This window comes from Pinus tabuliformis, chromosome 3_2, assembly GCF_031772625.1.
Source record: "Pinus tabuliformis cultivar Carrire ecotype Pingquan chromosome 3_2, CPIR1, whole genome shotgun sequence".
NCBI classification, from domain to species: domain Eukaryota; kingdom Viridiplantae; phylum Streptophyta; class Pinopsida; order Pinales; family Pinaceae; genus Pinus; species Pinus tabuliformis.
In genome coordinates, this window is record NC_142302.1 from 916696649 (window position 1) to 916840827 (window position 144179).

Here is a 144179-nt window from a genome sequence, read left to right on the forward strand (position 1 = left end):
TTATTTTAAGAATATTTTTTAGTACTATAATAAAATAGTATTATAAATAATAAAAGTGATTTCGAAATTATTATTGAAAAGGACCATCTCAACCATTAGGTTTATAATCAATTCACAGTCACAATCATGTAACACTAACAACAAATGCTAACATTGATGGAGGATTCTATGGAACTATTTAATGTTACATGACCTATAAAATTGACATAAGATTACACTAGTTCGAACTCCCATTTCTTAGGCCAGTGTAATAATAATTTTGTATACAATATTGTAAGTACAAATATAATTCTTAAGATGCATTTTCATCAAAAGGAGGGACAAAGATATTGATAGATATGGAGTGAGAAAGCATGTGTGTTTGGGGGGGTGAGAGAGAGAGACCAAGGAGAGATGGAGGGAAATATAGATATAGATGCGAGGGGCGGAGATGGAAGAAGATTTCTTGCACTAGATGCATTTATTTTATTGTAGACGTTTATTTCTAATGATACTTGATTACTTGCACTAAATGCATTGATTTTAATGTATATGGTGATTTCTAATCCTATTTTATTACTTGCACTAGATGCATTGATTTCAATGTAGATGTTGATTTCTAATTATGTTTGATTGCTTGCACTAGATGCATTTTTTTAGTGTAGATGGTGATTTCTAATCTTATTTGAATGCTTGCACTAGATGCATTGGTTTTAGTATCGATGTTGGTTTCTAATCATATTTACTTACTTGCACTAGATGCATTGATTTGAGTGTAGATGTTGATTTCTAATCCTATTTGATTAATTGCATTAGATGCATTGATCTCAGTGTAGATGATGTTTTGTAATCCCATTTGATTGCTTACACTAGATGCATTAATTTCAATGTAGATGTTGATTACTAAATATATTTGATTGCTTACACTTGATGCATTGATTTCAAAGTAGATGATTTCTAGAACTATTTGTTTGCTTGCACTAAATGCATTGATTTTAGTGTAGATGGTGATTTATAATCCTATTTTATTGCTTGTACTAGATGCATTCATTTCAGTGTAGATGTTGGTTTCTAATCCTTTTTTCTTACTTGCATTAGATGCACTAATTTGAGTGTAGATGTTGATTTGTAATCCTATTTTATTACTTGCATTAGATGCATTGAATTAAGTGTAGATGTTGTTTTCTAATTCAATTATTAATATTCGAGTGCAAGAGAGACAATGTATGATGTTTACTATACCAACTCAAACTAAATAGTTAAATGGTCTACAATTTCAATTGTCCTTTTGATATAATCGATATGGAAATATGACCCAACTAACAAGGGAGACAATAAGAATAGTAGAAGAAAACAGTTTTGGATTGACCATGATGAAGACTATATGCAATTGAATTGATTCTTATTATTCACATTTTCCATCATTCAACACTATTACATTGTCACTTTGCATTCAGAATTTTCATTTCATAAATTTTCATCATTAAATTTATTAACAATATTTGTCATCTCAACAAACTGAGGTAACTAAGAAAATTTAAAATTAAAATGACTAGATAAATCTTCGACATATTTATCATACTTAAAATTATTATATTAATATTAGATGTATTTACATATTATTGATAAAATTAATCATATTTTCGATAGATTTTCCTTGGCCACACACAATTGCAACCAGCCTAGATCCATGTTAACTCTGGATCTATCAAGTTCTGAGAGGGATCAAATCTCTCGAGGTGCAAACCCTTCCTCAAGTTTTGCACTCAAAAAATAGTTCTGCACCTCGAGAGATTTGATCCCTCTCAGCGCTTGATAGATCTAGAGTTAATATGGATTTTTTTTGGGGAAATTTAATTCATCATTGTTGTGTTATGAAGTGTCATGTAAATCATGGGTTTCAAGGTTTAAACTCCTAGTGGATCAAACCAACAATAAAATACCAAAAATATATTTCAAACAATTTATATCTTTTCAATTTACATAATATAGATCTTTTAAAAGTATATATTTCTAATGGATAAATCAAAACATTTGAACCACATTATAATAAACAATTTCTCTATAAAATATAAATAATATTTGAAAATACTATTTAATTTAATCTTAATTAATAATAAATATTAAATTATTATCTTCAGCATATTTTTTAGTATTATAATAAAACAATATTATAAATAATAAAAGTGATTTCAAAAATGATTATTTAAAAGGACCATCTCAACCATTATGTTTATAATCAATCAACAATCACCATCATGTACTACAAACAACAAATGCTTACATTGATGAAGGATCCATGCAACTATTTAGTGTTACATGAGCGAGAAAATTGACTTAAGATTACACTAGTTCGAGCTCACATTGCTTAGGCCAGTGTATTAATAATTTTGTATACATTATTGTAAATATAAATATAATTATTAAGACGCATTTTAATTAAAAGGAAGGAAAGGTTAAAACCAAAGTCTTGATTTTTTAAGACATTTTTATAAAAAAACCAGCCTAGATCCATCTTAACTCTGGATCTCTCAAGTAGTGAAAGGGATCAAATATCTCGAGGTGCAAACCTCTTTTTTGAGTGAAAAACTTGAGGAAAGGTTTGCACCTCAAGAGATTTGATCCCTCCCAGTGCTTGATAGATCCGAAGTTAAGATGCATCTACGCTAGTTTCAGTTGTGTGTGGCTAAGGAAAATCTATCGAACATATGATTAATTTTATCAATAATATATAAATACATCTAATATTAATATAATCATTTTAAATATGCTAAATATGTTGAAGATTTATCTTGTCATTTTAATTATAAATTTTCTTAGTTACGTCAGTTACTTGAGATGATAAATATTGTTAATAACTTTAATTATGAAAAATGATGAAATAAAATTTTTGAATGCAAAGTCACAACGTAATAGTGCTGGATGATAGAAAATGTGAATAATAAGAATGTAGTCAATTATAGATAGTATTCATTGTGACCAATCTCAAACTATTTTCTTCTACTATTCTTATTGTCACCCTTGTTAGTTTTGTGATATTTCCATATCGAATATATAAAGAGGGCAGTTGAAATCGTAAACCATTTAAATATTTAGCTCGAGTTGTTCTATTAAACATCATGCCTTGTCTCTCTTGCTCTCCAATATTAATAGGTTGAATTAGAAAAAACATCTACATTGAAATCAATGCATCTAATGTAGTAATCAAATATGATTAAAAATGAACATCTACAATCAAATCAATACATCTAGTGCAAGTAAGGAAATAAGATTAGAAACCAACATTTGCATTGAAATCAATGCATCTAGTGCAAGCAATTAAATAATATTAGAAATCACCATCTACAATAAAATGAATGCATTTAGTGCAAGCAATCAAATAGGACTAGAAATCATATACATTGAAATCAATGCATCTAGTACAGTCAATACAATATAATTAGAAATCAACACCTACATTGAAATTAATGCATCAAGTGAAAGCAATCAAATAGGATTAGATTACAACATCTACACTAAAATCAATGCATCTAATGAAAATAATCAAATACCATTAGAAATAAACATTTTCACTCAAATCAATGCATCTAGTGCAAGTAAGCAAATAGGATTAGAAACCAACACTAAAATCAATTCATCTAGTGCAAGCAATCCAATAGAATTAGAAATTACCATCTACACTAAAATCAATGCATCTAGTGCAAGCAATCAAATATAATTAGAAATCAACGTCTACATTGAGATTAATGCACTTAGTGAAATAAATCAAATAGGATTAGAAATGACCATCTACATTGAAATCAATGAATTTAGTTCAAGCAATCAAATAGGATTAGAAATCATCTACATTGAAATAAATACATCTAGTGTAATTAATCAAATATCATTACAAATCATCATCTACACTAAAATCAATGCATCTAGTGCAAGATATAAAAAAGGATTAGAAATCTCCATCTACACTAAAATCAATGCATATAGTGCAAGAAATGTTCTTCCCTCTCTCTCCCTTCCATATATTTCTATATCTCCCTCCATTTCTCCTTATTTGTCTTTCTATCTCACCCCCCCAAACACACATCCTCTCTCATTCCATATCTATGAATATCTTTGTCCCTCCCACCATGTCTCCATCTCTCCCTTCTTTCTCTTCACCTTCCATCTATATATCTCTATCCCTTTGTTTGTCTATATCACCCCCAAAAAATATGCTCTCCTTCTCCATTATATCTATCTATCACTCCCTCTCTGTCTCTTCCCATTCTCTCCCTCTCCCCCGCTTTTATCTCTCTTCCCTTGTGTTGTCCTCTCTCCCTCAATCTCCACCTTCCTTATCACTCCCTCTCTCTCACTCCACCTTTATCTCTATATGTCTTTCCTCTTACCTCCCTCTAATCTAGGTGGATCTAGACACACTCATAGGTCAAACAGGGCTTATAATAGCTCAAAATTCAAAGTGGTCAGATTGATCTCGAACCAAGACTAGGTCGTAGTGCCTATTGGCTTGATTTCAATGGTGCGAATGACACTCAAATAAGAATTTGTATGAAGAAGATAGATTTCATTAAATTTTTGTTCAAAGTTAGACAGGTGGTAGGTTTAATGATCCTACAAATTTGCAGAGACCCGATGCACGAAATCCGGCCATCCGAATGGTCGAATTTTTCGAACACTTAATTTTTCTAATAACTCCTATTGTCGGCCAAAAACAAACAAAATGATACATTATATATAAAAAAGAAGAATAAAAATTTATCGAGTGGCGGGCCAGCAACACACTGCCCCAATGGTTTGCATACCATATATATGGTGGTGGGTGGTCAAACCCCACCACCATTGGAACTAGATATGGTAAAACCTAACCAATAATGACATATTGTGCTTAACAAACCATTTTCCAAAAAAATAATTAAGCAATCATGTATTAATATGAAACCGTTAAAAAAAAATATCAAACTCGCTATATTATAAGGTTGGAGGTCTGTAGGATTTGAACCCCCGACCTCCCCATCTCAAGCATAATGCCTAACCAATCTGCCAAGGGTGACAAATTTGTAAAGAGTGCCACCCATCCTCCTTATAATCTTCGGTTTTTCCATTCGACGAGGGAGAGAGAGAATAGATGTTGGGCAGCGGATCCCGCGCGTAACGATTTGGGGGCTTAAAGCCCACAATTTTGGTTATTGATATTGTAAAAGTTCCGCGAAGTGCACAGAGCGTGAATTGTAATGAGTCAGGTCAAAGGGTTGTCCGCCTGAAAATAATGTAAAGTTAATATAGAATATGTGAGCCTACCCATGGTCCACGGACCATGGGAATGTATAAATAGAGCAAGGCTCTAAGGGTAGAAGTAGCTGGGATGAAAATCAAAAGTGTATGGGTTTGGAAAGGAAATATTTCTCTAAGTCTATAAGTCCGTGTCGTGGTCGGTAGTAGTTCGTGTAGGCTCTACGGCTATGTGCACGAACCCTTGTAGCTGAGTGCGTAGGGCAGAATTGGATTGTACTGAAACAGAAGATTAATAATGATAAGCATTCCTCAATTATTGTGCATCTGGTAGCAAATCTGTATGTTTATTCTTATGTTATGATTTTATGCATATCTTTAAGATTTATGGTTGTGCGAGCTAGTTATAATTATTGAATGCTTGATTAAGACTCTAAGAATTAGATCAGATCTATAATAACTGCAATAATAATAAGGAATCTAGGAAGTGCCTCGTCGCAGAACTACGCGAGGGCCAGCCAGCTGTGAAGCGTAGCGTGAGTGTGCAGATCGGTTCGTGGCCCCTCCAGACCTCATCAAGACATCCCTAGGGTGCGGAAACCTAGTTCCAGCACCCTCCCATACTACCTCGGGTGAGACTTCAGTCCGCGCTCCACGGATTGTTGCCGAAAGGGCTGGTAGTGCGGGATTTGTTTGGCTAAAACACTTCTGAACCTGGGTCAGGCCCCAATAAGCCAAAAAATTGTTCCATTGCTGGGATTGACATCTGCCTAAGGGATGACTGATGTCGGAACACTGAAACCCTACGAAGAAAGAGATTGAAGATTGGTTGGATCAGAATCTTCACGAGTTCGTGGTACAGGAAAACAAAACCCCACAGATATCTAAGAAGAGGTGGTTGGATTGCTACGTATATATGGAAATTCACGAGATCTTCTATGCGTCTTTCTCTTCAGAGCTGTATGATTGGATCGCAAGGCTAACAGACAGCTAGGGAAGGTGCAAGCTTGAGCAACCCATAGTGTGGACTCCAAAGTTGGTATGCAAGCTAGAGGCATCTGAAGATAAGATTGCACAGGTTGTGGATCATTGGCTGGATCAGATAATAGGAGGGTTTATCACTGAATTTGCGATAGACACGACTGTCAACTACAATAAAGCAGAAAGAAGTTTTCTCAAGGGACCGTGAGGTATGTACATCAAATCGTTGAATACTTGGATTAAGATGCTATTGTGTGAAAAATAGGTGATGCGAATCCATTAATGAGTGGAACGACGTGCAACAGAAGGGCCTACAAAGGTATCAAAGGGTTAGGAAATAGTCCTTTAGTTTCACCTCAGCGAGGTGGGCGAGGAAGAGCGCACTTGGGCATCTGCAAGGAGTGCGGTTAGTTTGATAAGGCAACGCATTCCACAGCTATCATCTCCGCTAACACCACCACTCGCATCACCTCCTTCACCCCCATATTTTCCCACACCACCTCCACCAAACCAGTGGTTTAGTGTGGCGAGCGCAATTAAGTTGCTAGTGAAGATCCCGATCAGTTTTGGTTCGTAGTAAGAGCAGTGTGGGAAGCACACGGAGTTACGGATGATAACATTAAGAAGGCCACATTGGTAAGTGCGCTACAGGATCGCGCACTGACTTGGTATATCAAGCACTCGAATGATCATCCGAATGCTGGAATAGCAGAAATCCAAATTGCATTAAACAAAGAATTTAGCTAGCCGAAATCGGAGACATAGTCAATCATCAGATTCAAGGAGATCGCAATGCTTCCAGGTAAAATCCCCTGGGATCTAGATCAGAGACTGAAGAGTACCATCCGTGAGGCTAATATGACATTAATGGATGCGCAACACCGTGCATGGTTTGTGGCGTCTTTGACACCACATCTGAGGACAGTGCTATCGTAGCAGAAGCTTTCAACCCAGGCAGAAGCATTGGAAATAACGATGAGGTTGCACGAAACTCCGATACAGGATCCTGGGTTGGGAGTTCAATAGATCCATGCGCAACTACAAAACCTATGCTTGAAGATGCGGAGTTTGAAACGGGATAGGGTGCCACGGCTAGAAGCACACGAAGAAGTGTGGTGCATAAAATGTAAAGGCTAGGGCCACGATAAGGATCGTTGCCCGGTATTCGCGAACTATTTGGCAAGGGGGGACCAATGCCATTGAGACGAGAGGCATAGGCAGGGCAAGGTGCAGTGCCCGCATTCTAGTGCATGATCTGTTAGGTGGGAGGAAAGCACACGATGGACAACTGTCATCTATTGTAGAAGTTTACATAGACCCCCCAACAACTATTTTTCAATTGTTGTAGATCAGTAGGCCACACTGAGTAAAAATGTCGAAGTTATGAATTGTTAATGGGCTGAACTCCTGCCTATAGGATGCAGATGAAGATGCAAGGGCTTAATCTGGCCATGGGGATGGTGCGTGCTGGATTTCAAAGATGAGGGGGAATGGGGCCAGGAAGGGGTCGCGGACAGCTAATCTGTTATAACTGCGGAGGACCAGGGCACTATGCTCGTGACTATACCAACCCAACTAGGATATCGTGTTTGTACTATGAGCAGTTCAATCATGAAATGATAGATTGTCCCACGTTGATAGCACAAATACGTGAGAAAAGGGTAGCACAGCCTACGTCGACTCAGAATATCCAAATGATGAGGTTCGAACTGCGCGAGGAAGACCCCAACGTGAACATGATGCTCAGAAGTGGCGCAGCCATAGGGGAAGATAGGGGAAAGCAATCCAAGGATGATACATGGGTTCACAAGGCTCCCACGAAGGAACCTGAGTTTGACTTGGAGTGCGCAAAGGAAATGTTTATGGAAACTAAGAAGAGCTTCACGGAGGCCTCTACTTCAGGTAGTAAGGATCAACCAGAGCAGGGAATGGATCCTTCTATGCTTACTACCTTTTTAGAGACATGCATGAAGCTACTACACGACAATAAGGTAGTTAAAGGACTACAAGAGCTGAACGATAGGTGCGCAGGACCGGGTGAACTGCGCGTAGTTCGAAAGATGGGGAAACATGCTTTGTGCACTAGGAGGGAAATGCGGTTGATAGCACAAATTGGCGAATATGAGATGGACCAGGTAATGCTAGATCTGGGATCGGATGTGAACGTGTTACCAAAGAAGACTTGGGAACACATGGAAAGGCCTGCATTATAATGGTCTCCTATTCAATTACGCTTGGCCAATCAGCAAAAGATTTTGCCCATGGGAAGATTGCAAGGGGTAACAGTGGATATCGAAGGTGCGAGCACGCAAACGGACTTTGAGGTCATAGAGATTGTGGATGATAGTAACCCTTACCCCGCATTGTTAGGGATAGACTAGACCACAGAAATGAATGGATTCATCAACCTAATGAAGTAGGAAATGATTTTCGAGAAAAATTCCCTACGCATAGTAGTTCCTCTCGATCGAGCCGAAGGGGCATGCTACACCAAACCCATGCGCGACAATGGAGGAGATGAGGTGCTGGATTGTATTTACAAAATAATCGTGCAAAACCAGGATTGGCTAAATCTGACTGCAGATGGAAGGGTCTTGTGGGAACACGCAAAATCCTTCCTTTCGGATTCAAACAAAGACAACGAATGATGGCACAATCGGTTGAGTGAAGTGACGACGCTAAATTGCAATATGATGACCAAATCACTGTGTAGCGTAACCGCCCAGGCTCGAGATCTACCAACATATGATGGATTGACAACGATGGATGAATTCTTGAACAAGTTTGAGAGTACAGTACCAGAGCATCAAAGGTTTGATGCATTAAAGTGGGTACTGCGCACAACACCTACGCATTGGTGGGGAACACATGAAGGAAATTTTGAAAACTGGTGCGACTGCAGAAGGATGATGCAGCTAAGGTTTGGGAAGCCGAAACTATGAATAACCGAGAAGTATGATGGATGTGATGACCCACGCATGCACCTCACAAAATGGACCAAAGCCTATGGCGAAGAGCCCTAACCTGAATGGGTACACTTATTTTATCATACCCTGGATGTCATCCCAAGAAACTGGTATACCGAGACAGAATTCCGACATGGTATGGGTGAATGGGATATCTTGCGCGAGGGATTTTTGTTAATGTTCTTATTTGAAGACCAGTGGGCAGATACTGTTGATGATGCGCTGCAAGTTGTGAAAGCCGCCATTTCCAAAATACCGTAGGAACCACGAGAAATAGTTCAACTAGTATGGTCTCATCAGTTAAGCCAGGCCCTAGAATTTTACAACGTGCAAGCGGAGGATGAGGATGATGACCCTCGAAATATTTCTATTCCAGAGACTGAAGGGAGTCGCGAAATTCGAGGACCGCCAATCAAGGACCTCGACATCACTACACGATTGAAAAAGAAGTAGGTAAACATTGGTACATATGAGGAGCCAAAGTAGGCGACGCTTGGGGACTATTGGGATGATGCCACAGTGGATAAGGTCATCGAATTACTTCGCGAATATCAAGATTTATTCCCAACCAAAATCACTGAGTTAAAAGGGATCCTCGGCGACCTAAGAATGATGAAGATAACACTGAAACTGGACGTGAAGCTAGTTAAGCAACGTCCTTACCGTTTGAATCCAAAATATAAGGAAAAGGTCCATGAAGAATTGGACAAAATGATGACAGCAGGGATTACTGAACCAGTGGAAGAGTCTGACTGGGCGAGTCCTATGATAGTGTAGGAGAAAAAACAGAAGGGTGAAACTCGAACCTGCGTGGACCTCCGAAAGCTGAATGATGCATGTGTGCATGATCCATTCCCGACTACATTTACAGATGAAGTCCTGAAGAATGTTGGCGGACAGGAAGCGTACTCATTCACGGATGGGTTCTCAGGGTACCATTAGATCAAGATCACGCCGGAAGATAGAAGCAAGACAACCTTCGCAACCGAATGGAGATGTTTTCAATACACTGTTATACCCTTTGGGTTGAAGAACGCACCAGCGATATTTTCACGCGTAGTGGTGGCCGCATTCAAGGAATTCATCCATAAATTTTTGGAGGTTCATTTTGATGATTGGACTGTATTTGGGCTAGTCAATAAACATATAGCAAGATTACAGTTGATGTTGGATACTTGCCGATGGCACCAAATTTCGCTGAATCTTAAGAAGTGCACCTTCCTCGTCCCCTTTGGAAATTTGCTCGGCCATGTGGTCTGCAGACAAGGCTTGATGGTGGATTCTGCGAAGATTGTTGTCATACTCAATCTAGAAGCGCCGCGAAGTGTCAAACAACTGCGAACCACGTTGGGACACACTGGTTACTATCGAAAGTTCATTAAGAGCTACGCACAAATTATAGCACCAATTGAACAGTTGTTGAAAAAGGACGCTACATATTGTTGGAATGAGGAATGTAAGAAAAGTCTAGAGGTTCTCAAGGAAAAAATGGCATCTTCTCCCATTCTGGTCTTTCCAAAATGGGACATTGTATTTCATGTACATGTTGATGCATCGTGTATCGTGCTGGTCGTTGTACTTACGTAGGAAGGTGCGGAAGGCGTCGATTACCTGATCGAGTTCGCAAGCCGGCAGCTGTCCAAAGCTGAAAATAACTATTCTACTACTGAGCGCGAAGGATTGGTGATGGTATACGCACTTCAGAAATACCGCCACTATCTGCTGGGTGGGCACTTTATGATGTATACTAATCATTCTGTGTTGAAATACTTGGTGAATAAGCCTGTGTTGGGGGGGCACATATGCAAATGGTTGCTCCTGTTTCAAGAGTATGACTTCAAGGTCATCGTAAAACCACGATGCTTAAATTCAGGACCAGATCACCTGTCACAAATTGAGACCGGCAAGGAGCCAAAAAATTTAGAGGAAGGACTACCTGATGCATAGCTCTATGCAGTGCGGGTTGCAGATGACCACTTTGAAGATATCATCCATTTCTTAACCACAGGGACCACGCCATAGGGATATTTAGTCCAGTAGAAGAAAGAATTGGTGATACGAGCAGCAGATTTTTCTATCATCGCAGGGAACCTCTATAAAATGGGAAATGACGAGATATTACGAAGATATGTACCTAAATTTGAATAGAGATAGATCCTTGTAGAAGCACATGGGGGGGTTTTAGGAGGACACTATGCAGGACGGGCAACCGCACAGAAGATTCTTCATGCCGGCCTATGGTGGCCAACCCTACATCAAGACTCGAAAGCATACTGTTGCGCCTGCGATGTATGTCAACGAACTGGGAAACCATCGCGAAGGGATGAGATGCCACTCAATCCACAAATGACGCTGCAACCATTCGAAAAATGGGCAATAGACTTTGTGATGTCGATCAAGCCTCAAGGGAAAATGGGTGCATGCTACATCATCACCGCGACTGAGTACCTGACTCGATGGGTGGAAGCACAACTGGTTAAGGACTGCAAGACTGCCATGACTACGAAATTTTTATTCGACAATGTGCTGACATGGTTTAGATGTCTGAAAATTATCATGAGTACCACGGAATGCATTTCCTAAATGAAACTGTTAGTGCACTCACCGAAGAATTCTAGGTTTATCATCAGTAGAGCACACCATATCATCCGCATGCCAATGGGACAGTAGAAGCCTTTAACAAAATTTTGGAGCATGCGCTGACTAAATTGTGTAACATGTAGTGAAACGACTAGGACTTGCGTATACCTACTGTATTATGGGCCTACCGAACCACGTGCAAGAAATTGACGGGTCAGACACCGTTCCGATTAGTCTATGGCACGGAAGCAGTTATGCCAATGGAATACATTGTACCCAGTCTGTGGATCGTAGCGATGATAGGCATGGCGGATTGCGAAGCTCTGGAAGATAGGCTCGCGCAACTGGAAGAACTTGAAGAAGAATGGTTTCTAGCAGGATTCCATCAACAGGTACAAAAATAGCATGAGAAAGCTTGGCACGATCGCCATATCAAGTTGCGCAAGTTCAAAATAAATGATTTAGTATTGCTATATGATAGTAAGTTCGAAAAATTTCCTAGAAAATTTAGAATGCATTGGTTAGGACCCTATGTGGTAAAAGAGGTCACAGACGGAGGCACAGTCCAACTTGTCAAACTAAATGGGGAGCCCTTTCCAGGTGAAGTAAATGGTAGTTGCCTGAAGCCCTACACGGGGGGGGGGGGGGGGGGGCGGGGGGCCCGGCTACCTGACTAACCGACCGAAGCACAGTCTCACCGCTCTAGACAGTTGGAAGAGAGCGTGGGATGGTAAAACAGCCTGTTAGGGAGCTGCGTGACAACAAGGGTGCGTGCAGGATCGGTCAGTCACAAGGGCCACATTTGCGCAGAAGGGGCTACACTGCTATGTGGATAAACATAGAAGTGACCATTGTTGCCACTATTCATGACAAGATGTTTGAGTTACGGCAAAAAGGAGCAGGCAACAGGCAATTAAGATATGAAGTACGAGCCAGATTCGAAACGATCTACCATAGATCCAGCATTAATGAGCCAGAAAAGGAAGGAACAGTTGAATTTGAATTTCATTAGGCCTATAAATCAGATCGGAGCATCCACTGAGCAAACTGTGGTATCTGGAGAATTAAGCTATTGTGCCTTCCAATAGGTATGGAACCGTTGAACTTTGATGATAGGGGAGTAAGCTCGAGGTTTCCAATATTGCCAGAAGAGATACAAGAACTTCTGGATGGTGTAATGTCAACGATTATAGACGCTGCGCCAAGCTCAACACCGACGGTAGGGGATGTACCGGAAATTCTCAAACAAGTAGTAGGACTCGTCCGGATGCCACTGCTTAAACCACGGCCTGGCAAGCGATCCATGAAAGATAAGTAAAAGATCGTGAATCTTGAGACAAACGACGGAATTCCATTAACAGTTCATCTCTGAAACACCTTGAAGATTGGGACCTCGCGGACAACAATATCTCTCTTGCAAAAATGCAACACAAGCTTCAGCAGACAGTGCATATACTGGACCAGAGATCAGAAACTTGTTGCTCTGGCATAAAGAATTCCCACCTTTGACATCTCTGCTAGAGCAAAAATCCTATGAGGCGTCACTTTGTGTTAACCGAGCAGAGCAGAATGAGCATCATCAGTTGAGCAAATTAGTAGAGGCAATGGAGCACAAGCTTGAAGAAGTTTTGTAGGAGGCAAGGATGGGGCAACACAATGTAGTGTGTCACTCGCAGGGATGGTGAACCACAACACCTTAGCAGCGCATCTCGCCGCACCAACGAGTGACTCAAGACGAATCACGATGATTGTGTTAGGGGCCTGTTGGGTAGTGGATCCCCCGCGTAACAGTTTTGGGGCTTAAATCCCACAATTTTGGGTATTGATATTGTAAAAGTTCTGCGAAGTGCGCAGAGCGCGAATTGTAATGAGTCAGGTCGAAGGGTTGTCCACTCGAAAATAATGTAAAGTTAATATAGAACATGTCGGCCTACCCATGGTCCGCGGACCATGGGAATGTATAAATAGAGCGAGGCTCTAAGGGTAGAAGTAGCCGAGATGAAAATCAAAAGTGTATGGGTTTGGAAAGGCAAGATTGCTCTAAGTCTGTAAGTCTGTGTCATGGTCGGTAGTAGTTAGTGTAGGCTCTGCGGCTGTGTGCGGAGAGCCCTGGTAGAGTCCGTAGCTATGTGCGCAGACCCCTGCAGCTAAGTGCATAGGGTGGAATTAGATTGTACTGAAACAAAAGATTAATAAAGATAAGCATTCCTGAATTATTGTGCATCTGGTCGCAAATCTGTATGTTTATTCTTACGTTATGGTTTTATGCATATCTTTAAGATTTATGGTTGCGCGCGCTCATTATAACTATTGAATGCTTGATTAAGACTCTAAGAATTAGATTAGATCTATAATAACCACAATAATAATAAGGAATCTAGGAAGTGCCTCGTCAGAGAACTACGCGAGGGCCAGCCAGCTGTGAAGCGTAGCGCAAGAGCGCAGATCTGTTCGCGACCCCTCCAGACCTCATCAAGCCATCCCTAGGGTGCAGAAACTTGGTTCCAGAACCCTCCCATACTACCTCAGGTGAGACTTCAGTCCGCGCTCCGCGGATTATTTCCAAAATGGCCAATAGTGCGGGATTTGTTTGGCTAAAACACTTCCGAACCTAGGTCAGGCACCAATAAGCCAACAATAGACAACGGAGGCCAATCCAATAGTGGCATAAATATGATCTAGTTAAACCATGAGTGGGAAAGAGAATTGAACCATGATTTGCAGTGCCAAGGCAGAAATATGCTGGCATGCTTTTCGAGACATAATTTTTGCAGAGAATCTTGAGATGCTGAAAAGATTCCCTTGAAGGTAAAATTTCACATTGTCATAATGTTATCAATTTTAGAGTCATTTTTCTCATATTTTTGCAGGGAGCATGATGGTGAATTCAAATTTTCTATCTAAGAAACAAAATTGCAGGTGCTCCACAACAGAGAATCTCTCAAGAATCTTGAGGAATCTTTAGATTCCCTTGGAGGCTGGAATTCGCCAGAGTCAGAATGCAGCCAAATCTATAATCAAAAATCTTAGAATTCCTCAAGGATCACAATGGTGAGATCAAATTTTCCATTTTAAGAGAATATCTCTAGTTTGCACATGGAGCAAAATCTTTGGAGAATAATGGGGCATCTAAAAGATTCCCAAAGGCCCAGATTTTGACGGTGTCATAATTTCACGAATGGATGGTCAATTTTACATTACGCGATGCCAAAAATTCAATGGTGCGGTTAGTTTTTGTAGTCGAGCCTTTCATTTTTCAGCCAATTTCAAAAGTGAAGGTATATGAAGGAGTCATGTTATGTTTCCTTTCATTATTTCTGAGATGATGTATCAGTTTTGAGATTGCTATTTGATACTATGTGGAGGGATCATTCTTTCCACATTATGTGAGATTTCATTAGCTTGTCATGCTATGTATTGTTGTTGAGATCCCTATGTAACTATGTCGAGGGGATACTCATTGCCACATTATGTGAGACCTTGTTAGCTTTTCTTGTTGAAGGAAGCCCATTTTGAGTGAGGGTTCTCACAGGGAGAGCGTCTCGTGGGGTGACAAGCCACTCTTGTTGAGGGTATATGACGTTGTTATGACAAAGAGTCTTCCATTTACATCATCATATTTTCTGGCATTATATGAAGCGGCCTACACTATCTTGACACCAGCCCTGGAGACGTAGCCCACACTAGGTGAACTCTATTATCAAATGTATCATGTCCTTGATTTGCTAATTGTTTTCATTTTTCCTCCTATTTAAGCATGAACATGTGGTGTTTTTTTGGTCTTTTAAATGCAATTCTAATAACGTCACATAAGTCAAAGATCTTGGATAATTTCGGTAGTTGAAGAAGTCCCTAATGAAGTTTTGTATCAGGGTGGTCTTATCAATAATGTGAATTGCGAGTGTGAACAATTGAACATGCAACAATTGAGGATGACAAAGAAATGTATGAGGCCTTACTCTGGATGTTGAAAATGGTGGACATAATGCATGAAGCTTATAAGGAATGGGAGAAAGAGAGAGTAGAGAATGATGCTCCATCCACACCTTCCAATGAACAATCATCGCCTTCATCATATTCTCATCATTCGAATGAGGAGATCAACAAGAGACTTCAAGCAGATAATGCTAAATTGAAGATGCTTCTATGAGAAGAGAAAGAGGAAAAGAAACGATTGTAGCTTCATTTGCAATCCATTGAAGAGGCCTTGGAAGGATTGAAGTGAAACAACTAGAGTCTTCAAGCATATCATACTGAATTAAGGAGACTTCTACAAGAAGAGAAAGAGGAGAAGCAGAGCCTGCAACTTCAGCTACAAGCTACGATAGAGGCCTTGGAGAAGTTGAAGAGAAACGAAGGCTTAGAGAATCACTCATCACCTATTTCAAAATTGGCAACTGAGGTAAACAATGTTAATTGTTCTTTAGTTTCATCTGCACTTGATTTTATTTTTGTTGGAAATGTGGAGGTGCTGATTATAGGAACTAGCATGAGACTCCTTACCAAGATGATGTAAAAAGGAGGACTTAGTGTTAATGTCCAAGGCATGACTCAACCATTGGAGGTCGAGAAAAGACCTTGATTTTCTAGTTTGGGATACACCAAAGGAGAAAGCTCAAAGGTGTCAGAAGCTTCCAAGACATTGATGAAACCGTCGAGGAAAGAGAATGATGGGAACACATCAACATCATCCCATGGTAGTGCACATTGTAGAGAAAGAGCTGAGGCAAGCTGTCATCACCATAATTACACCAGAGATAGCCAAGAAAGGTATAACAAGTCTTATTATTCTGAAGTTAATTTTCATTACAAGCTTGTTAATGATGAAAATAAATCATGGAATAGAAAAAACTTCAGCTTTTATGGTTTACATGACCATGTGTTTGTTGACTGCTGGAAGAGAATGGTAGCAGGAAAGAGTATGAGGCATGAAAGGCCTTCTCCACAGTAGGGAAGGAAGCAGATATAGAGGAAGAAGACTTTCTGTAGTCATTGCAACATAGGTGGTTACCAAAGAGCCACATGTTGGAGGCTCCATCCAGAGAAACCTCAAAAGGACAAAATGCCCGTGTAGAAACCAAACAATGAAAATGTTCATCAAGAAAATCTACCACATTCATTGTGGTTCACTTTGTTGAGTAAGAAATGGTTTTTCTAGATTGGGTAGCTTATCATGGCCTCACTTTGTAAATCATGTGTTGCATTTTAAACTATAAAAAAGATGATGTGTTTTCAATCACTTGTTGAAGAAACAATGATGTTTTGGCCTTGTATTTATATTTGGGCCATTGTTTCCATTTTGATGTAAACTTGACCACAAAGTATGTGTTATAAACACATGACAAGTATGGGATGCTTGGGTAATAATTGTTCATGTAGTTAAGCATGTAATTTGAAAAATATTGTAATACAAGTTTGCAGAGGATGCATGTGTCGCCTCGTTTCTTATGGATCCGAAAGTCAAAGGTGAAGGAGAAAGAAGGGCGACCTATCACGACACTTGCTGTGTAGAAAATGTACACAAAAGTTGTCGATTATGTTCATGATTTTAGAGGACCAAAAGATCGTCAGTGGGGAGGAATGATATAGGTGTCTCTAGACACACTCAGAGGTCAAAAAGGGCTTATAATAGCTCAAAATTAAAAGTGTCAGATTTCCCTCGAATTAGGATCAGGGTGTAGCACTCATTGCCTTAATTCCAATGGTGTGAATGAAACTAAAATCCGAGTTCGTATGAAGAAGATAAATATGGTCAAAGTTGGACAGGTGGCAAGTTTAATGATCCTACGAATTCGCGGAGAATCTATGCACGAAATCTGGCCATTGTAATGGTAGAATTTTATGAACCCTTAATTTGTCTAATAAACCTTATTGTCACCTGAAAACAAACAAAATGATATATTATATAAAAAAATGAAAAAAAAACAAAAAACATTGTGGGGTGGCGAGCCACAAACATTACCACCCTAATGGTCCTCATACCATATATATGGTGGTGGGTGGTAAAACCCCGCCACCACCAGAACGAGATACAGTAAAACGTAACCAACAACGACATATTGTATTTAACTAACCATTTTCCAAAAAAAAAATTAAATGATCGTGTATTAATATGAAACAAAAAGATATCAAACCCAAACCATATACTAAGGTTGGTGGTAGGCAGGATTTGATCCCCCGACCTCCCTGCATAAAATAAAATGCCTAACCAATCCACCAAGGGTAGGTGCTTTGTAAAGTTTGCCACCCAACCCCTTTATAAGCTTTGGTTTTGCCATTCGAGGGGGGAGAGAGAGAACAGAAGGAGGCCAAGCCAATGGTGGAGGAATTCTGATCTGTCAGAACCATGAGTGGGACAGAGAATGGAAGCATTATTTTTAGGGGTTAGGTGGAACTATGTTGGCATGCTTTTCGAGACGTATTTTTTGTAGAGAACCTTGAGATGCTAAAAATATTCCTTAGGAGGTAAACTTTCACATTTTTAGAATGTTATCAGGTTTATAGTCATTTTTCTCAAATTTTCACAAGGAGCGTGATGGTGAATTCATACTTTCTATCTAAGCAACACAATTGCAGGTTCCCCTTAGCAGGGAATCCTTGAAGAATCTTGAGGAATCTTTAGATTCCCTTGGAGGCTGAAATTCACCAGAGTAATAATGTAGCCAACCTTATACTCAAAAGTCTTAGAATTCCACAAGGATTTCAATGTTGAGATCAGATTTTACATTTCAAGGGAATATCTCCAGTCAGTGCATGGAGAAAAATCTTTAGAGAATCATGGGGAATTTAAAAGATTCTCGAAGGCCCAGATTTTACAGTGTCAAAATTTGATGAATGGATAGTCGATTTTACACTACTCGACGTCAGAAATTTAGTGGTGCGGTCAGTGTTTGTAACTGAGTTTTTCATTTGTTGGCCAACTTCAGAAGTGAAGGTACATGAAGGAGTCATGTTATATTTCCTTTCATTATTGTTGAGATGATGTATTATTCTTGAGATCCTTGTTTGATACTATGTCAAGGGATCATTATTGCCACATTATGTTAGATTTCATTAGCTTGTCATGCTATGTATTGTTGTCGATATCCCTCTGTAACTATGTTAAGGGGAAACTCATTTCCACATTATATGACATCTTTTTAGTTTGTCATGTTGAAGGAAGCCCATTTTCAGTGAGAGTTCCTGTAGGGAGAACATCTCGTGGAGAGACAACCATTATTGTTGAAGGCATATGACATTGTTATGAAAAAGAATCTTCCATGTACATCGTCACCTTTTCCAACATTATATGAAGATGTCTCCACTATCTTGACACCGTGCCTAGAGACGTAGCCCACGCTAGGTGAACTCTGTTATCAAATGTATCGTGCTCTTGATTTGGTTATCATTGTCATGTTTCATCTTGTTTAAGCATGCACATGTAATTATTTTATTCTCTTTTAAATGCAATTCTAACAACATCATAGAAATAAAAGATCTTTGATAATTCCGGTAGATGAAGAAATCTTGGATCACCATCTCTCTCCCCCTCCATCTCCATCTCTCTTTACCTACCTCTCTTCACTCTCTCACATCCTCTCTCTCTTCCTTCCTCTCTCTCCCTTTCTCTCCCTCTCTCTCTCTCTCCCTCCTTCCCTTTCCACCTTCCAACTCCGTTACTATATGCATATCTCTCTCTCTTTGACCCCATTCTCTCCATCTGTCCTTCTTAACCTCTTTATCTCACCCCAAACATGCACATTCTCTCTCCATATCTCCCTTTTCACTCCATCTCTCTTTGCACTTCTCACTCACTATGTATTTGTTCTACCATCCCTATCTCCCCCTCTAACTCCATCTCTCTATCCCTCTCTCTTTCCTCCTCTCTCTCAATTCCTCTCTCTCGTCCTTCCTCTCTCTCTCTTTCTATCCTACCTCCCTCTATCTTCCCCATCTTTCTCTCTCTCTCTCTCTCTCTCTCTCTCTCTCCCTACAATCCTCCCTCTTGCCCCATTACTCTCTCCCTCTCTCTCAAGTCCTCTATCTCATCTTTCCTCTCTCTCCCTTTCTCTCTTGCCTCCAACAATATACCCCTTGCTCTCTCTCTCTCTCTCCAACTTTCTCTCTCCTTCTCTCCCCCCTTGTATCCATCTCTCCTTCTATTTCTCTTTATCTCAACCCTAAACATAAACACTCTCTCTCCATCTCTCCCTTGTCACTCTTTCTCTCTCCACTTATCGCTCTTTATGTATTTCTTCTACCCTCCCTCTCTCCCCCTCCAAATCCATCTCTCTATCCCTCCCTCTCTCCTCCTCTCTCTAAAGTCCTCTCTCTCATCCTTCGTCTCTCTTCCTTTCTCTACTACCTCCCTCTCTCTTCCCCCATATCCCTCTTCCCTCTAATCCTTCTCCCTCCCTCCCTCTCTCCTTCTCCCTCCCTCCTTCTCTCTCTCCCACCTCCATCTTTAAGTCTCCTCCTCCCTCTCTTACCCTTCTCTACCTCTCTCACTCCTCTCCCCCTCTCTTCATTCCTTTTCTCCCCTCTCCTTCAATTTATCTCCATCTCTCCCTTGTGACTCCCCCTATTTCTCCACCTCTATCACAATATGTCTTTGTTCTTATCTCCCATATATATCTAGAGTTTATATATATATATATATATATATATATATATATATATATATATATATATATATATCTAAGTATATATTAATATATATTATAATATAACAAATTTAATATTGTATTAATGCAAAGTTATTAAATTTAATAGTAGTAATATTAGGGTTAATAATGTTCTTTTGCATGGTATTAAGAATAATTTGGTCCATGGTATTTGGCCCATAGGCTTGTTATATAGCAAGCAACGAGAGGAATCAAATCTCTTAAGGTGCAAAACTCTTTTTTAAGTGCAAAACTTGAGAAAGGGTTTTCACCTCGAGAGATTTTATCCCTGTTGGCGCTTGATATATCTGGAGTTAACATGGATCTAGGCTGGATTCAGCTGTGTGAGGCCAAAGAAGATATAACGAACAGATGATTGATTTTATCAATAATATGTAAAATCATCTAATATTAATATAATATTTTAAATATGCTAAATATGTCTCAGATTAATTTGGTCATTTTAATTTTAAATTTTCTTAGTTACTTTAGTTTGTTGAGATGATAAATATTGTGAATAACTTTAATGATGAAATTAAAATTTTGAATGTAAAGTGACAATGTAATAGTGTTGAATAATAGAAAATGTGAATAATAAGAATATAGTAAATTACAAATAGGTGATTAATCTCAAACTATTTTCTTCTACTATTTTTATTGTCACCCTCATTACTTTTGTCATCTTTTCATATCGATTATATGAAAAGGACAGGTTAAATCATAAACCATTTAAATCTTTAGCTCAAGATATTATAGTAAACATCATACCTTGTCTCTCTTTCTCTCGAATATTAATAGGTTCTATTACTATAACACAAAAATTAATGTAGTTTGTCAATAATATTTTATGCTTACACTGAGATCAATGCACAATATTAATCAAATCAGTTTAAAATTAATATACCATCATACATCCAATTACATCAAATCAGAAATCAACATATACACTGAAATCAATGCATCTAATGCAAGAATAAATAAGATTAGAAAACAACATTTACACTGAAGTCAATGCATGTAATACAAGCAATCAAATATGATTAGAAATCAACATTTACACTCAAATCAATGCATCTTGTGCAAGTTAGAAAATAGGTTTATAAACAACATCTTCATTGAAATAAATGCATCTAGTGCAAGTAACGAAATAGGATTATAAATCAACATCTAGATTGAAATAAATGCATATAGTGAAAGCAATGAAATAGGATTAGAAATCACCATATAAACTAAAATCAATGCATGTAGTGCAATAAATATTCTCTCCAATGCTCTATCCCCCCAATGCATATATATATTATCTATATATATATATATATATATATATATATATATATATATATATATATATATATATCTTCCTCCATCTCTCCTTCTTTGTCTCTCTATCTCAACCCCCCTAACACACGTGGTCTCTCACTCGATATCTATCAATCACTTTGTCCCTCCCTCTCTCTCTTCATCTCTCTCCGCTTCCCTCTCTTCACTTTCCATATATATCTCTATATCCCTTTGTCTCTCTATATCACCCCCAAAACAGACTTGCTGTTTCTCCAATCTATCTATCTCTCCCTCCCTCCTCCTCTCCCTCCCTCTCTCTCTCTCTCTTCCCCTTCTCTCCCTCTCCCCCACTTCTACCTCTCTTCCCTCTTGTTGTCCTCTCTCCCTTTCTATGCATTTTTCTTATCACTCCCTCTCCCTCTCTCTCTCCACCTTTCTCTTTGTATTTCTTTATTCTTACCTCCCTCTCTCCCCCTCCAAAGCCATCTCTCTCTCCCTCCCTCTCTCCACTCTCTCATATCCTCTCTCTCTATCTCTTTCTCTCTCTTCACCCTTCAACTCTGTTACTATATCCTTCCCTCTGTCCCCTCTCCTTCTCTCCCCCATTCGCTCCACCTCTTCTTCTTTGTCTCTTTCTCTCACCTCCAAACATACACACTATTTCTCCATCTCTCCCTTGTCACACTCTCTCTCTCTCTCCACTTTTCACTCTCTATGTATTTATTCTTCCCTCCCTCTCTCCTCCTCTCTCTCAAGTCTGCTCTCTCATACATCCTCTCTCTCCATTTCTCTCATACCTCCCTCTCTCTTCCCCCATCACTCTCTCATAATTAGTTTGTCTGGAAAAATATAAGCACAAGTTCCATTTGCAATATATTAGCCCCTGTAAAGAATTATCTATAGACCTTTGTTTAACAGTTTCGATCTCAGAATAGTGGCTTCCTTCTCCTCCAAATCTTGACATAACTCAATTTTGAACCACTTTACCTAATGAATGAAAATCACATGATAAACAACATTGGGATCAGACATGTAATTCTTCCATTATTAATTACTATGTGCCATTTTATTAAAAGAAGATTGAGATTTTATGCATCTTTCCTTTCACACAATACATGTATAGGAAAATAAAATATTCCATAAAAAGGACTACAAATTCCAATAGTTACTTAGACTTATCATTAAAGTTACACAAACCATGGTTGTGACCAAAACGAACAGAAGATTCTGGTGCGGTTGCGGCACTCATCCCAAACTTACGAATCAGCGAATCAGAACCCTCACCCTAACCTTTTTTTTTACAAGTATGTCTTGCAAATATCTTTGAGATATCCCAAGTTTTTCAGGGTGCCAAATTTGTCCAATATTTCCATAACTCTTGAGGTCTAAGTTTATTTTGCTGATATTTTCAATATTTTCGCCAGTATTTCTAATAAGTTTCTTTTCAGAACTTCAACAATATATTCCCTAAAATTATGTTTTAAACAATTATATATATATTGAAGAAAAAAAGACAAAAATAAAATATGAACTAAAGTACATCAATTGTTTAGCTTTCATACACATATTGGTAAATGAGATAAAAAATAAATTAGAAACACTAAACTAGTAAATATCAAATATCATACGTATCATTTTCTGATATGAAATCAAATTGAATTTTCAGATTTCTTACGTAAATCGAATTTAAAATTTTGTAATTTGAAATCAAATTTCAGATTTTCATCTCAAGGTATTCGTAAATTCTATATCTATCAACCAAGGCCCAGATAATAATATCAAATTGAAATGCAAATATCATAATATCTCAACATGTCAATGATAAAGTTGAAAACTTCAAATAACAAAAAAAGAGATTATCTGGAAAGCTCCATGAGTCTAGGAAAAAAGACTTGAGAACATAATCTAGATAGTGAGACTAATTGGACAAAAGTCATTGCCCTCCAGATCCTCCAATGGAACTGTTACCCCTCATTTCAGCAAGGGTACCTATAGCTAATTTTTCCTTTTGGGAAGCATCATTGTAGTCCTAGAAAATCCAAATCGTAGGCTTGTAGGTCATGTGATGCTATATATTGTGGTGTCCTATGCCTATTATTGTTTGCCATACCCAATCGACTTACACTCCACTTTTAGGTTCTTTCATCCTGCATAGGATTGGAGGGATTAGGAAGGGCATACTTGGACACATGCTTTAGAGGAACCTTTGGTCTTGTAGCAATGATCACTATTTGTAGTATAGCCCATGTCTTGAGCGCACCTATGTCCTATCCACATGGTCATGTGTCATAGAGTCTGTATGCAATCTCTGGCTATGATATATCATTCATGTTACAGTTCTCAACATGGCAGACTCACATTTTACAACATTTCACCTTTCCCAAGGCAGTTTACAGATCCCAACACATAGGATCCCAAGGATCAAGAGTCAACAAAGACTCAAATTGTTCAACATAATTTTTACTTACCATGCCACATGGAAATTTTATTAAAATGTCAAGACACCAAGGAGATATGCCCAATCAAAGGTGGTTGTACTCCTTTTGTGACACAGGTGGGCTTGAAGAAGGCATATTAAGGTCATTCCTTGGTCAAATGAGGCAAGTGATATGTTAAAAGTTATCGACCATTTTCTGTCCAAGCAAACCCATGTGGCCAAATTGGCAAAATCAACCTTAAAAGACAAGTCCTGGCACATCTCAAGAGATATGTTAAGCAAGGAAGGCAAGTCGTTGGGCCTCCTAAGGAATCTAAAAATTATTTCAAGTCACTTCAAGCCAATTCCAAATGGAACGTTGCATCTCTAAGGAAAACCATCCTCCTCCTATGTTTGGGTCACTTTATTTACTGGTTGTTTTATGACCCATTTTTTAGCGTGGACTATAAGTAGCAGATCATAGAGACATCGGAGAAAGCCATAGTTTTCTCCTAGTGGACGAGTATGCCATATTTGCTTCAGGTTCCTATAAAAAAATCATGCATACAACATAGAATGTTGGATGGAAGTTGGAACTATGTCTATAATAACACAGGATAAAGCTGTGAATGATTTCATGACAATCCCTAAGGTAACTGTTATGGAAATGTCGTTGAAAGTTGCGAGTCTTGGTCTCAACAAGGTTGCTACATGTTATTTTCTTCTACTTGATCTTTGATGGAATCCAAGAACTAAAAACCAACCTATTGATAGATCACATCAAATTGTACAAATGTGTCCTGTGATGGTTTCCCTATTTACAGTTAAATATATTGTGGAATATCGTATGTTAGCACTCCATTAATGGTAGTGAGAAATGCTCGCATCACCATGTAGGGAGGATGGAGCTAGTGGCCGTCAAATATGCCTTATAGAGGAGGACTTGATACATCTATTTATGGTTTGAGAACATTGGTCTTATTTCATGAAAGGAAAAGTGACTGAGGAATTATAGAAAAAGATGAAAAGATACAAGTTTTGAGATAATTTTGGGATTTCATGGGAGCAAGTTATACATGAAAGTGAATTTCCATTGGGTTGCTAAGACTATACTTTTTGAAGACCACTAGACATGTATGAATTTTTCCCACAATTTGTTTTGAGCCATCAGGAAGGAGCCACCCTTCAAGTAGCTTCCTACATGTTCTAACAGTGTTGGATTCCATTTTCTAGATCCAGTTGTAGATTCTGAGATAATTTTGGCTCTATTTCAGCATTTTGTGAGCCTCAAGTTTTAGCTTCCCTTCTGTTATCACTCAGGTTGTCCCTCAGGTTGGAGTAAAGGGATACGGCCGAGGTAACCACAGACCAACTTTGGACTGTAGGTTCTAGCCCACCTGCAGTCAGAGAGGGCTCTCTCTTTCTGATTTAGCTTTGTTGAAGATGATTTTAGGTTAGGTATTGAGTTCGAGGGGTTTTTGTTTTAATTTTGGTGGGAAGATTGATGCTTTCAAGTAGAGAGGCGAAGCATAGTCTGATAAGTTTCAAACCATTGGGCATGGAGTCGAGGAGGAGGACTGGTGGTGCGTTTTCTTGGTCACAAGAGAGAGATATGGAGCAAGGTAGCTGCACATGAAACAATGTTTCAGGTTTAAAGGATGGAATGAATGCTAAGGAATGAGAGGCAATTAAGAATCTCTCGTTCAGCTTAACAGAGGGAGGTGAAAGAGCTCTACCTAGGGGCAGTAAAGAATCCCTAGATAACTGGCAAACACAGGTGAATTAGGGTAAATATGAGCCAGAAGGAATTCATATTCATTACCAATTCATTCAGATGAAAACATAAATAAACAGCAGAAATTGAGCGTAGAGTGCTGTTAAACAAATTCTAAGCTAATCTTTCTTTCTGCTATTTAGATGGCGATATATGAACAGATAACAATGTAAACAGAGGTAAGAAGCACTTATTGATTCACGTTGCAGCACATGAATTCCACATTTAGTCTCCAGAAACCATTAACAACACATCAGACAATCATTCTCCAAACTTTCAACAGTCTTTGATTATAGAAAATAACTCAGGTATACAGTGCGAGTCTCTAGTGAAAGCTCTCAACCAACCAACCCTTAAAACAATACAGAGGGCGGTATAAATAGGGAAAAACTCTCCTAAAATGTTTATTACAGCTTGACCTAAACAGGTCTAAAAAATGATTACTTTGACCTAATCCTATAAGAAAAAAATGCATGAAAATATCTTTGAGCTGCGCTGAGGGCAGCCGTATCAAAACTGAGTAAATGTGTTGTCCTCGGTGGCTTGGTGCAATGTTTTTGCAATAATTGTGTATGGGTGTCTACTCCATTGTTGTTCGGCCGCATTAGAATGCCTTAACTGTGATTTGAGAGCTTTAAATGGCCGCCACGACTTTCTTTGACTTTGCTGGGGGGCTCATCAATGTTCAGCTGCTTCGAGCCCCTAAAAAAATCTTCACTGATACTCTTTGTCTCTTCTTCTTCCTCTGATACTATTTGACAAATGAATCGGGCCGCTTCTCATTTTGTTGTGGTACTGAAATTGTCGAATCAACATTTAATGGCCGCTGTTCGGCCCTCTGTCTCCTTTAGAACTGTCTTTGCTCCTTTTCTATCCTGTCCAGGCAAAGATGGACTCTGCAAATGCTTTTTATGTTTCATCTGGAATGATAATGATGCTGACCAATTCTGAAAAATAAAACTGAATAAAACTTGCGCGAACTACGAATTTCGGGCCAGAGGGAAGCTGAGGGATGAAAGGGCATTCCATTTTGACCATTTTTACCCAAAAACTGCGCATCAAAAACTGCCTCAGAAACTGATTCCGGGCTTCCTGAATTGCGATTTTGCCCTTCGCGCCAAAAATTGATGATGACGTCAGTGGGTGGGACCCTGTACGACGGATGACGTGGTAGGATGACGTCAGCAGGGTGACGTCAGCATGTACGGAGGTGACGTGGTGGTACAGCAGGTCTGATGATGTGGCAGTACGGTGGCAGCTACGTGGAAAGGACATGGTGGCAGTGACGTGGCAAGGGGCTGACGCAGGCAGATGACGTCACTGGGCAGAGGTAATTTCTGGTTTTTGGGTGCACCGCCTTTGAGCAAAGGTGGTTTTGGAGGGGGGGCTCCACCACGGCCGGGACGGTGACGCGTGGTGGGAGTACAGCAGGAATACCGCCCATCTCCCGGACGCTATCCTTCAACGTGTTGGAGTGGGAAAAGGCCCGCCCACCGTAGATCTCAGGCAGGCCAGATCTGACGGCTGGTGGGATGGACGAGGCGGCGGAGGGTTAAGGGACAGGGCGCGGGAATATTCACATTTTAATATAGCACGACGGGGGGGTTAAAACTTAGGAATTGTGGGTTTTTGGGATTATTAACGAGCGGGGTTAAATGTTTATGAACAAAATCTTCGGATAAGGGCGGAAAAGTGGGTTTTGCAGGTTTAGGGTTAGGGGAAAAGGTTGTTAGCATGACCAGGTGTTAGACTAACTCCTGTTAGGACTAGGATGGGCTGAAAACAGCCCCAGATGGACTGTTTTTTCTCGGACTTAGGAAAATATGGCTATAGTGCCAGGGAGGGGATATTTAATATTTTTGGGAATTTTATACATAGTTTTAGTAGGGGAAGGGGAAACAGATAGGGAGCTAGATAATAGAGTTAGGAGTTAATATGGAGATGACAAGAAAGTGCTAAGGTAAGGGCCCTTAGGCTATTTTGGGGAAAAGTGACTCATAGAGGAGAAATGAACAATCCTTGAGTGAAGCAGATCTTCACCAAGGCAAATGATATGGAGAATGATGAAACTAAGAGGTATCAAGCAGATCTTGACCTCTTTGGGGAAGTTAGTAAGTGTTTTGGGAAATAAGAAGAAGGGGAAGTTAGTAATGTCCAGCTTGAGCTCCTCTAGATGGAAACTACCTGGTAACTATGATCTGAAAATATATAACATTTTGAAACACAAAATTGATTATAAATCATCATTCTGCAACCTCACAGCTACCTACCCAGCCTACTGACCTAACATTTTTTCTTCTTTTTTGGTTTGGGTGCACTTGGACTTGAAGACCCTGATTATTCTTTTTCTTTTTTTGATTTCCTATCTAAATCTGCACTTATTTCTGCCAAGGGCCCAGATTAAGCAGTTGGGCTCCTTTGATTCTCTACCTATCTACAAATTTGCCAAGATTAAACTGTTTGGACAGATATTATTCTCTATATTCTAAAACAGGAAATTGAAACCTAGTGAGACCAAGATTAGACTGTTTGGCCCTCCCTTGACTGAAAACTCTTCAAAAATGGAACAACTCATCAAAATTGGAAAACAGCAGTGGCATTTGGACTAGCACACTTTCATGGCCTCTTCTGGAAATATGGAACACTGCAGCCTACAAAGTATGACATATTTGGCATGAAAAAATGTCAATCATGAAAAATGAACACCTGTTGCAACAGGAGGCTAACAGTGGCTCCACTTGGGGATGGCGTTTCGTTGTGAAAAGCCAAGAACAGCAGGTCAGACTGCCTTGATCTTCTATTGTTGCTGTAGACTGGAAAATTTCTTTGTACTGGCTGCTAAAAATGTGAAGCTTTGAAGTATGAACAACTCTCTCAACAACTGGGCTACTGTGCACTGTATAGCATCGTCTGCTTTCTTCTGTGTGCTTAATGTCATGTACAATGTTGCCTGAGAACGTACCTTTGAAAAACATGGATCAAAACTGATGTACTTCGTCTAGGCTTGGTCTAGAAACAGTTGCTGAAAAATTGCTTCTCTCTTATTAACATTTTCTTGACTGAAGATTGCAAGCTGCAAACAACTTCTTTTTATCATGAATTTCTCGTGATGTGACAGCACTACTCTTTCTATTTTGCTGAAATTGGTGCAGAGACAGAGCTTTAAAAATTGGAATACTTGCTTTGGCTGTGTCTTCACAAAATTTACTGCTGCTCCTCTAACAATCAGACTGTTAAAAAGAAGAAAATAAAGTGCTAATATATACAAATAAGACTGTACAAAGATATATACAGAGCTGTATTGTATCCCTTTAAAAGGGATCATGGTAATGTTTCAGCATACGGCCATTAACAGGGCCTTCTTCAACAGTATTGCCCTCTATAGATTGAGAAAGTATGTGTTATTTCCCTCAATAGTAGAAACAACAAATGGCCCTTTCCATAAAAAATCAAACTTGGCATGTTTGCCCTTGTCTTCTCTTCTTGAGTCCCACCTTAGAACTTTGTCACCAATGTTGAAATCCTCAGCCTTAGCTCTCTTATCAAACATCTTTTTGAGCTTTTCTTGCAGAATTTGAGCTCTGTCATAAACTTGTTCTCTGGTTTGCTGAAGATGAATGGTCTGATTAATTCTTCTTTGAATGTCATTTGGTTCAGCTTGAATCTCCCGTAACAGCTTGATAGTAGGAATGCCCATGGATGAAGGAAATCTGGCCTCCATGCCATATACCAGCTCATAAGGGCTCATTCCAATGGATCTCTTGCTTGAAAGTCTGTCCGCCCATAGGGCATTTATCAGCTTTTTGTGCCAGTTCTTCTTGTTTTCTTCCAGCACTTTCTTTATGATGTTGATGAGGCTTTTGTTAGATGATTCGGCCAGGCCATTACCTTGAGGGTAATAAGCTGTAGAGTGGCCCAAGGTGATATGGAATTTATGGCAGAAATTGATCATCTTTTTGGACTTAAAGGCAGCGGCATTGTCAGTGATGATTTTCTCAGGGCAGCCAAATCTAGAAAGGATATTGCACTCAAGGAATTGGATAATGATGGTATCATTGGCTTGCCTACAGGGAATGGCTTCAACCCACTTGGTGAAATAGTCGATGGCTGTTAGAATCCACTTGTGTTGGCCTGAGGAAGAGGGATGGATTTCTCCAATGAAGTCAAGACCCCATTGTTGAAAAGGTTTTTCCGTTGAGATGGGCTTAAGGGGCAGGGGTAACAACTTTCTCTTGCCCTCAAAGATTTGGCATTTGTGACATGAAATGGAAAATTTCTTTACATATCCAAAAAGAGAGGGCCAATAGAAACCAGCCCTCAAAATTTTATCAGCAGTGGACTTCCAATATAAATGTCCTCCACAGTCACCTGCATGGAATTCTTTCATGACATTGTTAGTTTCATTCATGGTTAAACAGTTCAGCAATATACCTTCATGATTTCTCCAAAATAAAGCACCATCTATAATACAAAACTTTAAAGCCTTCATTTTCAAAAATCTTTTCTTGGTCCTGGACAATCCTGGGGGAGCACACAGGTTTAACAATACAAAGCATATATCAGCGTACCATGGAGATTGCAAAAAGGTTTCACTGATCTGTGGAGTCGCCAGCTCCTTTTCATTGTCCAACTGGTTAATGTCTAAGGCTTGAAAGTTTGTTTCAGACATCAGTTTGGCTAAACCTTGTCCCTTTATCAGCTTGGTTGGTTTCATTTCTATGTCATATTCAAGGATGTTTGCAATCCACTTGCCTCTTTTGCCTTCTAATCCCTCTTGGGTCAATATGTCTCTTACAGTAGCGTGTGGGACATAGGCAATCACATGTGAATATAAAATATAAATTCTTAATTCCTTGATGGCCTTAACAAGTGCGTAGGCCTGTTTTTCCATGATTGGGTACTTCAAAGGGGCGTCTCTTAAAGCTCGGCTGAAAAAAGCGATTGGCTTTTCAGCTCCTTGTTCGTCCTTTTGCAAAAGGACAGCGGCTATTGTGTGATCAGATGCAAATGAAAATATGATAAAATCTTTGTCAAATTGTGGGTTGGTGAGGACAGGGGTCTGGGTTAAGGCCGTTTTAATACTCTCAAATGCTTGCTTGGTTTCAAGAGACCATTTTACCTTGGTGTCCTTTTTTAACATGTTGCTTAAAAGTCGTATTAGTTCAGCCAGATTTGGAATAAATCTTCTTAAGAAGTTGATTTTCCCAAGGAATGCTTGTAGCTCTTTTATGTTTCTTGGATATGGGATTTGGAGGATGGCTTGGATTCTTTCGGGATCAATTCTAATCCCATATTTTGATAGGATGTGACCAAGTAATTTGCCTTCTTCAAGGCCAAAGAGAGACTTCTTGGGATTCAAAGAAATGCCGTATTTCCTACATGTCATGAATATTTGCCTAAGGTGCTTGAGGTGCTCTTCATCAGATTTGGAAAATGGGGTCAAGTCATCAAGGTAGACAACTAGGAAATCATGGATTTCCTTGGCAAATGCGATATCCATTGCTCGTTGAAAGGTTGCACTAGCGTTTTTAAGTCTGAATGGCATATTTACGTACTTAAATGTTCCCCACGGTGTGGTAAAGGCAGTTTTGTCTTGGTCGACTGGGTGAACAAGTATTTGGTTGAAACTTGAAAAGCCATCTAGCAAAGAGATTCTAGATGACCCCACTACCCTTTGTAGGATGTGGTCCATTTTGGGCAAAGGATAGTGGTATTTTAGGGAGACTTGGTTTAAATTTCTCAGATCTACACAAATTCTAATTTCCCCTGTCTTTTTTCTTGTAGGAACCAGATTGGATACCCATTCAGAAAATCTGATGGGTGCTATTATGCTAGCGTCAAACATCCTCTTCACTTCCTTCTCAATCAGGGGAAGAAGCATAGGGTTAATTCTTTTGAGTTTTTGTTTGAAGGGTTTCTGGTTTGGTTTTAAGGGAATTGTGTGTTGGATTACTGAGGTGTCATAGGATTTCAAGTCCTCATAACTCCAAGCAAATACATCTTGGAATTCTTTGAACAGATCAATATATTTGGGATTTTGATCAGGTGGCAGATTTTTGGACAGTTTGATCATTTTTGGATTCTCTGCTATCCCAATGTTGTGCTCTTCTATAGCAGCATTCAATGGTTGTAATTTTGGCTTTCTGGGAACATCATTAGCGTCAAACATGTCTTCGAATGGGGTTAGGCCAGCAGGCAAAAAATTATCCTTTAAGTCAATGATCTCAGCCTCTGTTGTGGCTATTTCTTCCAAGTGCATCTGTTTCAGCTGTTCTATGTTTGTTTTGTCAAAAACAGTTGGGTTCAAGATTTGTTTGGCTGTTGCAGCTGTTACAGCTTGTTGATTTTCCTGCTAATTTTTGGTTGTTTGCTGTTGGGCCTCGTTCATAGCATCCATGTCAATGTTAATATTTGAAAACTCATGCTCAAGAGTAAGGAAATTGTTAATCTGGGCATCATTTTCGAACACTTGCCAATCTTTAACGTTATTTGGGACAGCGGGCCTATGTTTTATTTCAGCTGTGAAGTGATGGTTTGGGTCAAAAGGAAGCTTACATGTACTAGCAAAAGTGGCTAGGCTGTGTGCATGAATGTTATGATTTCTTGAAATCTTGGCAAGCTTGAATTCAGTGAATGCATTGAGTATATTAGTGGCAGCAGTCCTATAGGCCCTCATTCTATTGTCATTGGTAACAAAGTTACCTTTCATCTGTTGTATGATTAAATCAGAATCACCTAAAATAGACACCTTTGCAGCTCCTAGAGCTTTGAGCAGTTTAAGGCCTAAAAGCAGAGCCTCATACTCTGCCATGTTATTTGTGCATTTGAAATTCAGTGTGTAGGCATGACCTTTTGCATGATTGTTATGTGTATTGTGGATCCAGACACCTGCCCCTGCTCCTAACTTGTTAACAGAGCCATCAAACTCTAAATACCATGTGATTTCTTGCTTGTGATTAATACTAAGAGTGTCAGCCAACTTAGGATTGGGCAGATTTGAAATTTCTGTTTGGGGAGGTTCTTCTTGCATGCTGGTTGCATTAGCTGTTTTGACAGTCTCATGGGTATGTGCGACCGATTCTTCATTGATGTGTTCTTGTTGTTCTAGAGCTAAAGTCTCATCATCAGTTGGAGAATATGTATCATCATTAAACAAAATAAAGGAATCCATGTCAGAATGGATTGAGTAAATGGGAAAATTTTCAGGCTTGCTCTCACTACTTACCACATATTTCATGAGTGTTTCTCTGTACAACCTCTTTGGTTGCCCAAAGACTGAAATAGTGGCATAGGAGAGGTCTAGTTGAAGGGATCCTTGGAGCTTTGCTCCTCATGATATTGATAGGAGCATACCGTACTTTGGTGGGATGTCAGCCACCACCACATCCATGAGGATGGTCTTGTTGGGATATTGAACTAAGGAGACACACAAGTCTTTGATGAGGCCTAAGCATTTAACTTGACTTGAGTCAAAGGAAAATAGATCTTTGTAGGGTCTTGTAATGTCGAGGTTCAACTTTTCCATAACTTCTTTGGGCATCAGATTGTGCGATGCTCCTGAGTCAAACATAGCATTGTGCAAAACTTTGTCATGTATATGCAAACTGATATACAATGGTGGAATAGATCCATGTGTTGATTTTCCATTAACTTCTGGGCCAAACAGCAGTTCAGGGGAATCATCCAAAACATTTACATCGTCCTTGTTTTCTGGGAGTTGAAGTGATCTTTGAATTTTTTGACTATACACATCATGTTTGGCAAGTTCTGAGAGAGGGACAGATATCTTCAATTTAGCTATTTTCGCCTCTAAATTAAATTGATTTTCCAATGGAGTCTTGGTGTTGTTAATGGCAGTTTTTTCTTTCTCATTTTAATTGTCAGCGGTTTGCTCTTGTTTGTCAGCGTCATGAGAATTGACTGCTTGCAGTTTTACAGTTTCAGGAAGGCTTTTTGGGACGTTGTTCGAATTTTGTTGAGAGGAAGAAGGTGGCAAATGCTGATCAACAGAAGGCTGTATTTCTGTTATGTCTTCTACAGTCACTTGATGCGGGCTTGGGACAGGTATATCAGCTGGTTCTGTTATGACAGCCTTGCTCTTAACCTTGTTGGGCTGTTTTCCATCCTTTGTTTTGCTAGGTTCAGAAAAGTAAATGGTCCTAGTTCTCAGCTTATATTGTTTGTGGACCTCATACACAGAAGTATCATAACCTTGTTTAAAATCAAAAGACTCAGTAGATTTAGTGTGAAACTGATTACAATCATGCTCATCTTGGTCTTCTTGGGACAGGAAAGTTTGATGCTCACCCTTTAGATCCATCAGATTCATGTGAGTGTCCTCTATGGGTTCACTAGAAGTAGATCCTTCAACATAGTTATCCTGAAAAGGGGGTCTTATGTCATGGTCTTGGCTAGACCTACCAGTATTTGTGTTCTGCGTTTTCCTAAAATTTGGGTTCCTTATGGTATTAGACTGTTGTCCTTCCCATGATGATCTCCTCTCGACGCTTTCTACTCTTTCTCCCAGCCTTTGTAGGCCACTGATAATAGCATCAAGCTTTTGATCAAAGGTTGAGGGTTCTTCCTTAAAGGTGGTTCTTCTTTCCATTCTGGCTCTGTTTCTTTTGGCAATTAAATTTGCCTCTACGCTAACAACAACATTTTGCATATCTGCAAGGATCTGAGGAGCTCTTTCTTTTAACTGGTATGCCATATCCGGGTCGAAACCATCAGGGAATTTATACAAGGCAAGGTCCAGTGGAGGTCTTAAGTTCTGTGGCATTGCATTATAGACATTATTGAATCTTGCACAGTACTCCAAAACAGTCTCTTGAGGACCTCGTTTAATTGTATCATATTCTGCTAGTATGTGCAAGGGGTCTTTCTTTTTCTCCCATCTGTTGGTAAAGGATTGGTAAAGCTCATCCGGAGTAGTTATGGAATTTACAGCAAGTGATCTGAACCAAGTTCTTACATCACCTATTAGACTTTGAACAAAAATTCTCATTCTCATGCTATCATCATCTATCTCGTAGTTTTCAAAATAGTCTTGCATCTTTTTGGTATGTTGAAGGGCTGTGAAAGGACCGGTACTGTCAAAATAGGTGATTTTAGATTGGTAATCCTGAGGTAAAGCCCCAAGATTAGCAGGCAGTTGCAGGGGTGCATATCGATTAGGCATATTGGCAGGGATAATTGGAACACCAGGGATAACTGGTACAACCGTAACAGCTGGGATAACAGGGATAACGGGAGTAACTGGAACAACAGTAGTGGTAGTTGTAGTATGTGCAGTGAATGGGGGTGTGGAAGGAGTGCTTTGAGATGTGGATGATGAACAAGGGGAAGCAGGGGTTGAACGAAATAAAACCTTGACTGGGGTTGGAACACAGCTAGGGTGAACTGTTTCAGGACTCAAATCAACAAAATCTTCTTGTCTTTCTTGCTTCCTAAGGATCTTTGGGATTAGGTTCTGATTTTCAAAAACAGCTGGGGGATTTGGGTCTGGATTTGACCTTGTATGTCATGGATTCTTTTTGGGAGCCAGCTTCCGAATTTGTTTTTTGGTATTTTTCTGGGAATGTTTTTAGAATTAGCAAGGAACCGATCAGATTTTGGAATAGTTGTGTATAGCTTAAAACTAGCATGAAGATTGACTGAAGCAGCTTTTATCTACTCCTGTAAATGTAAAACGAGAACAGTTTCAAAGGCTTCCTGGCTGACATTCAGGCTTCATCTATAGTTTTAAGGAATATACAACAATTAGAAAATCGAGTTTTCCAGTGGATTTTTCCAACCTGTTTTGTGAATTTAACTGAGGATGTTCCCCAGTGGAGTCGCCATTATGTTATCACTCAGGTTGTCCCTCAGGTTGGAGTAAAGGGATACGACCGAGGTAACCACAGACCAACTTTGGACTACAGGTTCTAGCCCACCTGCAGTCAGAGAGGGCTCTCTCTTTCTGATTTAGCTTTGTTGAAGATGATTTTAGGCTAGGTATTGAGTTCGAGGGGTTTTTGTTTTGATTTTGGTGGGAAGATTGATGCTTTCAAGTAGAGAGGCGAAGCATAGCCTAATAAGTTTCAAACCATTGGGCATGGAGTCGAGGAGGAGGACTGGTGGTGCATTTTCTTGGTCACAAGAGAGAGATATGGAGCAAGGCAGCTGCACATGTAACAATGTTTCAGGTTTAAATGATGGAATGAGTGCTAAGGAATGAGAGGCAATTAAGAATCTCTCGTTCAGCTTAACAGAGGGAGGTGAAAGAGCTCTACCTAGGGGCAGTAAAGAATCCCTAGATAACTGGCAAACATAGGTGAATTAGGGTAAATATGAGCCAGAAGGAATTCATATTCATTACTAATTCATTCAGATGAAAACATAAATAAACAGCAGAAATTGAGCGTAGAGTGCAGTTAAACAAATTCTAAGCTAATCTTTCTTTCTGCTATTTAGATGGCGATATATGAACAGATAACAATGTAAACAGAGGTAAGAAGCACTTATTGATTCACGTTGTAGCACATGAATTCCACATTCAGTCTCTAGAAACCATTAACAACACATCAGACAGTCATTCTCCAAACTTTCAGCAGTCTTTGATTATAGAAAATAACTCAGGTATACAGTGCGAGTCTCTAGTGAAAGCTCTCAACCAACCAACCCTTAAAACAATACAGAGGGCAGTATAAATAGGGAAAAACTCTCCTAAAATGTTTATTACAGCTTGACCTAAACAGGTCTAAAAAATGATTACTTTGACCTAATCCTATCAAAAATATATTCATGAAAATATCTTTGAGCTGCGCTGAGGGCAGCCGTATCAAAACTGAGTAAATGTGTTGTCCTTGGTGGCTTGGTGCAATGTTTTTGCAATAATTGTGTATGGGTGTCTGCTCCATTGCTGTTCGGCCACATTAAAATGCCTTAACTGTGATTTGAGAGCTTTAAATGGCCACCACGACTTTCTTTGACTTTGTTGGGGGGCTCATCAATGTTCAGCTACTTCGAGCCCCTAAAAAAATCTTCACTGATACTCTTTGTCTCTTCTTCTTCCTCTGATACTCTTTGACAAATGAATCAGGCCGCTTCTCATTTTGTTGTGGTACTGAAATTGTCGAATCAACATTTAGTGGCCGCTGTTCAGCCCTCTGTCTCCTTTAGAACTGTCTTTGCTCCTTTTCTGTCCTGTCCAGGCAAAGATGGACTCTGCAAATGCATTTTCTGTTTCATCTGGAATGATAATGATGCTGACCACTTCTGAAAAACAAAACTGAAGAAAACTTGCGTGAACTGCGAATTTCGGGCCAGAGGGAAGCTGAGGGATGAAAGGGCATTCCATTTTGACCATTTTTACCCAAACACTGCGCATCAAAAACTGCCTCAGAAACTGATTCCGGGCTTCCTGAATCGCGATTTCGCCCTTCGCACCAAAAATTGATGATGACATCAGCATGACGTCAGTGGGTGGGACCCTGTATGGCAGATGACGTGGCAGGATGATGTTAGTAGGGTGACATCAGCATTTACGGAGGTGACGTGGTGGTACGACAGGTCTGATGATGTTGCAGTAGGTGGCAGCTACGCGGCAAGGACACAGTGGCAGTGACGTGGCAAGGGGCTGACGCAGGTAGATGATGTCACTGGGCGGAGGCGGTTTCTGGTTTTTGGGCGCACCACCTTTGAGCAAAGGTGGTTTTGGAGGGGGGGGGCTCCGCCACGGCCGGGACGGTGACGCATGGCGGGAGTACGGCGGGAATACCGCCCATCTCCCGGACGCTATCCTTCAGCGTGTTGGAGTGGGAAAAGGCTCGCCCACCATAGATCTCGGACAGGCCAGATCTGACAGCTGGCGGGATGGACAAGGCGGCGAAGGGTTAAGGGTTAAGGGTGGGGGGGTTAAAACTTAGGAATTGTGGGTTTTTGGGATTATTAACGAGCGGGGTTAAATGTTTATGAACAAAATCTTCGGATAAGGGCGGAAAAGTGGGTTTTGCAGGTTTAGGGTTAGGGGAAAAGGTTGTTAGCATGACCAAGTGTCAGACTAACTCCTGTTAGGACTCGGATGTGCTGAAAATAGCCCCAGATGGACTATTTTTTCCCGGACTTAGGAAAATATTGCTATAGTGCCAGGGAGGGGATATTTAATATTTTTGCGAATTTTATACATAGTTTTAGTAGGGGAAGGGGAAACAGATAGGGAGCTAGATAATAGAGTTAGGAGTTAATATGGAGATTACAAGAAAGCACTAAGGTAAGGGCCCTTAGGCTATTTTGGGGAAAAGTGACTCATAGAGGAGAAATGAACAATCCTTGAGTGAAGCAGATCTTCACCAAGGCAAATGATATGGAGAATGATGGAATTAAGAGGTATCAAGCAGATCTTGACCTCTTTGGGGAAGTTAGTAAGTGTTTTGGGAAATAAGAAGAAGGGGAAGTCAGTAATGTCTAGCTTGAGCTCCTCGAGATGGAAAGTTCCTGATAACTGTGATCTGAAAAGATATAACATTTTGAAACACAAAATTGATTATAAATCATCATTTTGCAACCTCACAGCTACCTACCCAGCCTACTGACCTAACATTTTTTCTTCTTTTTTGGTTTGGGTGCACTTGGACTTGCAGACCCTGATTATTCTTTTTCTTTTTTCTGATTTCCTATCTAAATCTACACTTATTTCTGCCAAGGGCCTAGATTAAGCAGTTGGGCTCCTTTGATTCTCTACCTATCTACAAATCTGCCAAGATTAAACTGTTTGGACAGATATTATTCTCTATATTCTAAAACAGGAAATTGAAACCTAGGGAGACCAAGATTAGACTGTTTGGCCCTCCCTTGACTAAAAACTCTTCAAAAATGGAACAACTCATCAAAATTGGAAAACAGCAGTGGCATTTGGACTAGCACACTTTCATGGCCTCTTCTGGAATTATGGAACACTGCAGCCTGCAAAGTATGATATATTTGGCATGTAAAAATGTCAATCATGAAAAATGAACACCTGTTGCAACAGGAGGCTAACACCTTCCCTCCTTTTAGAAACATCTTGTGCTCATTCATGTTCACTCTTCCCTTGACACTTTATATTCCTAACTTCAATTATACCTAAGCGCAGGAGTATCCATCCTACCGAAGCAACCGAAGCATGCATAGTTTATGTCTTCACTTTCCTAGATCCAAGCCCCGCAAGAGAAGTAGTCCCCATCCCCCCTCAGGACATTGGGTTGCTCCTCTGGAAGGTTGCTCGGAGGTGCTTAACACAAGACTTTTAGTAATGATAACAATTTGTTCCTCATCCAGCAGACAACCTCCTACAGAAGAACTTGGAAATAACATCATGGACTGTGACAATATCATATAATGGCCTTTAACTATCAAAATTGATTTTTTTTTTTTTTCTTCTGTAGGAAGTCGGTGGGCCTCACAGTGTGTGAGAAGAGTGAGCACATCAGTATTTGGGTTTTGTGAGTACAGATCCTAACTGTGATGTTCTATATTGAGATGTTTGCTTGTTTCTTTTCAAAATGTGCTCCATTTTTTAATGGTTGTTAATCTCTCTGGGATAGCATTTTAAATATTGAATTGAGAAACAATTTTCTTTCTAGTTTGTAATCACTTTGGATGCTTTAGAACTTTTGGCTGTCTGTTATGTGCTGTTAGCTGAGCTAAGAAGCCTTTGTGAATTCAGCTACTAGATAGGAAATGTTCCAACAAATATAGTTAGTTTTTTTGAAGAGTCAGAGCAACCATGAGTATTGCTAGATTTATTAAGTGTGTGACTGTGGGGGATGGTGTTGTGGGAAAAACTTGCATGCTTATTTCGTACACAAACAACACATTTCGAACGGACTATGTACCAATAATGTTTGATAACTTCAGTGCAAATGTAGTGGTGGATGGAAGTACAACGAATCTTCGCCTATGGGACACGAAGGGACAAGAGGATTACAACAGGATCAGGTCCCTGAGTTATAGAGGTGCATATGTTGTTGGAAATAATACTGGAAGGGGGGGGGGTGAATCAGTATTATCAGATCAATAGAACTTTTTCAATACTCAGAAACATATACGCTACTTTAGTTAAGTGAACCAGCGTGTACACGCCACTGTGTCTAAAGAAACCAGCGTATAACCAGAAATCTTATGATTCAGTTAGTTTATCTTCAGTAAATGCATCAGGACATTATTAACCATATTAACAGTAAATAGGTGCAGTATAACAGAACAGATCATCACACATAAGGCACACACATGAACACCGTGATATAAGGTGGAAACCCAATGTGGGTGAAAACCACCTGCTACAATTTGTTTCTATCTTCCTTTAATAAGAAACTTCTTTTACAATGTACTGGTGCAGTCCTTTACCAGCACGCAGGCTACAACCTGCAGAGGGCTACAATCCTCTTAGCTCTTGTACTAGCCGATCCATTTACTAGTACGTAGGTGCCTACCTACAGAATGCTCCAACCTTTACTCCCCTTGCTCTTGTACTGGCTGATATGTTTACCAGTACGTAGGTGCCGGCCTACGATCTACCCGGGACCACGTTTCATACATTTCCATACTGGATCCTTAAGACAATCACCATTGTAGTACAACCTGCATCATTAATCACTGAAACACTGAAACACTGAAACTTTGTCAACAACACAGTCACCAGAACAGAGAGCATACACAGAACTCTGCAATAACCATCAGACCCATCTGCAACTTCAAATATCAAGCTTTACAATGTACACGCTACTTGGATGAACCCAACCTGCGTGTATACGCTATTTTTCCAAGGTCAACCCGCGTACAGATCTAAAAATATTTCCTTATAACTTTGCAGCCGTACCAGACATCAATCATACTATAACACTTATAGAACATTATTTGCGTCAGTATGCGGATCTAGAATAAGCATAATCAACCATATAAAGATAGTTCATTTCAAACCATTTGATCCCGATCTCTCCTTAGATCTTGTTCTCGATCAACCGGTGAGATCTCTCCTTAGCTCAGATCAAGCAATTGCATCATCAACCCATAACCTGCATACTGGATCTAATACTTCATCAGATATTCAAGACTTTTCAGATACATTTGCCTAATGATCTTCTTCTCCTTATATAGCCTTAGGCCTTGCTCAATACCACGGGCCAAAACCATAGAAATCCAATACCATCAACTTCAAAACTAGGGATCAACACGTCCGTTGAGACATCATGGTCCAAAACCATAGGCACAACTTCCAAGGAATAACCGCCACGGACCAAAGATAAGTTTTCCACATACATGCTCTTTTACTGAAGCCAACCTGCGTGTACACGCGACTTGGTATATAGCGAACCTGCGTATACGCGACTTGGTATATAGTGAACATGCTTGTATACGCGACTTGGTATATAGTGAACCATCGTGCATATATTTTCTCTTCATACTTGTAGTCTGATCATCAATTCCTTGCTGCTATCCTTCTGCACTATGATTTGTCATCAGTGTGATTTGCCATCAAGGACAACACTTGTCTCATAATGCCAACAATCTCCCCCTTTGGACTTGATGGCAAAGCTAACTTGTTACACTTAGAACTATCATCTGATTCCTTTGAGCTGTCCTCCATCAGTCATATCTGACATCTCTTCTGAAGATTCATCCAGTTATACATAAGTGAGATATTCTTCTATGAGAGGGTTGCCATCAAGTACAACACATGCATCATAATGCCAACAATCTCCCCCTTTGGACTTGATGGAAACAACACCAACTCACTCTCCCCCTTTGACATCAAGGGCAAAGGGTGGACCAAGATATTCTCTTCCTTTGCTGAATCATTCCACTGTCCATACTCCCCCTGAGTATCTGTTAAAATCTCTGAATGATCTCCCCCTTTGTATATGCCAAAGTGTACCAATCTGTCAAAGCTCCCCCTGAGTACATGCCGAGTCTCTGTACTGCTGAAGTGTGCTGTTCATGCTCTTCTTGACTGTAGGCAAGATCTGCAAAAGATGTTCTTCAAGAAGAACATGACTCTATACATCATAAAAGACCTTCCTATCACCAAAGGCTCATACATACATCCATCTCTCAACTAAGTGAGGATATACAAAAGTTGACTCATCCACCCAACCAAGTGGGGATATATCAAAAGTTTACATATGACAACTAATCACATTGCATAAATCATCCCAGGCATAGTGGGGAAACCAAAATAGGCCGTTACATGACCTTGACACCATGAAAGAGATACCACAAAAGAGATATATGACATAGAGACGAAATATCTAGAGTAAGACTTATGAATGTCACCAATAACTGATATTGGCAGCATCTGTCAATCACCATTCAGATCAGCAACCAAGAGATCCTTCTGTTCTCCTTTCGCCCTTTGTTCCACCTGAAACCAACAATGAATGTGAACTAGAACCAAAAGCTTCTAAGATAATGCCAACAATGCATCATTGGAAGATTATCTGTTCCCCCTGAACCTGTGCCAGATGGTCTCTGTCAGACCTATATCAGACTCTCTGCAACCAACATCTGTCCCTGCTGATTTCCTTCAAAACTCCATATACGCGTCTGCATCCACATAAACAAGCGTATATACGTGGATAGGCCTTATGAAACTTGCGTACAACTATTTTCATATCAGCAGCCTGTAAATGTCTTGCAGCAAGGTATGTCTGAACATAGATGTCAACTCCTCCTTTTAAACATCATCATGAAATCATTCACATTACATGTGAAACCACCATAGCCATTACCGTCAAGATCTACATGATCCAAGTATCATTACTTGGGAACATCTGCATCAACCAACATATGTAAGTATAAACCTATCATCATATAGATACGAACTCATCATCATGTCTCCAAGAAAGTGACTTTGAGGAGTCATCCATGTATCAGCACTATGTATCTTGAGCTCAAACTCTTTTGACAAAGCTTCTTGATATCATCATCAGCAACAATCCTTATCCACATGAGTGCCTGCATCATAACTGTATGATCTTTATGCATATGACAACAACAGTATATAAGTGACTCATCATCAAGTGAGGAAGATGTGTATTCAAGCTTTGTACTTCTCCTTGTCCTTATGAAGATCACCATGTAAGCACCATATATGCATCATCAAAGAATCAATCATAAATCTGATCTGAACATCTTCTATGTAACTTCAAGAATCATATGAGAGTTTATCATAGACAACTCACAACCACATCATAGCAAGATATATCATTTAGCCATATAAGAATCATCACCCAGGATTATTAACCATAATGCCAACAATGAATTACTAAAGGCATATGCTCCCCCTCAACCAGTGCCATCTGTTAGATCTGATCATGCATATATCAGTAATAAGCATCAAAACATCATCATCCTCAAGTTAGGATCAAAACACTTCTAGACATCATACAAGTAACAAAACATTTCCACACATCCTCAGCAGACTGTAACCAATAGAGCAAATAATAGACTGAATCATATCAGATCCTTTTTCTGATCCTGTCCCCACTGCTTTTCCTCAGACTGACATATATGCGACTTTGCAGTGTCTAACTCGCGTATATATGCGACTTCCCTTTAAGGAACTTGCGTATGAGATTCAGAACACTGAAGTTTTACACTTTCAGCTCCCCCTGAGTCTGATATGTCTGTGCTATGCTGTGTCTCAGAACATTGTGATGACTGTACTTCCTTCTTCCTCCATATCTTCAAGTGTGATGAGGTTTTCTCCTTTTGGTGTGATGTCCATCCTTTGTTCATGCATTCCTTTGCTATATGTCCAAGATTGTTACATGCATAACATCTTACATGTTTCATATTCGTCCTGTAGCAATCAGCAGCTTTGTGACCAAACATATTGCAAGAAAAACAATATCCATTAAAGTACCTTGAATGTGATGATCTTTCTACATGATGGTCTTGAACCCTTCTTCTTCCACATCTAGCTGCAACATGTCCAAGATTATGACACACATAACATTCAACATTATTCATAGGAGGAGTAAAAGATTTTCTTTGAGGAGTCTTTTTCCTTGATTGTTGATGGGGTTGACCTTTCATCTCCTTGTTGATCATTTTAGTTTTCTCTTTAGAGTTCCTTGCCTCACCTTGTGAGCTAGATTCACCATCAACAGATTCATGAAAACCAAGACTAGTCTTGATAGCAGGAGACCTTTGACTACTAAGAATATCATCCAAGGCTTTAGTACTATCTTGAAATCTCAAAAGTTTATCCTTTTCTTCTAATTTACCTTTCAAGATATTTACCTCAACTTGAAGTTGTTCCTCCTTTTCTAGACATTGCTTCTTCATGTCTTCTCCATCTTTCCTTCCTTCTTCCAACTGATGCCTTAGTTTGAGAATCTCCTTTTCTTGTTCTTCATTCAGATCCTGCTGTTTTTCAATAGCTTGGAGTAGATCTTTATTCTGCTTCTTTGATTCTTCAAGATCTTTCTTTAGCGAGCGGATCGTGGCTTCAAGACTTTCATAGTAACTGGATCTATCTCTGAGTTTCTTGATGGTTGTGCTTCTTTCATTGACTTCATCTCTTAATGATGTCACTTCACCCTGCAACTTTTGACATTGATTTTCCTTATCCTTGAGTAACTTTCTTACCTTGTTTCCTTCCTCTGATTGAGATTTTAGTTTGGTAACTTCTTCTTTGAAAGCACATTCCCTTTTGTTCAATAGATCTTGTTGATCTTTAACTTTGTCTGTAAGCCTTCTAAATACTGCCTCTATTTGATACTTTTCTTGCTCACCCATAAAAGCATGTTCAGTAGTTTCACTATCACTTCCATCACTTTCACAAGGAAATATAGCAGGAACATCAGAGGATAACACATTCATACCTGATAATGATTCTGAATCTGATTCTGAATCTGAAGAACTTCTTATACCTAATCCCCAATCGACTCTCCCACTGTCATAGATCTTCTGAGATGTCTTCTTCTTCTTATGAGCTTTCTTCTTAAGCTTCTTTCCCATTGTTCCACGGATCTCCTTCAAGCGATCAAGCTTCTACCAAAGGACCTGCTCTGATACCAATTGTTGGAAATAATACTGAGAGGGGGGGGGTGAATCAGTATTATCAGATCAATAGAACTTTTTCAATACTCAGAAACATATACGCTACTTCAGTTAAGTGAACCAGCGTGTACATGCTACTGTGTCTAAAGAAACCAGCGTATAACCAGAAATCTTATGATTCAGTTAGTTTATCTTCAGTAAATGCATCAGGACATTATTAACCATATTAACAGTAAATAGGTGTAGTGTAACAGAACAGATCATCACACATAAGGCACACACATGAACACCGTGATATAAGGTGGAAACCCAATGTGGGTGAAAACCACCTGCTGCAATTTGTTTCTATCTTCCTTTAATAAGAAACTTCTTTTACAATGTACTGGTGCAGTCCTTTACCAGCACGCAGGCTACAACCTGCAGAGGGCTACAATCCTCTTAGCTCTTGTACTAGCCGATCCATTTACTAGTATGTAGGTGCCTACCTACAGAATGCTCTAACCTTTACTCCCCTTGCTCTTGTACTGGTTGATATGTTTACCAGTACGTAGGTGCCGGCCTACGATCTACTCGGGACCACGTTTCATACATTTTCATACTGGATCCTTAAGACAATCACCAATGTAGTACAACCTGCATCATTAATCACTGAAACACTGAAACACTGAAACTCTTTCAACAACACAGTCACCAGAACACAGAGCATACACAGAACTCTGCAATAACCATCAGACCCATCTGCAACTTCAAATATCAAGCTTTACAATGTACACACTACTTGGATGAACCGAACCTGCGTGTATACGCTCTTTTTCCAAGGTCAACCCGCGTACAGATCTAAAAATATTTCCTTATAACTTTGCAGCCATACCAGACATCAATCATACTATAACACTTATAGAACATTATTTGCGTCAGTATGCGGATCTAGAATAAGCATAATCAACCATATAAAGATAGTTCATTTCAAACCATTTGATCCCGATCTCTCCTTAGATCTTTTTCTCCATCAACCGGTGAGATCTCTCCTTAGCTCAGATCAAGCAATTGCATCATCCACCCATAACCTGCATACTGGATCTAATACTTCATCAGATATTCAAGACTTTTCAGATACATTTTCCTAATGATCTTCTTCTCCTTATATAGCCTTAGGCCTTGCTCAATACCACGGGCCAAAACCATAGAAATCCAATACCATCAACTTCAAAACTAGGGATCAACACGTCCGTCGAGACATCATGGTCCAAAACCATAGGCACAACTTCCAAGGAATAACTGCCATGGACCAAAGATAAGTTTTCCACATACATGCTCTTTTACTGAAGCCAACCTGCGTGTACACGCGACTTGGTATATAGCGAACCTGCGTATACACGACTTGGTATATAGTGAACCTGCTTGTATACGCGACTTGGTATATAGTGAACCAGCGTGTATATATTTTCTCTTCATACTTGTAGTCTGATCATCAATTCCTTGCTGCTATCCTTCTGCACTATGATTTGTCATCAGTGTGATTTGCCATCAAGGACAACACTTGTCTCATAATGCCAACATATGTCTTCCTCCTGGCTTTGTCCTTAATCAACAAGGCCAATTATAAAAACATTTCCAAAAAGTGGATTCCAGAAGTGGATTTCCTATTGTGGTTATGGAGGACTATTTTGAAATGTAAATGAAAGTTGGGTGTACATGCATAGGATACTATGATGAGAGTGGTCAAATATATTTTTTTACCATGTGAGCTCTCAATCGCAGTTGAAGTCATACTGCTAAGAATCATGTTCAAGGCATGGAGGTTCTCTGCGCTTTTCCCTGTGAGAAAGCCATGACATTTTTTATTACTGAGTTTGGCTATACTGTCTCAATGTGCAAGATTTAATTTAGTATATAAAAGATCATAGAGTATTTGGTTATTCGACTCCTTGCAAAATATCTAAAGAATTTTTTTTTATGTAATTTCTACTTATAATTCATAGGTTTTTTAAGTACAGTCTACTTATTTTTATAACTTAATGGGTTTCACCAATCCAAAAATAGACAACGATTAAACGGAACAGGAGCTTACTAAGAGTGACATCACCGTTGGGGCTCTGGAGCATGGGGCCAAGCGAGGTGCAAAGGATTCTCACGATGACCCTAATAGCTGCAATGTTGGCCTTCTGAGCATCTAAGTCTCTCATTCAGATTTTCTGCACTTACTCCTTCAATATGATAAATGGCCTCTCAAACTCATCAAATTCCAACACCATGCCTGCAAATAGTGACAAAATGAAGCACAGAGATTAAAGCCTAAACATACAAGTGATTAAAGCCTAAACATACAAGTGTGGATGCAAAAAAATAGTGGATGTTGAACCTAAGACCTAAGATGTGTGTACTCCTCTCTGTGTCGAAGACTGAAAATGGGGGAAATGAAAATGAGGGAAATGCAGTGAAGTTAAATATGAAACATACCTTGGCACCATCAACGGACTAAAGATCAGATGGGGTTCGATACTGGGTTTGCTACTGGTAAAACCCTCATTTGTAAATCTCTTCATTCTAGTTTTCACTCCCGCCTGTGATCTCTTCAATCTAGTTTTCCCTCCCGCCTATTGAAAAGTGAACAGACACTACTGTTAAGTGTGAAGCCAAACTGACTCACATTGTGCTAATGTCAGCACCGACTCCCCGACACTCTGCCATCCTAGCTGTCACCGCCACACTCGCGCCAAACCTACCACACTGCCATTTGTTTCTAGATCTTCATCTGAATCACATGCATGATTCTAGATCCTCCATCAGCCTCTATAAATTTGTATTTTCTCATCTTGAGCAAGGCAAGCCAAGGCCCAGGCCTATTGTGTAATATGAAGTGATTTCTGTTCTCTAGTTATTTTTTTCTTTTATGCTGTCAATTTATCTCTTCTGTTGTCTGTGATTGAGTACAAAATATGATCGAGTAATGCTGCTATTGCTCCACTTCCTATGATGTTTGTCTGTTGCCAGAAAAGTTTTATTTTTGTTGTGTTTCTCCAAACTAACATCAATTTTATTTTTTGATATGAACATGATAATTGAGTTCCAAATTCTGAATCTAGAGTCTTTCATAGACATGACTATGCACCTTCACAGAAAAACAAGAACCATAAAACATGGCAGGAACTATGGCACCCTTCATTTCGCATTTGATATGGCCATGATAATTGAGTTCCAAATTTTGAAACCACAGAATCTTACAGAGACATGACTGTGCAGGTTCACAGGAAAACAAGAGCATCACACCTATCTGAAGGTCATATACATTATTATTGATAGAGAAAGCTAAATTCAAATTAGACTGACTTGACAAGACCATCAGGAACTGAATATGTTCCCCCACACAATAGAACCATTTGTAGGAACTAACAACCTACAAACATGGTGGATTCTTTAAAGGTGAGACAATGGCTTTAATCTGTAAGTAGTTATTGAGACTGTAGATACCCTTCTCTCTTCCAGTACCACTCATTTTATGCTACCAAAAGGTATACCATCATCAAAAATGTCAAAGCAATTAACCCAAACTATTCCGACACATAATGCTCGAGTAAGAGTGTTCGTGGTCTCTATATTCTTTGTAAACACTCCTGCTGCCAACCCATAACGAGTAGCATTCAACCGCTTTATTACTTCATATATAGTTCTGTTCAAGATAGCAGCAAATAGTATCCACCAAAAATACAGTTCTTAAATCAAAATTCAAATAGACATTGTGAAATCAATATCTTCAGAATCAATTCAGCGATCATCTATACTTAATTGAATTTTATAATTGACTGTACTGGACCAAATATTTCGTCAGTAGCTATGGCCATATCATCCTGTTTTTGTCACATAAATAGAGGTAAGATAAGTACTACAACCCCATTCATGTTCAGCAGTAAAGGAAAATTTGTGCTTGAACTGACAATACCCTCACTCCTATTACTTGTGTCTAGTTCCACCAGTTAAAGGTAGTAGCAAACAAATCCATAATAATGTCATCTCGAATATGTGTGGATTTCAGTCATCTTTGAGAGTTAAAATCCAGTTTAGAGTGGAAAAGAAAAACCAAACCAGTAAGAAGTAAGCATTTTCATAACTAATTGGGGAAAGATTTGCAGAATTGCAATTATCCCCAAAATGTTATTCCCATACCTTAACTTCTAAGAAAATGGTAGGCATAATATAGAAGCCCTTGGTACCAATTTGATCGCCCCCCGTTACAAGTTTTGCACCACTCTCCCTCCCAGCCTTGATATAACTCATAACCTTGTTAAACTGATCCTGGTCAATCAGCGGCATTTCAAAAGAAATTCTCAACAATATCAAAATAAGGCCACCGAGAACATGATGACACTTCAGATTTAAAAAAGAATACTTTCTACAAGAAAAACAACCTTTGGATAGCTCAATACTTCCCAACATGCTAGTAGTAAAGTAGTCATGCTTTTGTCATTTATGGAAGGAGGACTTCACAAATCGAGCTTTGTCAATTACCAACTGAAGAACGTAGTAAAGAATGACAAAATGGTTCTGATGGGCATTAACATGGTGCAAGTGCAATGCAAATTCAAGGACAAAGGACCAGCCAAGGTCTCAATTTAAGAGTTAATCTGCCGGTCCTGCAACAGTCAACTTATAAATAGACCAAGAAACTTGTGTGACAGGGACCACCAGCAATTATACATCAAAGTGCTCAGCATTTTCTTCAGAAGATAGCATTTCCTAGAACATTCTCAGACAACAAGTTCCCTTCTCAATTGTAGTGACCTATATTTCTCTTTTTGCAGTGAACCATGATACCCCTCAAAGCACAAATAAGAAGCTGACTTTCTTATTCAAAAGGACCCATTTATGCATCAGGCTTTTGATTATCACGCTTTCAGTTGCCTATTAGTTACATGCAGACAAGCAACTTTTCTCTGTTTTCTCTACTTTTGCATTAATATAGGTATTCAATGCTTAAGTAATGACCAAAAAACAGCATACCTGAGGACCTTGCTCAACACCTTTTCTAAACGGATCACCGACAACCCGACTTAAACACCGAGCTTTTGCTTTTTCTACAAACTCATCATGGATACTCTCATGTACAAAGGTTGGTGACCTGGAACAACAACATTGACCCTGCAGAAAGAGCAACGGCTTGATTAACATTTTACAATATTGAGTTCCATGCAGATTAAATACTTGAGAGATTCAACTCCTTACCTGATTGAAAAATAATGCAAAGTGAGCGGGCTCTGCGGCTTGATCGACATCAGCATCTTCGCATACAATAAAGGGGGACTTTCCTCCAAGTTCCAATGTCACTGGCTTAAGGTTGCTCTTGGAAGCTAACTCTAGCACTACTTGACCAGTAGTAGTTGAACCTGTAAAATCAACCTTATCAATATCCATGTGCCTTGCAACTGCACCTCCCGCAGTTGGACCATATCCCGAAATGATAGTCAGAACTCCTGGAGGCAGTCCAGCCTCGTGGAAAAGTTTTGCTGCATAAAGAGTTGTTAGTGGAAAATTCCAAGCAAACATAAGTAGTGGAAAATTCCAAGGGATGATTTGACCTACAACTCGAATAGGTTCATGTACTGTTTGACTATAAGGTCCATCAACTGGAACTTTATTTGGCACTTCAACTAAGGCTGCATAGTAAAGAAATAGCTGCACTGTCATTGGCACTTCAACCAAGGCTGCTTGCTCATAAGGCTTCCCATTGTCCCGTGTTTCCAAGGCTGCAATCTCATCATTATGCTTTTCAAGCAAGTCAGCGAACCGGAGCATAATACACGATCTCTCATAAGCAGTCATTTTCGGCCATGAGCCCTCGTCAAAGGCTTTTCGTGCAGCTCTTACAACCCTGTCCACGTATTCTGCATCACCTTCAGCCACATTGACAATCAAATCCCCTGTTCTCGGATCCAATCTTGGAAATGTTTTTCCAGAAGCCGCATTAACAAATTTTCCATCGATAAGGTGTGTATACTTTACTTGGACAGGTGGTGCTATAGGTTCTTCCAAAGCACTTGCGGTTGTTCCTAAACTTGGAATCCGAGTATTATTTATGGATGCCTCTCGTGATGAAGCTGCCAATCCAACTGCGGGTGACCTTGTACCAACCAACAGGAGTACTTGAGCTAGAAGTGAAGATATGAGCTCTAGAGTATGGAGCCGAGTGAGGTGCAGAGGATTCTCGTGATGGCCCTGACCGCTGCGTTGGCCTTCTAAGCATCTAAGTCTCTCATTCGGATTTTCTGCACTTGCTCCTTCAATATGATAAATGGCCTTTCAAACTCATCAAATTCCAATGCCATGCCTGCAAACAGTTAAAAAAATGCAGCACAGAGATTAAAGCCTAAACATACAAGTGTGGATGCCAAAAAATAGTGGATGTCGAACCAGAGACCTAAGATGTGTGTACTCCTCTCTGCGTCAAAGACTGAAAATGGGGGAAATGAAAATGAGGGAAATGCAGTGAAGTTAAATATGAAACATACCTTGGCACTGTCAATGAACTGAAGATCGGATGGGGTTCAATACTGGGTTTGCTACTGGTAAAACCCTCATTCGTAAATCTCTTCAATCTAGTTTTCACTCTAGCGTTTGATCTCTTCAATCTAGTTTTCACTTCTACCTATTGAAAAGTGAAAAGACACTACCTGCTCTAGAACATTAAAAGAAGATTAGGGTTGGGAGGGGTTTCGTAAAGCAAAATTAACGCTTAATTTTTTTTAAATATACCAAAATTTTCCTCCATAACTCAAACTCAGGTAAGAGCATAATGAAGGGGAGCTTTTTAGTTTCATTTGATAAACTAGCGCTAAGTTTTTAGTTTCATTTGATAAAGTAGCGCCCATTTTCACTTATGCCCTAAGTTTTAAGCTTTTAGTTTCATTTGATAAAGTAGCGCCTATTTTCACTTTCGCGCTAAGTTTTTAGTTTCATTTGATATACTAGAGTCCATTTTCACTTGATAAACTAGAGTCCATTTTCACTTTCATACTAAGTATTTTAGTTTCATTTGATAAACTATCGCCGTCATGTGTGTTTTTGGTTGGGTTTGAAAGATCATCCTAACAATAATTTAATTTTAAGTTTATCGTTTTTATGTAACCATTTTGTTGTTAAAGTTTATGGAGACAAATGTATTGTATTTTTGGAAAATTTTAATGTTATTTGTTTATTAAAATTTATGGAGGTACATATGTTATTTTATTGGAATTTGAATGTTATTAGGAGGAAACAAGTTTTTTGTATTGAAAATATTTAAATGTTCTTGCATATTAGGTGGGTGTAAACAAAAGAGAGTGTATAGTAAAGATTTAATAATTAAAAACATGTGTTAGTTTCTTAAAAGTTATATGACAAATTTGAAAGGAGTAGGGTATGTACCCTTCTTTAGGTTAAATATATTCAAATTGTTGTGTGAATGGGTTTGTAAGACCTGATGTTTTTATCTTGAGGAAATGGAGTCCTCTCCATATCACTTGCATAGTTTAGGTTGTCTAAGAAAAATATATTTTTGCCTTAAGATGTAAACATTTCATTTTAAGCAGTGTGATAATGTGGTCTCAACAAGGCAATAAAAGATGGAATGGGCATGCAGGTTTGGGGTGCTAGTGTTATGTTCTACTTGAGGCATGGGTGCACGTCCAAAAAGACTCTAACAAGGGTTGAAGAGGTGGAATAGTTAGAGGGGTTGGGGGTTGTGGTCTCACTTAGAGGTGTAGACAAGCACGTTATGCACCATGAGAAGTTGTGAAGCTAACTTAATACATTTGAAAAGTTGTGGGAAGGCAACTTGGTAGTGGTACTAAGTGAACATTCCTTGATTGAAGTTGATACTCTCTCCTTGCACTATCACTTTACAAGGTGAAGAAGAAATGTGAAATATATGTGCAACCCACTAAAGAAGTTGGTAAGGTTGTTGCAACATATATAGGTGTTTTTTTTGTGTTGCAAAAGGAAGTGTTGGAACTTGGAAGGTGACCATTCAAGTAGATTTATCATGGAGTTTTAAGGAGGTGCAAGGATTTGATAAGGAATGAATTAAACAAATCTAAAAAAATACGCCATATTGGGTTAGGATATTACTATTTTTGGACATCCAAAGTTGAAGGTGCATTTTATGAAGGTGTAGTCTAAGCGCTTGGACTTTTGGTGTGTGTTAGTTGTGTTAGTGCATTATGTTTGATGAGCACTAGCTAGAATGTGTTCCATGTAGGCAAAAAGCCCATAAGTTTGAGATGGCTTGAGCATTTTGCATTGTAAGGTTTCTTATGCCCTAGTCTTGAGGAGACAACTAGAACCATCTTAGAGTGTGATGGGTTGTACCATGGACTTAGGTCCACTTGCATGGGTTGAGGTTTAAAGGTACCCCATGAGTTGAGGAAAAATATTCCAATGCTTATCTATATAGAGTGTTTATGATTTAAGATTAATGATTTTTTTGTTTGGGAATGGAAGAGGAAGATAAGAAAGAAGAGGCATTGAAGTTTGTTGTAAATTAATCAAAAGAAAGGAAAAATGTCTCCTTTTAGTAGGATTATTCAAGTTGCCTCTTCAATAGGACTAAATTCTAGTTGGAGCTTGGGAGTTGGCCTCTCAAAGGCATTGATTGGGTACTCTAGAATTCCAAGACCTAACATATCTAGAATAGTCAATTAGATAAATTTGTCTTGGGCAAAGGTTGCAAAGGCTAAGGTGCAAATCTCCCCTTTTTAATGTGGGTTTTAAACCTTCCTTTTGAGAATGCTAAAAGCAAGGTCATGATCTTGAAAGGAGGTTCTTGGTTTTACCAAAACCAAATGCCAATTCTTAATCCATGGTGTGATTCTTTCTATTTGAGTTTGGCATTGAATGTTGAGAACTATCTTTGGGTCCAGTTATCACTATGTTGTTTCACTTATGCATTGAGAAGGTGTTAAGGGTTATTGAGGATAAGACGGTTATTTTCCAATACCCTTCCCTTGAAACCCTGTAAAGGGATGATGTGCCCCATTTTTTATCATAATATTTCAACCACAAGCTCTTCCTATGAGGATGCCCTTGAAGGGAGGGTTTATAAAGGAACTGGAATCATGTTGAGTCAAGGGAGGGGTATATATTATAGGTGTCTCTAGAGATATTGACAAAGGTGAAGGGGAATGGAGTTTACCTCCTATTCCAATGCCTTTTATTCCACCATTTATGGTGCTAAAGGGCACTGACTTTAAGGTTCATAGGTGAAAGCTCACGAAGATATTAAAAAAGAAAAGGTAGGTGTGATTTAGCATAGGATTGATTCTTCAATGGTTGACTTTTTGGGTGAGATTTCCCAGTAAATGGAAAAAATTGAAGCCCTACCACTTATAGATTAAGTAGATTATGAGAAAATGTTTCCTATGTAATCAAGAGGTAGGTGATCTCCTTAGCGCACCCACATCATTCCCAAGGCCTACCTCTGTTTGTTTGAATGTGTGGAACCAATAGTCACAGAAGAAGGCTAAACAAATGGCATGTGCCCAATAAATTTGTATTTTTTCTCGATTCTTTTAAATGACTAAATTTTAGGGCTTTGTTCCAATAATAATATAGAAAATTCTCACTTCAATCTTAAAAAATATAAAAATATAAAAGTTAGAGAAACTTCTCACATATCAATTTTTTATGTGTTCAATTTGACAAGATTAATGGTGCAAGCTGAAAAGAAATAGTCTCTATCATAGGTAGGGTGTTGGGTTGTGTTATATTCTTTCCACGTAGTTAACACGGGGTTTGAAGGGCACCCGTAACCCCACTTTATGGGGTCCAGGGCAGCGCCCCGGAAAATTTTGGGTTTGGACCCTATGTTAGGTTGGGCGGAACCACCTATGGTTTTGTGCATGATTTTCGCACATGTATTTTGGACTCGATGGTTTTCGGTCCATGGTATTGGACGCGATGGTTTTCGGTCCATGGTATTAGATGCTTCGGCATGTATAAATATGTATTGTAACATTGAAAGGAATATAATGAAAAATCAAGCAGGTAGTCCCGGTTTTGGGATCCAGGGGAAAATCTCTGTGTATATGTGTTTTATGTGTTATGATCTCACATTGTTTATTTTCTATGTTTTAGAATTCATATGCAGGTAATTTCTGTATGGGCTTAAAACCTACGTTTGGTATCATAGCTATTTTGGCTTCAAAGGGACGCCTTTGTTGCTGAGAGGTTTCGCTCGGGCCTATGGTAGACCCTGTTCAGTGGGAGATCTGAGAGATCGATTCTGGTGGTGAAAGAAGATGGCGAGCAGTGGAAAGATAGAGATCGAGAAATTTAATGGTCAGAGTTTTGAGTTGTGGAAACTCAAGATGGAGGATTTGTTGGTGGATAAAGACCAGTGGATCACGATAGATCTGGGTACTAAACCAACGGAAGTGTCTGACGAGGAATGGAAAAAGTTGGATTGGAAGGCAAAGAGCACAATACGATTGTGTGTCTCAGATTCAGTATTGCTGAATGTATCAGGGGAAGCTACGGCGAAGGCTTTGTGGGACAAGTTAGGGACTTTGTACCAATCTAAGTCTCTGGTGGATAAACTATTCCTGCGGAAAAAGCTATATAACCTAAGGATGAAAGATGGAGACTCGGTGACAGAGCATATGAATGCATTTAATACTGTGGTAAGTCAGTTAGCATCTGTTGATACTAAAATTTCAGATGAAGATAAGTGCATCAATTTGTTGTGTTCTCTACTAGATTCATGGGATAGTCTGGTTATTGCACTAGGTAGCAATGCAACTGCCTTGCATTTTGATGAAATAGTCTCATCCTTGTTGACGGAGGATATGAGACGGAAAAATATGGAGAGCCAAAATGGTGATGCCTTGTCTGTATAGGGCAAGACCCAGAACATAAACAAAAATAAGTCATCGAGTGGGAGATCTAAATCTCCAGGAAAACCTGTAAAGATGGTGTGCTGGAAATGTGGAAAGGAAGGGCACTACAAAAGGGACTGTAAATCTAAAGCTCCTGACAAAGGAAAGGGACCTGATGAGGCTCCTTCTGAAGAGGCGAAAACCACCTCAGATGAAGGTGGGGATGTGTACTTAGCTTCTTCAAGTACACATGTAGATCATGAGGCATGGTTGATTGAATTAGGTGCATCCTTTCACTTCACTCCCCATAGAGAGTGGTTTTGCGAGTATGAGAAATATGATGGTGGTGATGTCTTCTTGGGAGATGACAAGAAGGCTAGAATCGTTTGTCGCGGAAAAGTAAAGTTGAAGTTGTAAGGTGGAAGGGTTAGAATGCTTCCAGGGGTTCTACATATTCTTGCATTAGCCAGAAATCTGATTTCTATTAGCAAGCTAGATGATGCAGGTGTAAAAACAGTGTTCGAGAAGGATACCTGCAAGATGGTTCGGGGAGCACTGGTATTGATGTGGGGAGTTCAAATTGGAACTCTGTACAAGCTGCAAGGTAGCACTGTTATTGATGGGTGCAATAGTTCTGTGGTTCTTGAAAGTGGAGCAGAAAATCTAGTGGTCTCTGCAGAGAAGACCATGTTGTGGCATCGAAAGCTTGGACATATTGGAGAAAAGGGTCTTCGGATACTTCATGGTAAGGGTATGGTAGAAGGTATGAGTAATAGCTCTCTGGATTTTGATTTCTATGAAAATTGTGTATATGAGAAGCAGAATCGGGTAAGTTTCCCCACTGGTAGTAAGAGGGCGAAACAGATATTAGAACTTGTGCACAGTGATGTGTTTGGACCTGTGAAGGCTCCATCACTGGGTAAGTTTGTGTACTATGTATCATTTATAGATGAATTCTCAAGGAATACATGGATATATTCCCTTAAGAAGAAATCTAAAGTCTTTGACACGCTTAAAGAATTTAAGGCTCTGGTGGAAAACCAGACAGAGAAGAAGATAAAGGTGCTGAGGACAGACAACGGTGGGGAGTTTTGTAGTAATAAATTTGAAGAATTCTATAAGAAGTGTGGTATAGCATGGTAGAAGACTAATCCATATACACCTCAGAAAAATGGAGTTGCAGAAAGAATGAATAAGACATTGATGTAAAGGGCAAGAAGCATGCTCAGTTGTGCCGGGTTAGGACAGGAATTTTGGGCAGAGGCAGTGGATACTGCATGTTACCTGGTCAACAGATCACCTTCATCAGCAATGGAGGATAAGACTCAACAAGAGGTATGGACTGGTAAGAAACCCTCTCTTTCACATCTGAGGGTATTTGGATGTGATGCATATGTACATGTTCCAAAGGAGAAACAAACCAAGTTGGATAGTAAATATGAAAAGTGCATTTTTATTGGGTATAAGGATGGTTTAAAGGGTTATAAACTTTGGAACCCAGTCACACGGAAGGTTGTATATAGCTGAGATGTGGTGTTCAGAGAGGTGAAAGATGTTATTAAACCTGAAGTCCAACGAAAGGAACTTGAGAAGATAGAGTTTGAGCCAAAGGAGGAAGAATCAGACTCTACAGTAGAGGAGGAATCAGAAGATGAAGAGCCACAAACTCTGGTTGTGAGAAGATCAGTTCGAGAAAGAAGGCAGCCTGAAAGGTATAGTCCACCTGCTTTCTGTTCAAATTTTGCTTTATCTATTACTGACGATGATCCCAGAACTATGAAGGAAGCGGTAGATTTAGATGATGGAAAACTCTAGAAAGAGGCCATGGTTGATGAAATGGCATCTTTGCACAAAAAATGAGGCTTGGAATCTGGTGGAGTTGCCGGCTAGAAGGAAACCCATTGGCAGCAAATGGGTGTTCAAAAAGAAGACAAATGCAGAAGGAAAAGTGGAGAAATACAAAACTTCGTTGGTAGCAAAAGGTTATTCCCAGGTGCCGGGAATTGATTTTGGTGATATTTTTTCTCCTGTTGCCAAGGTAACTTCTATTAGATTACTTTTATCTATTGTTGTTGCTTTTGATTTTGAGGTAGAACAGATGGATGTGAAGACAACATTTCTTCATGGGGATCTGGAAGAGGAAATCTACATGAAGCAACCTGAAGGCTTTGCAGCGAAGGGTAAGAAAGAACTGGTATGCAAGTTAAAGAAGTCTCTGTATGGGTTAAAACAGTCACCAAGGATGTGGTATCAGAAATTTGATACATTTATACAAGGACTTGGCTTCACCACAAGCAAAACAGATGACTGTGTGTATTTTAAATTAATTGGTGAACGCGTTATTTATCTGGTCTTGTATGTGGATGATATGTTGCTGGTTGGAAATGACAAAGAAATTATCCAGGATTTAAAGACCCAATTGTCCTCCAAATTCGACATGAAAGATCTTGGTGCTGCAAACTATATTTTGGGCATGGAAATTAAAAGAAATCGGGCAAAGAGGAAGCTCTGGTTAAACCAGAGGAAGTATGTTGAGACAATACTGCAGAGGTTTAATATGCAGGATAGTAAACCGGTGAAGGTTCCTATTCCTGTAGGTGTGAGGTTATCTGCTGAACAATGTCCCAAGACACAAGAAGAGGAAGATGACATGTTCCAAGTTCCATATGCAAGTGCAGTCGGTAGCCTGATGTATGCAATGGTCTATACTAGACCAGACATTGCACATGCAGTGGGAGTATTGAGCAGGTTTATGTCAAAACCAGGAAAGGAGCATTGGACAGCAGTGAAGAAGGTTTTCAGGTATTTGTGTGGCACTAGTGATTATGGTCTGTGCTACCTAGTAAGACCAGGATTGGACAGAGTGTTGGATATTCATGGCTTTGTTGATGCAAACTGTGCTGGAGATCTGGATTAGAGAAGATCTACAAGTGGGTATGTGTTTAACCTATTTGGAGGTGTAGTCAGTTGGATGAGTAAGAAACAATCTGTAGTGGCACTATCAACTACAGAGGCAGAATACATGGCAGCCATTCATGCAAGCAAGGAAGCAGTTTGGTTGCAAATATTGTGTTCAAGTATGGGGTTAGTACAGGAAGCTATAAGGATAGACTGTGACAGCCAAAGTGCAATTTTCTTGGCAAAGAACCCTGCATATCATTCAAAGACAAAGCACATTGATGTTTATTATAACTTTGTGAGGGATATGATAGAAGACAAAAAGGTGTTGCTGGTAAAGGTGGACACTTTGAAGAATACTGCAGATGCATTGACAAAATCTGTGAGCTTTGAGAAGTTCTCTTGGTTTAGAGAGACAATGGGCATTTCAGGGCTGGCAAAATGACTAAGCTCTCTTGTGGCTCCCTGTGGAAAGAAAACAAGTGGGAGAATGTTGGGTTGTGTTATAGTCTTTCCATGTAGTTAACAAGGGGTTTGAAGGGCACCCGTAACCCCACTTTATGGGGTCCGGGGCAGCACCCCGGAAAATTTTGGGTTTGGACCCTATGTTAGGTTGGGCGAACCCACCTATGGTTTTGTGCATGATTTTCGCACATGTTTTTTGGATGTGATGGTTTTCGGTCCATGGTATTGGACGCGATGGTTTTTGGTCCATGGTATTGGATGCTTCAGCATGTATAAATATGTATTGTAACATTGAAAGGAATATAACAAAAAATCAAGCAGGTAGTCTCGGTTTTGGGATCTAAGGGAAAATCTCTGTGTATATGTGTTTTATGTGTTATGATCTCGCATTGTTTATTTTCTGTGTTTTAGAATTCGTATGCAGGTAATTTCTGTACGAGGTTAAAACCTACATAGGTACTAAAAATAGATCTACTAGATGGGTCTAAAACATTTTATAGATAAGAAACAAAGGAATCTCTCTTCATAATCAAATATCAATTTTGGAGTTCCCAAAACAAAATAACAAAATTGATATATTTTATTTCTTAATATTCAACCATATTCCTTCACAATCTGAATGGACATAATCCACCTTCACGTCAATATTGACATCGACATCATCGATATGTTCTTCACTTACACATTTTGTTTCTTGAAAGTCTACAACCTATGACGAATTTGCATACTCGGGTTCATATGATGTATTATTTCTCAATCCTTTTGGACATGTTAACACTACATACCAGTCAATCTCAACTGGATCTTGTACATAGAATACTTGTTTAGCTTGCGATTCTAGAATGAATGGATCATCTTTCCAATGATTTTGACTTAAGCATTTCTTCATATTCACCATTGTTAAACCCAAATCATTAGTTTTGATACCTCTCTTTTTGTATACATCAATCCAATTACATTTGAACAATATGTACTCCATACAAAAATAGTCCAATGTAATTATTTCTTCTACCACTCCATAAACTATTGTGTTTTGAAGTAAAGGGTTTGCATCTTTGGAACTTGATCTCATCATTGTTTGAGCTTCCATACACACACCACTATTTTTGGTGGTTCTCTCATTCTCTATGCTTTTTGTATGGAAGCTATAACCATTGATTAGGAATCCTTTGTACTTATTCACGAATTTCCTCAGGCCACACGCTAGCCATTTAAGCATATCAGACACCTTTCCATCTCCTTCCACCTATATAGTTTTATATTTTTAAATGTAGTTAGAATCCATACATTTAACCTCTGAAAAAATATTTAATTTCCTACATGACAATATTCTCATACACTGATTTTTAAGTACACTTATAATATAAATAATATCGTTACCTGTTGTTTTAACCAACTAGTAAAATTATGGGCGTGGAGTTTCTGTAATAGAGCTTCATCTTTTTTCGTTTGGGTAATTGAGTTGTCAATCTCAATTCTATGCATCCTGATTCAACAATTATGGACAGTAGATATGGTGGTTAATGTGTTTTGATAAAATATAAATAAAATATTTTTAAAGGTAAAATATGTTAATGTATCCATGGAGATGAATTTTGGAAAACAAAAGGAGGTTTTAGTTAAACATGGAACCAATCAAAATAACCTCCTTTAGTTTTTGCACAAGTGTTATGGTTAAAGAGATATGAGTTTGTCTTCCTTGCTGCTCTTTTCGTTGTGCTTCTAGACGGTCAGTTTTGGAATCAAGTTTGAAGAGGTTAAAATGATGTTTTTGCATGGTTTAAAGGCTCCAGGGTGTAGTGGACATCTCCAAGTTTCTTCACAGGTCTTCAACAACACTCAAAACCTCATTCAAGTCATCAAAATTTCAAGTCAACTATTTGTTGCGCCTCTGCAAAGATTTGTTGCGTTTATGTGTGACCAACTTCAAGCTTGGATTCTGAACAAATGGGAAAGTATTTTTGAAAATGGGAGGAGGTTTTTGTTCATAACATACCCAAAAACAAAAGCCTCTCTCATTGTTTACACAACAGTTACTGTCTTAGAGTTACAGGTGGCACTTTGAGACCTATTTTTCACAATTTCGCCAAGCTAGAATTGTTGACAGGGTTCTAGAACTTTTTGAAATTCGACTTGGTGGACCTCCAACTTGGCATGGTTGACCTCAAGTTGGAGAAAGGGAGACTTTGGGTTGGGCACAATATTGTTTTGCTAATGAATTTTTTGAGTTCCCAAGTCGCAAAAAAAATAAGGTTACCTGTGAGGGTGCTAGTGTCAGTTAGTTCAGCTTGTCACCAGTGATCAAATATGCTCTTACAAGGTGTTGTTAGGGTATATAGTCAATTTTTTGTCATTTCAGTGAGTCTTCAAATAAAAATTTGGTCATTGGTTAGTGTGTTAAGGGCTATTTCCACTCCCTCAAGAATTTCATATGCCGGTCACTTTCATCACTGAGTTGAGTCGACCATCATGAAAAAATCATTAATATCACTTAAGTCACATAATCATGGTCTCCATTCAGTTTAGTGTCACCATTAGGTCATTAGGATTAAGGTCACAAAATCAGTCATTTCATGTATAAATCCAAGAAATGAGGAGTAACAATAGGTAAATTTGTTCAATAACACTTGATTTGAAATGTAATTTTTGTTTTTGGATGTAATAATGTTCCTAAGGTTCTAAAGTTACAAGAAGAGGTCCTAAGGCTACAAAACTAAAAAAGAAAGTGAATTGGTGAGGTGGGCCATCCTACCTCATTAATAACTTAAACAAAAAAATCAAATTATAAAAGCACATGGAGGAGCTCATTCACACTCATTTTCACTCGTATACCATCCTAGCATTGATCTCCCCCCTCCTTTGATAAAAATTGTGATTCCATAGCCCTCACTGGCAAAAATTGGCTCTCGCTGCGCACAGAGAGCCTTCACTGTGCACCTGGACAGCACACTATGCACATGAATCCTTCACTGCGCATGGGGCAGAGTTGTCCAAAATTGTTGTTTGACCACCAAACTTCATTTTTCAAATCTCCTCATCACTCATTTCATCCTCCAGGCTCTATAACAAGTAATTTTAATCATTTTCATGCCCTCCTTTGCCTCATATGTCAAGAAAATGATCAAATACTTCTTCTTCTAGGGTTTACATGATTTTCATGGTTTTGATCCTCAAATGATGAGTTGGTGCCCTAAACCCTAAATTCCTTCTCCCTACACCTCCGTTTGCAACTAATATACCATTTCCATCGATCACAAACCCTTATCCCCTCATTTTCCATCATTTTCCTCTAAACCCTAATCTACCATATCTCTTTCTAGGATAGGCCTGTGTTTTGGCCTTTTCCACCCCCTCCCCTCACTCATTTCCCAAAATTCCTTTTTCCCCTACTCACTGACATCACCCCTACCCTCCTAAATTTCCTTACAAATTTAGGCAACTCCTAAGTCCATCATACCACCTCATTCCCTCATAGCAACAAATTTCATTGTTGTTGCTTGCCTTTCACCTAGGATTTGAAGTATGGAGCCTGACTCATCACCATCAAAGAAGAGGAAGTACAACAAGGGGGGAAAGATACTGAGGTTTGAGCCCTCTAATGGAAATGAAGTCACCTCCTCCCCATTTGTCATGAAATTCTTTAAATATGTCAATTGTTTAGGGTTTTTTCAAAGAGTGCAGGAAGTAGGTTACCATGAGCATCTCATAAGTATATTTACCCTCACCTTGAAGGAAGAAAAGATCACCATTACAAGGAATGCTTTCATGTTTTCAGTGGATTTCATCTCTCAAGCTATAGGCATACCAAACTATGGTGAAAACTGGTTCAAAGGCATGAACCTAGACCTAGAAGAGTACAAACCCTACTTGAAATCACAATACAAAGGAGCTCACTCACATGTTTTCCCATTCAGATACTTGTTGGAGAGATATGACCATTGATGAAGGTTGTCATGAAGTTCTTCACATGTGAGGGCATATTTTCTAGGCTATATCAATACCACATAAGACTGCTCATGCACTTTACAGTTTCCAAGTCTCTAAATTTGTCTAGCTACTTGTATAAGAACCTAACCAAAATGTCTGAAAGGGTGAAATTGAAAGGAAAAGTGCATTATCCCAGCCTATTTCACCATAGCCTCATAAAGGTTATAGTACTCCATCATTTGACAGAGAAGAACGTGACATGGGACACCTTCATTAAGGCAACCTTGAAAATGCATATAACCACTTCACCAAGCCAACACCAAACCATGTCAGTACATCCCATGGAGGTGGGGTCATCAAGGAAACATGATGAGGTTTCCAAGGCACCTATGCCTAAGGTGACCAAGACATATCAGAGATGCAGAAGGCTTGTGTTTTCTCCTCAAATTGAGGAAGGTGCCAAACCTACTACATCAACAGAACAAGGATCACCATCACATCATGAGGCTTCTTTACATGATGAGGAGCCCATTGAGCATGACTTTGACCTAGTTGTTTTGGAGGCACATAATGAGCATAAAACCCTACAAAAAGTGATCAAAGAGAAGCATTCTTAGATCATGGAGCTCAAGGAAAATTTGGAAAGGGCCAAATTCATCATTTCATTCCTTGAGCAAGAAAACAATCAACTTAAGGCAAAACAACTAGTCATGGAGAAAGAGAAATTCAAAGCCAAGAAACAAGAGATGAAAGGCAAAGAAGTGGTGGACCATGACGACACTAAGAAGCATGAAAGACATGTGGCATGGAAGAGACCAAGGACAATGGGTCTTAGGAATTCTCTTCAAAAGGAAAGAGAACAAAAGCCACCAAAGGAAGAATTGACATTTGAAGATAGGATTTCCATGGAAATAAATGAGGACAGGGATTTTGGCTTGAGAAAGTCAATTGCCACCTTGAGAAGCTCCTTGAAAATGCCAACAGGGATAACAAGTTGCGAAAGAAAATTACCATCCATTATTACACAAGGAATTAGGTTGCCAAGGTCAAAATCAAGTAGTTGCAGGAAAAACTCAAGGAAACCCTAATCAACCAAGAGGAGAACGGTAAGTTATATTTTCTTGTTGATGCATCCATGATTGCATAACATGCCTCATTAGGCATATTTGGACAAATTTTTGGAGTGTTTGGAGAAAATTTTGTGTTTTGGTGTAGACTTGCAATTTTTAGCAATTTTCTGTCTAGGAGCATCGCAAGCTCACATTGTGCTTCTTCCTCGAGGCTCCAGATGATGGAAAATCAACATTTTTGGAAATATTATGACCCCCTCTCAAAACCCATTTTCCCACTTTCCTGGTTTGGGGCTCAGGTTTTGAGAAATTTTCAAAAAAGAGGCCAAAAATCACCTTTTTGCCCCTCTTTTTCCATTTCGCTGCGCACCTGGAGACACCTTGGGAGAATGGCCATATATCAGCAAAAAATGGGTCATTTTGAGTGAAAAAATACTCTATATACATCTAAACTCTCCTAGATTTCCAAAACAAGCTTCAGATCTGGATTTGGACTTTAGAAAGGCACTCAAAAATGGCCTCCAATAGCTCGCTGCACACTTGGAAATTTCTGAGGTTTTTTTTAAATTTCCACTGTGTAATTTTTTGTAATTCCTAGTTTGACTTTGGTAAAAGTAAAAAGGGTGAAGTATATGAATGTGAAGGGTAAACGTAAATGTAAATAATGGGTGGTTAGTCTTTGTAATCCGTTTTGATGTAAATTTGACCTCATTTATGAGAGAGGTTGGAGTTAAAGTTAATTGTAGAAGTTGTTTTTAACTTCTCTAGACATTAGGGTTTGGTTAGAACACCTCATGGAACAGTTCCTAGAGTCATGGATTCAACCCCTGAGAGTGGGGATATGTTGTTTTGGTATTTATGTATTAGTTTCTCAGTGATAGAATGGGTTGGATTTCAGATGAGAGAACTATTGTAGCTTGTACTTGGACATTTTCTGGAAATCAAAAGACACAATTTGCAACTATTATCTAGGAATTCATGTGCAGTAAGTTTGTGATGTTTTGTTTTCTCTGTTATAAATTTATATGAAAGATATTCATCTTATCTTTCCATTCATCAATTCTTCAATGGTTTTCCTTACAGTTTATAAGAATAATTCTTCGCATAAAGCTCTGTTTTGATGGAAAAATCATTATGTGTTACTTGCTTTCTTGCTTAATGAATTCATGTTTCATGCTCATTAAGACCTTTTTCTTCTTCTAAACACTACACTAAATCGACAAACCCTAAGATGCATCACAAAAGTAATGCTACATTGTTCCTTTATATATTTGCTGATGTAATCCTTTGATCCTCTGACCTAGCTACCTAGTTTTTCTCCCTTATCCAGCAACAAAACCCTAAATTTTCCAAAACCCACCTGATCCTAGCTATCTAGCCTAAAATCCTTTACATTCCAGTCATCTCTTGGCTATTATTTCATAGAGAGATCCCTCCCTAGTTTGGTAGGGCTAGATACCAAACTAAAATCTTGGTATGTGGTTACCTCCGTCGATCTCCTCATCAACCTAGGACATTGTGGAGGATAACTAAGGGCATGAAAACTAGGGAGTGCCAAGGTGTTCTAGTGAATGTAAGGTTCCCAATTCATGGAAAAATGTAATGCTATTTGTGAGGTCATGACTGCCAAGGTGTGTTAGGGAATGCTAGGGCATGCTAACACATTCCAGATAGTACGAAGACATGTCAAACAAGCTAAGATGTGCGAGGCGCTTAGGCATGCCAAGATGTACAAGGGTGTGACAATGCATGCCAGGGTCTGTCAAGGCAACAAAAGCAAGGAACAAGTTAAACTACAAGGAAATGAGCACATAATAGGGTTATTGAGTCATCAATATACCTTTTCCATGAGGGACATGCTAGGCACACCAACACTAGCTAGGTGCCAATAGGTGCCAAGTGCCAAGTGTCAATGCATTCTAAGTACCAAATCATCCTTTGTTTCTTCTCATTTAGTTTCCAATAATTGATCTAATATAAATTTAATATTAAACCATGCCAAAGCATACCAATCCATCTCAACACATGCCAAACATGCTATAAAGACTTGCCAAGTGCGAACACGTGCCAAGTGCCAATGTGCATCAGGGAGTGTGATGCATGCTATGAAGTGGAAGAGAATATCAAAGAGTGCTAAGGTGTGCTAGAGAGTGTCAATGCATGCTAAGGAGTGTTAGGGAGTACTAGGAAAACACAAGTGAGAACTAGGTCAAAATGCATGGAAGTGAATGAATTTGAGGGTGTGTGGGGAGTGTCAATGAGTGTTAGCTGTCATGCCAAGGAGGGAGTGACAAGGTATGCTAAGCATGGTTAAGGCATGCCAGGGAGTATCAAGACATGTCAAGAAGTGCTAGAGTGTGCTAGGTAGTTCTGAGGTGTGCTAACATGTGCCAAATAATGCCAAGGCATGCCAGGTGCTAAGACATGCTAGGATGTGCAGGGTGCCAGAGTATGCCAATTTAAAAGCAATAAAATGAATAACCAAGCTAAAACGTAAAGAAATGAACACATAAGAGGGTTAATAAGTCATGACTTTATATTTTTCAAAAGGGGCATGCTAGGCACACTAATAATATGTTCCAGTACATGCCAAGTTCGAATGTGTGCCAAGTGCTAATGTTTGTCAATGCAATGTTATGCCAAGGTGTTCCAAGGCATGCTAGTGACTACAAGGCATGCCAAGACATGATAGGGGAGTGCTATGCTATGCTAGGGCATGCCAAGACGTGCTTCAGCATCCTAATCATATCAAGATGTTCTAGGTACAAAGATGTTTGAAGACATGAGAGGTGCTAAGGAATGTTAGTGTACTATTCCAAAGTATGTTAAGCTATGCCATGAGTGTTGAGGAGTGCTAGGTCTCTCTCATTAATAGAATTGAAAGAGCTTGATTATGTGTTAAATAATATAGTTCCTTCACACCTAGTGGAACTTTATTTAAAGGAAATTTGCTAGATAATAAACCTAATAGAGATGAATTGTGTGTTGACTAATACAAAAACTATATTCTTATGACTTGAGGGAAATGATACACACTAATTACTTCTTAACAAATTGACTGATTATAACCACTATGACCTTGCATAGATAATGAAAAAGACTCCACAACAATAGTCTTAAACCATTATCTACTGACAAAAAATATAGTAACAGGTACATAGCGTCACTCATTGGAATGATCAATGATGACGAACATTTTTTATCGTCACCAAAAGTAACCAAAAAGAGCATTGGTGAGGGTCAATTAAATATTGTCACTAGAAGTGTCACCAAAGAGAGAATTAGTGATGGGCCTTTAACGATCCTCACCAAAAGTGTCACCAAAGAGAGAATTAGTGACGGGCCTTTAATGACCCTCACCAAAAGTGTCATTGAAAATAGCTTTGGTGACAAACCTTAAAGGACCATCACTATATACACTTACAACAAAGCTTTTTAAAGACCATCACCATATGTGACATTGGTGATGAACCTTAAAGGTCTATCACAAGCATGACCCTCACCAATTACCTTTTTTCTTGTAGTGTTTATTGCTCATGACATCTTGAGGGGTCCTCAAATTCCTCCACCATTGTCTCAAGAAGTAGGGGGACCTTCTAGTAGTGATCAAGTGAAAATGGATGAGGAAGCCAAAGAGACTAGAGCTACTAAGGTGCCTGGGACCTTCATGACATATCATAGGGGCACAAGGAGATTATTTGTAGCTGATAGGCAAGTGTTTGCTCCACAGGATGTGGAAGGGACCTTGCCTTATTCATCAACCCATAGGCAAATGCTTGCTCCACAGGATGTGGAAGGGGCTTTGCTTTCTTCATCAACACAGTAGGTACAGGTGAAGCAAATGCACAAAGGAAAAGAAAAGATGTCAGAGGAAAGTTTTGATGATGAGGAGGAAGAAAGAGACTTTGATTTGACAGAGCATGATGAGACGGAACAACATTATACAAATCATGGCATGGAAACAATTGACTTAGAGGCTTAGGATGAAGAAACAATAAAGGACATCATCATACGGGAAAAGGAGGCTCAAGTCCAAGAATTGATGGATAATTTCAAGAGAGCCAAGTATGTCATCACACATTTGGAACAAGAAAAAAAAAATTGAGTGACAAACAAGTCCTCATGGAGATAGAACTTCCCAAGGAAAAACGACAAAGTGACAAAGAGGCACAAGTCACTTTGACTCCTATTGAGAAGGAGATTGGAGATGATAGAGAGACTTGGATTGAGAGAGTCAATTTGCACCTTGAAAAGATGTTGTAGAAGGCGAATAGAGACAATCATATGATCAGGTACATGGCCTACCATTACAGGACCTGAAACAAGATTTGCAACATGAGGGTCAAAAAGATGAAAGCTAGGCTAAGGCGGGCTCTGAAAGATAAAAAGGAGGATGATAGGATTAGGTTGCTTGCTGAAGATTCCTTGGCTCATCAAGATGCTTGATGGTGGTGTTGCTCACCAATTTTGGGCAAGTTTGAAGGAATTTTTGTCATTTGCAAATTTTGAAATTCTACACACAGGAAAACTGCCTAAACGCGCAGCGCCATTGGCGCTGCGCTCTTCCTAGGGGCACCCAATGGAGAAATGTTTTGCATTTTTGGATTCAGAGCGATGAGTACATGCACCCTATAGATTTTCTAAGTTTTTGGGGCAGAACTGGTCCACCCAAAGGTCCAAAAACACACTAAAAATGACCTTTCTACCACTTTTTGGACACACAAGAGTAGTCTTGGGAAAATCACGTTTTGAGGGGTCAAATGAGCTTCAAATGTAGAAATGCTAGGTGTTTTGGAAATTAGACTTGAGTATTTCTAATGAGCTATCCCGGGCTCAATTTGGATGTCGGGAAGGCCTCTAAAAGGGACCTGAAAGCGGCATTGCGCGTTGGACCAGTGGCGCTGCGCATAGGGCAAGTTTTGCACAGGATGGATATTTTTCCATTTTTTTGACTGTGTTCATGGGTTTTACCTCATGGAGGATGTTTTACCATTTTAAATTATGACTTTGCATGTAGATATGATAGATAAATAGTAATAGAGGGTAGATTCATTATATTAGAAATCAATTTGAGCTCAAATGAATCCGTTTTTCACTTTTAGAGGCAAGTTGTTGAGATGCCTATATTCTTGTTTCTTGTTCAGTGTTGGTTAGATTAGCTGCTCATCTTAGGGACTCGACCCCTAAGGATGAGAGGAGGCTGAAACAATGCCTATATATTCTTCTTCTTTCTCATTATAGAAGGTTGGACTCAGTTGGATGCTCAGACCTTGATATACACTATTTTGTAGCAGTTTAGCAGGAGATTATTAAGAATTGCAGCTATTTTTATGGGATCCATGTGGTATGGAGTTTTAGTAGAGTTTCTTCTTTTGTGATCATATGTTAATGTGTTTTGTATACTTTCATTAATCATTTCATTGCTTCTAAGTGAATTCTTTCAAGATGATAGGCAAGATTCATTACATCAGTGCTCTGCTTTGGGAAAGCATTCACCATTTCATGTTTTTTGCAGTCTAGGAAGGATCCATGGTTTTCAAATTCTCTTCTTAGCTTCTTACTAGTCTTAAAAATATCATCCCATCAATCCCTAGAATGCTAAACCTTATGACTACCTTACCCCATTGAACACCCTGCAATTTTGACCTAATTCCCTAGACCTAAACTGTCCAACTCCTCCTGATCCGACAAAACCTCTTTCAAAATCCAATCAAAACTTCATGCTAGTATACCTAGCCTAAAATCCTTTTCTTGATCTAGTCATCTTGGCTGAGATCTTTATGGAGATAGCCCTCTCCCGACCTAATAGGGCTAGCTACTTGGCTAAGCATGGTTTGTGGTTACCCTGGCATTGCCTTCCTTTAGCCTGAGGTTCAATCCAAGTGATAACATAGTGGTGACCATACTAGGGAATGAAAGACTAATCACCCAGGTAATGTATTTCACTTAAATTCTTAAGCTTATGGATGATGAGTTTTAGAATTTATTAGGCTGAATTGGAAAGTTGTAAATCAATATGTAAAACTTCAAAATTTAAGCACACTGGCTTCAAGAAAGTACACTAGGGCCAATCCAGATCCAAACCCTGCCCCAGTAGTGGATAATCCTAACCTTATTTTGAGAAGACTCAAAAGACCAGAAAGTCCAATCAGTCCAACACCTTCAATAAAAGTAGATTCTTACCCTTATGAGTGGTTGTTTTTAGAAGACCTCCCATTTGATCTGTCATTTGATCTTTCCCTATTTAGAACCAGGTCTGAAAGTCCACTTGATGACATAGTTCTAGATCCAGATTTTATTGCAGATCTCTAATTCCAAAAGGCGAACCGTTCAATTAATGAGTATATTCTAAATTCCCCTCAATCATCCCTTACCACTGCTAAGATCCCCAAGCTTTCTGAACCGGTGTCCACTACCTTAGTTCATCATTATTACATTCAACCTCCGAAGTTCATTCCCCACCTCCATTTATACCTTGTCAACCTATCATTCCCCATCAATCACCTATTACTCTAGTTCTCCATCAACTACTACATCAACTCCTAGTAGCATGATCCTTGCTTTAAATCCACCTCGAGTTATGGCTGCTCAATATGCACCCCTTGTTTTACCTCAGAATCTTGGTTCCATGCCCGCTGATTATCAAAGAAAAATACCTTTCTTTGATGCCACTCAAACCATTACGGCTCAACAACATGTTGATAAAATGAATGATTTATTTGACCTCCATGAAGTAGAGATTGAAGATGTGACGATGATATTATTTGTACAAATCTTTGGAGGTGAAGTTCGAAAATGGTTCAGAGCTTTACCAACAACTTCTATCACCAGTTTACCAATCCTCCATAGGAAAATCCTAGATCGATGGGAGGTGAAGAAGAATCCACTTCAGAATTTGTCTAAGTATGAGAACATTAAAAGAATGTTGGCAAGATTGTGCAAGACTATTGTGTGAGGTTTAATGCAGTATACAATGCTATTCTTGCAAACATTAAACCGCCGGAGGGATTGGATTTTCTCAAGTTTCCAGACGGTTTCGATGCTGATATGGCATATCAGTTGTGGGAACATGATCCTACCACACTAGAAGACATGCAAAATATTGCTGTGAGTGTAGAAGAAAACTTGCTGGCCAAAAGAGTAAGAATGAGATATGAGAAAATAGTGACCATAAAAGAAGAAGCATCCACTTCAGATGTAAAGATGGATACATTGATTTGAACGATGGAGAGGATGGTTGACTAGTTAAGCATCATAGATAGACCTGAACCACCAATCCAGAATCCAAATTTTAGAGGACAACAGCAGCCCCAATTCTGAATCAAGAAGAGAGAACAAAAAGCACCAGAGAAACCAGAACAACAACAGCAGATCAGAACTCCCTTGCAGCAGAATTATGTTCAGGGAATGGAAGAAGAAGATGAGGACGATGAGGTAATTGAAGCAAATCACTTTTTCATTGCTAATGGTATGCCCATATTTCCAATCGAAGATGAAGAACACGTAGAAGTTACAGACATTCAAAGGGATGAGGATTACATCTTAGCAAATGATGTGGTTTTGGAGGCTGAGTCAGATGATTATAAGCATGGTTATATGAATGCTTTGACTACACAACAGAGCCAATATTCTTTAAGGAGTAGAGATGTACCGGTCAATCCCATTCAGAAAAGAAAAGATGTGCAATCCAGGAATGATTCCTCAAACATTCAGAAGAAAGGGAAATAGCTCTCTGATTCGAATACCAACAAGGTACCATCAACAAGTATCATTGCAAACGAGAAGCACAATCAGAGAAAAGATAGTGCAGCGAAAGAGCAAGCAGATAAGAAGGACATTGGTGTCAAAGAGATAGAAAAGGTTTCATCCTTTAATTTAGAAAGTGAAATTGATAAACTAAAAGTGTCCATTCCTTTGACTGAGCTTGTTAAGAATATTAATTATAAACACCATGTATCTATAATATTGCAAATAGATACTTTATCAGACATGGTGAATGTTGAGGATGATCATCCTGAAGTCATTTTTGGTCCAACCATAGAAAGTCAACATGAAGATAATGAAGTCCCTCCCTTTTATCTAAGTCTTAAACTACATGAGTATATTCTCCATAATGCTATGTTAGATACCGGAGCTTCCCACAATTTGATGCCTAAAGCCATTATGGAAAAGTTAGGCCTGGATATCACCCAGAAATATATGATTTGTACTTCTTTGACTCTGGTAGAGTTCGTTGCATTGGTCTCATCAAAGATTTGGTGGTTTCTTTAGATCAAATCCCAGCCAAAAATGTCTTGATGGATGTGGTAGTTGCTGATATACCGCCTCGATTTGGTATGATATTATCTAGATCATGGGGTGCTAAACTCAAAGGAACTTTACAACTTGACTTCTCTTATGCTACCATTCTTGTTTTGAGTCAATTGAGGAAGTTGTACCGGGAAGAGAAAATGAAATACATGATCACTAGTCAAGAGAAGCCTATGAATCATTCGGTAAATGATGTACATACTAATTTATAGTCCTTTCTTTTGTACTCTGATAGTGGATTGAATGATGTAGATATTTAGCTTGTAGAAGTAGATGATATACCAGAAATTTCTGAGAATTTTAGAGCAGTTCTTAATCAAGAAAAAGAAAAAATAGCAAGTTCTTCTGAGCCACCTACATAGCGGCCTACATAGTAGCAAAGGGTCGGTGAAGAGCAGAAAAATGAAGTAATCAACAAAGGTAAGGTAGAGAAGGAAATAGAATTTAAGCATCTAAAAGATGAAGCCGGCCTTTGGAGCATGGACTTCGATGGCACTGTGGGTAAGGATGGTGCTGGTATTGGAATTTGGATTCGAAGCCCTGCTTTCCAGCCTGCCAAAGTCCCAAGTAATGTTCAAGTATGTTCCTACAAGTTAGCTTTTGATTGCTCTAATAATGAAGAAGAGTATGAGGCTTTGATTACAGGTATTAAAATTTTGAAGAAACTGGATGCAAAAAAGATTTTTGTTTATGGTGATTCAGAGCTGGTGATTAAACAAGTAAAAGGAGAATATGAAGCAAAGAATCTGCCGATGAGAGCCTATAGAAATGCAGTTCTGGATATGTTAAGGATGTTTCCAGAATATACCTTGACAACAGTACCCCAGAAACAAAACATCATTACAGATTCACTCGCCACTGCAGCTAGCAATTTGAAGATTCCAATGAATTCTAGCAACAAATTTGAAATTCATGTCAAACATAGGCCTGTTGTTCCTGATAATTTGAGGTATTGGCATGTTTTTTGGGATGATAATGAGATTAATGTTGTTTTGCAGAATGAAGGAAAGTTTAACAATGCTTCCATTGATGATGTTTGTGATTTCGATGAACAAAAGATTGAGGTAAATCAGATGGAGGTTTTACAACTGAAGGATAATATTATTCCTAGAGGTCTTATACCTTTAGAGGAGATTTTTTATTAGGATGATGTGGCAAGAAAACCGACTTTAGTTCCTATGGACAAAGGAGTCGAAGATGTAAATCTTGGAATAGTTGACAAGACCAAGCTTGTAAAGTTATAAAAAACATTGTCTCCCGAGGTGAAGGCTATAAAGTTTGAATGATTAGTGTCAAGTTTGGCTGATTTGGTTTATAGTCAAGTTTAGAGTCGGTGGTGAGCCAGTTTTCAGATTGTATTGAGTCATTTTTCAATTTTTTTTTGTTTGACCATATTGCCAAATGGATGAGGCACTTAGTCTACAATGTTCTTAACACCTCCAAGGAGCTTCCATCCCCAATAAGGCCAACGTTAGTGTCAATATCTGCATACTTCCATCAGGGAACAAACTCGCTCTTTGCATTTTCATTTTAGGGGTCCCATACTAAAATTTTTACATCATTTCATTAGGTCATGTCAAACTGATCCACTGATGGTTGTCTTCTCTTCGGAAAATCTAATTTTTTCCTCATAGAGTTTACTTGCTGACCCTTCTTCAAGTTGTCTTCAGTTATGGTTTCATGGTCAATTTACAATCATGCTTTCATTAGGTCATAGGGCATGTTTTCATTAGGGTTTTCATTAGGTCTTAGGGTTTCATTTCCAAGGTCAAAAGCATGATTTAAAAGTGTAAATAAAGGTCAGAAAGGGTACGAGGATGATAAATAAGTCAAGCATGATGGCTTGTGGGTCATAGTCACTATATCATTATCTTTTAACCTAATGTAATTTTCACCTCAAAAACATGTTTTTGTGGTGAAAATAGAGTATTTTGTGTTAATTTGTATTTCTTATGTAATTTTAAGTCACTTTATGTAATAAATGATCCCAACTGCACCAAAGAATCTCTCCTTGCTACAAGACAAAGAAACACTACAAAAATCAGTTCAAATTGAGCATTATCGACCTGAAAGAAACCAAGAAGAAAAGGCATTAGAAACAAAGTTTTGAAGAAGGTCAACAAAAATTAGAAAGTGGGTTTTTCAAGTGAAAAAACAAAATTTACTCCTATATAAGGCCTCACATTTCATTTTCAAGTTCATCATTCTCATTTGGCAAGCAAAAAGTCAAAAAGTGAGGTGAAGAGGAAAGGTTGATTGAGTTTTTGGTGAAGGAGAGTTGGCGCTGCGCTTCTGGAGGGTGGCGTTGTGCGTATGAAGCAATGGTGGACTGGCGTTGCCCATAGGTAGACTGGTGCTGTGTGTTTAAGGTAGGCAAGTTTGGCACTGGACGTTGAGAACTTGGCTCTGCGTGTTCAGGCCCGGCGCTGTGCATATGGAGTTTTCCGCAGTGTAAAAATACACTGCGTTGTGCATTGAGGGGTGGTGCTGCATGTCTGGGCACTGGCACTGCACGTTGAGCATAAGGGTCATAAAGCCCTCAAAACTTCAAGAAAATTCAAAATTGATCTCTCTTACCTTCCTTGCAAGTACATTGACCTCCCTCACTATAATTTTGGTTTGCATTTCAAACTTTTAAAGATCATTCCCCATGGTGAATATGAAACCCTAAATTTTCCCCTAATTATGCCGAAAACCCTAAACCCCCATTGTTCCTCCTATCACCTATCACTACAACTCTAAACTATTTCCTTATCCCTTTATCCCTTTATCCCTCTTCCCCAAGGACATTATCACAAACAAACAAAGCCCTCCCTCTCATTTTTATCATTCCTACTCCCTCATTCATTTTCTACCCCATAAGCTCATCTCCCATCCCCTCACTCCTAAAACCCTTTCACTCATTCCCTTCATACAACCTTAAGCCTTACAAACATGGGTAAAGAGGACCGAGATTATGAGGAGGAGGAAAACACAGGTAGTGACACTTCAGAAGATAGAGCTAGGCATCAGAGAAAACCACACAAGGGAGGCAGAATTATCATAGAGGAGCCATCAAACCTTAGAGAATTGTAGGCTCTCAATTGGTTTTCAATTGTTTAAGATATCTTGGCTGCTATGAGTCCTGTGAGCATGTAGAGAGAGTTCAACACCACCTTGAGCTCACCAGATGTTTTGTAGCTCATCTTTAGGATAACAAGTTGACGCTTGCTGTGGTAACATTCACCGTCTCACCCTCCATTATTGCAGATGCCACCAGGTTTCTGAATGTAGGGGAGAAGTGGTACAGGGCACAAGACCTGGATGAACACTACTATGAGCCTTATATCAAACCTCAATACAGAAAAGAGGTGAAAAGACTTTTTCCTTTTAGATTTCTTGAAACAAGTATGTCCCCATGATGAAAATCATCATGAAATATTTCACTTGTGAGGGCAAATTTTCCAAGTTGTACACCTATCACATCAGGCTCCTCATGCATTTTACCAGGGTGAAGATGTTAAACCTCCCTTATTTCTTCTTCAGGAATATTGAAAAGATGGCTCATTTTGTGCAGAAGAAGCCATACCCTCTGCAGATGAGCAGTCTCTATATTACTCCCTAATCAAGATGATTGTGCTTCATCACCTTAGTCTCCTCAACATCTCTTGGGAGACATTTATTTCTCATGACATGTTCAGGGGTCCTAAAATTCCTCCACCAATGTCTCAAGACGTAGGGGCACCTTCTAGTAGTGCTCAAGTGAAAACGGATGAGGAAGCCAAAGAGACAAGAGCTACTAAGGTGCCTGAGACCTTCATGACATATCATAGGGGCACAAGGAGATTATTTGCAGCCGATAGGAAAGTGTTTTCTCTATGGGATGTGGAAGGGACCTTACCTTCTTCATGAACCCATAGGCAAATTCTTGCTCCACAAGATGTGGAAGGGGCTTTCCTTTATTCATCAACACAACACGTACAGGTGTAGAAGCTGCACAAAGGAAAATAAAAGATTCTGGAGGAAATTTTTTATGATGAGGAGGAAGAAAGAGACTTTGATTTGGTAGAGCATGATGAGATGTAGCAGCATTATACTAATCATGGCATGGAAACAATTGACTTAGAGGCTCAGGATGAAGAAACAATAAAGGACATCATCATACAAGAAAAGGAGGCTCAAGTCTAAGCATTGATGGACAATTTGGAGAGAGCCAAGTATGTCATCACATATTTGGAACAAGAAAACCGGCAATTGAGTGACAAGCAAGTCCTCATGGAGCTAGAACTTCTCAAGGAAAAATGACAAAGTGACAAAGAGGCACAAGTCACTTTGACTCCTATTGAGAAGGAGATTGAAGATGATAGAGATACTTGGCTTGAGAGAGTCAATTTGCACCTTGAGAAGTTGTTGCAGAAGGCCAATAGAGACAATCAGATGATCAGGCACATGGCCTACCATTACAGGACCCGAAACAAGATTTGCAACATGAGGGTCAAAAAGATGAAAGCTAGGCTAAGGCAGGCTCTGAAAGGCAAAAAGGAGGATGATAGGCTTAGGTTGCTGGCTGAAGCTTCCTTGGATCATAAAGATTCTTGATGGTGGTACTGCTCACAAATTTTAGGCAAGTTTGGAGGAATTTTTGTCATTTGCAAATTTTGAAATTCTACACACAGGAAAACTGCCTAAACACGCAGCGCCACTGGCGCTGCGCTTTTCCTAGGGGCACCCAATGCAGAAATGGTTCACATTTTTGGATTCATAGCGATTAGGACATGCAACCTATGGATTTTCTAAGTTTTTGGGGTAGAACAGGTCCACCAAAGGGTCAAAAAACACTCTAAAAATGACTTTTCTGCGACTTTTTGGACACAAAGAATTAGTCTTGGGAGAATCACGTTTTTAGGGATCAAATGAGCCTTAAATTAAAAAATTATAGGTTTTTGGGAAAGTAGACTTGAATACCTTTCCAATGAGCTATCATGGGCTCAATTTGGATGCCGGGAAGTCCTCCAAAAGGGACCTGAAATTGGCGCTACACGTTGGGCCAGTGGCGCTACGCGTAGGGCAAGTTTTGCACATGATGGCTAATTTGCCATTTTTTTGAACGTGTTAATGGATTTTACCTCATGGAGGATGTTTTACCATTGTAAATGATGACTTGGCATTTAGATATGATAGATAAATAGTAATAGAGGCTAGATTCATTACATTAGAAGTCAATTTGAGCTCAAATGAATCAGTTTTTCACTTTTAGAGGCAAGTTGTTGAGATGTCTATATTTCTGTTTCTTGTTTAGTGTTGGTTAGATTAGCTCCTCATCTTAGGGATTTGACCCTTGAGGATGGGAGGAGGTTGAAACAATGGCTATATCTTCTTGTTCTTTCTCAGTGTAGAGGGTTGGACTCAATTGGATACTCAGACCTTGATTGTACACCATTTTGTAGCAGTTTAGTAGGAGATTAATAAGAATTGCAGCTATTTTTATGCGATCCATGTGGTATGGAGTTTTTGTATAGTTTCTTTTTTTTGATCATATGTTAATGTGTTTTGTATACTTTCATTAATCATTTCATTGCTTCTAAGTGAATGCTTTCAAGTTGATAGGCAGAATTCATTACATCAGTACTCTGCTTTGGGAAAACATTCACCATTTCATGTTTTCTGTAGTCTAGGTAGGATCCATGGTTTTCACATGCTCTTCTTAGCTTCTCACCAGTCTTAAACATCTCACCCCATGAAGCCCTAGAGTGCTAAACCTTATTCCTACCTTGCCCCATTGAACACCTTGCAATTTTGACCTAATTCCCTAGACCTAAACTGTCCAGCTCCTCCTGATCCAGCAAAACCTCTTTCAAAATCCAATCAAAACTTTGTGCTACTATACCTAGCCTAAAATCCTTTTCCTGGTCCTATCATCTTTGCTGAGATCTTTACGGAGATAGCCCTCTCCCGGCCTAGTAGGGCTAGCTACTTAGCTAAGCGTGGTTTTTGGTCACCCTGGCGTTGCCTTCCTTCAACCTGAGGTTCAATCCAGGTGATAACAATAGTTTCCCTCAGCTCATGTTTACCTGTGCAAACTAGTTAGAGTGGGTAAATGTGGGAGGACACGAGTTACAATCAAAATGCAACAAATAACATTTTTTTGTGAGTTAACACATATTTCTGCAACATATGATTGAATCTAAATAACCTGAGTATCTAAACTCTTGGAAGTAATTAATTTACACTAGTTACTTGGATTATTCATATTTGTTGACATAATAAAGATATATGGAGATCATCTTTGTAGAATTTAGAGAATTCCGTACTTGAATTAAAATATGTTTCTATGAAAAATGTAGATCTATATGCTAGTAGGGTAGGAAAAATCGTAGAAAGGTTGAAATAAACCCAAAGTATGACATGGTAGATGATATGAATCATGATGTGGTGGTTCGACGTTAATGATATTAATGTAGTGTTAGCAATCCTATTTGCATAAGTTGAGATACTAATTTATCAACCAGGTTAGTAAGATGGTGAAGTACAATCACCATATGTGAATATTTAGTTTAAATTTTTTCCTAAGGTGTCAATTAAATATTGGTACGAATATTCAAATATGCTAGAGTTGAAAATTAATTTTAAATCAAATACTATAATGAAAATAAATGCAAAATATATTCCTAAAAATCAGACTACTGCAATGTAACTATCAATTTTCTACAAACATAAATTCTAATTTAGAAATGTAAAAATTTAAAGTAAATAAGGCTTAATAATAATAAATGAGTCTATACAACTTCACTGGCAGAGGTTACAATATTTCATTACTTTTATGGGTAAATGGTTGATTCAAAAGTACTGTGTTTAATCTATAGTTAATGACTAAAATGAGATTTAATGAACATTCGTAGACTATTTAACTAAGAAAAATGGAAAATGTGCAATTAAAATTGAATCTTCTAGCTAGCATCCACTATGGTTCTAGAAGTAGAAAGGCATGGCACAACACATTATCACAACACTCTGATTGGATAACATTAGTAATAGTACTCAAGTGGCCTTCAAATTATTAGTAGAAGGAAGATTCAAGCTTGAGATAAAACGAATATATGACTAATTGAAAGATATAAGATTTCAATGAAGACATAAATAACTAACATATAATAAGGAGCTAAAAAGAATTTAAAATATTTATAAAGAAAAAATATATACAATGGAAATAGAGAAATCTATACGTAAGAACTCACATAAAGATAACAATGCATATGTTGAATTCACGGGGTCTCTCCAAACTTGGCATATGCAAACAAAACTACTATAATTTAAAACTTAGATTAAACACAATGATATATTAAGGAAAAGAAAATTGTACGGGGCTTAGTTAAAATTTGCTTGTATACAATGGTCAGTTTCTTCTATTTTGTATTGTTATTTGTATAAACTAAAATATAAAGAAAGGAGTTATGATCCCTCTCCTAGAGAAACAACATAGTGATATAGCTTCTAAAAATAGGAAATTTGATCCTTAAAGTGTGCGATATCGAGTTCCATCCCATGTAATGTATAAAATTTCAAGTCAAATCCCTATTCATGCATTATTTAGTTTGTTGACACCCATGTTAACGGGTGCATTATTTAGTTTGTTGGCACACATGTTAATGGGAGTGTTGATAAAAGGTTTTTCATTTTCCTTTTTTGGTGTTTGAGGGGAACAAAACTATTCCAAGAATATGGGTATTGCAATGCATCTTGGGTTTTTCTTGAAAATGTATATGACTAGTTCTACCAATAAAGAATTATGAAAATGCATTTATTCCTAAAATCTTTGACAAAATCCAGAATTTCAATATTTTAACTTGCTAACTACTAAAAATAAGAAATAAAATAGTGAATTATTGTGTGTTTTAATGTGTCTTTTTTGAAGAAAAAAAATTGTGTAAACATATGCAAATGAGGTAAAAAGAGGAAAAGTGGAACCAAGATACCTAGTATTTAACTTTGCATATTCCTTAATCCGCGCATCCCTTACTTTCACCAAGTTTAGTGTTAGTAAGCTTTTTCAAGAAGTGAGACTTATAACATATTCTTATAGACATTAACAAATGAGGGAGACTCTCATTGTCGAATTTACGCATAGTTTTTATATAAATTCCATTAGAAATATTTATGGGTGAAATATAACAAATTTTAAAAATTCTTCCAATTCAATAATTAATGTGATTTTAATAATTTTGGCTTCATGTTTGTTTTGCAATCATAGAATTCATAATATGTGTTAACATTTTCAAATATATTAGGTGTAAGAGAAAATCAGGTAAAACAAAAAAAATATATTATAACTTCTTCATGCTTCTGCAATATTGTGGGATGAGTCAAATGGTGCTTACCTTTTTACCTTCGCACATAGTTTGCTTCCACATAGTCTTTAGCTCCAAAGATGCCTTGTTTCTACATAGTTTTTAACTCTACACATACTTTTGCCACACAATAGTTCCCCTTTCCCGCATCCATAATTCCATGTGTCTGCATCCATTCTCACCTCCACACCCTTCATGCGTCAACCTTCATTCCACTGAGCACTGTTAAGGGATAAATTCCCCTAGGGTCTTGGGTTGATACTCTAGCAGATCGGAGGTTATCTACATAGAGAAACACACATTCCACATAGCCATGATGCTAATATAAACAAACTCTACGATGAGAAGCGTACCTGGGGGTCCTTCGTTTGGGAAGATCCAGCTAGGGTCCAAACCCTCTTGGAGTTCCTTTTGCTCCTTCAACCTGCAAAACAATCACTTCAAGAAAGTACAGTAGTATATGGACCAAGCATCATAAAGAAATCATCTTCGTAGCATATTGAAAGGTAGTTAGTTACGCAATTAAAACAACCATTCATATGAGAATCATAACATTGATATCATAAACATGAAGAAGATTTATATCAGCAACAAAGACAAGTGTTTCTTTTATTATAGATAACTAAAATACAGAAAGGAACGATTTCACCTGAGTCATCCTTTTGCAGGCTCCAAGCGGAATCATCCTCCGGATTCATCTAGTCTCAAGCCTTCAACAAACTCCTTCCATGACTTACTCCATGATATCTCAAGTAGTAGAAAGACATCATCACACAAGGAAACAAGGGTTTCCTGTAAATGGGGGAAGTGCTGGAAGCACTAGGATCTTTAGACTTGGTCAGGGAAAATCTCAGCAGAGTAATCTTTCTCTCTCTTCTCTCCTCCCTTAGGCCTTCCCATTGAAGCCTTTTTATACTTCTCCCAAAGTAGTTTTTTATTTGGGAATTCGTTGCGAACAGTTGGGCCACGGGCACTAACAGGTAATCAACAGGTGAAACCCGTGATCTCCGCCCGAAATTAAGGAGATTTAATTTTTTTAAGTGTTTTAAGACATATGCGCAGGTTGGGTATACACAGACCCGTGTACACACGTGTTTAGCTCAGGGAAATGTCGCGTATAGGGATTAAAACACTGTTTTTTAAGTTTTGGACCAAGTCTAGAAGGAGGGGTTGCCCTAGGCCATGAGTGCAGCATCACAAACATCAAGAGTGAGGTTGGGAGCTATAACAAGCACTTCTTCTACACATGTACTACTTCACACAATTTATTTCCTACATTTTTCCATTCTTGGATGCTTTCCTATTCGATGCTATTAACTACTTGTATTCCACATGTTGTGATTACAAATATCTCCTAGTATAGTATTTATCATTATTTGATGGATTTTTACACCTTATAAATCATGTTTACTACACCATGCTTTTCATCCATATGTTATGTTTCTTTTTGCATGTATTTAGGTGTGTAAAGTCTCTAAAACATTTTCTAACTAGTTCATTTTGTACACCTCCATTTCCCACAACCCGTGTTCAACCCACGTGTTGCTCCAGGTAATTGCTTTCTTACACGCTTTCCTACTTAGCACTATTAAATTCTTGTATTCCATCTATTATGATTACTAATATTTCGCGGTATAATATTTGTTTGATGGATTTTCACACCTTATCAATTATTTTTAGTCCACAATAATTTTTATACATATGCTATGCTTCTTTTGCAAGGTTTTAGAGGCATACAGTCCATAAAAAAATTTATACCTAGTTCATTTTGTATGTCATATTTGCATATATAATATAATTTTTTGCATCATTTTATTCTTATAAAAAAAATTTAAACCTTATAATTACATTAAAAAAAATGTAATATAGTTTTATTTCATCATATTGAAATAAAAAAAAACCTAGTATAAAAACAATGACTAACTACATTGCAGCTCTTTGCCTTATTATTATTATTAAATATAAAAACATTAAGATATAAGTAAAATATAAATATATAAAGGAATGTTCTCATTTAACACAATTTTCCTTTCACAAATTTATTGCGTACAAAATTCACGTATCCCTTGATTATTATATGTTCGTATGTATTTACCATTGGTTATTGAATTCAATGCATGATTAGGGTGATGATTAAATAATCCATACAAACTAATGAGAGGGATGTGAAACCCAAAGTGAAAAGTAGCGTTGGAAATTGGAAAAAATATTTTCCTTTTCATTTTGAATTTCTTAATATAATGTTTAAATATATTTGATCATTCTAACAATATTTTTTTATAATTTTTTTTTTTTTAAATTTGGTAGTCAACCGATTCAAAACATGCCATTTTTTTTATAAATTTGTAAAGTTTTTAAAGAGCTAATAAAAATACATGGATCAAATATTTAGAATATCATGGGGATAATTACACGTGGCCAAGCATAATTTCTACCATTTAGAAATTTGCCTAATAAGGCTTAATATTGTAAGCATTTTTTTATTTAAAATCGTGACACCAAATGATTTGTATGGTTTGGTTTTGTTCTTTGTTTAAGTATGTTGAGATCATTACGTACTATTATAACTTTAGGAATGAATCCTTCATCTTGGACTTAATTTTTTTTATAAAATAAGATTGGATAGTGCATAAATTAAAAAATCTATTGAGTTGTAAAATATTCAAAGTTGGAAACAAAACTGCATAATTGAGTCTTAGTGGCATACATATTATTTTATTTAAAAATATATTTTGAATGATATGGGTTTATTTCTTTGATGAATCTACCAAAATCACTACATACTATGAGAACATAATGTAGTGAATCCTTTAATATCTTAGATCTGAAAATATTATAAAATATGATGATGAAATAGTGAAGAAAACAAAAGATCCTAAATTGATTTGGTTAAAAAATTGAGTTTTTTTCAATTTCAATGTTTTGTTATTAGGATTGTGAGATGATGTATGTAGCGATGGTATAAGAAAAATCCAATACAATAAACATTTCCACATATATATAATAACCAATATTATTAAATTTAAGGTAATTGTTTTTTTAACTATGAAAAATAGTAACTCATTAAAGGTATTTGAGAAATATTTAGGATTAAATCAATTATGAATTAACTTAAGTTGTTGAAATTAAGTTGTTATTTACAACACAAATATTTAGATGGATGTTACAAGGAACATCAATTCTTGAATCAAATGTCAAGTTACCAAGTCAAGTTCAACAATATCTCTGCATAACTTCTTGGAATTCAATTAGAGTGTCCAAGGATTTGCATTTCCACTTTTTAAAACACCAAAATCAAATTCATACCTTGCACCACTTTGAAGTAGACGTTTGGATCAACACGTCTTCCTAGCTTCACTAGGTAACTGTCAATGTAGACATCCTATGCTCATGAAGGTTGCGTCAAAGCATACAATGTTATCTACAAAAATTATACTGACCAATACAATATACTCAGTCTCACACAAATTAATACCATGTAATCAAATCAACTAAGTCAACTTATCAAGCCTTAGATTCCAAATCTAAACTAATATCGAAGCCATAAAATTTTTTGCCAATATCACAAACCCTTCAGATGAGGTGCCATGAAGACCTCACACCCAAATCCTAGGTTACAAAAATGTTATCTATTTTCCCTGTCAACAATTATGATTTATAATATGAAGCGAGAATTCATCAAGTAATAATATAAATCACTTTTGTGACTATATGAAAATGCATACATTCATTGTGAGTTCATTGTATATTAAATCACAATTGTTTACACTTCAACCAATGTGCCAATACCAATGTTAATCATTAAGAGTCACTATGCCCAAACTATCATGTCACATCGAGGTAAATAACCATTGTCAAGTACCAAATATGATCAAAACTCTAACCTGTTGTCACTATGAATTTAGTCAATCCGTAAGCCAAAATGTATGTATGAACTATCAAGCATCATGTAAAAATTCCAGTTCTTCTCATCTATATTAAATGAACAAGCCAAATATTGTTAAACCTTTGCAACTGTTATCAAATACTTAGATATAATAACTTCAATGATAAAATCAAAATAACATATTGAAATGCAAATTCTAGTCCCATGCAAGCACAAATTTAGTCAGCACATTCAAATTGTCTATAGTAAGTCAAACATTAAAACATCCCTGCTCATAGGATTGTATATTGCCTGCTCCATATAATATATCAACATCAACTACTTAACCATCACATATGAAAATGACATCAAACATTCATCAACGGTTAGTGTCAAATAATTAGAACAAATAATAGGAGTATAGTTCAAGGATCATAATCACAACAACACTTCTTTATTACATTATCCAACCATCAAGACATGGAATCCAGATTTACCACAATGTCAAATTTACAAAGATTATCAAAACCTAATAAGAAGGTCCTCAGTATTAACCTTATTCTGACACTTTTATCATGAAAGTTATCATGCTTATCACAATCATTAAAAATAGTATCAAGTCACCATATATAAAAAATAATGTATCTAGCTTGTTTCATAATTTCAAGAAATCCATCATGTCTAAAATGTAAGATACTTGTCAAATATCAAGTGCTCAATATATCACATGTACCATAAATCAATCTTACTTTCATATGCATAGATGATTCATTTATGAAGGGGATAATCCCATAATACCTTAAGGCTTAGCCTCCCATACAATATTGCAGTTGAAAAAATCTAAAATACATATTTATAACATTCAAATACCTTTGCACTTTCTATCACTTACTTGTCATGGGAAATTATAGTTCTTCTCTTCCCGCACTAGATGTATTTTCCCGCACCTTGGATGATTCTCAAGAAGGATGCATTTATCATATCTCATTAGGAGTTTAGAAGTATCCAAATACAAAAATGCACATGAAGGAAGTATAATCAATCATCAAAGCAATAAATCTAAACAAAAGTAAAGACATAAAAAAGTAAAATAAATCAAAAAATTACTTATCTTCAATGAGACGTTAGCATTTCCCTCTTGAATCAACATTTAAGAATCATGGCTTCCCATTGTACATGTAACATTGTTTCCTTCATTATATTTCAACCAACTTCATCAACAACCAGGCTTAAGCTACCTTGAAAGCCAAGGAGGGCCTTTTCGACTTGTTGGTCATGCCTTTCTGGTTAACGAATGTTGGGTGTGGACCCTGATAATCTTCTGTATTCAAATGTATCGCCGCATTGGACCCTAGTTCGTATTGGGGTGGCAACACCGCCTGTAAAATATTCACTACAGGTGGGGTTTAGGGGGAACGGCTATGACCTTTGGGAGCCCCCCCTGGCAGGGGGATCGGGCGCAACGCCCCTGAAGCTAAAAATAGATGTAAAATTTCCTTGTAAAATGTTGTAATTTCGTAGTCAATCTAGGTCGTTCATTAGGCAGAGATCTGACGGTATAAGTTATTTTTAATTTAGGGTTTTCCCCCTAGAAGGAACCCCTCGCTATATATGAGGGAATTGTACTGCGTCTATGTACATATGTATTCCGAGTGAGGAAGAGAGAGGTGATTGAGAGCGAAGATGGAATTACAACGGATCTATTATAGGTTGTATCTCTTTAGTTCGTTGGATAATATAAAAGGAAGGACTGGTTGTTTCTTCGTGGACGTAGCCCAAACTGGGTGAACCACGTATATCTGTGTCCCTCTTGTTTTATGTGTTTTTGTGTTTATATTTTTGCAATATTTTATGTGTTCCATTTCTCTATAATATATAATTTTCTAGCAACTAGTATCAAAGTCGAAGGTCTATTTGGCTGATAAACTTGTAGGAGAGAAGGGTTCCTGGTTCGAGTGGGAGCAATGGTCAAAGATGGTAGGTTTCGAATTGAAAAAATTAACGACCAAAACTACCATTTGTGGAATATGCAGATGGCACATTATTTGTATTAGAGAGATATGTACCAACCATTGAGCGGAAAGGCAAAGAAGTTGATGAGTATGAAAGACACAAAATGGGATATTCTCGACAGAAAGGCACTTGGAACATTATGACTGTGCCTAGCAGCATTAGTAGTGTTTAATATTTGAAAGGAAACGATGAGAGAGGGTTTAATGTCGACATTGGCCAAACTATATGAAAAACCCTCGTTCTCAAATAAGGTATTTCTTATGAAGTGTTTATTTAAAATGAAAATGTCAGAAGGTGGATCTGTTGCTAATCATTTAAATGAATTTAATATAGTTACAAGTAAGTTAAGTTCTGTAGGGGTAACTTTTGATGATGAAGTTAGGGCTCTGTTATTTTTGAGCTCATTGCAAGAAAGTTGGAATGGTTTAGTTATGGCCATTAGTAACTTTGTCTCTAGTTCTAGTACTTTAAAGTTTGATGATGTTGTCAGTGCAATCCTTAGCAAGGAAATGTGATGGAAAATCTCCGGTGAGACATCAGGTAATGCTTTGACTGCAGAGACTAGGGCAAGAAAAATGGAGATAGGAAAGAACCCAGAATATCACAGTAAGTCAAGGAAAGGTAGATCCAAGTCCATATCTGGGATAGTGTGTTGGAAATGCGGGAAGAAAGGACACCTGAAGAAAGACTGCAAATCTCGGAAGGGAAAATAAGGAGACGCGTTGCAAGAAAACAATCATGCTTTAAAGATGTGTTACAAGATACTTTTATTCTTTCTTTATAAAGTATTATTGATGCCTGGGTGGTAGATTCAGGGGCCCCATTCCATGCCACACTTCATAGGAAACATTTTCATGATTATGTTCAAGGAGATTTTGGACAAGTTCAAGGAATGGATTGTCTTCTAACATCGCCACAGAGATAAGATTCTTCTTCAATCCTGGAACATGTATCACTTCCTTCAATTTGAAGGGTTTACCAGACTCCCTCTCAAAGGAAATGGTACCGATACCGGTCCCACTGTATCTACCATCATCGTTCATCTCGATGTGCACTCCAAGATCTTTCTCATCCAGATCAGAAAACAAATCTCGATCTCCTGTCATGTGAGAAGACGCACCACTGTCCAAGAACCATACCGATCCCATCACACTTGATACCAAGCATGCGATCAATGAAAAATGAAGCTCAAACTGTGAGGCTAAGGCCTCTCCCGCTGCAGATCCAACAACTTGCTTATTTTTCTTCTTCTGCGGACAATCTGTGGCATCTCCATTCTCAGCTTTGATGTTTCTGAGTTTATCCTTGAGCGCTATTCCACGAGCTCAAAACTCAACCGCTTCTGATCTAAAATTCGTGAGAACAAAGTATTTCTTGCACAGAGATCAATTGTATGGGCATTCACTGGATATCTCACCTTCCAAAAGAAGGATGAATCCAAAAGCTACCTGGCCTGATTACAAATTCTGCCTGAAGAAATAAAATGTAAACACTTTTTGAATAATAGATCTGATGATCAATCCCACTTTGATATCCTCTAGAACTTTTTCTACAAATCAACCAGCTCTCATACCATGTAGAAATTTTGAATAATATGACACTTATTCACAGAGATTATCCCAATTACACATTATTGCGGAATACATGCATAATACATAACCTCCTCTACGTTGATCATCAATTTAGCAGCATTAAAAACAATGAAACATCAATCGCATGCGCACATTAACACAGTATGTAACCCGAGGAAAGCATACAGCTGAAAACCCCACACTATTTGTATATTATAATGATTGATAACATGTAACAATACATAGTACAATACTCCTCTCAAGTATCCAACACTATCTCCACCTGTTACACACAAAACTAGCTCAGATCCGAACAAGTCACAGGTTCAAATCTCCTCAGCTGCTTTGCCTGCCTCCACTACACAATCCAAAGTGAAAATCACGTGAGCACAAGCTACAATTGCCTTGATATTGGCCCACACTGTGCAATCCTCATTGGCATTACTCAATCCATGCATGTGCAAATCTCATGCACAACTGATAGTCACAACTCACCCTTTCACTTACCTCTAACACCTGTCTCTGTTGAACTGTCCATGCACTGAGTTAACTGATGTATTCTTTAGTTTCTTTATGAGTTAATAATTAGTGAATTAATTAATATTTAATTCACACAACTCATCACTAGTGTATTCTTTAGTTAGACTGAATACAACTAGTTCAACTAAGTCAAACTGAACACAACTCCATCAACTGCACATCCAACTCCACAGAACTCACATGCATGAGTTCTAACTGAAGTCCTCCATGCAATAGCTCATGAGTTCTAACTGAAGTCCTCCATGCAATAGCTCAACTAGCACATAAGAAACCACGTGATTCCTTTTGTCAGCTGCATGTGCCACATCCGTAGCTCAAACTGAAGTGCTCCAAGAGAATAAGATAATGTTTAGAGTCCAAATATTACTAAGGGCTAATAATATTTGACTGTTTCTATTTTTAGCCTGGCAGTCTAAAAATAGACTCTGATCACTCCGCTGTGAACCAAAAATAGAAGTCCATCTATTTTTCCTAACATGACCAATCATCCATAAACAGCATCCTGCAACTCATAGACCATGATCCATATGTCTAAAAATAGACTTTTCGCCAAAAATAGCCTGCGGGCCCACTTAGTGCACGCAACCCCTTTCCACTAAGCTCCATCATCTTGTTGCATTTTCAACAATAAAACCTTGAAGGTCACTAAAGGATCCCTGGTAATAGTAAAAGGAGAGAATGTTGGTACATTGTATTTATGCAATGGTATTTCTAATTCTGTTAATTATTTAACCTCTACAGGAGAAGATACGAAATTGTGGCATCATAGGCTTGGGCACATGAGTGAGAAGGGGATGTAGATTCTTCACTCAAGAAATTTGTTGCCAGGTTTCGAGCATTTTGATTTAAAATTTTGTGAGAGTTTTGTTTATGGAAAATAGAAGAGAGTCAGATTCCTCAGATTTTGGAAAGAAAAGAAGAGAGAAAAATTAGAGCTTGTGCATACAGATGTATGGGGACCTGCTCAGGTATCATATATTGGTGGCTCTCGTTATTATGTTACTTTTATTGATGATGCAAGTAGAAAAACCTGGATTTATTGTATTCGAATCAAATCTATTGTATTTGATACTTTCAAGAAATGGAAAGCTTTAGTTGAAAATGAGACAGGAGAAAGGTTGAAGTGTCTCAGATCAGACCATGGAGGTGAATATTGCAGCAAAGATTTTGATAGTTACTGTTCAGAGAATGGAATTCGCAGAGAGAAGACAATTCGAGGAACACCACAAGAAAATGGTGTGTTAGAAAGGATGAACATGACAATCATGGAGCATGCAAGGTGCATGAGATTGCATGCAGGATTGCCTTTACAATTTTGGGTAGATGCTATAGATACTATTGTTTATCTAATAAACATAGGGCCTTCAAGTTCCTTGGATGGCGGTCTTCCAGAGGAGGCATGGACAGGTAAAAAGGTAAACTACTCTTTTTTAAAGACTTTTGGTTGTGAAGCCTTTGTCCACATTAATAAAGAAAAAAGACCAAAGATTGAGGCAAAATCAAAGAAATGTACCTTTATTGGATATGGTGTTAATGATTTTGGTTATCGCTTTTAAGATTATGAAAAGTACAAAATCATTAGGATCAAAGATGTCATATTCAATGAAAAGGTTTTGTATAAGGATCAACTGCAGGAAAAGAAACAAGAAAAAGAAAATGGAGAATACACAGTGCTTGATGAGATCACAAAAAAAGTGATGGTGTCTGAAAATCAAAATGATAAACGGCCAGAACAGCAACCACAACAGTAACAAGTGCCTCAAACACCTGAAAGTGGTGTTAGAAGATCTACCCGGATAAGTAGACCCCCTGAACAATACCCTCCTTCATTATATTATGTACTGTTGACTGATTCTGGCGAACCAGAATGTTATGAAGAAGCAATGCAGGTAGAAACCAGAAGGAAGTGGGAGAAAGCCATGAAAGAAGAGATGGACTTCTTAGCACATAACCAGACTTGGGACTTAGTCAGGTTGCCTACAGGTAAAACAACATTGTAGAGTAAATGGGTTTATAATTTGAAGGAAGAAGATGGAGGTAGAAAAAGGTATAAAGCTTTACTTGTGGTGAAATGGTTTGCACATAAAAAGGTTATATACTTTGACGAGATAATTTCTCTTGTTGTTAAAATGACTTCAATCAGAACTATTTTAAGTCTAGTAGCAACTAAAGATTTGCATCTTGAGCAGATAGATGTAAAGACAACCTTTCTCCATGGGGATTTGGAGGAAGAGGTATATATGCAGTAACCACAATGATATGAGGTAAAAGGGAATGAGAAACTAGTGTGCACGTTGAAGAAGATCTTGTATGGGTTAAAATGGGCTCTAAGGCAGTGGTATCTAAAATTTGACAGGTTTATGTCTGAACAAGGTTATACTAGATGTCACTCTAATCATTATGTTTATCTCAAAAGGAAAAATGATGGCAGTTATATTATATTGTTATTGTATGTAGATTACATGCTTGTTGCAGGTTCTAACATGGAGGAAATACATGTAATCAAAAGAAAATTGGTGAACTCATTGCAACAAAGGGTTTGGGTGTTGCAAAACAAATCCTTGGTATGAGAACAAATAGAGACAAGAAGAATCGCAAATTAACATTATATCAAATTGAGTACATAGAAAAGGTGTTGAAAAGTTTTAATATGCATAATGCAAAACCAGTTAGTATACCTTTGGCTATCCATTTCAAATTAAGTAAGCAGGAGTGTCCCAAGACTCAGGAAGAAATGGCTCATATGTCTAAAGTTCCATATGCATCACTAGTTGGAAGCTTAATGTATGTAAAGTTCTGAAAAAGGCCTAATATTGCACATGCATTGGGAGTTGTAAGCAAGTACATGAACAATCTAGGAAAAGAACATTGGATGGAGGTGAAGTGGATTCTCAGGTATTTGAGAGGTACCACAAATCAAGCATTATTCTTTGGTGGTTCAAACATTGCTCTATGGGGATATGTTGATGTAGATATGAAGGGTGATAGAGATAACAGGAGGAGCACCACGGGGTATGTGTTTATTGTAGGTGGAACAGTTGTCAGTTGGGTCTCAAAATTGTAATGTGTTGTTGCACTCTCAACAACGGAAGCATAGTATGTTGCTACTACAGGGGCTGGTAAAGAAATTATTTGTTTACAAAGGTTTCTGGATGAATTGGGTAAGAAGCAGGAGTTGGGTAGGTTATACCGTGACATCCAGAGTGCCATACATCTTGAAAAGAACTATGTATTTCATTCCAAGACCAAACATATACAGCTCAAGTACCATTTCATACGGTCAACATTGGAAGATGGACAATTGAATATGGAAAAGATACACACTAGAAAAAATCTTGCAGATATGTTAACAAAAGTTGTAACTAGGGAGAAACTAAGAATCTGCTCAGTTTCAATTGGTTATCAAGTATGATGAAGAAGATGAGAAACAGCTAGGTCCAAAGTGGAGCCATTTTCCAACAAATTAAGCAGTGTTGGAGTTGCTATAATCAGTCTCCAAGTGGGAGATTGTTGGGTGTGGAGCTTGATTATCTTCTGTATTCAAATGTATCGCCGCATTAGACCGTAGTTCGTAATGGGGTGGAAACGCTGCTCGTAAAATATTCGCTGCAGGGGGGTCGGGGACAGCACCCCTGAAGCTAAAAATAGATGTAAAATTGCCTTGTAAAATGTTTTAATTTAGTAGTCAATCTGGGCCATTCATTAGGAAGAGATCTAACAGTAGAAGTTATGTTTCATTTAAGTTTTTTTTTCCCTATAAGGCAATCCCTCACTATATATGAGGTAATTGTATTGTGTCTATGTAGATATGTATTCTGAGTGAGGAAGAGGGAGGATATTGGGAGCAAAGAGGGAATTACAACAGATCTATTGTACGTTGTATCTCTTCAGTTTATCGGATAATATAAAAGGAAGGACTGGTTGTTTCTCCATGGACATAGCCCAAACTGGGTGAACCACGTATATTTATGTCTCTCTTGTTTTCTGCATTTTTTGTTTATATTTTTGCAATATTTTATGTGTTCCATTACTCTATAATATATAATTTTCTAACAACGAATTCTCCTGCGAACTTCATGAGGCTGATGGGATGACATCTTATGGCCATTCACCAACTCATTTATAGTGGTATACTTGGATGACATCTTGATCTTTAGCCAAAGTTGGGAAGAGCACCTCCACCACATTTGACGGGTTCTCCAAACACTGCAACAACACAAGCTATGTGACAATTTGGAGAAATTCACTTTTGGCATGACCCAGGTTCAGTATCTAGGAAACATTATTTATGAATGGGGGGTGCATGTGGATCCATCCAAGATCCAAGTCATTCAGGATTGGCGAGCCCAAACCATTCTGACAGAGCTCTTTAGCTTTATGGGTCTTGCCAATTTCTACCGCGGGTCCGTGTTGGAGTTCTCTCATATTACTTGGCCCTTGAGTTATGTCACCAAAGGAGGAGCAAAAGAAAAACTCTTTTGGTCTGAATCGAAATAGAAGGAATTCACAACGTTGAAACATCACCTCTGCTATACACCAGTGCTCACATTAGCAGACTTGCAACAACCATTTGAGATCAAGATAGATGCCTTTGACTATGCTATTGGGGCATTCCTTACTCAACAGGGGCATTTAGTGGCATATCACAGTGAGACACTTTCAAACACAGTCCAGAATTATCCCACTTCTGACAAAGAGATCTATTCCATTGTGTAGTCCTATCGACAATGGAAGCATTACATTTTGGGGAGGGAAACAGTCATCCACACAGACCACTGACCCCTACAGTTCATACAGACACAAGGGAAGTTGCAAAATGATCACCATTGGAAGTGGTCCACATACCTGCAAAAATTCAATTTGAATATCAAGTACAAGAAGCGAAGCACAAATAATGTCGCAGACTACCTCAACCGATCACTGATCATGGCGTTAGCCACCGTGCTCAACTCTTGTGGGCACAAGACTTCTGATTGGCCACTTCTCTATAAAATCAACCCAAAATTCAGCCACACATACCATACACTCTTGGAGGGTTAGCAAGTTCCATATTTTCACCTCCAGGAGGCTCTGTTATGCCACCTAGGACACCTTTGTGTTCCTTCAAAACAGCATGCGAAGATGATTTGGGAAGTGCACTACTATCGGGTTACTGCGCATTTTTGGGTCTAGAAAACGGTGGTAGTACTGAAAAAGTATTTCTATTTGCCAAATATTTGACACGATGTCGGGAAGTACATAAGATCTTGCACTTCCTGTGCCATTTGCAAACCGACCATCAAGAACCAAGGTATCTATACTCCGATGCCTACCCCTAGTCGACCTTGGGAATCCATCTTTGTGGATTACGTGTCAAGCCTTCCTTCTACTAAGCATGGCAACAGTTTTGTTTTTATGGTTGTCGATAGTTTCTCGAAGATGACCATTATGGAGGCTTGCAAGAAGAGTATCACAACAGAAGGCACTGCTAAACTCTTCTTTGAAAGCGTTTGGGTACACTTTGGGATCTCACAGTTTATCATCTCAAATCGGGACAACAAGTTCCTCAGTACATTTTGGTCCAGTCTTTGGTAGATGTTGGACACCAATCTCACTATGTCTACATCTTTCTATCCCCAAAATGATGGCTAGACAGAGTTCGTCAAAAGGATGATCATACACATTTTGTGCATGTATAACTCAAAGCATCCCCGCACATGGGATGAGAGCCTCCCCTATGTCCATCATAGCTACAACCAGGCTCTCCACAGCTCAACTGGGCACAACCCTTTTCAAGTGGGCTTGGGATTCTAGCCACTATTTCCCATTGATGTGGCCATACCATTTGAAGCAACTCAGGAAGATTCGTCTCATGTCCCGTTCGAAGCCGACAAAGCAAATAGCTTCAATGAGAACATTCAACATATCCGCCAACAAGTCCATGACATATTGGACAAATCCAATGCTAACTACAAGCAGTGACATGATTAGCATCGAGTTCCACACAAGTTCTAGGTGGGCGACAAAGTTTGGCTACATTTGCAGAAGGAGCGCCTCTCTGAGCCCCACCAAAAGATTCATCCACTTTGATATGGGCCATACACCATCACCAAGTTTATGGGAGATAATTATTTTGAGTTCAACATTACCCCATTCCTTGTCCTACACCCAGTGTTTAATGTGGATCGCCTTTGGCCATACTTCCCACATTACTAGACACATCCGACATTGCAGAACATCTCACACCAATAGAGTTAAATCCAGACTGCATGGAACAATCTGCAACTGATCAGATCATGGAAATGCATATCAAGAACACTCGTAAGTAGGAGATCAAACTGTATCGAGTTGTCAAAGCTGAGCAACTCTTGCTCCAAGGAAAATGGCTCACTAGGGACCAAGTTTAGCAGAAGTTTCCTCATCTTATGCAGGAACTCAATGCAATGGAGACCATTTCTTTCTAAGGGAGGAGTAATGATCCAGGTGGATATTGGTGGCCTCCCACCTATTCCACTTGGACCCATACCATTGTTTCTTTCATTTTTTTAGTTTCCTTAAGTGTAGCACAATTTACTATTTTTGGCAGTTTTTCGGGTCTTGAACTAATAGATCCGTTTTGAGGTCCTAAATGACGTTTGTTTTTGGAAATATTCCTTTGCATGATTTTGGTTGTAGTCCTCAGAGAGATCTTTCCAGTGAGGTATCATGCGTGTCAAACGAAGGTAATATGACCAAGTTACGACCCTTAAAGTTTGGCTGCCCAACTAACCCTAATGGGGCCTATAAACTCTTGGCGTTACATCTCCTTGGGTTATGGTTTTGGTTGTTTAGGGTTTTATCTTATTGTTAAATAATAAAAATTCCCTTGAGTCTCATCGTAACTCAGTTTAGAGGCATGTAGCCACAACATCTCTTCTTAGAAAAGCTACCATTGCCCGAGTTAGTCTCAGTTCCATCCTGTTTGTAACCATATTTCGTTATTTGATATTAATGAAAGGAAGTGTTATTTCTGTTGCATCTCTATATTTGTGGTTATATATGTAATTTTTTGCATTCCTATTTAAATCAGATCAAAAGTATGGTCAAAGGTGGTCCACATTGAATATTAGGTGCATTCTAAGGAATCGAGGGATACTTAACTTGAATGTGTTACCACCGATAACTTGGTGATGGTGTAAGGTTTGTATCAGAGTGGTCAAATCTTCTAATATGAATCTGCAAGGAAGTCCTACACATGAAACCAAACCTTGTTTCCCACATCACACTTATGTGGCACTTGGTTTTGATCATGATGTTTTTTATACATAGTATTAACCTTGTGTATGATATCAAGTGATTTCTTACAGATGTGCTTAATTCATTCAATAAACTTGGTGGCATTGTTCACTTTGAATTAAAAATGTGCAAATTTTTCTTGTGTAATTGTAGGGGCAGTGTAATATCAATAAGACACAATGGTTGCAAAAATACCAAGCCATCCTGAAAGGTGCTATAGCCAATTAAACTATGAAGAGCTCTATTATAGTTGTGTTGGACATAGGGGGCAATTTCATCTGATGTACGTGGGTGTTTGGAGTTGTACATGTGTAAAATGTGCATGATCATCTTGTTGACAACCCTTTTTTACCCATCAATCGGGGGATGGAAGGTAGTCAACTAGGTTATCTTGGTGTCCAACAATGACTACAAGCTTGATTAGAATGTGTTGAGGAATCTACTATCCCGATTTGATAGAATGTTATGCAAGATCCCAAATGTACCAACGCGCATTCAAATAAGAGATTGGTAGTGGCTTCTGTTGTGATACTCTTCTTATAGGTAGCCAATATGTCCATCTTAGAAAATCTATTGATGATTATAGACACACACTCATTATGATGATTGGTAGAAGGAAGGCCAGACATAAATTCCATGGAGATAGATTCCCAATGATATTTAGGAGTAAGAATATGGGTGTATAGGCCTTGGTTCTTAATGGTTGGTTTTCCAATGGAATAGGAAGTGCAGGATCTGATATATTTTCAAACATCTTGTTGGACATTCAACAAATAAAAATAATTTTGTAGTACTACTACTATCTTTTCCACACCAAAGTTCCCTACTACCCAACTGTAATGTTCCTCCGATGTTATCTTGCCATGATCGCCTGAAGGGAAACATATGTCTCATAAGTAGCACAATAGTGCATCCCATAGGTGGAAGTCTGGAGCTTTACTACCTTCCATCATCATATGGTATGTTTTGGAAAATACAAGATGACTACTGTATAGTTGTAGCCATTCAAATGTATCATGCACACAAGAGTTGAGAACAACACTCACTATAATGACCAAAAGTCAAATAAGGAAAGCTATGATGTGATTGGTGCTACCCTTCTTTAAGTTAATGTTGAGATCAAATTATTCCATATATGTTCACCATTTATGATGGTGATCATTTTGTAACTTCCCATATGTTTGCATAAATTGAAGAGGTTGGTGATTCGTGTGGATGATCATTTTCTTCTATAAAATATAATGTTTCCATTATGTACAAGCCTACATAATGGAATACAACTCCTCATCCTAGTTGGATATATATGGATAGTATCAGAGTGTCTCACTATGACAGGCCACCAAATTCCCTTGATGAGGGGGGAATGCACAAATAACATAACCGAAGGAAACTATCTCAATTTCAAATGGTTGTTATAATTATTCAAAGGGAAGGAATGGCACAGAGAAAGTGTGGTGTTTCAGTTCAAGGAAATCCTACAATCATGAATCAAGCCAAGAAATTTTTTCTTTAGGTAAAACCTTTATAACATAACTTAAGAGCCAAGTTATATGAGAGAACCCCAACACAAATCTTTTGTAGAAATTAAGGAGCAATAAGTTGCGAAGCTCCATTAGAGTCATTGGGTCCAACTAATTCTAAATGACTTGGATCTTAGATGGGTCGATTTTCACACCTTTCTTATCAATAATGTACCCTATATATTGCACATTTTCCATCCCAAAGGAGCATTTTCTAAGTTAGCACATAGATTGTGTTACCATAGCATGTGAAGGGCTTACCGAATATCTTGCAATTTCTCTTTCCAACTTTTATTGAAGATGAGGACATCATCCATATATGCAACCAAAAAAAAATTATTGAAAGGACACAAGTTGTCATCCATCATCCTCATGAAATTTCTAAGGAAACATTTCAAACCAAAGGGCATGATGAGCCACTTGAAAGACCCTCCTTGGACTTGAAAGAAATATTCCATAGATCTACGAGTTCTGTTGAAACTGTTAAAATATGAAATTATGGTCAAATTCCACTTTGGACTACTGATTTGATGTATATCATGATGGAATCCCATTCCTCTTTTCTAGCGGACCAAAATAAACCTAAATATCACCTCATTTGGACAAGTCGAAGTTAAGTTATGAATTATTTTATTCATACATATATTTTGGATAAGGTCGGCCTTATGCTCATGTACCAATGGACAGGTGAAATGGACACTCATGGAAGCCTATAAATAGAAGATACATCAATCTTATTTGGAAACACACCAATATTTCTTGTCCTCTTTTATTTGGTATTCGCTCGCACAGGTCTGATGGAGGAAGCTCGCTCAAGGGCTTGAAACTACAGGATGAAGCTCACACAAAACTAGGCTTTTCTGATTCAAGGTCACTCACACACAGCTGAGAATTTGGGTCTCTTGATGCTGGCACACAGTGGTCCTGGCATCAAATTTGGGTCCTTAGGCACTGGCATAGAGTCTTCATGAGAGTGACCGAGAGTCTGGGTCAGTTTGGTCCCAGGTCGCTGGCAGAGAATGGTATGGGAGCGACCGAGTTTCCACAGGCGCTATCATGCAGTTCACAGAGAGAGACCCTATTTTTCACAGCCACTCACATGGATCCTCCTCCCTGCGACTAGGAATCCAACATGATATTTCGTTGTCCAAAATATTTCACTTAGTGACAGAAGTATTCAAGAGTAGGCTACAGGCAGTGACAGTACATTACAGTTATTTGAATCACAGTTTTGATGTTTAGATGCATTTCATGGATATTGTAGTTGTTGTCAAGATATGGATAATTATACCCTCTTTTTTTTACAATCATTTGATGACAATATACTAAAATAATATTCGAAAGGGTTTTCCCCATAGTTGGTTTTTCCCTAGTCTCTGACCAATCCTGGTGTCTCTACGTGTGCATGTTTTTCTTCTATTGTTCCTTTATGTTCCGCTACATTGATGATAATTTTATTGTTCTTTCACAGTTGCATATGTCAATGAATATTTATGTAAATATGAATAATGTTATGATTTTATGGGGTTAACTTAATATGTTAATGCATAAATACAATTATCAAAGCAACGAACTATATAGCCCTATGACAATTTAACATGGTATTGGAGTTGGGTTGAAGAAAATTCATGGAGATTAGCCCCATGGAGATGAAAGCAAGAAGAGGATCGTGGAAACCTAAAAGAATGCTAGGGTATGCAGTAAAGCCTAGGTAGTTAGTGCATAAGGATTTGATGGTTAGGCTTTGAGAGAAACCCTAGTTTATGGCAAAGACTTGAGATTGGATGTATATAACTATAGCCTGATCTATGTGAAGATGCTCAAGCACTTGGGATAGATTTTAGGAAGCCCTAGATGGCCTAGTGTTGAAAATAGAAACAAGAAATGCTAAATATAGAAGTGCTATTTTTAGCACTGCCATAAATAGCATTTGAGGATACCTTCCTATTTTAGTTAGTTCCTGAACTAAAATATAGAAGTAAAATTCAAATTTGTTCTTAGCAGTTGTTTGATTAATAATTAATTAATTCATCTTGAGTTAATTAGTTGGAGAAAATCAAAGATGAAGTCTATGTGAAGACATGCAACAGTTTCTCCATTGATTGAGGAATTTATCCCTTAGTTAAGGAGATGAGAGTGAGTTGTACTTTGAGATGAAATTAGTTAGCTCAGTTAATTGAGTTAAGTCCAGTTAGATTAATTCTAACAGCTTGTAGAATTAATTGTGAGTTTAGTTAGTTAATGCTTGCATGCATGTAACTATTGCACTTCAGATAACTGAATATTCTCTCATAAATAACTCATGCATGTCAGTTCAAACAGAGACCTAGTCGAGATCAGATGGAGGGATAGTGTACTATCAGTTGTAGGAATATTCCTTTGTGAATATCTCTTGCATGCAGAAGGAATTATCTCCTTTAGGATTGCATAATTATTTCTGAGTTTGGTGAGTTGTGTGAAAGGTGAATTCACACAGGTGGCAGCCAGAGGACCCAGGAAAAATTGCGCAAGGAAATAGGAGGCTTGGAGGACTGAGGGAACGCATATGTTGTGTCTATTCATTCTATGAGCAGCACTAAGGGATTGTACTGAGAGCTGGATAGCTTGTGAGCTAAAGCTTTGTGTAATCCAGAGATATTTCCACTTGTATGATAATACAGATAGTGGGGTTTTTAGGCTGAGGCTTTCCCCAGAGTTATCTTCTGTGTTCATGTGTGTATGCTTTCTCTTCATCTGTTATATGTGTTCCATTTTATCTTGTTCATATTCAATTAAACTTCAACAAAGTTTGTTGTAGAGGTAGATCTAGTATTATGCTTTAGGATATTGCATTATCAATTGATCTACAGGTGAAATTTCTACATGGTATCGGAGCAAAGGTGATCAAAGTGAAGAACATTATACAAGAAGGGAGAAGTACGAAGTTTAGAGTTCCTGATTATAGAAATTGAGTTCTTATCACATCTCAATTTCATCAATGGCGGTCAATGGTTTGAGACTTGAGTATGCACTTGATGGCAGCTCAAACTATATATACTGGAAGGATCGCATGGAAGCGGTCTCAGAGGATAATGGGTTAAAGGACTTCATTGAACAAGAAGTCCGCAAGCCTGTAGAAACTAATGCCCAAGAATTGGCGGAATGGAATAAATGTGTGGCTAGAGAAAGGAGAATCCTCGTGGAGGGAGTTCGAGACCACATAGTCTCGAGTCTCCATGGGAAGGAGACCCTGTTTTCGATGTGGAAAACTTTGAAAGATTTGTATCAAAACAACAACGATCAGAGGAAGTTGGTGCTAAAAGAAAAGCTTTGGAAAATCAAGTGTTAAAAGGGCAACACAATCTCTACCTTCCTGAACAAGCTCACCACCTACGGGAATGAGCTTGGAAGTTTAGGGATCACAACCGCTGATGATGACATGGTGAGTCTAGCACTCCTCGGTCTTCCTAAGAGCTGGCATAGCTACCAAGACTCGGTAAATGGAAGAGAGAAACTGCCAGATTGGGAATGACTTTGGTCAGATCTGATGCAAGAGGAGATAAGGCGAAGCACCAGAGATGGATCTTCATCAAAACAAGATGATGAAGAAAATCTAGCTTTAGCGAGTAAAGCTAGGAAAGGTAAAGAGAAGGCATCCCAATCCAAATCTTCTCATGGTGGGAAGAAGTTTGACAAATAAAAAGTGTGATGCTTTCATTGTCATGAAGTGGGCCATTTTGCTATGAATTGTCCACTGAAGAAATCCAAGAAAGGATCCTTGAAGGGATCTAATGGTGAGGCCCTTGCCTCATAGTTCGAGTTGGATTTCTCTCTTATCACATGCATGGTTTCATCCATGGTGGGATGCATTTGGTACCTAGATAGTGGAGCTTCTTTCCACATGTCGAGGGACAAGAATATTTTCAATACATTGGAGGAGAAGGATCTCTAGATGTAGATTGAAATGGGCGATAATGGAAAGTACCATGTTTCAGGTGAAGGTACGGTTGTGCTTTAGAGGGAGCATGGAGCTCCTCTCACCCTAACTGATGTCAAGCATGTTCCAGGTCTGAAAAAGAATCTTATGTTTGTTGCTATACTAGAAGATAAGGGCTATGATGTAGTATTTAGTAAAGGAAAGGTTTTACTGAGGCATATCGGCACCGGACAGACCAAGCGAATTGGGATTCGAGTAAAGAATCTCTACAAGTTGGAGGTAGACAATTGCGCTACATTGAGTTCCAAAGCTGAGTTGGTGCAAAGCCAAGATGTTGGTGAGCTATGGCATAGAAGACTAGGCCACTTGCACCATGGAGCCCTGAAGATCATGCAACAAATTTCTACTGGCTTACTGGGGGGGAAACTGTAGAAAACGGATACATGAAAAGGGTGTACCCTGGGTAAGTATGAAAAATCTTCCTTTCAGGATCGGGATAGTAGAGCTGGAGTAATCCTAGAGCGATTTCATTCAGATGTATGTGGACCATTCTCTACAACCTCCACCGCTAAACAAAGGTACTATGTTATTTTTATTGATGATTTTTCTCGTAGATGTTGGATCTACTTTGTGAAAAAGAAGGATCAGACCTTCTTGAGGTTTTGTGAGTTTAAAGCCATGGTAGAGAAATAATATGTAAAGAAAATAAAAGCCTTGCGAAGCGATAATGGTGGAGATTATGTCTCACAGCAGTTTAAGGACTTCTGCACTGCAGAAGGAATTAAACGGGAGCTGATGACACCCCATAACCCATAACAGAATGGGGTGGCCGAAAGGAAGAACAAATCGATAGTGGGAGTAGCTCGAGCGATGTTGCATGACCAAAGCCTACCACTTCATTTGTGGGTTGAGGCATGCAATACAACAGTATACTTACAAAACAGAAGTCCTCACCGTATTTTTGGGATGAACACACCTATGGAGGCCTTTTTCAGGAAGCGACAAGATGTGAGCCACTTCCACATCTTCGGATCATTAGTTTACTGTCATGTGACCAAAGATGCTCGAAAGAAGCTAGATCCAACAATTGATTTGGGGATACTTGTGGGGTACACAAATACACCCGACAACTATCGGGTGTTTCTGCCTACTAGTCAGAGGACCGTAGTGCACAAGGATCTGAAGTTCGATGAGCAGAGAGCCATGCGAGTGTCCCTTAAGAGGGAGCTCAAGTTGCATGCAGAGGAGGAACTTTTGGTTCCAAAGGAGGAGGAGCCTCCTGATGATGCAGAGTAGCCACATGCGGAGGATCTGAGAGTGGAGACATCCACACATGGGGAGTCTTCCAGAGATGGGCGGAAACGCTCAAGGGAAGTTGACAAGTTGATGCTAGATGTGCGAGAGAATGCGAGGCAGCCATCCTCTTAGGACATATAGAGGAGTTCTCCCGAGCGATATGCTGGTTACATGGCCCTAGTTAGGGAGTGTGTAGTGACCGAACCTTCCTCTTTCGAGGAGGCAATGTAGCAACCAGTCTGGGTTGATGCAATGGTAGAAGAGTATGACTCTATCATACGGAACAGTGTGTGGGATGTTGTCCCAAGACCTAGGGACAAGTCAGTGGTTAGTTCTTGATGGCTTTACAAGGTAAAGCAGGTAGCTAATGGTAGTTTTGAGAAACACAAGGCAAGTTTCATTGCCCGTGGTTTCTCACAGGTCGAGGGGATCGACTACGATGCAAATTTTTCTCTTGTAGCAAGGTACTCATCTATCAGATCGATGTTATCTCTATCAACTCAAATGGGTTGGAAGATCCATCAGATGGATGTGAAGACGGCATTCCTCAATGGGAAGATTGAGGAAGAGGTGTACATTGAGTAGCGCGAAGGAGTTGAGACCTTCGACTGTGAGTCACTGTTTGCCGACTCAAGCAAGCATTATATGGGATGAAGCAATCACCCCGTGCTTGGTACACCAGGATCGACAACTATTTTGCCGGGTTGGGCTTCACGAAGAGTGAAGCAGATGTGAACCTTTACCACATCATGGTAGAAGGTAAGCCATTGATCATTGTTCTTTATATAGATGATCTGATCTTGAGAGGTGATGATTAGTTGATCAAATCTTGCAAGGAGGACCTCGAAAGAGAGTTTGAGATGAAGGACATGGGCCTCATGCACTACTTTCTAGGCATGGAAGTGTGCCATAAATATGGGGAAGTATTTGTGTCTCAAGGCAAGTATGCCAATGAGATACTCAAGTGCTTTCACATGGAGAAGTGCAAACCCATGCATACTTCTCTAGTAGGTAACTGGAGGAAGGAGGATGCTACTTCAGGTGAGGTAGTAGTAGCTACTACTTATCGGCAGCTTGTGGGTTCACTAATGTATCTAGTGGACATAAGACCAGATTTGTGCTTTGCGGTGAGTGAGCTGAGTCAAGCTATGCTTCAGCCAACCAAGCTATTTTGGAAGGTAGTGAAGCATGTGCTAAGATACCTCAGAGGCACATCTTAGTATGGATTGTGGTACAGATGGACAAAGGGAGTGAAGGTTCAAGGCTTCACAGATGCTGATTGGGCAGGGAGTCCATTAGACTAGAATAACACTTTTGGAGGAATCTTCAACCTTTGTTTAGCTATAGTTTCCTGGTACAGTAGGAAACAGAGGTTAGTTTCACTTAGCTCAGCAGAGGCTGAATACATGGCTGCCAGTTAGGCAGCATGTGAGGCCATTTGGATGTGGAAGATTCTAGTGGGATTGTTTGTTTAGATGATGGATCCTACCGTGATATACTGCGATAACTAGAGTTGTATCAAACTATCTGAGAATCCAGTGTTTCATGACAGGTCCAAGCACATAGATATCCATTACCATCATCTTCTGGACTGTGTGGTGAAGAGGATCATGTCGTTGCTGTATGTTTCGATCGAGGAGCAGGATGTAGATATTTTGACTAAGGCATTATCAAAATGCAAGTTCGAGATCCACAGAGACAGGATTGGGGTGACTGATAATCCCTTTCTTGTTGAGAAGGAGTGTTGAAAATAGCAACAAGAACTGCTAAATATAGAAGTGCTATTTTTAGCACTGCCATAAATAGCATTTCGAGATACCTTCCTATTTTAGTTAGTCCCTGAACTAAAATAGAGAAGTAAAATTCGAATTTGTTCTTAGTAGCTATTTGATTAATAATTAATTAATTCATCTTGCGTTAATTAGTTGGAGAAAATCAAACATGAAGTCTATGTGAAGACATGCAATAGTTTCTCCATTAATTGAGGAATTTATCCCTTAGTTAAGTAGATGAGAGTGAGTTGTACTTTGAGATAAAATTAGTTAGCTCTGTTAACCGAGTTAAGCCTAGTTAGATTAATTCTAACAGCTTTTAGAATTAATTGTGAGTTCATTTAGTTAATGCTTGCATGCATGTAACTACTGCACTTCAGATAACTCAATATTCTCTCATAAATAACTCATGCATGTCAGTTCAGACAGAGACCCAGTTGAGATCAAATGGAGGGATAGTGTACTATCAGTTGCAAGAATATTCCTTTATGAATATCTCTTGCATGCAGAAGGAATTATCTCCTTTAGGATTGTGAAATTATTTCTGAGTTTGGTGAGTTGTGTGAGAGGTGAATTCACACAGGTGTCAGACAGAAGACCCAGGAAATTTTTCGCAAGGAAATAGGAGGCTTGAAGGACTGAGGGAAGTCATATTATGTGTCTATTTAGTCTATGAGCAGCATTGAGGGATTGTACTGAGAGCTGGATAGCTTGTGAGCTAAATCTTTGTGTAATCCGGAGATACTTCCACTTGTATGATAATACAAATAGCGGGGTTTTTAAGTTGAGGCTTTCCCCAGAGTTATCTTCTGTGTTCATGTGTGTATGCTTTCTCTTCATCTATTATATGTGTTCCATTTGATCTTGCTCATATTCGATTCAGCTTCCACAAAGTTTGTTATAGAAGTAGATCTAGTATTACGCTTTAGGATATTGCATTATTAGTTGATCTCCAAGTGAAATTTCTACACTTGGTTGTTGACAATTTTAATTGAAGGTAATATCATTATGTGGACTACGGATAGTGATGACCCTTGAAGGTTGGTTCAAGAGGGAGAGGATCACCTATCATTGAAGATAATTACTCCTTGACTTATGATGTTTTCTTTGTGTCTTTACTCTTGTTAGGCTTATGGATTTTATTATTATGATTTTTTTTTATCACTGTTTATACGTCTTGCATCTATATTAGAGAATATGGATGGATATAACCTCCTTGATGATATGTGATACGTATTTCCCTCTTGAGGATCATTATATATGCAGGAAATAAAATCTAGATCTAAAAATCAATAAAGAGGCACTTGATGAAAAGTTGAGAAGTAATAAAAGTTTCTTATGAGAAGGTGTACAGGTATTTGAACACTACATGGTATGAAAGTGTTGATAGTGCTGGACCTGTCAACATGTAAGGGGATATCCCTAGTAAGAAGTCCGAATTAGACCTCATACAGTTTGGTCCAAGAGTCCTCGCAGTGGGTCGTATGGTAATTCCTTGACCGCGATTTCACACAGAGGCAAGTAAGATAAATTTATTGGTAGCAAGTGTGTGATAGCTGTAGCAAGACAAGGAAGGTGAATGAAAGGTTCTAACACATTGAGGGTGAGGTGAGTGCACCCCTTGGAGACCTGTAATAGTATGCGGCTTGGAATGGAACACACGAGCGAAGATACATCACAACATGGAAGGAAAGTTAACGAGCAATCCAAAGTGATGGTTAAAACAACAACATATTTCAGAAATATTCGTACATACTTATACATAATAGTCTATACATGCATGCGTAAGAAAGAAAAATACATATATCATTTAGAGTAAATCAGATAGCATAGAATACAATACAACATATGCATGAAACGTGTTGGCTCTTGTTATATTAAGAAGCGTAAGTTCTCGTCATACACTACAACCATGTCCACCACTAGTTGCAATAGTGGAACATTATAGCCACAACTGCCTGCTCATATAAAGAGATGTACTAGCTCTAGGAAGTGGAGAAGCCAAGGCTCATTACAATACTTTCCAATCTCTCCCCAAGATAGTCGGAAGCTTGGCTGACCAAAAGCCTTTACAATGAGTTATGAGGTTCTATTTATAGCAAAGGATGGTGTGACCCTTGACATTCCCCTCTGTGACAATTCATCTACCCTCATGACTCTTCATCTACTCTATGACTATTACATCCAACTATTGACACTTAACTTCCACTTGACACGACGTTACATTACAATGCACATGTGCTCATGTGAGACAAAATGGCTTGAGAAAGCAATGCAAGACATCACTAACACTCGGTCCATTATGGTGAGATCAACCCTTTGACATGCATGTGGTGGTGAAGGTGGTGAGTTGATGCGAAGCTTGGTCATCTGTGATGGTGTGCATGCACCCCATGGTGACATCTTGCTGAATCAAACTCTTATCTCCATTACATCTGGGTGCATTGGTGTGGCTCCTCATCCAACTCGTCTGCTAGCATGTGCACGGTCTTCTTGGTGTAACCAAACCGGCAACACACTAACGCATAGCTTCCATGTTGATCTTCCAGTCTGTGTTGGTGGTCATGTGCATCAACTCTCAACTACGTGCTCAACACTAGTCGAACTTGCTTCTTGTCTTCGTCTTGGTGAGTGTGCTGAATGGGTTGGATCACGTGCATGCACACAATGACATGCATGTTGTTGAATCTATTGCATCTGATAAAAAACACTTCTCATCATTTCTGCTCCGTGCCAGTTGCTGGGATGGATCTATAACTTGTACGAGCACAGTTTCATCCGTGAGTGCATTTTGCACCCCCTGTTGTTCCTGTTACTGATGCAACTCATTCACTTATCTGTGCAGCTCATGTTCTTCCTTGAGTTGCTACTTCACCACATGAAACTCCTTATTTTCTCCATTCTTTGTCTTCACATGATCGCGTCTTCACCTCATAGCCTGAGTCCCCAAAGCTTCTTTCATCTTCAGTGAATCTGATGAGCTTGCAAATTTGTTCCACCTCCGTGTTGTCAACAACCTTCCTCTTGAATTTGTTGATTTTGGTATGATACCTTCAGATGTTGTTCATGATACTGCTCACTGTGATGCTGATGCCACCATATCTTGATGTATTTGTCTATGAAAAACTTGATGTCTTCATGAGTAGGCAAGCCCATAGACACTTGATCGACTACATCCCCAAGTGTGCTCTAAACGATGTCTTCGACTCTTCTCTCCTGGAAACCATTGTATCTGTGTTGTTGAGAGGCAAAAAACCTGTGATACCTCGAGACATGGCAACACTCATGGCAACAAATCTGTCAGTTGAAAACCAAAATTAACTTGAGAACAAACTTGCAACATACTTGCGTGACAGATCATGAAGGTCACGCAATTTTGGCTGGGAGGTTGATAGACTAAGTGCCAAATCTATGCAAGGCATAGTCTGGGCTGTTGGGAGGCTGACTGACTTCTAGAACTGCACAATTTACAGTCCAATCTGGCTGCTGACTGCTCTAATTTTCAATTCCATCTGGGAGTGAGTGCAAGCTCAGGGACTGCATTGTATAATTTTCTGGGCCAGCAGTCACACTCCCTCAGAAATGTGAAAAACAATCCTAGAGGACAGTGCCTGGGAAGAAATGCGCATTTATTGAGAGGAAGAGAGAGCTTTTCTTCCCCTAATTATGCAATGTTGTCTCAGTGAAGGTAGAGTCTAGGCCAAGGTTGGCTAGACTCGCCGACGGGCAACTGAAAGTGAATGTGAATGTGAATTCATGGTGATATTGAGTGTAAGCATAAGTGAATGATCGTGCATGCAAATGGTGAATGACAGATTATGAAAACAGAAAACTTGCATGTGGGTGAGGTGACTCGCCGAATCAACGATCGTTTTTGAAAAACAGTTTCGTGCATGCGACAATAGTGAGAAGTTAATGAAAACTAAAATAGTGATAGTATAAGCTAGTATGTATCAAAAAGATAGCAAGCGATCACTGAAATCAACCAGACAACATCCATACAAAGCCAAACATAAAAGGTGCCAGAAATGTGACACAAGACATGGAAAGCGGGCTTATCCCAATAGATGAGATGAATGTGCCGATAGCTCCTAGATGCGATGTGGGATGTCAGGGATGCAAGGTTGATGTGAGGAATGAGCTCTACAACATCCGGTTGATGAGTTTTGATAATATCAAGGTTGGTACGCGCATGCCACAAATGTAGGGAAAGTGGCACTTGGTGGGAGGTTTCTAAAATGATCCTTGCATGTAACCTCAAAATGCCAAAAATAAATTCCCGAAACAAGGAATGCCTTTGCATGCTGCCTTGGGAGAAGTAGACCAGGGATGCAAGTCTATTTTGCTCAGTCTCAAAGGGAACCGGTCAACTCAGTTGCACATGCAATAGATTGCTCAATTTCTAGGATAAAATGTGCATTTCTAGCTGGGAGATGGGATGGCTGCTTAGAATATTTGCACAATTTCTGGGCAGAGAAGATGACTGCTGCCTAGACTTGCGCAAATTCTAGGCCGAGCAACCCAGCTGGTAAGGATTGTGCAGATTTCTGGGTGAAGCTTGCTCAGCAGAATTGCGCAATTCTAGGACCTAGCAGGCTTCCAGTGAGGATTGCACAATTTCTGGAGGGAAGGTTGGTTTCCCTCCAGATTTGCACAAATTCTTGAAGGAGTTGCTCAGCCTGCAGCTGGACCAAGTCTGGAGGAACAACCTATGAGGTTAAAGCATCAAGGTTTGATTGAAAAGCTTTCTTTTTGCAAGAAAATCATTCGAGCTTGTGTAATTGATGAAGCAAGACATGTTGTTATGAAGGTTGGTAGGGAGGCTCCAAAATGAAGCTAAGGAAAAATTTTGGAGGGTGGTCGTAGCTGCTACAACACTTGGTGACACACTGGTAGAACTCTAGCTGTCCGAATGGACCTTGTTCGTGAAAACCAAGTCTAACACCTCTGGAAGTATTGTTCAGTTCTCAGCTTCTCTTGGTTTCTACACTATATTGATTGTATGATGTGGCATTTGCCAAGCTCTTGGTTGATTGAAACACATTCCAATCCAAGTCAACATATTTGTTTCGATTGGGGTTGAGGGATATCTTGGTGCATAAGAAGTATAGTCATCAGAGTCTTACTTTTATCTCTCGTGTTTATCTATTTCCATCAGGCCTGGATAGTACCCCGACAGAGTCACATAGGAACAAAAGCATGGCTCCGCTACCAGTGATCTTGGTCAGTACCCCGAAAGAGTTACTTGCATCACCTATCTATGTAGGAATCCTTTATCTTTTTTCTCCTTATTCATTATTCATTTTTTCAAAGTTTTCCACTTTTTTATTTTTTTCATTATTCATCTTCATAATTGTGCATATCACTTATTCCTTTCAGAGGCAGGAGAGGTTGTTCTTGCAGAGAAGTAGTTTATTATACCTGTGATGTTCCTGTTAAGGTTTCCCACCTCACCTTAGTCTACTTGACTAAGTTGACAAGGATTAACCCAAAAACAACCGACTAGAGTAAGTGATACTAGTGAGAACACAATCATTGTGTTTTCACCAAGGTTCAATTCAAATAGTACATATTTTCCATTGATGTATCATGGATTGAAGATAACAAGTTCTTACATAAGAGAGCAGAAAATAGATAACCATATGTTGATAGTTGTACAAGTCCTCTCATATTTTACCCAACTTGTTTCAAGAGTCACACATGGTTTCATGTTAAACTAATCTAGGAACAAAACAAGCACACAAAATAAAATGCAAGCAGAAGTAGAAGAAAAAGAGAAAGCAAAGAGAGTAAGCAAACAAGCAAGCAAGCGAACAAACCAACAAAGAAACTAATCAAACAAGCATGCAATCAAACAAACTGAAATCAAACATTACTCCTACTCCTAAGTTAACGGTGCATGGGCCATCTAACGTGAAGTGATACTTCCAATGCAGCCATCGATGCATTGGTTGACCCATGTTGGTGGAGGCATGGTTCATGAACAAGATAACTATGTGAACCAAAAAACAAGAAATATATAACAGTGAAGACAAACACACTTCAAGTTTAGAAGCGACCACGGAATAGAGATGAGTGAAAGCACATGAAATGCACTTTATGGGGCTGCCATGGTGTTGTGTTACACTGCATGCAGATCTTGAGTGTGTGCATTCTCTTGACTATGACATGAAAGAAAATGTGAGAAAGGTAGATCACTTATGATGTGCATGTGTGCTTGTTGTGTAAGATTCCTCCAACACATGAGTGATGGGATTGTGTAGTTCGAGTGGAGGAACAAAAATCTTGGTGTTAGGTTGATCTTCAATGCAAAGCAGAGAGTGATGAGGAGCCTTGAGTGTTTCAAGAATTTTTTGACCGGAAGTGAAACCAAGCTCAGGATAGCGAGGGCCTGACATAACCATCAGCTCGGGCTGAAGTGCCTCGACATTCTGTTGGGTTTCGACTTCGTTGACAGATAGATCATTGTAGACCAATTTCTTAGATAGATTAACAACAATTGAATCAACATCGTGATCGAATGAGGAAGTGAATAGATCACGACAACCAAGATCAGAAAATTCAGGATGTTTGTCGGCATCCTCATGATTTGATGAATTAGGCAGAGGGGTAGATGGGAAGCAAAGATGTTCACCCTCTGTGTTTTAAGAAAAGATAGATAATAGATCATACATATTTTCTAAGGAATATGTGTCCACTCCACACTGTAATGACAGACTGACATCCAACGTGTCTTCTGAATGATTAGAAGTAGAAACATCCAAAAATGGGTTTTCACAGGGGAAATCGGCAATGGAAAAATCACAAGGGATATCAGGATGAAGAGGATGAGGCGGGGCTAGAAGGGAGTCATCCTTCACCGCAAGTTATTCATTAGATTCCTGCACACACTTGTCATGAATGATGGTGCAGGTTGGCTGCATAACACCAACTCCGTCGACAAATTGATGCTCGTTCACAGCAGGTGAGGAGTCTGGAATGGGATAACAGAAGACAATACAATCCGAAGGATCAATAGAATGCGAGGATGAAGGTTGAGGGAATGAATCCACATGAAAACCAACATGCTCGCAAGCCAAATCTGCGCATATATCCAGAGCAGTGGGGAGGGAGGATGTGACAGTTCAACAGAGATGTGTGCATGATCTCCCAAATCACTCCATGGTGGTGGAGCTATTTAATGAGGTGAAGGGGGGAAATCACTTGTGACAGTGACTATGCCTTCCTATGATTGCACAACTCCATCACCGAAGTGTGTTGAGCGGGGTTTGAATATGTGAAGAAGATACTCATATCTTCCATAAAGAAATTCCCAATCAATTTCATCTTTAAGCAATTGTATGCAAGATTACAAAAGCATGTGTAAAATGGATCAATGGATTCATCAAATGCTTTTCGTAATTTCATAATTTCTTAGTCAAGTGCTTCATGGTCAAAGTGATTGAAAGCACAGTCTATCTCTACGACTAGACGAACAAGAGAATGAATAGATTTTTCGGGCAGCGTGGCACACCAGTGCATTAGGTGCCCTTGAAGTGTGTAGATGAACAATGTGTTGCTCATGTATTCCTCAAAGAATCCATGTCTTTTGCATGAGCCCATGATCACGAGCCTAACCAAGGTTTTGTAGCCTCCACCATCATATGTTTTATGAGACAGGTTATCCGAGAGCTTTTTTGAGATAGTGAAATCATTTCCATAAGACATACATTCCGGAAGAGAAACTCGGTAGTTAGTCATGATAGATGTGTAGAGATTCAAAATAGATGTGAGGACTCAGCTTATCATCTATCCCTCCTTCTAGCGCCAAAATGTTGACGGTGCTGGATCCACCAACATGTAAGGGGATCTCCATGGTAATAAGTCCCAATTAGACCTCAGATCGTTTGGTGTAGGAGTCCCAGCACTTGGTCTTATGGTAATGCCTTGACCGCGATTTCACACAAAGGCAAGTAAGATAACTATGTTGGTAGCAAGGGTGTGACAGCTGTAGTAAGACAAGGAAGGTGCATGAAAGGTTCTAACACACTGAGGGTGAGGTGAGTGTGCCCCTTAGAGACCTGTAATAGTACACAAGTTGGAAGGGAACACACGAGCGAAGATACATCACAACATGCAAGGAAAGTTAGCGAGAAATCTAAAGTGATGGTTAAACCAACAACACATTTCAGTAAGATTCATGCATACTTATACAGAATAGTCTATACATGCATGCGTAAGAAATAAAATACGTATATCATTTAGTGTAAACCAAATAGCATAGAATGCAATACATCATATGCATGAAACGTGTTGGATCTTGTTATATTAAGAAGTGTAAGTTCCTATCATACAATACATCCATGTCCACCACTAGTTCCAATAGTGGAACGTTATAGCCACAACTGCCTACTTCTCCGAAGAGATGTACTAGCTCTGCACAGTGGAGAAGCCAAGGCTCATTACAATACTATCCATTCTCTCCCCAAGGTAGTCTTGTCAGAAGTTTAGCTGACCAAAATCCTTTATAATGAGTTATGAGGTTCTATTTATAACAAAGGGTGGGGTGACCCTTGACATTCCCCTTTGTGACGTTCATCTACCCTCATGACTCTTCATCTACTCTATGATTGTTACATCCAACTATTGACACTTGAAATTCCACTTGACATAACGTTACATTTCAATGCACTTGTGCTCATGTGAGACAAAATGGCTAGAGAAATCCATGCAAGACATCACTGACACTCGGTATGTCGTGAGACCAACTCTTTAACATGCTTGGGATGGTGAAGGTGGTGAGTTGATGCCAAGCTTGGTCATCCGTAATGGTGTGCATGCACCCCATGGTGACATCTTGTTGAAGTGAACTCTTGCCTCCATTTCATCTGGGTGCATTTGTGTGGCTCCTCATCCAACTCATCTACTAGGATGCTGATGCCGGCCTAAGCCAAAAATTCCCACAATATGCATATAAAATGAATATATCTTATTTATCCCAGGAATTTAAATTACCCTGCCTAGTCAAACATTCATAAATTAAAGTTTAAGGCCCCTTAATAAATCCTCATGTGGAAATGTTTCAAAGACTATTCAATGGTCTAAACCTTAATTAACTTATCTAGTGGAATCTTACTCAACCCTCATAAACTTTGATTATTTCTTAAACCTACGCATATTAACCTTACCTTTCCACTTTTTCCACTGCCTTGGCACATTTTCTGAGGCTCACCTAAAAATGACACAGGAGGTCAATTGAACAGCAATTGAACAACAACTAATTGAACAACAATTGAATAGAAACCAATTGAACAACAATTGAACAACAACTGATTGAGTAGCAATTGAACAAAAATTGAATGAACAACAATTGTACAGCAACCGATTGAACAACAATTGAAAAACAACCGATTGAACGACAATTGAACATAAACCGATTGAACAACAATTGAACAGAAACCGATTGAACAGAAATTGAATAGCAACCATTCCCACATTGACTTCAACGTTTACTTTCCCTTTTTGCATAGGTGCTTCATTCTATGTTGTTGATCAAAGCACGCTAGGTCCAATGGTTCACAATGATATCGGCCATGGAACTTGCATGACACTTAATCACCCTTATGGAGCCAACAAGGATTATAAATCATCAATCTATAAATGTTCGCGTCCGTTCTGAGGTTAATGTTTGATCACCTTTATGGCCCGATATCCTCTAGATATAGAGCCCATCAAATCCTATGGTCTGCGGCCCTTCAACTAACACACTGGTTAAAAACAACTTAACCGCCGCAGTTGACTATGACTTAAAAGGTTGAAAATGTGATCGACGGCTAGAAATTAGTACGATGCTTCAACCCCGATCAAAACACCCGTAGACTCCTAACCTCCACAGTTTCGCATTTCACTTTGGCTTGCTTCACTTCTCTACCGAACTTCCTTCTCACCTCTAGATCTACTTGTTAGCAAGTTCAACTCTGCCAACTCCTTTCTCCACTTAGAAAGAGTGTGTCGAGACTTTTCTAATTTCTTTACTATGCCTTGCAACTATACCTATGTTTCCTTAACACCACTTCGAATTGGAATACATAATACTTTCTATATTATTTCCCTTCTTCTAGATTTTGTAATTCATTGTTTACTTGACCTGTACATACATCTATTAAATCCAAACCAGAATCACACGGATTCTACCCAGATGGTAAGTCTTTTGTCACACAGAAAGACTTCCAAAATTCAACTTGAATTCATTCATCATAGTTTATCACACAAAAACCATAAATTCCAACTTACGGATCACTCAGCACATAAATGGAATGACACAAACAGTCACAATGAATTCAATTTCCTCATTCATTAAATAAATGTACAGATACAAATAAAAACCTATTTACAATCTAGCTTTGGCTCGATCTGCCTTTACATGGTCTGTGTCAATGGCCCTTTCTCGTTTCAATGCCCATAGGCTCACAATCCAACCCTTCTGTCTACTAACTCTCTCACTATCTTTCCCTTTAAGCCTTCGAGGATTACAAAATATTCACAGAAGGATTCTGTTAACCAATTTCGGTTCAGATCCTCAATCTTCTCAAATAAATCCTAAGAATCCTCTAGTCCTCATTTAGTTCCTAAAATCTCTTCTTTATCCCTCGAGGATCTCAACTTTCAAATAATCCTAAGGATCCTCCATAAATCATGAACTACTTTCTAAGATTTACAATATCTCAATCCATACTAATTACTCATCATCACTCATGTTCTCCTACATTCGAGAACATTTACAAATATCCTCACAATATTTAATTAATTAAAAATCTCACATCTTATTAATTTAATACTTAAGAAACCAACTTCTTTAAAAACACAAGACCCATATGTCAACTAAAATACAATGAAATTTCTGAGCCAAATGCTCCTGCATCAGACTCGCAAGGTTGAAAACATTCATGATCTCCAGATCATGTGTCTTCAATGCTATTGTAATTCCTCCCAGATCTAAGATTTTGTTTTGTAATTTGTCTTTATCTATTTCTTTTCCTTTCAACTGTTTTGTTGTTGTTGTTGTCTGTTGTTGTTTTCTAGATTTCCATACCTCATTCTACAATTTCCCACTTGGTATGCTCTCACATTCTTCTGTTGTCTTCCTCTTGCTAATGCTTCTTTGCTTTCATGTTGTTGTCTTCTTCTGAGACAACTTTATCATTATTCTTCTTATCAGTTCAATCTCTCTATCCAGTATATCTTCAGACTGCTAATTGCCTTCAACTCTTAAGTGTTGGACTCTCATTCTTATTGCCACCCTTACATCCTTACCCTCTAGTTTGTTGTTGTCTCACACCTTTTTAGCTGCTGCCATATTGTCTTTCAAGATAATTTTCTGCTTCTGTTTACAGTACCTGTCAAGTTCTTCCTCACTATCATTTATGACAATTTCTTTGTCATCCTTCATAAGAAATTTATTCTGAACATTTTTCCTCTATTGTTGTATCTTTCTCCTTTTAAAGTCTAATTTTCTATATAATTCAATAATTTTACTTCGAGTAAAATTTGGAAATTTTACACAATCTCTCATTTCTTCATTTTCTATTGACCAATCATCAGATGGCCCTTCTTCCTCTACTAAATCTTCCTTAACATCTTTCAATAGATGCTCATTCTCTTCTTCTTTAATTTGGTTGTCCACCTGTGCCGAATATGTTCCAGCTTCTGCGACAAAATCTGAAATCATAAGATAATTATCAAAATAAAAAATATAAGGCCTTTGTACCTCTTCTTCCTCTGGCAACCTTTCAGTATGTTTCTTTGATCTTTCCATTAACTCCTCTGTCATCACATTAGTATGTTGATTCAAACTCAAAGAATCCTTGAGACTGTCAGCAAGTCACTTTTCGACACCATCTATTTTAATGATGCCTCTCTGCAATTGTTCACAGTAGTGAATTGTTTCTTCTCCAGTCTCGTTGTCATATTCTGCTTCAAAACTTTCATCTTCTGGAAGATATTCTTTCATGTTTTTGACAACTTTAAAAGACTGTCTATCTTCTTCCAACCCTGCAACCATACACAAATCATTAGTTTTAAAAACACAAGACCTTATGGTGTCATTTTATGCTTCAGTCATCAAGTCTTCTGGCTGCTCTGAATCATTCATATGATTCAACTCCTCTGTCTCTTCATTACTTTCAAAAAGTAATGGTCCATGTTCTGGTTCACATACCAAAACTTCAACACCTTCTCCAACATTTTCCTTTTGTTGTAGCTCAACTCCTTTGAGCTTCTCTGTCTTCAATTTGACATCTATAATCTGTTCAAGCTCCCTTAGCTCCTTTATTAACTGCATATTTTCTTGTTGATTCCTCTTCTCTTGTAGCCTCTACCACTTTGCTTTCTTCGTCATGACATAACCTTTTTTCTGGTCCTTCTCATTCCTCTACAACATCTCCATTAATACTTCAAGCTGAACTGCCATCTCAACAATTTCTTTGTCATATTTTTTGTCACTCATTCTCATGCCATTTTCTTTGGCATCTTTCTTCTTATGTCCTCTGATGTGGTCTCTTTCAGAACCTCTGCTATGAATTTCACTAGTCATCATCCTTTCCATCTCTATGAGTTCCTCACTCAATCACTATGAGTTGCGCAAGTCTCTGCAACAACAAGACTTCCCTGTTGCCACTTACTTCACCAAGCTCTCCTCTGGACTTGGTCTTTTAGCAAGTACTGGTCCTCTGTCTCGAATCTCCTTGAGCATTTCTATCTGCTCCTTCTAGGCTTCAACTCATCTGCACTTTAAGAACACAACTGTCCTTTTCTTCCAATCTTTAGTTGGAACATTTAGGTTCTGCCACAATCTCTTTCTTTCCAAAACTTTTACGAGTTTCCTTAATCTCCGTTGAGATATTTCCTCTTTGCCTACATTCTAAATTATGCAATAAAATCTTCAAACCAGTTAAAATAAAAACATATAATCTCATCTCAAGATCTTTGTCTGATCTTGTCCCCCAATTCACCTGCACTTTGAATGGACTATTCCTTTATCCAACCTTCAGCTATATCTTCAAACTCTACCACTCTTCAAGAACTTGAAAAAGTCCCTCTTACAGTTTAACTATTGTAATCCTACTCCAAAATTTCACTCATTCAATTTCTGCTAATCATTAAACAAACTTGCATACCATCACCTGTCTTCAGGATCTCACCACTCCTGCATATCTAGTTCAGTATATCTTCATGATTCCACTGTGCAAATTTTCAACAGTCGACTACTATCAATCAGATTTAGAATCTGATTCTTTCTTTCAATCTCCCAGCTTTATCTTGGTAAAGCTCTAACTGTCAGAAATAATTACTCCTTCACTGAGTTTTCTTTCATTGTTTCATTCTTGCTCTGAGTTCTTCAAAAATATTTACCTGTTCCTGTTTTGATACCAAAATGATGCCAGCCTACGCTGACAATTCCCATAGTATGCATATAAAATGCATACCTCTCATTTATACCAAGAATTTCAATTAACCTTCCTAGTCAAACCTTCATAAATTAATGTTTAAGACCCCTTAATAAATCCTCATAATGAAATGCTTCAAAGGCTATTCAATGGTCTAAACCTTAATTAACTTCTCCAACAGAATCTTACTCAGCCCTCATAAACTTTGATTAATTCTTAAACCCACACATATTAACCTTACCTTTCCACTTTTTTCACCACCTTGGTACATTTTCCGAGGCTCACCTAAAAATGACGCAGAAGGTCACTTGAACAACAATTGAACAACAACCAATTGAGCAACAATTGAACATCAACCGATTGAACAACAACCAATTGAACAACAGCCGAATGAACAACAATCGGTCCCATTTTAACTTCCACATTGACTTTCTCTTTTTGCACAGGTGCTTCACTCTACACCATTGATCAAAGCGTGCTGCATCCAATGGTTCACAACAATATCGGCCAGGGAACTTGCGCGATGCTTAATCGCGCTTATGGAGCCAATAAGGATTATAAATCCTCAATCTATAAATGTTTGGGTCCATTCTGAGGTTAACGTTTGATCACCTTTATGGCATGATATCCACTGGATATGGAGGCCATCAAATCCTACAGCATGCAGCCCTTCAACTAACACATGGGTTAAAAACAACTTAAACCCCGCAGTTGACTGTGATGTAAATGGTTGAAAATGCGATCGACAACTAGGAATTAGTATGACACTTCAACCCCGATTAAAACACCTGTAGGCTCCTAACCTCCACAGTTTCACATTTCACTTTGGCTTGCTTCACTTTTCCACCAAACTTCCTTCTCACCTCCAGATTGACTTGTTATGAAGTTCAACTCTGCGAACTCCTTTCTCTGCCTAGAAATAGTGTGCCGAGAATTTTCTGTTTTCCTTACTTTGCCTTGCAACTATACCTCTGTTTCCTTAACACCACCTCGACTTGGAATACATAATACTCTCTATACTATTTCCCTTCTTCCAGATTTCATAATTCGCTCTTTACTTGACTTGTACATACATCAAACTGGTATCACACGGATTCTACCCAGATTGTAAGTCTTTTGTCATAGTGAAAGACTTTCAGAAATTCAACTTGAATTCATTCATCATGTTTTATCACATAGAAACCATAAATTCCCACTTACGGATCGCTCAGCACATAAAAGGAATGACACACAACGTCACAATGAATTCAATTTCCTCATTCATTAAACAAATGTATAGATACAAATAAAAACCTATTTACAATCTAGCTTTGGCCTAATCTACCTTTTCGTGGTCTGTATCAGTGTCCCTTTCTCATTTCAATGCCCATAGGCTCACAATCCAACCCTTCTGTCTACGAACTCTCTCTCACTATCTCTCCCTTGAAGCCTTTGAGGATTACAAAATATGCACAAAAGGATTCCGTTAACCAATTTTGGTTCAGATCCTCAATCTTCTCAACTAAATCCTAAGAATATTCTAGTCCTCATTTAGTTCCTAAAATCTCTTCTTTATCCCTTGAGGATCTCAACTTTCAATTAATCCTAAGGATTCTCCATAAATCATGAACTACTTTCTAATATTTTCAATATCTCAATCCATACTAATTACTCATCATCGATCATGTTCTCCTACATTCGAGAAAATTTACAAATATCCTTACAATATTTAATTAATTAAAACTCTCACATCCTATTAATTTAATGCTTAAGAAACCAACTTCTTTAAAAAAACAAGACCCCTAAGTCAACTAAAATAAAATGAAATTTCTAAGCCAGATGCTCCTACATCACATTCGGATGGTCTTCTTGGTGTAACCAAACAGGAAACACATTGATGCATAGTGTCCGTGTTGATCTTCTAGTGTGTGTTGGTCGTCATGCACATCAACTATCAACTACATGGTCGGCTCCAGTCAGACATGCTTCTTGTCTTCACCTTGGTGAGTGTGCTGAATGGGTTGAATCATGTGTGTGCACACAATGACATGCATCCTGCTGAATCCCTTGCATGTGATCAACAACACTTCTAACTATGTCTACTCTGTGCCAGCTACTGGGATGGATCTATAACTTGTATGGATGCAGTTTCATCCATGAGTGGATGTTTCACCCATTGATGTTCCTGTTACTGTTGCAACCCATTCACTTGTTTGTGTAGTTCATGTTCTTCCTTTAGTTGCTACTTCAGCACATGCAAATCCTTCTTTGTTCCATTCTCTATCTTCACGCGATCACATTGTCACCTCATAGCTTGAGTCCCCAAAGTTCCTTTCATCATTAGTGGATCTGCTTGAAATTGCAACTATGTTCCGCCTCCGTGTTGTCAACTAACTTCCTCTTGCATTCATTGCATTTGGTACGTTGCCTTCAACTAATGTTCATGATGCTACTCCTGTGATGCTATTGCCATCATATTTTGATGTCTTTGTCCACGAACAACTTGATGTCTTTGTGAGTAGGAAATCTCTTAGGCACTTGATTTACTTCATCCCTAAGTGTGCTCTGAATGGTATCTTTGACTCCGCTCTATTGGAAACCATTGTACATGTGCTACTGAGAGGCAGATGAACACCTGCAATACCTGGAGACATGGAAACACTCACGGAAAGAGATCTATCAGTTGAAAACCAAAATGAACTTGAGAACTGACTTGCCACATACCTATGTGACTGATCATAAAGGTCGCACAATTTTGGATGGGAGGTCAGGAGACTGAGTGCCAAAATTGCGCAGGGCATAGTTTGGGATGTTGGGAGGCTGACTCACTGCTGATACTATGAAATAAGCAATGCAGTCTAGCTGTTGGCTGATGGAATTGCGCAATGCGCAATTCCATCTAGGAGTGATTATAGGCTCTGAGACTGCATTGCGCAAATTTCTAGGCCAACAATCACTGTCCCTTAGAAATGTGAAAAGCAGTAATGGAGGACAGCGGCTAGATAGAAATGTGAATTTCTGGAGAGGAATACAGAGCCTTCCTTCCTCAGATTGCGCAATGTTGTCTCAGTGAAGGCAGAGTCAGGGCCAAGCTTGGCCAGACTCGCTGATAGGAAACTGAAAGCAAATGTGAATGCGAATGCATGGTGATACTGAGTGTAAGAACAAGTGAATGATCATGCATTTAAATAGTGAATGAAAGATTCAGAAAATGAAAAACATGCATGTTGGTGAGGTGAGTTGTTGAATTAGCAATTGTTCATGAAAATGATTTTCATGCATGTGATAATAGTGAAATGTTAATGAAAACTGAAATGATGCTAGTATAATATAGTATGTATGAAAATGATAGAAAGTGGTCATTGAAATAAAGCAGACAACATTCATATGAAGCGAAAGAAAAAAAGTGCTAGAAATGCGACACAAGACATGGAAAGCGGGCTTACCCCAAAACAACTGAGTTGAATGTGCTGAAAGCTCCTAGATGTGACTTGGGATGTCAGAGCTGAAAGGTTGATGTGAGGAATGAGTTATGTAGTGTACGGTTGATAAGTTTTGATAATATCGAGGTTGTGACGCGCCTACCACAAATATAAGGAAAGCGACACTTGGTGGGAGGTTTCTAAAATGATTCTTGCATGTAACCTCCAACTCCCAAAAATAGATCCCTGAAACAAGGGATACGTTTGCGTGCTACCTTGGGAGAAGTAGTCCATGCATGCAAGTCTGTTTTGCTCAGTCCCGGAGAGAACTGGTCAACTCAACTGCACATGCAAGAGACTGCTCAAATGCTGGGAGAAAATGCCCATTTCTGGCTAGGAGCTGGGATGGATGATCAGAAGATTATTTTCTAGGCAGAGCAGCTGAGTGCTACCCATATTTTCCCAAATTCTAGGCTGAGCAACCCAACTGGGAAGGATTTCACAATTTTATGGGTGAAGCTTGCTCAGTAGAATTGCGCAATTCTGGGGCCCAGTAGGCTACCAGTCAGGATTACAATTTCTAGAGGGAAGGTTGGTTACCCTCTATATTTGTGCAAATCTTGAAGGAGGTTATTAGTCTGTAGCTGGACCAAGTCCAGAGGAACATCTTGTGAGGGTAATGCATCAAGGTTTGATCGACAAGTTGTCTTTCGGCAAGAAAATCACTGGAGCTTGTGTACTTGACAAGGCAATACATGCTGTTGTGAAGGTTGGTAGGGAGGATCCAAAATGAAGCTAAGGAAAAATTTTGGAGGGTGGTTGTAGCTGCTACAATAGAAAGGTATATTGTTTCAATGTTATGTTTTATCTATGACATTAGATGACTAGGTAAGCCTTATGGTATGTTGAGAATGTGTCCTTTGCAAATGGCTCATGATTGCATATGAAAGAGATATGTACTTATGTTTCTTATGATGAAATGATGCATCTGGTATTGAATATTTTGATCATGTTGATCTTCTTGATTCTATAAGGCCAATTATTACTGATCTTCGATATAGTGGCATAACTTGGTGTTTGACTAAGATCTATTGTTCTTGGGGATCTTGATTTTGTGAAGAAGGCAAGTACCTTGACTCTAGTAAATGATACGCTTGACACTTGAAAAGTAGACGACATGGTGGATCTCTTATAGAAGGTTACTTCATTGATATTGATAATGCTTGTGATAATCATGACAAAAGTATGTTGACACTCTTGTTGTTTTCGTAAAGTTTTATTGAATGACCTAACTTGGTCCTGTGGTAACTTTTATGATAGAACTACGAGTTTGATACTCTAGATCTCTTATTTACCGTGGTCATGTCTTTGATATTAATTATGGCATATGGTGAAACTGAATGCCCTAACTTAATGGATTGACTTGATATTGTGTTCATGATATTTGAACTATGTCATCACACCTATACGTTGTTCCTATCATGTGAATCTAACCTTTGATGAAAGATTGATGTCATGATATGATGTAGTAGCTAATGTGGTGAGCATGATATGGCCATGATGGATATATTTTTGATTTTACAATCTAACAGATATATTGTTGCATGACTCTAGTAAATACATGTTGATGAAATGAAAGAAGTGGAATGTAGTAGATTCCCAGACAGAGGGAGAATCTCTTCTCAAGATTCTTATTCATTACTATTTGCATTATGTATTGTTGGAATATGATTTATGTGTATCTGACATTATTGATTTGTAGCAAGGCCTCAAATCGAAGCCTGTATAGAAATTAGGGTTTCTGATCCAGACACAGTCATAGAAATGCGAATACTCGTCCCTGGGCGCACGCATGTTAAGGCCTAGGTAGCATCCATGCATCTAAAGTTGCTCCCATGCTAACTTTAAGGGAGAGACCATAAATTTGACTATTGTTTACCATCATATGAATATTTATGAATTTGTTTGAACTCTAAATCAAGATTTTCACTTGAAGGATGGAAGTTCTACATATAAGTACCAGATATACGAAATATTTGAAAGCAGGGAAGTTTGAATTTTTGCAGGTGACCATGACATAAGTATAGTTATGTCATTAAGTTTGAAGTTTCTACTACAAGAGTTGGACATATTTTGGTTGATTGATATATATGAGTTGTATGATGTCTCATGATGACCTACATCTCTGACTCAATTATTGAGATGTGCCTTGGAATATAGATCTATCTATGATAGAAAATTTGAATATAGACATGATGTCTACTATTTTGAATTGACAATTGATGATTTTCCTTAATGAGATATGAGCATAGTGACTTCCTACGACTTGTATTATGGGAATTACTTGATTGATATTGTGTGGTTGATGACAACCTACTGGCATGCTGATAGATCATGACGTGACTTGATGAAAACCCTACCTGTCATTTGGTTCATAGAATTGACACTCAGGTATTGATGACTTTTGATATTAGTATTGATTTAGTTTCTAAACTTTTATGAACTTATTTAGATTTGATTGCACAATAAGGATTTATGAAAGGTTAATATTTTGGTAAATTGTTATGGTTACAGTGACCATTGCATGAAGCAATCTCCCCTAATCTAGATATGTCTGCATGGATAGGTATTTGATGAATCTGGATGATGTGTTGATCTAGGACTTACCTTAGAAGTGTTCTAAGGTATGAATTTGATTTTGTTTTTTGTTTTTATATACTAACGATCTATTATTGTTACATAAAGAGCCTATAATGATATAAGTAAGAGGGAGATGGATTCTGAATCTCGTAATGATGTATCATGGCATGATGAATCGATTTCTGAAGTTACGAAAATATAAAATATAATGTGAAACTATTAAAGAAGAATTGAGAAGTGGACATGCAAATCCTTGGACATTCTGATTTGAATTTAAAGTTATTGTTGAACTTTAAATGTCATCCGACAGTTGATTGAAGCATTCATGTTCTGTTTTTAACATCCATCTATCTATCTGATGTGCATAGAACCTGAATAAGTTCGTGATTGATCCACTTCATACACATTCCATTGCCTCCAAGAATCCTTCGATATGTTTCCATGATATGATCTACTCTTCGTTTCAGATATTCTTATCATATATGACTGTATGGAGATGTTGATGTTGATAATTGATGAGCACATCTGAGTTTTTCCTTAGTATGAGATAAGACATGATGAGAGGTCTATGACACAACCAAGGTTTAGTATGATGTTTCTAGCATGACTAGCTATGAGAATATTAAAGAAGCTCCTTAGAGAGTTGTATGAGCATGATCTGGCTATGACATGGATACATTGGGATAATAAAGAGTGGGATTCAGTTGGCAAAAAATCCCATATATATATATATATATATATATATATATATATATATATATATATATATATATATATATATATATATATATATATATAGATATAGATATATATATATATATATATATATATATATATATATATATATATATATATATACATATATCTATATATCTATATACACACACACACACACACACACACACACACATATATATATATAGATAGATATAGTTGGGGCCATGATACTCTCATAAATTGAGACAATGTAGTTGTGTGAGACAAGCTTAGGCTTGTGGTTGGCACCTCCTTAAGAGGGAGGATGATTATGGTATCCTTTTATGATTTATATGATTATTTATGCTCTAACATGATACTCGATTGATTTAATGTATAAACAAGTGACAATTGCTATTGATAGATATTGGGACTCTGACCATTCAAAGGTTTAATGCAAACAGGAAATATAGAGACTGAATATAAATGATGAAGCTTTAGTGCATGCAGGACTTCTAATTAAAATCCGCTTCCCAAACAACAAATCTGAAAACAAATATCCAATCCTCAGGTGACCATGCATGAGTCTCCACATGACCTCTCTCCACAGGTCTTCACTCAAGCGCCTTACAGCTCAAACCTCTTTCGGATTACAGGAACTGTCCTCAGACAGGCGGCCCAGTAGGCTTCGATATTAATAAAAGAAGAATAGAAATACACAAAGCTTATTACAATAGAGTGTCTCAGATTGAACGATCACAATAGAGAAAATGCCTCGAATGACCAGAATGATCGTAATGGTCTACAAACTATTTCTTATATACACTCTATCTAGGCTAAAGCTATCTAAACACTGACGTCAAAAGGAAATTATTGAGGGTCCTGTCGGTATCTTTTTCCACCGACGGTGTCTACTCAATCTTTTCCTGTACAAGGGAATCTTGTCACAACATGTGAACAACATTATCACATTGCTGACAAAGATTCTACCAGGGTCCCATCAGACTCCTAGTCTCCCACATGTCTTCTTCTGACGATCCTCGAAAGGGCTCGTACTCATCTATAATTTGGCGGTGGTATCTGTTCATCAGTCGGTCATACTGTTCCTCGATTCCTTCATTTGGATCTTCCACATTTATCATTTCTCCTTTTTCTTTTGGTTGCATTATTGTTGTCCAACGAGATGCTGCTGATGATGATTCTCCTTTGCTGATATTCGTTTTGATCTTATGGAGGCCCGGTTGTTGTGAGGTATGCATCAATTCTTGCTTTTCCCATTTAATCAAAAAAGGAAGAGAACTGACTTCAATATCAAGAAACGAAACTTTAAAGGCGTTCCGGGTTGCAGGTGATCTCTGTACTGCCAGCTCGATGCCATCTAATAATCCCCACTTAAAAATCTGGAACATGTTAGTGGAGCTTTCAATAGTGTGCTGAATCCATAATCTACAATTTTCGTTCAAAATATCTCTATGCTGCCATCCAAGTTCAAAAATCATTGATGTGCATATCATTTTTGAAATCATTAAACTGACAAGGTGGATGACATTATTATTCCAGTTTGGAGATAAGACTGAAATGGTTACTAGTGCCTTCTGATTAATTATGAACTTCATAGCTTTAGGCTGTCCTTGTAATCCATCTAGTTTATTTAGAATTTGCAATTTTTATATCAGTCTTAGATTCCCAAATTCGTGGAACCATTCAGCATGCTGTTTGATTAATTCTTGGTTGTTACCAGTTTCAAAACTGCCAATCCCTTCATGACTGAAAACTTGAGCAAATGGATTTGGCTCTATATTGTCTCTAATTCTTAAACTGTGAAAATCCCAGGGATAAGCAAATGTCTTTAAATACTGTACCGTTCTTTGTATACACTGGGATACTCTGATAACCTGAATCTTTCTGCATTCTCCTCCTCTGATCTCCCAATCTGCAAAACTTTCAAAAATTTCATACTGAGGGAATGTATCAGTGTTGGCGTAATTTTCATCAATTCTTTGGAGGAATGAAGCTTTGAGTTCCTCAAAAATATCTGGGATTTTTAATGACACCAAATATTTTATCATTTCTTCTGTCATGGGAATTTCCTCTAAATCTAAAATCTTGGCACCTGTAAACAAACTGAGTGCAAAATCGACACCTCCTATGATCTGGTAATAATTCAAAATCCTGAGTGTCCAGATCATTTCTTTTGTGTAGACACTAGACCATAAATCACATAAGCTTCTGAAGAAAAGCTTAACCTTCATATTTGGCAAAGAAAATATTTTTACCAAATTTTCGTCTAGGCCTAAGGAAATGCCTAAGTTCTTTGATTGCCATGCCTAACATTTTCTGATCCACATATTTCTTCCGAGTCTGAAACCGACCACTTTCTTGATTTCGTCTGTTACAAAACTTGCATGACTTTCCAAAATTCTAAATCTATCTACAAATGTAGCAAAACTATCATCTTTAGGTCCTTTGCCTGGAATTTCAAAAACTGAATATTTACAAGTTATATACATCTTATTCATATCTCTTGTCAAGGAGTCTGTCAAGAAATTTGAATTTCCTGTAATCCACTCAACCTCAAAATCAAACTGCTGAAACCAGATTTGCCAGGCTAGAATTCTGCCTTTTACAATTTGCCTTGAAATCTTAGCAGACAGAAAATATTTAAAGTTTCTGGAGTCTGTTCTGATTAAAAAGTTTACTGGGGTGAGATATACCTAAAAACAATGAATTCGATTGAAAATAGCTAGCGTCTCTTTTTCAGCTATGAAGTAGTTTTTCTGACTTGGTGTAAATTCTCCAGAAGCATATCCACACAAATTTTCTTCGACTTCTCCCTCACTATTCTTTCTTTGCTCTAAAAGTACAGCTGCCCAAAAATCAAGTGACACATCAGTTTGTAAAATAAGTAAACCTTCACCTGGTGGTTGAAGTTGTGGCAAGTGCTGAAATTCTTCTTTGAGCTTCTTCACTGCTTCAGTAGCATCCTCAGACCATCCTTGATTGATGTGTCTTCTGATTGGGGCTATTTTCTCTGATAGATTCTGGATGTATTTGTGGAGATAATACAGTACTCCAAGAAATCTCTGAATTGTCTTTTTGTCCTTCATTTCATCAGGAAATTGTGTTAACTTTGTTAGCACATGGGGCTACATTTGAATAGCACCATTAGCAACATTAATCCCCAAAAAATCAATGCTATCCTGAAACAAGGACATTTTTCTTTCTGACAGAACAATTCCATGCTTTTTAAGTTCTTCAAGAAAAATCTATAAATGTTTTAAGTGAGTCTGTACATCAGGGCTATGAATCAATATATCATCTATATATGTGACTATAAAATCATATTTAGAAATAATATAATCCATCCTTCTTTGAAAAATGGCTGGAGCGTTCTTCAGGCCGAATGGAACAACTTTCCACTAATAGAAACTTGCTGGGCATATGAAGGTTGTTTTGTGTCTATCTTCTGGTTGGATCTGGATTTGGTAGTACCCTAACTTCATATCAAATTTGCTAAACACCTTACTATGTTGAATTTTCTGCACAATTACTTCTAGCCTTGGCAATGGATAATTGAAATTATGAGTGATAGCATTAAGAGGTTTATAATTGATAACCATTCTTGGCTTACCTCTTACAATCTCAGAATGATTTCTTACTAGAAATGTGGAGCATGCATAGTGAGATTCACTTGGCTCGATCAACTGCATTTTTTGTAATTCTTGAATCTGATTCTTTATTTCTTGTTCGTCGGCTGGTGTGCACGGAATCAGCTTTCCCTTAACTCCATTGTCATGTAAGGTGACTATCTCCTGGATCGGACTTTCAGTTTCCCAAAATTGTTGTGGATTGTCTGAGCAACTCTTTAGAAGTCTCTGGTAGATTTCTCTCTCCTCTGTAGACCAATTAGTGTCAATGCATGCTAACTGTTTTGTTTTATCCTCTGCTTTGGCTTCATAAATCTGTAGGACTTCTTGCCAGTCATCTGAATCTTTTACCGGCTTTCTAGTTCCTACTCTTTTTTGACTATTCTCATACCTAGCTTCAGAATTTGCAATACTTAATCTAGGTACTGATATAGCTTTTTTCTTCAAATTTATTATCAGCTTGTCCTGGCTGATAGTAACAGGTAGCATAGAGCTTATGAATGGCATGCCTAACATCAAGCTTGCTGAAGGGTCGTAATACTGAATTTCTCTAATCTTTATATTACTCCCCCCAACTTTTAAAGGAATATTGTCTACATAATGTGTGAGTTGAACAGATCCTCCAATTGTCTATGAAACCAGTATATTTTTTAACGGTTTCCACAGAGGTTTGAACAGAGATGGCCTAGCTAGATTGTTAGAACCTCCAGTATCTACAAATGCATATACTGAAATCCATTCACCTCTTACTTGCACTTGCACTGGAATATAAATCAGACTATCTATTCTAACAATCTTTTTTAACAAAGTATTCGGTTCTTCTTTTGAAACCTCTACTTGTGGCATACTGGTTGATGGCGTTATTTTCTTCTCATACGGACAGAAAGAATTAAATTGAGATGAAGGCACTGCAGGTTGCTTACCTTTGTCTCTTCTGACTGATTCTACGCTCTTTGATTCATCATCTGAATCATCTTCCGTCTCGCTTGTCGTCTCAACATCTGAAGAACTAATATCACTATAATGTTGTTCACTAGAGAAAGCTGAACAAGATGGACATATATTCATTGTCTGTACAATATCACTTTCATCTTCAACATCTGAAACTTCTGTAAGAATATATACATCAGAAATTTCATCATCTGACTCCACAACAGACCAGTCATCCTGAAACTCTTCAATATCTACACAAGCTTTAAGTTTACTAGATGATTTCTGGGGGCACTTTCTGGCAAAGTGTCCTTCCTTTTTACAAATGAAACAACAAATGTTGTTTTTGGGTTTGGTTCTCTTCTTCAAAAATCTGAATTTTCTAAAAGGCCTTTTTGGGTTTGATATTCTTTTGGGTTTGTATTTGCCATACCTTTTGGATCTCTTCTTGGACTTAAATGGTGTCCATGTCAATACTGATCTGCAGACATGTGAACTTGGAGTGATGTCATGTGCTTTCTTCTGCCAACATAAATATTTTACCTTTTCTGATACTCGAAACAGAAGATCAACCCAATAGATTTGATCTAGACTTTTCATCTGAATTTCTAGATCTTTCATTATTAGATCTCCCAAATTGCCTGGTAATTTTGATAAAAATGCAATTTTTTGAGCAAGGTCATTGAAAAGATTAGCTTTAAAGACTCTAGCCATAAATTCTTTACCAAACTGATCTAAATGCTTTAGATCCTTCAATTCCATACGGCTGAGGTCAGTTAAGAGTTGTTTCTTCTCATCTACTGGTTCTGGCACAAATTGTGTTTTCAGCAATATTTCTAATGTGGACAAACCAGCTTCCATGACTGCTCTTCTTTCTGTTTCTGATCCTCCCATCCACCAATCAAAAACAATTCCTGCCATCCTTTTTTCAGCTAGAATCATAATAGACAAATTGTCTAATTTTGTGGTGACCTACATTTGATATAATGCTCCTATCCAAATTCTAATAGACTCTCCTGGATTTGATGAGTTATCAAGGTCTAAAATATAGCCACTAGAATTTGTTGTAAACAGGTCTTCTTCGATTCTAGGATATTTTGTAGCTTCTTTCAGAATATGAGCTTTATTCTGATTATTTATGGATGGAAAAATAAAAGATGGAAATTTTATTACAGCTTGCTCTAATGTCATAACTTCCTTTTTAGACTCAAATGGTTTGTCTATTTTGTATGTCTTTGATGATTTTGTGTCACTGGTTAGTTTACCAGTATCTATGGAAGTTTCTTCGCCTGCACTAGATTAAGCTGCTTCTTTTCTATCTTCTTCATCTTCTTCTAAATCCCAATAGTTTGGAGCGGACATATCTACATGAAACTTTGGGATTTGCTTGGCCTTCTTTTTTTGTTTCCTTCTTCTCCTTTCTTCTCTTTCTCTTTTCTCTGCTTGTTGCTCTTCATATAACAGCTTGAGATTGTCATTTATCAAATCAGCTTGTTTTCCCAAATCGTCTAGAACATCTTCGGCATGAGAGCACCAAGTAGTCAAGTAGTTTCCTACTTGATAGACTTGATCCATATCATCGGGATCTTGAGAATTATGTTCTAACAAGGGAGCACAATCTGCTCTTGTGGGTGGTTGTCTTGTTCGAGATGAAGAAACACAGAACTTAGTTTTGGGTGGCCATTTCCCCCCTCTAACAAATCTTTTGTTAGCAAACTGATATTCTTCTATAGGTGGAAAAGTATTTACATGAGTCCTAAACATTTTATTTACTGCAAAAAATGGTTTTTCTTCAGGAATATACAACTGATTTTTAGACCGGGGTGTACTAGTGGAAGTAGAAGGCTGTTCTTCTGGTATAGTGAGTTGTCTATAAAAAGATCTTCTTCCACTTTGGATTGGTTCTTCAACTGGTAGTACATGCTTCTTTGGCAAGACTATGGGCTTAGGAATTTTAGGATGGTTTGGATTAGGTATAATCTTTACACCACCATCTGTAAGCGCCATTCTCTTAATCTTACTATTTGCACTATCTGAAGCCAAAGACTTATACTGAATATACCAGTCATTGGGTAAGGATTCCTTTTCATAATGCACACCTTCAATTTGAGCATTTCCTATCCCAACTGTTATAGAATCTTTCAACACCTGTTGTTTTAACTTTGGATGGACTGTATTAGTAAGCTGGAAGGATGTTTGGACTATTACAGACAGGAATTCACTGTCATCTACCATAGATAACCCTTGTACTCCTATCAAGGCTTTCCAACAGTCTTTAATATGGACATCTGTTAGACTGATAGCATAATCAGGAAAAATTGTTCCATGCTGACAACCAGATGATAGGTTCACCAGAATGGTTCCTATTCTAGCATGATCATATTCATTATGCCTTGTGTCAAATAACTCTGCTATGCAAGGAGTATTTAATCCATGTCTGAATAGAGGAGCTAAACCAATTCTGATTGCTCCAAAATGTAAATAATAAAACCTTCCTTCCTTAGCATACTTTCTGAATTTTCTTATCTCATCTTCAGAAAATAAATTCAAACCAACTATCTGTACAAATGGACCTTTGATTCTGACTTTAATCTCAACTTCTTTAAAATAATACTTTTTTGATAATTTGAACATGATCGGAACTGGATAGACTTCTTTAGTATCTAAAGCAGGAGGGTTCCAGCTTTCAGGGTCTTCTACTTGTTCATGTTCATTTATATCTGACTCAATAGATCTACTTTCTACTTTTGATATTGATCTTTTGTCAATGGTAGAGAAAGATCTCAAAAACCTAGCCATAGTGGACTGATACAAACTATTCCAGAAGTCGACTGAAGGAGCTTTTATCTACTCAGCACAATGTAAAACAAAGATGCTTTTTGAAGGCTTCCTGGCTTTCTTCCGATTCTGTCTATAGAATGTATTTCGTCAAGGATATGTTTCTAAGAAATATGTGGATCATAAAATGTTAGGCATGGCAATCAAAGAACTTAGGGATTTCCTTAGGCCGAGACGAAAATTTGGTAAAAATCTTTTCTTTGCCAAATATGAAGGTTAAGCTTTTCTTCAGAAGCTTATGTGATTTATGGTCTAGTGTCTACACAAAAGAAATGATCTGGACACTCAGGATTTTGAATTATTACCAGATCATAGGAGGTGTCGATTTTGCACTCAGTTTGTTTACAGGTTGTTATAAACATTTTTGTGCCTTACAGCTTGAAGCATGAAATGTCCATAATCTAAGGGATCCAAAGTCCCTAAACATGTTGTTCCTACCCCTAGAGGAACAAGGTCAGCAAACCATAGCACTGAATAACAGTTCTCCACCTGAAAACACTCAAAAACAAGGCAATTCTGGATCATGTCAAATGCTCCACTGACCATCTGGGTTGAATGTCAACTGCTCCACTGTCTACCTGCGCTGAATGTCAACTGCAAAGAAGGCTACCTGCACTGGGCGAATTGGGACATGTGGCACAATCATTCCTCAAGGTGTCAATGCCCAGGAAGCTTCCAAAATGACACTTGGATCAGAGAATTCGACTGGTGATGAGTAAGAGGGTCTAGATCTCCAAGTGGAAGCAAGAACCTCCAAGTGGACTCAAGAACTGAAGAATAACTGAAGTGAGAGAGGACACTAGTCAGCTTCATGCTAGCCTCAAGCTGACTCATCCTTTATCCAAAACTCCTATATATAGATCTCTCTCATGAGGTCTAGGGGGGCTGGAATCTGGTGAATGTAAAGAATTGATGTTGGTTTGAGTTTAGAACTATTGGGTGATTTGCTTTGAAGGAGGTGAAGAGGAGATTTCTTTCTGCTGGGAAGGTGATGCTGGATTGGGCCTCTTATGGTTGTATCACTTCCTGAACTTTACTTCTTCCATTAATAAAGCATTTGAGGTTCTTCTATATGCATGTGTCTCGATGGTGTATTGTTATACTTGTGTATTTGATTTATTCTAATCCTTGAATCAATTATGAATGTATGCTTCTTTTAGTTTCCCTCTCTTGCCATTTTGCAGGATCTTGGTGTAGCTGGGCCAGTGAAAGAGCAAGGAGCTGGGGGCAAGTAGCAAGGAGAGAAGATTGGATCAATCATTAGCGGAAGACATCGGTTAGTGGATCTCTTTCTCCCTTCTTTTACATCTCATAAAGAAGTAATCTCAAATAGCTTTGCTTTGATTGTTGCTGAGGTACTATCACCCTTAGAGTGTGATAGAGTCATTCCGTATTGGATACTTTTCCCAACAACAAATTGGCGACTCCACTGGGGATCGTATCTTGTTGGTTGTTTGTGTTTTTGCTATTCATTTCCTAAACACAGGGAGTACCGAATCGAACTGCATTTGAATCTTTCAAATGCAAAGTAGAGGACAACTACTCTAGCTCAGTTTCTGGGCATGTTTATGATTTGAAGAGCTGATCCAAAAGGACTCTGAATAGCTCTTAGTGATAGCTTTTCATCCTCCTTTTCATCCTTTAGTGTGTACTTGATTGATAGCTTCTGATTTGGCCAAAAACTGTTGATTTTTGAGCAATCTGTAACCCGGAAACTGAGAAAAACGAGAGTTTCTCTCTTCATTGCAGGCACTGTGAAGGCAGTCTGCATTTCATCGCAGGTCCCGAAGGGGCTACCTGCGCTGAATGTCAAACTGACAGTGTACTACCTGCGCTGAACCAGTTAGGCCTTGTGCAACTGGGGTTCTCTGCTTTCTGTTGCCCTGTTTTCATCCCTATTTTTGCAGCCTGTTATCAGTCAATGTACCTATCTGAAACCACCTTTCTTTGCCACTATTCCACCTTGGTTGTATAAAGAAACTGTATTTGTTCTTTGTGTATTTCTTACATCATTTCCAGTTTCCCATAACGAAAGTGAACTAGTCTTGCTGTGGCCTCTTAGATCTAGACCTGTGATAAGTGTCGTTCTGATCTTAAGAGTTAGTTTGTTTGCTGTTCATAGCTGATTGACTTTTTTTTTTCGTCATATGGTTTGAATTTAAGTATTTCTAGTGTTGAAACAAGTAAATCTTAAGGTGTCTTTTGATTTTGGACAAAATCTTGTTTGCTTTCACTTGAAATTGAATTCAAAGTTATACAACAGCTTTCTTTTTGTAATACATCAACATTAAGAAAGAGAAAAGAAATACCTGCATTGTGCATTTTGCATTTGATAAGTTTTCATGTTGATTTAGGAAAAAGTGCATTAGTGTGTGCTCTATGATCTGTGTGAAAAGATGATGTCTTTCTTTTCCCTCATTAGTTAAGATTTTCATAAGTTGAAAAGATTGAAAAAGCTTGCTTCTCATCTTTAGACTGCATTTAGGAATTTGTATCATACATCTCGTGGTGAACCTGGAAAGGAAAACTTTAAAAAGATCAACTTAAAATATATTGAATGAACCTAACAACGCTTTGAAACATAACGCAAACACATAGAGGTATAAGCTAGAGACGTGTTCCGGCGTCGTTAAACGTAGTGACTGTCGATCTCGAAGAAGGTGGGTGATTCCTCCTGAGAGTCGATGGCACTAATACGGACTTGTGCTCCCACGTACCGTCACGTATATATTGGGAGACCCCTATAGGCATATATATTTTATCGTTAGGAAGCTGTGTCGGCCGCCCTACTGATCGCAATGCAGTGAACATAGCATTCACGAAGATCGACCACTCGTACCGTAAAACGTATTCTGTGGTTTTGCGAAAAGTTTGGCACACCCTCTGCCTAGAACTCCAGAGTAGTTTCTTTTGGCCTTTTTCAAACTCTATAACTGAAAAAGTCCATCCGAGCATTTGTCACTTCGGGCTCGTTAAAACATCGAAGGAGACTAGAGTCATCTTTAGCTTTTTCTCGACTCTTAAAAAGTGAAAAAGCAAGTTGTGTCTAAAGCGTCGTTATAAAATTTATTTTAAACGGAACATAATCACCTCCTATTCCTGCGTTGATCTGTAGGTCAAGAACATGGAACGCACCAACCAAGGAATTCCACATGATGGGAATCCTAGTCCTTTCTCCTCTTGGGGAGAAGTTGGTGCGCCCCACATGGCCACATTGTCGCTTCCAGGACTGAAAATTGGCCTGCCAATTTGGCTGTTCTCAACCAATGTAGTTCAGAACACCATGGTTCCTGAATAGTCGAGTCAACAGTTAGATCAGTCTAGAGCTTCCCACCAGCCTTCTACTTCCTATAACTCTTCCTCCCATCCTTCATCTTCGCAAGGTAGAACCGGCAAAAGCCAAGCTCCCATGGAGAAGAAGGAGAAGAAGAAGAGAGAGAAGAAGAAGAAGGAGCCTAAGGCGACTGGGGGCAAGCAAAAGACATCTGACAAAACTCCACACACAGCACAGACCGGGCGTAAATCGCCATGTGTCATATGTAGAGGAGACCACTTCCATAGAGATTGTCCCTGTATTCCCCGGATACTAAGGGACTGGTCCCCTCGTTTGCACAGTTCCGGAGAATCAACCTCTGATAGCTATGTTGAATGCTTACCGTCAACCAGCGAAAGTGAAGGTTCAAGACAAAGAGGGGGAGCAAGATCCCCCTGCAGAGTGTGTGAAGGCGATCACGCCATCCACCGTTGTCACTTCTTAGACGAAGCGAAGAGAGTTTTGGAAGATCGTCCGGTTTCACCGTTGAGACTTCCTCCTGGATACAAAAAACTCGTGTCAAGTCCTTCGTTGGTTGAGAATACAGCTGGCCCGCTCAAGTGGTCGACTGAAGCGTCAGTCATTGAAAATGAACCTACTGAATCCAGACCGGACGAAAGTCCAAAGGTCGAAACGGCAGTTGACCCGGTTCCGACTTCGGAGGTTTCATCTTCAAATGACACCGTCAATGAAGATTCATCTTCAAATCACACCCTCACTGAAGAGAATAAGGATGACACCATCCAGATTCTTTTCATCAACACAGACTCTGATGAGCGTCAGGGCAATGCGCCCATTCCTTTATCGCGGGAAGGAACATCGTCAGGGTCATATCCGGCCGTGTATTTGGTCCCACCACCAAGCAACCTGGTTGTGTCCTTTGATTGGAACCAACTAGGCAGACCCCGGTTGCCAGCCAGTATACCATTCAGAATCATAGTCCAAATATACAGAATGGTAATGGTTGGCACTATCATTGATGAAGGGGCATCTGTGAGTATCCTTTCCTCTATTGCTTGGAAAGCACTGGGTTCCGCGGCGATTTTACCTGAGATAATAAATCTCTCGGGTTTCGATAAAGGAACCAGTCGACCATTAGGGATCCTCCCCAATGTGCCTATTACATTGAAAGGGAAGACCGTTCAAATGAACGTGATGGTCGTTCAAGGACCCTTGGATTATAACCTACTCCTTGGACGAAACTATATATATTGATGGGAGCAATAGTCTCCTCACTCTTTAGAGTAATGTGTTTTCCACACGAAGGAAGAATGGTCAAGCTCGTAGACCAACTTTCATTTCCGGGATCACGCATCGCAAATAGTCACATACCAACCCTGAATGGTCTATTCAATCAAGAAATGTCTCCACCCCCAGTCCTTCTTCCCAATGAGTGCGAGTGATTCGGAAAGATGGGACTGGAACCCAGAGGGCATGCATCCTGGTCTGCTTTGGGTAGAGAAAACCTTGGGTATAAGATAGAATTTCCGCGAGAGAATATGACTAGTCCGTACCCCGTCCATAGAGGAAGAGGGGTTGTTCTGGAATAGGATTCTTTTGTCAAAGTTACGTGTTTGACAAGAGTCATTCACCCTTGTCTATTTCGGTAGACAGTGCCGAGGAAATGTTTTTGTTTGAAGAAGTTAACGAAACAATCTTCGGGTAACCAGAAAGAGGTAAGCCTCACCCTTTAAAACAAATGTTTTGACGGATAAGTAGGGGCAGCCTTGAAATTGTACTTTATACCTGGGGGCATGCAAACCTTTTGGACTGCAAGCAAGGGACGACTATTTATTTTTTAAATTTTTAGGTCCTCCCTTTAAACCTGTAGGTCTAACCCTTTAAACTCGTAGGATTAGCCGTTTCCAAACTTGCATAAAGAAAGGATGAGAGGGAGCATAGCTTCGTGAGATAAAGCTCCATAAAAAATAGCTATCTCACAGGGGACATTTCTTATCTTATGACTGGTATGATCGAGCAGTTTTACCGCGGAATTTATGCTCGTTAAAAAATAGAAAAGCGAGATCCGAGCAGTTTTAGCAGCATAGTTCATGCTCGTTAAAAAATAAACATAAGCTTTGAGCAGTTTTAGCGGCGCATTCAAGCTCATTAAAAAATAAACCCATCCCGGTAAATGATCACTGTGATCGTAAATTTATCAGCCATAAAAGCCTTGGTCGTGTTTTGCACCTGCCACCTCCATTTTCATTTGGCCGATCGTTCACCTCCATATGATTGTTTACCCATTTTGAGGAACAGCTGCGAAGAGTGATTTCACCTAGCCATCCTTGTGACACTGCCGTGATTGGAAAATTCCAACCTGTACCTGGAATCTGTTGCTATCCCTGTTTATCACTCGTTCCTCAAAAGATAAGTCTTCTTTAAGCTCATTTCAACTGACTCGTAAAATATGAAAAGTTTGCCGAGTTTTGGCCTTCCAGCTCATTAAAAGGACCGGAAGAGCTATCCCTCCTCTAGATTTTAATCTTTTTGGACCTGAGGGATTATTGCACAAAAATGTCGAGCGCTTGTTTTATTCGGCTCGTTAAAGTTATCGAAAACTCATCCCTTCTGTATTGTTTTATACTTTTTCAGACTTAAGGGATTAGATGACGAAAAAGGAATTTTGGAGTTGACTTTATGTACCTTTTCAGACTCTCTAAAAATTAAAAGGACCGAGTTTTCTTTGTCGTTAGACTCGTTAAAATGATTAAATAGCGACAAACTTGTCTTTAGACGAGAACGAGTTTCCCTATCGCTAGGCTCGTTAAAACATAGTGATGGGCTTGCCCGAAGGGCAGGTTATAGAACAAGCATATGTTATCCTCCTCAAGCTTGACAAAAATAAAGAGGTACTGGTCAGAAATGACTGGGGAAAATTGGGAGAACCTCAAAGCTTTAATGGTAGCACCTCAACAACTATAGGTACCTCACTCACCCGTTGCCTCATGGATGGATTATTCAAAGGATGGATGCCCCCAACAATGCTGAAGGATGGGCTATGATTCCCTGGGCCTTCTCCACCCCCGGCTCTTGAACATGACACTTTTCCTCCGTACCACGTCGGGTTGGGTTGTTTCATTCACCGGCCTCATCACCATGGTCTCGCCAAACCATCCACATTTGGGGTAATGCTATCGATCCATCGCATCAATGTCGTTATATGTTCAAGAGATGTCGTTCAGAAAGAGTCAACCGTGTCCATCCACTACCATACATCATCTTTCATCCTTTCATGACCGCCACCCTGAATCATATTTCACAGATTGTTTTCACCTCTATTAAAATCATTATCTCCGTTCCGTGTCACTGATGTGGGATTCATTAAGGCCCTCCTTTGACGGATCGCTTCTTGTCGACTTCAACTCATTATCCAAGAAGTTGATCTAGGAACAACCCCCTCAGTACTTTGAAGCTTGCATGCCTCAATGGCAAGTTTCTCACTTCCGGCGACAGGTATACATCAATGACCTTCGACCAGAAGATTTTGCGTGGTGTTTGACGCCAAGTCCTATATTCACACCACGTGAATTGTACTGCAGTACCTTGAGGGTCATTATCATTATTGGTGATTCCTCTCGCGCTTGTTAACGGTTTACATCATTGACCGGTAACCAAGCGATGTCTTTCCATGTTCGACTTCAGCGCAATTCTCACATGGATCGACTTGTACTTAGAGTGAAGATCGAACAAGTTTGAAGACCCCGGATCTAGTTTCATCCATCTGGGTTGCAATATATATTCAGGAAATATAAAGACATTTGACATGTACATCATTGCAGCAGATGATCATCCTACTCAAAGGATGATAATTTCAGCAGAGAATTATCAGTCTACCATCAGACGATCGTTTGTTCTATGTACCAAAATGAATTTATAAAGCTGAGCATGGGAATGCCCGCCTCAGCTAGATCATGAAAATAGTATGAAAAATAATGTATTGTATTGTATCTTATTACAGGTCACCTCTCAGCGATTGAATGAACTTCGGATCCTCCTGATAAAGCATTTCACCCGATAAACGACCTCATACTTTAGGGGGCAACTGTTATAGACATTTTTGTGCCTTACAGCTTGAATCATGAAATGTCCATAATCTAAGGGATCCAAAGTCCCTAAACATGTTGTTCCTACCCCTAGAGGAACAAGGTCAGCAAACCACAACACTGAATAACAGTTCTCCACCTGAAAACACTCAAAAACAAGGCAATTCTGGATCATGTCAACTGCTCCACTGAGCATCTACGCTGAATGTCAACTGATCCACTGTCTACCTGTGCTGAATGTCAAGTGCAAAGAAGGCTACCTACGTTGGGCGAATTGGGACATGTGGCACAGTCATTCCTCAAGGTGTCAATGCCCAGGAAGCTTCCAAAATGACACTTGGATCAGAGAATTCGACTGGTGATGAGTAAGAGGGTCTAGATCTCCAAGTGGAAGCAAGAACCTCCAAGTGGACTCAAGAACTGAAGAATAACTGAAGTTAGAGAGGAAACTAGTCAGCTTCATGCCAGCCTCAAGCTGACTCATCCTTTCTCCAAAACTCCTATATATAGATCTCTCTCATGAGGTCTAGGGGGGCTGGAATCTGGTGAATGTAAAGAATTGCTGTTGGTTTGAGTTTAGAACTATTGGGTGATTTGCTTTGAAGGAGGTGAAGAGGAGATTTCTTTCTGCTGGGAAGGTGATGCTGGATTGGGCCTCTTATGGTTGTATCACTTCCTGAACTTTACTTCTTCCATTAATAAAGCATTTGAGGTTCTTCTATATGAATGTGTCTCGATGGTGTATTGTTATACTTTTGTATTTGATTTATTCTAATCCTCGAATCAATTATGAATGTATGCTTCTTGTAGTTTCCCTCTCTTACCACTTTGCAGGATCTTGGTGTAGCTGGGCCAGTGAAAGAGCAAGGAGCTGGGGGCAAGCAGCAAGGAGAGAAGATTGGATCAATCATTAGCGGAAGACATCGGTTAGTGGATCTCTTTCTCCCTTCTTTTACATCTCATAAAGAAGTAATCTCAAATAGCTTTGCTTTGATTGTTGCTGAGGTACTATCACCCTTAGAGTGGGATAGGGTCATTCCGTATTGGATAATTTTCCCAACAACACAGGTGCCAAGATTTTAGATTTAGAGGAAATTCCCATGATAGAAGAAATGATAAAATATTTGGTGTCATTAAAAATCCCAGATATTTTTGAGGAGCTCGAAGCTTCATTCCTCCAAAGAATTGATGAAAATTACGCCAACACTGATACATTCCCTCAGTATGAAAATTTTGAAAGTTTTACAGATTGGGAGATCAGAGGAGGAGAATACAGAAAGATTTAGGTTACAAGAGTATCCCAGTGTATACAAAGAACGGTACAGTATTTAAAGACATTTTCTTATCCCTGGGATTTTCACAGTTTAAGAATCAGAGACAATATAGAGCCAAATCCATTTGCTCAAGTTTTTAGTCATGAAAGGATTGGCAGTTTTTAAACTGGTAACAACCAAGAATTAATCAAACAGCATGCTGAATGGTTCCATGAATTTGGGAATCTAAGACTGATAGAAAAATTGCAAATTCTAAATAAACTAGATGGATTACAAGGACAGCCTAAAGCTCTGAAGTTCATAATTAATCAAAAGGCACTAGTAACCATTTCAGTCTTATCTCCAAACTTGAATAATAATGTCATCCACCTTGTCAGTTTAATGATTTCAAAAAAGATATGCACATCAATGATTTTTGAACTTGGATGGCAGCATAGAGATATTTTGAACGAAAATCGTAGATTATGGATTCAGCACGCTATTGAAAGCTCCACTAACATGTTCCAAATTTTTAAGTGGGAATTATTAGATGGCATCGAGCTAGCAGTACAGAGACCGCCTGCAACCCGGAACGCCTTTAAAGATTTGTTTCTTGATATTGAAGTCAGTGCTCTTCCTTTTTTGAATAAATGGGAAAAGCAAGAATTGATGCATACCTCACAACAACCGGGCCTCCATAAGATCAAATGAATATCAGCAAAGGAGAATCATCGTCAGCAGCATCTTGCCGGACAACAATAATGCAGCCAAAAGAAAAAGGAGAAATGACAGATGCGCAAGATCCAAATGAAGGAATCGAGGAATAGTATGACTGATTGATGAACAGATACCACTGCCAAATTATAGATGAATACGACCCCTCTCTAGGATCGTCAGAAGAAGACATGTGGGAGACTAGGAGTCCGATGGGACCCTGGTAGAATCTTTGTCAGCAATGTGATAATGTTGTTCACATGTTGTGACAAGATTCCCTTGTACAGGAAAAGATTGAGTAGACACCGTCGGTGGAAAAAGATACCGACAGGACCCTCAATAATTTCCTTTTGACGTCAGTGTTTAGATAGCTTTAGCCTAGATAGAGTCTATATAAGAAAGAGTTTGCAGACCATTACGATCATTCTGGTCATTCGAGTCATTTGCTCTATTGTGATCGTTTAGTCTGAGACACTCTGTTGTAATAAGCTTTGTGTATTTCTATTCTGCTTTTATTAATATCGAAGCCTACTGGGCCGCCTGTCTGAGGACAGTTCCTGTAATCCGAAAGAGGTTTGAGCTGTAAGGCGCTTGAGTGAAGACCCGCGGAGAGAGATCGTGTGGAGACTCGCGCATGGTTGCCTAAGGATTGGATATTTTCTTTCAGATTTGTTGTTTGGGAAGCAGATTTTAATTAGAAGTAAGTCCTGCATGCACTAAAGCTTCATCATTTATATTCAGTCTCTATATTTCCTGTTTGCATTAAGACTTTGAATGGTCAGAGTCCCAATATTGGTATCAGAGCCATATCTCGTTCCTTAGACAATATGTCTATTATGATTCTAGCTGAAAAAGGATGGCAGGAATTGTTTTTGATTGGTGGATGGGAGGATCAGAAACAGAAAGAAGAGAAGTCATGGAAGCTGGTTTGTCCACATTAGAAATATTGCTGAAAACACAATTTGTGCCAGAACTAGTAGATGAGAAGAAACAGCTCTTAACTGACCTCAGCCATATGGAATTGAAGGATCTAAAGCATTTAGATCAGTTTGGTAAAGAATTTATGGCTAGAGTCTTTAAAGCTAATATTTTCAATGACCTTTCTCAAAAAATTGCATTTTTATCAAAATTACCAGGCAATTTGGGAGATCTAATAATGAAAGATCTAGAAATTCAGATGGAAAGTCTAGATCAAATCTATTGGGTTGATCTTCTGTTTCGAGTATCAGAAAAGGTAAAATATTTATGTTGGAAGAAGAAAGCACACGACATCACTCCAAGTTCACATGTCTGCAGATCAGTATTGCCATGGACACCATTTAAGTCCAAGAAGAGATCCAAAAGGTATGTCAAATACAAACCCAAAAGAATATCAAACCCAAAAAGGCCTTTTAGAAAATTCATATTTTTGAAGAAGAGAACCAAACCGAGAAACAACAGTTGTTGTTTCATTTGTAAAAAGGAAGGACACTTTGCCAGAAAGTGCCCCCAGAAATCATATAGTAAACTCAAAGCTTGTGTAGATATTGAAGAGTTTTAGGATGACTGGTCTGTTGTAGAGTCAGATGATGAAATTTCTGATGTATATATTCTTACAGAAGTTTCAGATGTTGAAGATGAAAGTGATATTGTACAGAAAATGAATATATGTCCATCTTGTTCAGATTTCTCTAGTGAACAGCATTACAGTGACATAGAGAGTCCTTCAGATGTTGAGACGACAAGCGAGACAGAAGATGATTCAGATGATGAATCAAAGAGCATAGAATCAGTCAGAAGAGACAAAGGTAAGCAACCTACAGTGCCTTCATCTCAATTTAATTCTTTCTGTCCATATGAGAAGAAAATAACGCCATCAACCAGTATGCCACAAGTAGAGGTTTCAAAAGAAGAACAGAATACTTTGTTAAAAAACATTGTTAAAACAGATAGTCTAATTTATATTCTAGTGCAAGTGCAAGTAAGAGGTGAATGGATTTCAGTAGATGCATTTGTAGATACTGGAGGTTCTAACAATCTAGCTAGGCCATCTCTGTTCAAACCTCTGTGGAAACCGTTAAAAAATATTTAGGTTTCAGAGACAATTGGAGGATCTGTTCAGCTCACACATTATGTAGACAATATTCCTTTAAAAGTTGGGGGGGTATTATAAAGATTAGAGCAATTCAGCATTACGACCCTTCAACAAGCTTGATGTTAGGCATGCGATTCATAAACTCTGTGCTACCTGTTACTATCAGCCAGGACAAGCTGATAATAAATTTGAAGAAAAAAGCTATATCAGTACCTAGATTAAGTATTGCAAATTCTGAAGCTAGGTATGAGAATAGTCAAATAAGATTAGGAACTAGAAAGCCGGTAAAAGATTCAGATGACTGGCAAGAAGTCCTACAGATTTATGAAACCAGAGCAGAGGATAAAACAAAACAGTTAGCATGCATTGACACTAATTGGTCTACAGAGCAGAGAGACATCTACCAGAGACTTCTAAAGAGTTGCTCGGACAATCCACAACAATTTTGGGAAACTGAAAGTCTGATGCAAGAGATAGTCACCTTACATGACAATGGAGTTAAGGGAAAGTTGATTCCGTGCACACCAGCCGATGAACAAGAAATAAAGAATCAGATTCAAGAATTACTAAAAATGCAGCTGATCGAGCCAAGTGAATCTCACTATGCATGCTCCGCATTTCTAGTAAGAAATCATTCTGAGATTGTAAGAGGTAAGCCAAGAATGGTTATCAATTATAAACCTCTTAATGCTATCACTCAGAATTTCAATTATCCATTGCCAAGGCCAGAAGTAATTATGCAGAAAA

The 144179-nt window shown here is 38.6% G+C and overlaps 1 pseudogene; it reads right to left on the reverse strand.

Annotated features, from left to right (window-relative positions):
• Nucleotides 1-48268: 48268 nt before the first annotated feature.
• LOC149183612 (benzaldehyde dehydrogenase, mitochondrial-like) lies at nt 48269-116265 on the reverse strand (annotated as a pseudogene).
• Nucleotides 116266-144179: the final 27914 nt, after the last annotated feature.